We start from the raw sequence: 128,657 nt of genomic DNA on the forward strand, positions 1-128,657 counted from the left end.
AGTGAGGAATGTCAGCTTGGATGGGGGATTTTGCTGCTTTTGATATACATTAGTTAAGCATGCAGGTTTGTGTTTTTTACTTTATCTTGGATTTTACTCTAATGTAATTGAACTCTGTTACCTTTTTCAGTATCCTGTAGTGTTCCTCTAAGTGCTTGTGTGGATTTGGGTTTAAGGATATTGTAACAGTCAGCAGCAGAAGCCAGCAGCAGAAGCCTCTGTAGAGTTTGGGTAGTCCTTCGATGCGGAAACTGGTTTTTTCCTCTCTCTTCTTAATACCCCCAGGATCAACCTTCAGACATGTTCAGAAATAAGGTGACTGCTATGAATCCAGAGGCAAAACTCACACTTACTTCAGCAAAACCAGGCTTCACAGAAGAAAAGTGTATTTGGTTGTAGTGGGATCATTCACATTATATGAATTTCATGCATTAAAATCACAGCATTTACAGGATTATGTCCTTAACAGTAATTCTGGGTTTGGGGCATCCCATTGTTGTATCTCCACCCCATCTCCATCTTGGACCTCTGCCATTTTCACCAAGGCAGTTTATTTCCCTCAGTTACCTCATCACACCTGAGCCTTCATATAGATACTACAGAAGTAAAATATCTGCATAATCTCTGCAGTGGGATGCTTGAACTCCTCAGACAGTGGTATCTCCATGAAACCATACATGATAAACAAATAGTCAACAAACACACTTCTGTAGATTTTACTACCTCCAGAGCAGACTGTATTTCTATAAAAAACCCAGGTTTAGGCTTCATGTGTCAAGTTCTGCATCAAATACACCCCTTTTACAGCCACAGCTCTGACAGGAAAAAACACACCCACCCCCATTTAAAAACCAGATTCTTCACCCACTGCAGAGACACATGTAGGTGTTCCATGTCATAACATCACCATTTCCTTCGTATCTTCACAACAGCACTTCCCCGGGCCTGCAGGGAAAGGAGGCTGCATGCCATGGTCTTTTTAACCCTCCCTCTGGGGTGGATGTGGGGAGAAGCACTTGCTGTGGGGCAAGACCTCCTGATGGCACAGACCCACTGTGGGGGAGAGACTCTGTGATGGGAGAGGCCTGCTGAGGGGATACCCACCAGGTGGGAGACCTGCCTTAGGGAGAGACTGTCTGAGGGGATGCCCACCATGGGGTAGTCTTGCTGAGGGAAGAGACCTGCTGGTGGGGAGAGATCTGTCGAGGGGGAGGCTCTCTGAGGGGAGAGACCCACTGAGGGGATACCCACCATGGGGTAGACCTGCTGAGGGAAGAGGCTCTGAGGGGATACCCACCATGGCGCAGACTTGCTGAGGGGAGATCTGCTGAAGGAAGAGACCTGCTGTGGGGGACAGACTCTCTGAGGGGATGCCCACCATGAGGTAGTCTTGCTGAGGGAAGAGACCTGCTGGTGGGGAGAGACCTGCTGAGGGGATATCCACTATGGGGTAGACTTGCTGAGGGAAGAGACCGGCTGACGGGGAGAGATCTGCTGAGGAGGAGAGACTGTCTGAGGGGATAGCCACCATGGGGTAGACTTGCTGAGGGAAGAGACCCACTGAGTGGATACAGACCATGGGGTAGACCTGCTGAGGGGAGGTCTGCTGAGAGAAGACTTGCTGAGGGGTAGACTCTGAGGGGAGACACCTGCTGAGCAGGAGAGACTCCTTGAGGGAATGCCCGCCATGGGGTAGATTTGCTGAGGGGAGACCTGCTGAGGACATACCCACTATGAGGGGAGAGACCCTGCAGAGATGAGACCTACTATGGCGATACACCTTGCAGGAAACCTGCTGAGGGGGGCACGACCCATACCTCAGCTGCGGAGGCTGATGCCCCCGGAGGAGCCGCTCCGGCCAGAGGGCGTCTCCAGCAGCAGATCGGGCTGGTTGCTTGGGGTCAATTTTGGCGAATTGTCTGCGGTTGTCTCTAGCCCCCGGAGGGGCACGGAGAAGGACGTGGGCGACACCACACTTCAGGGACACGAAAGCCCAGCCGGACCGCGCAGTCCCCGGCGGCCAGCTCAGCCCCCCGCCGGCGGCAGAAGCGGCGGCCCCCCCAGCACCGCAGGCCGGCGGGGCAGGCGCGGCGGCAGTGGCGCGAGCAGCAGCGCCGCCTAGCGGGCAGGGCGGCCGCCGAAGGGGCGGTCGGGGCACCGGGGGCGGCGGCGCGGGCCCTTCCCTCCCTCCCGGGCCCGCCGGTGTCTGTGTCTGCGCCCCCCCCCGCCCGTCTCCCCGGGCCCGGCTCCGTCTGGCTGCAGCGCGGCCGGCAGCTGCCGTTACAGATACGGTGTCGGCGGGCCGGGAAGAACGCGGAAACACCTGTTTCCAACATGGGGAAGGTGGGGAGGGAGCCTGCGGCGGGGCCGGGCAGCGCAGCTCGCCCTCCCCTCACCTCCCGCCGCCTGTAAACCCGGCCGTAAAGCCCGCGGGATCGCTTTTCAAAAAGATCGCTTTCAGTTTTTACACATTAATCTGAAAAACGCGTCTCGAGCCCTCTCCTCACGTGTTATTTTTTCCACCGTGGCCCGGTTTGGGGGGGGGTGGGGGGCCCTGACAAGACCCGCCGGCCCTGGCCGAGCCGGGCCGACCCGCCGCCTCCGGGCCGGCTGTGCGGGACGCGGCTGCGGGGGGACCGCCGCGGAGGGCCGGGAGGGGGCCGGAGGCTGCCGGCGGAGCCGGGGCGGGAGCGGCAAGGGCCGGCCGCGCTGCGCCGCATCCCCGGCTGCGTGCGGGGGCTCCATGATTTCATCGGCGGCTTCGCGGGGCCCTGCCAAGAGCTGTTATGCCTCACTGCGATGTGTAGCTTTTTCCTGCCATTTTTTTTTTTTTTTATAATAAAAGAGGGAGTGAAGCTGCCTTTTTTTTTTTTCCTTTCAAAAAAAAATAATAAAAAGAGCCAAATGGATCAGAGAAGAAGGGGGGGGGGGGGGGGGGAAAAAAAAGCAATAGCCAAAGGGGATGCCAGTGAGGTGTGGCTTACATTTAAATATCCAATATGTCAATGTAAGGGGAGTGTGTACGTATATAAAGTGCAGTTTGCATCCGAGCGCGGGACACATCCAGCTATGGGAGGCGCGGGCAGCGCGGGGCCGCGCCGGGGCCGGCAGCGCGGGGCCGGGCGGCCGCAGCCCGCGCTCTGAGGGGCCGCTCCGCGCCGCGCCGCGCCCCCCGCACGCCCGCCGGCGGCCCCCGGCCCCATGGCCGAGGTGGGCGGCTTCCTGGGCGCGCTGGACCCCGACCTGCACGGCTTCCCCCCCGCGCTGGGCGCCGGGCTGCCCCTCGCCGATTCCCCCGGCTTCCTCAACGAGCGCCTGGGGCAGATCGAGGGGCGGCTGCAGCGGGGCTCCCCCACCGACTTCGCTCACCTCAAGGGCATCCTGCGGCGGCGGCAGCTCTACTGCCGCACCGGCTTCCACCTGGAGATCTTCCCCAACGGCACGGTGCAGGGCACCCGGCAGGACCACAGCCGCTTCGGTAAGGGGGCGGCGGGGGGGCCGGCAGCAGGTGCCCCGCGTACAGAACTAATTACCCCGCTAATATAAATCATCCCGGGACGGATATAATTAAGACTCCTAAACAAATGTGCTCACTCCGTAGCAATGCGGGAGTTTTTATTTCCAATTTCCTACTCTCCCGGCGCTCAGCCCTTTGCAGGTGCACAAAAACGTGCCTTAGCAAGACGGGGGAAAAAAAAATTAGAAAAAAGGGGGGGACACATGGCAGCTCTTGCTGTGCCTCTGAAGTTAGCGGTGAGGGAAGCAAAAGAGAGAGCAGCTGGAAAAAGAAATTCCCAGCTTTTTGGTTTTTTGGTTGGTTTGTTGTTTTTTTTTCTCCCCTCCTTTTCTTTTAGCCTTCACAGATATGTGTGAGCTGATTTCTTTTACTTGCCTGAATTTCATTAGAAGAGTGTCTTCCCCAAAGCGGGCAGGGATCGGTTGGCTGGATGGGTGTCAGCAGCTCGGGTTGGGGAGGCTGTTGGAAAGGAAAGGGGAAGCTGAAGGGAAAACTACTTCGGGGACCTCCGAAAGAAAGGAGAAGAACAATAGGCAGAGCGCCGTGGATTTTACCTTGATGCCCGGTATACAGCTGGAAGACTGCAACGCCTGTATCAGAGTCACACAAGAGCAGGGATCTCTAATGAGACTATATGTAATCTTCAAAAAATGCATCCCAAGCCACAGGCGAAGAAGTACAGTAAGTTTGAGCACAGCTAAGAAAAATTCCCGCTACTTCAGCATCTAGTGCAGGTGTCTGTGTAAGCTATCAACAAGTCCCATGCCAGTGATCTCAGCTATGTTGTCAACAGGTTGCAAGAAGTGCTCGCAAGACTTTTTTTACAGTTTTCAAATGATTTAACTCCTCAGTGACAGGAATTTTTTATTTTTTTTTTTCCTTTACTTGTTTGCAGCCAGTCCTTTCTGATACGTAAGGAATGCCACCACTGCTGCTGGCGTTGGTAGTGTAAGGCAGGTTTTTAGAACAATTGGAGAAGCTTATCTCAGTGCAGTGCTTTCCATAAACACCAGGTGTGTGCATAGCATGTCCCTGCCTAAATCAACAAGAAAGTCATAACCCACAGGTCAGAGCCAGGTACTAATAGGCTTGTGGGGCACACGTTCGTTAATTACCTCCCGAAAGACAGGCATCTCTTAACCTTTCATGCTGCAATATGTGATGGGTTTCCACATTAAAAGAAACTGAAAGCAAACCCCTTGCATCTGTTTGGTTTTAGTTCAATCTGCCACGTAGTATTTCTATCGGTTCTTTTTACTTATCTTTATGCAAGTAAACAGCCAGTTTCAAATGGCAGCATTTGTCTTATTTCCATTTTTTATAAAGATTGAGTAAAATAAGTGTATTTCCACAAACTTTGGAAAAAGGCGTTAAAGGGGCTACAATTTTTCATGAATTTTGCACGCTTAAGCTTAAGTCGCACAGTGCATTCAATAAATCCAAGCATTGGCATTCCCTAAGTGTTTTAGCAGTCAGCATCCAGCTACGTAAACTAGACCAGACTTCAGATATAAAATATTACAGTTTTCTGCTTCAGGGTTTTCCCAGAGGCAGTGTAAAATAAATAGTTATTTGTTGTAATTGCAAGACAAAGCCCCAAAGGATTAGACTGGAATCCTTGTGTTCAGATAAAGTTGGACTAAACCTGGCTTCAGCAGAGACTCAAAGCAATAACATATTGGCACACAGTATTCACCATCTGCATTCAGTAGCCATGAATATTTAAATTCCAGTGTTACTGGTATGGTTCGTATTAGGATGTCATGTATCAATGCATTCCTAAATTTTGCATGCAGCAGTCAGGAAGAAGTAACTTACTACAGAAATAGGCAGCCTGAGCGATTCTGGGGGACTACAAAACTGTGGCGAGGGATACAGAGCTCAGCAAGAGTTTCAGGCTAGCGGTTTAAAGCTGCCTTAAATCTAGTGGCATCTGGGGAAATACTTAGAAATCCAGTATGGTGGTTTGGGGGATCAAGCCCACATGGCTGGAAGGTGCTCCCTGATACCATGAGCAGGTAATTAATGTGCTCCATGGATGGCTGCGACACCGCAGCAGGGTCACGCATCCAGCTGCAGATGGGATGTAGGGTAGAACCAGACTTTGCATCTGTATTTCTTAATACTAGAAGGGGTTCAGGGAAAGATGGACAGTATCTGCACCCTCCCATGCACAGCCATCCCAAAGGCTACCAGATGTGCAAGACATCCAAGTCCTCATGAGAGGATGATAAAGAGCCAAAGAGCCCACTGATGCAGAACACAGTACCAAGGTCCAAACGGCAAGGGTTAAAGGGAGGGATTCTTTTGTACCACAGCATTCAGTGGATGTGACCATAGGACACAGGGGACATAACAGCAGCATCTACCCATACTGCCTGTGCAATCACAGTTAACTATTCCCTCTCATCTGTTGAGGACTGGAGCGTTCCTAAATCCCACCTGTCTTCTGGAACGCGTTATTTTATACTTGTAAAAATACAGATTCATGTAAGAACAATGGGGCACAGCTTGTTTTTTCTGGAAGGAGGCTTAGTGCAAAATTTGGTGAAGCCCTCCGGGATCGTTGGAAGAAAGCTCATTCTCACAACAGAGAAGTGCCCAAATTCTCTCTCTGAAACTGCAGCTCTGCCTAAGTTATCCCAGAAAGAATATCTAAGTGTTTTGAAGACTGTATCTGTTCTCACTGCATCCGCTGAGAACCTTCCCATACAAAGAAATAAAGGATGGTCAAAGTCTGGGGGGGGGTTGGACTGACAATAGTGCCCCTGTGAGAATCCTTCTCAGAATGAAACCCAGACGAATCCACCACGAGAATATCTGCCAGGAGGAACTGCTCCTTTTCTGCCTCGTGTCTGTTTTACAGCAGCACTGAACAAGAGTAGCACCACTGGTGTCACTTAACTGCAGTAGAGGAGAGAAAAAGGCCTTGAGTTTGTACTGCAGACTAATAAAGGCAGCGAATGAAGCTCTTCTCAGGTACGAATCTGCTAATGGATCTGTAACACAGTCTGCTAAGAAGCTGGTGAAACCTCAGAAAAAGTTTTGCTGTGGGTTTTGACTGTAGTGCACCTGTTGCTGAACAGTTGTTGAGGTTTTTAGCCGAAGCTTTAGATTTGTAGCCATTAATACAACATCTGATGTTTCTGTGCCCTGCTCCTGAATGTAGTCATGTAAGAAGAGACAGGTGCAAGGAGCTGAATTGTTCTTTGAGGGATGGTTTATAGTAAGGCGAGAGCGTGCGGGTCCAGCCACGGCAAAGCTGGGGAGATTATTCAGTGCTTTGGTGGTAAATGAATCCAGGCAGAGTCTTAATCAAACCTCTCCAAATATTATCGAGAAAGGCTCAAGGAGCAAAGAGAATGAAAAGTCAAAGCGAGAAAAAAAAAAAAAGGCAAGTCTGGGGTGCGGGGGGTGGGGGGGAGAAAAAGGAAAGAAAAGAAAAGAGAAAAGAAAAGAAGCATGTTCTACCACAAAAACACACCGCTACAATTGGAAAGAAAATTCTTGAGCTGGCCCCAGTGGCCACTCCCTGTGCTGCTGGAGATCACATGTACGAAGCTGCAATTTTGTCTAGCAATTGGAGTGAGTTAAGGACAGGATGGATATCCGCCCACATTTTTTCAGCCTTCACTCTGTCTCCTGACTTTTGTGGGTTTAAGTTACGTTCTTAATGCTGTTTCAACATAGTCGTCTTCCGTGCACAGCTCTAAGTGCCACTCAAGGATCAGAAAAGGGGAACATTGCAAGGGACACTGTCAGAAGGGACTGTTGTAGGCACACCTTGAAGAAATGTAATTTGCAAAACCAGCAAGCATTTCCCCAATCTGCACCCGCTGAGGGGTGTCTCACCCAGCCACTCAGAGAGGGAAGAGGCTAATGCTGTTCCTGGGTTGCTCCAGGTTTGGAGACCTGGGTTCACGTGCCACGTACAGAGCGTGCTTGTGGGCATACTCAAGAAAAGCTCTTGGTTTCCCTGCCTCAGATATCCCTTGGTTTTGAAGTGGGACGAGCAGTGGTTTTCTGCTTCCCAGGGGTGACAAAAGACAAATTTTTTAAAAAATCTCCGTTGCTGCGGACTGTGTTTGTACCTATAGGAAGGTCCATCTACTGTTCTCCAGCTGTCAGATATTTTTTGCTTGAACATCCACTTGTCTCCAGTCTGGGAAAGATGACTCCGTTTCTGGGTATCCCTGTACTCTTTTCCCCCCTATTACTGTTTACACTCTCTCTAGTTGTTGACACTCTTCCTTCACTCTCTCCTTTTCAAACATTGGCTGTCATCGTTTCTGTCCCACAGATGCGGAAACGGAAGCACACAGCAGTTCAGTAACTCCCTCCACATGTCAGAACCGGTGGGTAGCAGAGGCAGAAGACCACCCCTCATCCTGCACCTCTTCCCTCCCTGTTCGTTCTTCTTTTCATATAGGAAACCACGATAACTACCAGGGAGCGAGCAGAGCCAGGGTCCTGGTTTGCCTGCCTGGCTTGGGAAGGCTGCCTTCCCTGCTTGCTCCTGGCATTTCAGAAGGCAGTATGTGTCCCCAGGCCGGGGAGTGTAGCTGGGCATATTTCAGCCTGGAAAATGTCTGCACTGGTCCATAAAGCATGTTTTCTGTCATTTGCTTCCCTGTTTGTTTTGAGGAATTGCTGCTGCCAAACCCATATTTCATCTCCCTCCACCCCAGCACCTGCTCGCTGCAGGGAGGGCTGGATTCGATGCACAAGCCCCAGAGTAGGCAGGGAAAAAGGGGACAGAAAGTCTGATATAAGGCAGGAAGACTAATTCTTGCACCCAGTGTAGCTGCCTGCATCTGGGTGATGAGTCTGCGTTGAGCGAAGGGGGGCAGAGGTGTCCATCGCCGTCTGGTCTGTCCTATATTTAGGTGGTGATGCAGTTATCGTCTGAGATCACACCCGTGCCTGGCCGAGAAGACGATACATGCCCCAAGCTGAGGGGTGATGGGGAGCTGCGACTGCCGCTGAAGTCAGCTGGCTCAGGTGGCCGCTCGTCACGCGGGGATTTTAGACTCGAGGCATACTTTTAAGAGGAGCTCTGGGAGGTAACTTGATCAGAGCGGCAATTGCTCAGGACTGGACGTTTGGGGAGCTATATTAAGAGACCTGGAGCCACACTAAAGGTTAGAGCAACTTGGTCTGCCTGTCAATGGAGACATCTTGCCCAGTCACTAGATGGGATGGTGAAAACCATCCTTCCTCTGCTGCTACCTCCCAGTTAATTAATTCAGCACCGGACACAGGCAAAGACTGCCCATGACCTCTAGCTAGGGAGCGTGTGATATCTACAGTCTAACACGGTCCCACTAACGCCTTCAGGAGGTTTTCCTGTGAAGTTTGAAGGTCTCCATCACTTGCAACGTTGGCTTTGTTCAGACCAGTTAAAAATGCACCTACTTGGGGGCTGTTTGTTTTTAAGCGTTTCACCGAGGGTTCTCCTGTTACAAGTCTTTCCTCCACCAGAACAGCTGCCATCCCCCTTTACCGGCAGCGGAGTTGCGGCAGGCAGCACAGCAGACCCCGCTCATTTCTTTGCCAGAGGAAATGAGGCTGCCCCTCATTACTTAAAGCATCTGACACCATCGTTGTAGGCTGAAGCCCACGGGTACAATGGTTGCTCTCGCAGGGCTGGAGATGGCTAGGGCAGGTACTGCTGGGCCGGGAAGGGGCTGGCACGAGGCTGGGGCAGGCAGCAGGACACAAGGGGCAGGAGGGGGTTTCTGGCAGTAAGGAAGGAGCTCCTTCTGGAGGAAACACCAGCAGCTCCCTGGTTCCGAAGGCTGCAGAGGAGGATGCATTTCTACCTGCATGTATTTGAAGGTGGATTTTATCCCTGCAGCTTATGGGGGTGGCAAGTACCCCACTGGAGTGCCAGGGTGAAGATGGCCCTCACAGACGTCTCTTCTAGAGCTTTTTACTTATTTTTGAATAATATATTACTCAATAATGTATTTTTCAATAATATATTATTGAACTGATCACTTTAAAACATGTGGGACTATCACCTCAAACCAGAAGCCCCACGGTGACAAAAATCATTCTCCTTTTGGTGAAGAGTAAAACCCAGCATGGTAGCAGCGTTCTGAAATTTCTAGTGGGCTAGGCACAAGTTTCTACATCTGTCTTCTTGGTAATAACTAGGGAAAAAAAAACCCAAAACAAAACCAAAATGAAAAGAAGAAAACCTAACAAACCTTTTCTCATTAGCAAAGGTAATTCCTCTTGGGCATGTCAAATTTGCAGTGCAGGGGAGAAGCCTAGAGTGAACCTGGAAGATTGCACGCATGTGGGTCTACAGATTCAAGAACTGTGTCATTACAAACTAGGAAAACGGGGTCTGTAGGAAGCTCTGCAAAGGTTGGGAAAGGCTGTTAGGCATTTGACACGGGAGCCTGGTGTTGATTTTATTCTCTGTATAATTTGGACTTCTTTTCTCTTTCAGGGATTTTGGAGTTTATTAGCCTGGCAGTGGGGCTGGTGAGCATCCGTGGGGTGGACTCAGGACTCTACCTCGGCATGAATGAGAGAGGCGAGCTGTATGGGTCGGTAAGTTGAAGGTTTTGTGCTGGTTACAACACCGTGTAACATACACAGCCGTACAGGCTGCGGGGCCTCATCGGTGCCACAAGCTGTGTCTGTCACAGGCCTCGGAAGCCCCTGGGTTCCACGTGCCCCCAGCCTACCCGTGATGCCACTGTTGTTCTAACACCAACGGTATATTTGAAATAGGGTTGTGGAGGGAAGATTCGCTCATGTGGCAAGATCCCACGGTGGTGCCCAGCCCCTGGGGCAGTGCCTGGGGAGCTGCAGGGGCTCAGCGAGGTTTTACCTTTCAGAAACCGTGAGGCTGTGTGGGAGAATTTAGCATAAACCTGGGGGCTGCTTGTATGTTTTCACTGCCTGAGTAATACACATCAGTTGTACTCTCTGCGTGGTCAGGATCTGCACCTACCTGCAGATGTTATATTTCTATTACAGCTCTTTAACTAACAGAAGCTGAAGTTGTGGTCTGAGTGTTATTTTATTATAACATTCTCTACAACTCCTTTTAGGAGTTTAGGGGAGCTGCTCATAATTTTCTAGAAGTGCCCTTTTCGGACTAAACTTTTCCATCTTTTGCCAAAAACAAATGTAAACTCCTTGTGAGTTTTTCACTCCACACAAACTCCTGAAAACCCATAAACTCTTCCTGACATCACCCATAGCAGATTCTGCCTTACCCTGTGCAGGTTGCACTGCCGCAGCCAAGGAGCAGCTCAGGTCCACCTCGCTGCTTTTCTGCCCAGCATTACTGAACCTGAGCACCCTGTAAACCACTTTGAACATGGGCAGGTGCTCTGATGAGCCAGACCCAAAATGAGAGCGTACATCAGGGTTTTGCTGGATGAAACACCCGCACGCATAGCGACCGCTTCTGCAAAGCTCAGCTGGGACTGCGGGGAAGGGGTGCTCTGAGGAGCCTTGGCATCACTGGAAAAGTCTCCATCAACCCGAACAGAGCTGAGCTCTCCTCTGCGTCTTTCTTATTTTATTAAGTGTTAAGACTTGCAGTCAAAATGTCAGGTCTTAACAACTCGGCAGAGGTGCTTTCCACAGGTTAATTTAACCCAATCCCTAATTATTTAACTCAGCTCCTTACAAAACAGTTATTTCTAGTTAGCTAGAAGAATCACTTCTATTTGGAAAAATTAATTGCATTTTAGATAGCCATGTTTAAGTTTCCTTTTCTGTAGCTGCTGCATGTCACTGGTGCTTTTTCTTCAGATGCCCTGTTGCCTTTAATTCAGCCCATCACGTGTGGGTTTTGTTGTGGTTTTTTTAATGCCTCTTTCTAGATCACAGCACTACCCTACGTGAGGATCCTCATTTTTAAGGATGGATCACAGTAAATTTAAAATGCAATAAAATAAAGCAGTTTTAAACCAAAGTGGAAGGCACATACTCCCTCTAACCAAATCAGATCAATCTCATTGTGTAGAGGTTTAAACTTGTGTACTCTGCATATCCAGAAGCCTTCAGAAAACCTTTGCTTAGTAAACAGTAAAAGTAAACCACGAGTTTCCATCTTTTTTTCCTCCCATTCCCATCTGAGACTGCCACAGACCCTTTCACTATTTAAGATGCAGTTACTCATGTTTATATGAGATAATCAAACAGCAGCATGCAGCGAGATCTGCTCTTTTTCCACTTCATTTCTGTAATAACATCTACTATGGAGACAGCAGTTAAATTACAAATGTGCAAGGTATATAAAAAGTAAAATCACCAGGATTCCATAAAACACAAAAAACCTTAAAGCACACTTCAGAAGGCAGGGCTGGAGCCTCCGCGTGTGCAGCAGCATCTCCTCTGTCAAACCCTGGTGCTGCTCAGCTTTTCCTTGTGCCTGCTGGAAAGGAGGACAGAAGCCTGCACATTCCCTTCTGTGCTTTCAAACCCTGCAGCTCTGATTATGAATCAACAGTTTCATGATGGGTTAATTAAATTCTAGGGCCTGTGTTCCCGTTACGATGCAGCAACAAAAATAGGCTAACATTTTGCAACACTTCATCTGGAAACAGAATTGGCCTGAAGACATAATCTAGAGAGTTTCCTCTCTGTCATTGTGTCTTGTTCACCAGACGATACGCTGATGGGACACTGTCAGACTGCTGATCCAAACTGTGCAGAAGTCACGAGCCAGGTCCCCAAATAACCCCGGAGGTTTAAAATCTGATGATTTTAAAATGATGGCTTTTCAAAATTGAAAGCCACTACAGTATTCTTAATTAAAGGTCCATAAAACAGTGCCTAACAACAGCATTAGCATTACAATGGTATTTTAGGAGATTACAGTGCAGCGGTATTTTTAAATTTTCGGCAAGTTTATTATTTCCCTCCGTACCAGTTTTGCCTGGACTGTGTGTTATATCTGTGTATAGCCCGAGCCAGCCATCCCCATGGCGACACGTGGAGTCCCCTCAGGACAGACAGCTTTTCTGCCTGCCCCTGTTAACCTTGTGCCAACGGTTCTGTGAAGTTTTCCACTGATTTCAGTAAACGCAACTAATACTTAGGGCAGCAAAAGTCGCAGGCAGCACCTTGCACGCTGCCTATACGGCATCAGGCTCAGTGGAGACATCCCGGGGCTTGGAAAGAAATCAAGCGCACCTTGCAGTCACCCCAAACTCACCAAAGGTTTTCCACAGACACTGGACCTCCAAACAGCGCAGTGAAGAGCGGGTAAACTGGGGCAAAGCAGCAGCGCACGAGTTCAGCCAGTCAGCAGTTTCTAACGTATTCAGAGCGGATGGCATCCTAGGGGAGGGGAAAGAAAACGGAGTCTGTGTTTATTGATGGATCTGGGAAGACAAACCCCCGGTTCCCTAGGCCTCAGATGGCAAGGGCTGTGGCGTAGGCTCACAACACACCTCAGGGTTGATTTAATTAGCAGCAAAATATTCAAAACAGGTTCTGAGCACAGGTGAGCTCCTGGGTCATATTACAAAACATCTACTGCAGGCGATAACATTTACTTCCCACTCTGTGTGCCGCAGATAAGACGCATTCCCTACCTGAGTAGTTTACAGTGTAGGTACGGTGTTTGTAATAGTATAGCATCCTACGTTTGCAGACTGCCTTTCACCTGAAAGCACTCCCACGTCCCCCTGGGATGGGGCGGGATGGTGGGTCCCTCTGTGACACAGCACGGCGGCTCTGGCAAAGCCACCCATGTCCCCGTGGGGTGGGGGGACAACCCCGCTCCTCGCTGTGGCTGGGCACGTCCCTGCAGCTGGCACGGGGCAGGTGGGAGGACAGGGAAGGGGCGATGGACGTGAACTGAAAAGCCATCATCAGGCGCTGGCTGTAAGGGCTGGAGGGAAAGGCTGGTTGTGGCCAGGTGACACCGGTGCCATCCATCTCCCCGGCCTGGCGCAGGATGCACTGGCCGTGGGCTGGCGCACACTCGCCACATCACCTATCGCCGCTGTAAATCTTCCCCGGGGTTAGACATCCCCATCCAGACCTCCCCGGGTCTTGTTATGGCCTCACATCACAGCTCTCTGGCGCTTCAGAAGATGAAAGGCCTGAGGAATGCTTTCATTCCCATTGCAGTGTGTACTGTTGCGCACCTTCAACTTTCAAAGCGGCGCTTGCTCCTGTTCAAACCCTTCAGATGCGCTGCCCGCTTCTCCCGGGGTGGCCTTTTACCCAGGGGAGCGTTTTTGGGGTGTGTGCGGTGCCGGGGGACACGGCCGTGGTGGGCAGCCCCTGCAGAGGACCGGCCCTGCCAGGCAGCACGGCCACCCCAGCAAGCTCAAAACTGGCTCCCTGGTCACAGAGACCTGGCTCTCAGGTTTGGAGTTCTGCTACGGCCCTGTTTTGTTTTTTTATGGAGCACCTTTGCAAAATGCACACCCACCTGCCCCTCCTCCTTTTGTCTCCCTCCTCCTCCAGCTGCAGAGGTCTTTGGGTCCTGGCTTGTTTGGCTTGTGCCCATTTCCAGCTCTCACCCAGGGGAAACATCGCCGGCAGCGCAGTCCTCAGGGGAGCCAGGAGAAAGTAGCTGGGAAAACGATAGGAAAATACATTGAAGGAAAGATGAAAAGATTATTATTATTATTTTCATTTTTGACACAAATGTCTTTTCCTTCCCCTCCCACGCCTGCCCCATGCAGAAGAAGCTCACGCGGGAGTGCGTTTTCCGAGAACAGTTTGAAGAGAACTGGTACAACACATACGCCTCGACCCTCTACAAGCATCCCGACTCGGAGAGGCATTACTACGTGGCTCTCAACAAGGACGGCTCCCCCCGTGAAGGGTACAGGACTAAGAGACATCAGAAATTCACTCATTTTTTACCCCGGCCTGTGGACCCTGCCAAAATACCTGCGATGTACAGAGACCTCTTCCACTACAGGTGATGTTTCCTGCAGCTGTCCCATCAGTGTACATACTTGGGCTCCCAAGCTTTTTCCCAGAGCACTATATTAATAGTCATTCCATCATTCCTGTAAGCGTAGATGACATAGGAAAGCACTTACATTGAATTCAGACACTGCTGTTCCTCCTTGTTTCAAGCGTATATCGAACCTGGGTTATTTATGGGGTGGGGGTAGGGGAAGGGAGGGAACCTTACATATAATCTTTCGTTTTCAATCACTTTCCTTACCTGGTTGCTACAAGAGAGGCTGAATGTTCGATGTTATGGTTGCTTAAGGAACAAGCAGGCGAGCAAACCTGATCACCGGGGAGGGGGGGGGGAGGGGAGGGGGAAATTAATCTAAAAATGAAGAGAAGGAAAGAAAACAAAAGACCACAGAACCGCTGCAGATGCTGCTGCTGAGCTCGGGATGGTTACTGGCTAAGAAAAAGCCTTTGGAATGGTACCCTGCTTCAGCAGCCTGGGAGTTTGCTACATGGATGATGCTACGTGGACTGGTCCTGATGCGTGGGGTTTTTCCTGCTGTTGGGGTGGGAATGGGACGAGGAACATTATTCAGATGTAAGCATGGATACTGTGCATAAGGACAAAACTATTTATAAAATGTATATGATATTTATTTTATATATTTATTTATTTCAAAATAATTTTATTTTTAATGAGAGATGCTATGACCGGATTTTCATCAGGAAGAATAAGGTCCTACTGAAACAGGAAAAAAAATGAGTTTTAAGAGCTTATCGGCAATAAAATTGTCTTTATATTGTAGATTTCTTGCTAGCCCTTTTTTTTGGCACTCTTAACAATTAACCCAGTATTTCCCCATCAGTATAAATATTAAGACCTCTAAAAAGTCTTTGTATGGTAAAGCTGAATTACCTAAGCCTCAAACTCTTGTACAAGGATGGCAACAAATTATACCTGGCACGGACCTTGGAAGCGTGACCCTACTGAGATGACCGGTTGGGTGTCCAATGAACCGTCATTTCCAGGAAGTGCAAATCCAGCTTCTCCTTTAGTCTGGTGTGGACAAAATAGGTCCTGGGGCCACACCAGCACCCAGCACGGCTCAGCTTTTGTAGCCATCGGATGGGTTCGCCCTGTGTGAGCGTCACCATCGCTGCGAAGGGAGGAACCGGGCAGGCAGCGCCGGCGTCCTCGGGCTCTCCCTTGCCTCTGTGGCCCCACCAGCCTGGGAAGCACCGGTGCAGCTCTTGTTGGGAGCTGGGTCGTTGGGAGCTGAGATGCTTCGGCACGTGATGCAGCCACTGTGGATTAACTGTCTGGTCAAAAATCAAGCGGAGAAACATTTGGAGCATCTGCTGAGTGTTTGGATGGCCCTGTTGTTCCTGCAATGAAACTGCCACACCTCACACAAGACTTACCTGAAGCATGATGGAAAATCAGTGAAGAAAAAGTGGAGCAAAAGCAATTTTAAACCCACCTCATTTTCAAGCAATTACTGTGGATGAAAATCATCCCTGTGGGCAGTGCTTGGATGTTCATGGCTGCGTGGCATTGTCCTCTGCAGAAGCTGCCTGGTCACACAGTCCCATCCCCTTTCCTCTGCAGGGTAGCTCCTGCCTCTTGCTGGGCCCAGCCAAACCCACCAGCGTTTCGGCAGCCCCGAGCCAGCCCCGCATGTCCACTTGCTGCCAGCGCTGTGCCGGGGAGCTGGGGCTGCTTGTGCTGGAGGTTTTGCTCTGCAGCTCACCCCAACACGGCTGCGGTGACGCTTGTGCTGCACATCTGCCCTCACTGCCTGCCCGGGGTGTCAGAACTGCAGGGGAAGCTTCCAGGAATGATCCCAGGTTGTTTTTTGTCCCCTGTGATCAGCAGAGGGTTTTTCGCACATGATGGGAGCAGGAGCATGTAGTTGCTAGAGGCACTTTGCAGCACAGGAGAGGTTGGTGTGAAACATGGTTCTCCAGAGCATGCAAAAATACATACAGATACAGATGTAGTGGCTTTGAGTTGGGGTTTTCTGTATCACAACGGCATTTTTCACAGTGTTGTTTCTCAGCCGCCTCCTTGCAAAGCAGTGGAGGTAAAATCTCAGCTTCTCCAGCTTCAGTCCGTGAATTCCCAGGATGATTTCACTGACCTGGGGATGATCCTCACCAACTTCTTCACGAGCTGTGCTGCTAACAGAGCAGCAGCCCTGGTGCCCAGCTCTGCTCCTGGCTATCTCTTGCCCTGTCTGCCACCTTCCACGTCCCTGCCGCAACCCTTCGGTGCCCCAGCCGCTCCGTGCCGGGCGCAGTGGGTCCAGCAGCCACCAGCTGACAGGCTGCGGATCGCAACGGGGAGATTACAGGAGCTTTACCTTGAGCGATCCAGACATGATGGAATTTAATCCTGTGTTTGAAATAAAAACTGTTTATTTACCTTCTTCCTCTGAGTCACTGCTGAAACATCTCATCCTCAGCCACCATGTCGGGAGCACGATCACTCATGAAGTGTCCTAAAGTGTCCTTTTGACCTTCCCCCGTGCGAAGGGAAATCCCTCAGACCTCGAGCTTCACTCTGCCCCCAGGATGATCCTGCCTCCCTCTAGCCAGGGCTTTCCGTTGCACTTGAAGATAAATCCAGTGGTTAACATCTTGCTCCTCTTCTTCAAAATGAAGGTCAAAACCCGATCTCAGCAATGCCGAGTACATTTTTCACCAACTCAGAAGGGAGCTGATTTGGCCCGTGGGGGCAACACAATGGTCTCATTTATCCGCTACCCGAATTGAAGAGCTGCCCCAGCAGAGCCTCCTGCTGCAGAGGGATGCACAGGTGTGAGGGATGATGTAAAACACCTTCCCAGGATCTGAGTTCAAAAACCCGATACTTGCAAACAGCAAGATTCACAAAGAATTTACTGGAAACCCCTTGGTGAAGGTTGGTGTTATCTACGATGTGGGACGTTCTTTAAAGGGGGAATTCAGCATTGCTGAGTCTCACCCCAATGGTTGCTTTCAGCAGAAATTTACTGGGTTTGCTTCTCGTTCAACAAAATCCTTAAAAATACAAGGAATCTTACTGACCTGGGAGCTTAATAGCAGCAGAATTAACAGCCGCAGACTTTGGCTGCGTTTTGAGTGGCACAGGGAGCAGTCGGTGCCGCACAGCGGGTGTCCTCAGGTGGACGCAGCCACCTCTCCGTCCCGTCCCTGCAGCAGAGCAGCCGGTCACCTCGTCTAGTCGCTGCCCCACCAGCTGCCACTCTGCTGGGCAAAAGCCACCTGAGGACACCGGCCGCCCCTTGGGCCGGAGGCTCTGGCAGGATTGGGCAGGTGGACCCCGCAGCGGCGTACGGGGCTGGGTGCATCCGTGGCAGCGGCCCTGGGGGCTGCCCTGCTCTGGCTGGGAAAGTTTTAGAAGAAAACATGTTGGCGGTGCATCAACCTGAGAGACTCTCTCCTACATCAGCAAAAGGAAACGTCGATGTATGTTTGGGATCTCAGCTCATGGAGTTGCCATGTGCTTCAGTTACCATGGCCTGCTGAAAAAAGGAAAGGCAATGGCAGCTGGTGCAGGGGTGGCCACGGTCCCACAGAAACCCTGCTGTGCCCTTCACCCCCAGCGTTGTTTTACACACAAAAAGCCGTGGGTCTGAGAACACCACAGCAAACGGGACAAAAGGCATTGCTTTCAACCCCTCTCCTTCCATCCAAGAGGGGTGGGCACGCCGAAAGGGAAACCTTACCCCAGGAACAGCTGTGCAAAGCAGGAGGAAGGAGGTCGGTGGCAAAGGGTTGGGTAATTTCTCGAGTCTCACTGTGGAGGGGTGCGGAAACGGAGGGAGACCCCCTGCGTGAGGCCAACATGGTGCGAAGCAGAGCACAGCGCCAACCCAGGAAAAGCCCAGCTCCCCAGCTTTGGCACGTGGTCCGACACATGGGGATGGTCGCAGATGGGACCAAGGAGACAAGCCTACAAGTGGCAATGCACAGGTGGCCTCAAGGACATCCCTGCAGAGACCCCACTGCCTGCGGGGAGCCCTCCTGAGCGGGACGTGTGGCTCAGGGCTCCTTTCTCCATGGGGGGGAAGGAGCAGAGGCCTCAGAGACTTCCCTTCCCTGGAGAACATGATGGACAGCCCAGAACTATGGAGGGAATCCAGAAACTCGGCACTGAAAGGCAGAGAAGGTGCCTGTCTGGTGAGGTGCTGCCCTGCCTGGCAGTAGGTCCATCGCAGAGAGACACATCGCAGCTGCCGGACAGTGGCTGAGACATTCCCGAAAGGGCACCCCAGGGGGGAGCATCCCCGAAGAAGAAGGGCTGAAAGGCTTGCTGATGGTGAGACAAAGGCACCCGCGCCCAGTGGGACAAGCGCTGGTGTTAGATGATGCTGGGTGCCTCATCTAAAGGGCGATGTCCTCTCCCACAACCCCACGTTGGAGTCAACTCATACTCGGGGGTTTGGCTGAACCACCGACTGTCCTGGCGCGGGGAGCGGGCTGCAGGGCAGGGTCCGGCTTCAGCTCAATCCCGAAAGCTTTGCAGTGCCTGAGGTGCTGTGAGGAAATACAGTGAGGTTACTGGGTGCTCCCTCTAAGCCACAGGACATACAACACACCGAGGGTGTTACTGGGGTTACCTGGTATCTCGGTGTCATTATTAACGAGCAGCTGCGAGTCAATTATTTCTCTGCTCTTCGGAGGACGAAGCAGCGCCAAGGCCTTGCGCTTGGATGGCAGACGACATAGCGAGCACCTGCGCTGAAAGTAATCCATGAGCAAGTGGGCAACACAGGTGCGATGCGCTGCCTCCCCTGGTGCTGTGGGCACCCCGGGCAGCTGGCGGAGGTGGAGGCACAGGACAGAGCTCAGCCCCCGGGACGGAGCAGGGACGCAGCCAGCAGCACTGCGGGGAAGGTGCTTTCTGGGGCCGATGCTGTACAAACACAGCTCCTGATGCTGCTTTTCAGGTAAAGACAGAACAGGCTGCAGGAGGGGAGAAGCAACACGCACCGCCCGCAGCCCCTGAGCCACCCGCTGCCAGCAGCCAAGTCGGCAGCATGACATGGAATCGCAAAAGATGATAAACCAAGAGGACCAAGTCATGCAATAGGGATCATAAGACTTCCCCCCCCCCCCCCCCCCCCCCCCCCAAAGCCATGTAACTGCTTTGGAGATGTTAAATTCTCCTACTGGAAATTACCAAGGATGGAATCTCACACCTGTGCTGGCCAAGTCTGAGAAAGGCATCTGCAAAGCCAACTCCACCAAGGCGGCTCAGGCTCTTCCTTCACCGCACCAGCAAGTGTTCAGCACTGGGATGCCCGTGCTGAGCTGGGCTGGTCACCGCGCGAGACGCAGCGTCCCCTGCGCTGCTGCTAACGGGCGTCAGCAAGAATGCGGGGAAATGAGAGAAATGGTTTGTGCAACTGAATTACAAATGTAGCTGTGTCACGGGATGCCGCTTTGGGTATCGCCCCAGCTATTGGTGATGCGTTCCACGCCGCCGATAGTTCTTGCACACACCAGTCGTTAAACATGAAGCCAAGGTGGCGTTGGAGACCAGACAGCGCAAGTGGCCGCGCACAGCCCCAAGGGGTGACCCCAGCCCCCCGCCCCCCCAGGGCAGCCTCTCCGTGCCAGGCCTCAGCCCCTCCCCAACACCCTCCTGCCGTCACCACCTCCCCGCCGGGCAGAGCAGCTGCCGGCGCTGGGGCCGGGTGAGAAATGGCAGGAGCAGGAGCAGGCGCAACTCCAGGCCCTTGGCGCAGCGCGCCCGGTCCGCGGCCACCAGGGCAATGGCTGCAGGCGGCTCCCGGCCCTGCAGCACCTCGGAGGCCGCAGCTCGCCGGGCCTCTTGCCGCAGCGTGGCTCTCCGAGGGCACGCTCGGTGGTGTCCCGTGGGTGCTCAGCGCTAGGGGTGTCCGGGGCAGGTTCCACAGCACAGGGGTGCACCGGGATTGCTCCAGCACCTGAGCAGGTCTGGGAAGGGAAGTTATGTGGCCGATGCTGCAACACTGGCATTTTTCCAAACATCTCCAGCTGGGAATACTTGGGATATTCGTCTGCCCATAAATACTGAAAATTTATCAAACTCTCAAACTCTTTTTCCTTGAACTGATGGATTTACTCTTATTTACCCTGCTCAGAGGGGTTCTGCTTTAAGGCAGCCCCCCCCGGGTAAGCTCTCAGCACCCCCACACCAGAAGGTCACTGCTCAGCACCAGAGCAGCCCCCAGCCGGTGCCACGCGGGGCACAGCCCGGGGCGCTCCCTGCTGCAACAGGCACAGCCAGCACGAGCCTCCGCCACCAGCCTCCCCTGCCTTCTGCCCAAGGTTTTAATCAAGTCAAAAGTCACACGGGTATTTAAAACCACGTCGCCCATGCTGCCCCTTGCAGCACAATGTGACAGTTCTCACACCAGACACAATTCCCACAAACCGGCCGGGGCAGCCGCCCGGCTGCAGCACTGGCCAGGAGCCCCCAGGAAAGCTCCAAGTCCAGGGAACGAGCATAGGGGGCAGACTGAAAACACAATTGTCTTTTTTTTTTTTGGCGTAGGAAAGGAGGTTTTGCCCATCAGGTGGGATCTACTAACTAAGAAAGGGAGAAGAATAACTACGAGGCTGAACTATGCAAGTAGGTTATTCTAATTTGACCAAGTAGAACTCCACCTCACTCTAAACAACTTCTCACTGCCGGGCAGCAACTCACTCTCCATTTTAAACAATGTCTCAGTGCCGGGTGACAACTCACCCTCCGTTTTTAGCAGGCAGGCTGGCTGCAGGAGCTACTACTCACTCACAGAACTCAAAAACCTGGACTGCAACTGTTTTCGCTAAATGGAATTAACGGCTACGTCCAGTAACGGGTAAAGAGCGCTTCAACTCACAGCGCAGCGCTCGAAAGACACGTTCTCAGCCCGTGTCCTGCGCAGTTAATGCTCTTTTGTCAATGTAGCACAAGGCACGTTGATGTATTTTGGTCACTTTATTAAATGAGATATTAAATAGTTTAAGTTTCAACTACTAAACAGCACTTTGAATGGTGAAAACACAGATAGTATATCGTCATACTTGAATGCTTCTTCTCTTTAAAAACACATTTCCAGTCCTAATATATATTACAAAACAGCCTTATAGGAAGAGGGAACACCTTTTCTATAGTACTTAAGATATTTAATACAGAACTGAAAAGCCATCTAATAGAAACAAAGGCAAGTCTTCACAGCTGTATGATTTCAGCAGCCAAAGCTGGTTGATGGACTGAAACATTACTATACAACTGGGACAAAACATATACAATATCACAATACTAAGCAAAAACGCTTTACATCAAAAGGAATAAACAGGTTACAAAATGTGGAGAATTTAGCAGGCAAAACTGTATTACAAGCAACATTTTTATTCGTCATCTTAAGCCATTTTATCTAGTTAAAACATCTAAAACAAATATAAAAATGAGCCTTTTATTATCTTACTGATTTATGTTCTGTCTTTAAATATTTGTTAAAGCTTGATGTTATACTCAAAGCACATTGTTATGCAGCTAAAATGTCAAGTGAGAAACATGTATGCAAAGTGGTCCAAGTTTTATTTCAATGCTTATCTCTGATTTCTTCTTCTGTGTTAGTCTTCTGTTATCCGTAGTTTGTCCAGAATGAAAAAAAATGTGCCTTTAAATGTTGCCTAAAACTTCCACATTTAAGTCTTTGAGTTACTGTAAAACTCCACTGAACATTCCCAGGTTTGGTAGAAAGTATTTTTCTTATTCATGACACGTAGGAATATTGGTGAGAGTTGCCCAGAGTACATTTGCCTTCAAAAGTTTGTCTCAAAGTCTCACATTTTGTTTCTTCTAGTGTGAATACCTCTCTCTTTGCTCCCCCCGGCCCCAAATTAAATTTAATTGCAGAGCTGGCAAAGCACTAGAACATACTGAGGTTCTTTTGTGGTATCTTGTAATAAAAGAGTCCAAGACAGCAACGTGTTAGCTGGTTTTGCAACAGACCAAACAAACTCTGTTCAGATCACAAACCAAGTTTCAGTCACAAAATGAAATGTCGCGCAAGATTTGCATGTTCATATGCAAAAACCACTTGTCCATTCAGGGCAAGAACTCAAACTCCTGCAAGAAACCTTCCAGAAACCAGAACAATTTTAGTTCGTGTCAGCAAGTCAGAAGAGTCCAGCAGTATCTGGAGCAAAAGCTTCCATCCGATCATTTCTCCAGAGCTCTCCGTAGTCCATACACCATTGCCTCTGATGTTCCTGTCGCTTACTTTTACCCCCAGGTTATAAACTTTTTTCAGGGGGAAGAATCAACCAAACTATATTCAAAGAAAGGCCCTATTTGTATTTAATTAGATCTTTACAAGCACAAAAAGTGTGGATGAAGAGTGCTAATGATATATAATAAACCAGAAATTCACCTCCAGTCTAAATTGAATAAAACCCCAAAACAGAACCAAAAAAAAAGAAAAAAAATAATGAAGCTCTTCATGTACTAAATTAAGTTTTCACACAAATGAAAGGGAACAGGGAGGAGTGCATAACCAAAACTCTTACCGAACAGAGGGAAAGTTATTTCACTGTTCTGGCAGCTCTGGAAGTTGCCACAGCACTTTCTTTGTATCGATTTTAAATGGGCAATGGTTCTGCCATTTTAAAGTTGTTCATATAACAGGGTTTGACCCTGGCCACCATCCCTATTTTAACCCCCAAAATACCAGGAATTTAGTTTTCTTGGCCCGTCTCCCATTGCCGGCAATGGGAAAAGACAGTAGCACCAGCATTAAGGAGTTAAAAGAAATGTGCTTTGTATTGGACTCCGCACAGAGTAAATCAGCGTGAAGGAAAAACGTCGCCAACTCTAAGATCACCATTTGTTATTCCATCACATAAAACTGAAAATAAAAAATGGCAGAAGACTAGGGAAAATCAATCACCTTCCCCAAGTCGCTATTTAAGGCTGTATACAGTTTCTATGTAACTGCACGACTCGAAAATTTCAGAGCAGTAGTATTTAAGAATATTGCACTCAATTCTGTTTCAAAGAGCATTTTCAGTTCCTGTTTCATTCAGCGTAGATGATATAGTACGAGTCCAGACCTCAGTCAAAAGGAAACTAGACTACTCCTGTTATAATATTCACACTAATATAAAGAAATGGGTAAGCAGAAAAGTATTCCATAATTTGAGGAATCAACTCTAATCAAGAACTCAGCTGTTTACAAGTGACATATGGTATACTGAAGCATACAGACCTGCAGTCCTTCCTAAGCTTCTCAAATCTGTTGACAGCTTCGCAGCTACTAAAAGCAAGCATAGGAGTTTAGACAGGAAACCTGTGGAGATGCTACTGTTACGGGAGGACTTGTTTTCACTGAAAACAACTTGTTATCTCCTGTACTCAACATATGTAAGAAGATTCTAGGCAACATCACTGACAACAGGGAAAACATTATGTCCTATTTAAACAAAGCTGAAACACTAATATGGAACATGGCATTTAAGGGGACCAACCAAACTTTTTTTTTTTTTTTTTTTTTTACAGTTGAGTTCTGTTAAGCCATTGATTCCTAAAAAAATAAAAGTTCTTTCTCTGATTTTAACAATCCTTTAGGCTTTTAGTGCAAAATCACATTGATTTCCCTTGGGAAGGCCCTGGACTTTTGCCTCTCATTGGGGGTGGTGCTCGTTGTAACGGTGGTGGCTGCATACCACCAGACACAGACTGATACATTCCTCTCATATCTACCTGTTGGTAGTTGGAAGGATTCATGATTAAATTTGGTGGCTTTGGCATCATGAGATGACTCATTGCTGCTTGCTGGTAAGACATCTGCTGCTGTTGTTGCTGATTGTACTGCTGCTGTAGTCTTCTGTTCATAAGTATCCTCTGAACACAACTGATTAACTGTGAAGGGAAAGTAAAGCTGTTGTAAGAGCGTGACCCGTGTATCAAGTTCAGAGTTAAAATCAATTTGTTAGGGATAGCATGGCTGAAGGAAAAGAGCACCATTGTTATCACCATCACTAATGTGCTGGTATTCACAAGCTGATTACTGTAGAAACCATTTAGTAACACCATTTAGGGCTAAGTTCTCTTAATGACTTGCCTACTGTATCGCATGCAGCGTTTACATAAGTTGCTACAGCAATACTACGAATGATTCCCAGGTGTAAGTTACAACGTTATGTGTCAGGTACCATTTACCTTCCCTTGGAAAGCCCTGCATGAGGACTGTCATTAAATGTTTGTTTGCCTTAGAGAAGGCTCTTCCCATTGACATCATCTGGGCAACTTTTGGATTTTGCGAAGTAATTCTAAGCTAAAAAACCATTACCGACGCTTTCTAAGATGAGTGCTCCCTAAGTTCCTTCCTGAGCTCTGGGAATCAGGTTTCTCTCAAGGGCCTCACGACCTTCAAGCAAACTGCTTCTACAGAAAAATCCGGTATTTTTCTTTTTCTAAATGAACTTCTGAAGGAGTCTCCTTCGATGAGGCTGAGCAACGCAACCCAACACGCTGCAGAGGTCACCACCTCCGGATGTGACACCACGTACACCACTGCGCAGTGCCAGCAACCCCCAACCCACTGCAGCACACGTTCTGTCAGCACCACCCCTGTACCCACACACATACTCCAGCTCCTGAACACACAGAGGCACGTCCATACTCAGCATCCCAGTTCAAACATGGACAGTTGATCAAATAAACAGTAGCTATTTTACCATCTGTTGCTTGGTAAGGACGTCGTTATAGATGGCTTCTCGGCGCTTGACATCAAGCTCCTGGCTCGCCTGTCTGCTCAGTGCCAGGGCCTGCACTTGGCTCTCTGTGAGCGTCGCATTTTCTTTCCACTGAAAAGAAAAACCAAAACCAAAACCTTCTTGGCACTAGTCATTTTAACAAAAGCGTAATGGTAACAGAGGTGCACCTAGAGTTAAACACACAGCCCAGTTTCTCAAAATGCAAAATTATACTTCACCAGAATCGGAACTATGAGTTACTAGTTCTTCTAACTGCTCGTTAAGGTGATATACCTCTAGATTATATGGAGCAAGTGAGAAATGTGGCAGACCACGACAGACAGGTAAGGATAAGATACAGGAAATACGTTCTCATCTCTGTATAATTATTGTTATTTGTAGAAAAACTGGCATTTTCTAATTACAGATCTAAACTGCCAGTCCTCCAAGGTCCATAATATCTAGACACCATTAAGGGTAACTACAAGTGGCAGGAATAAACATCAAACTGGAAATTATATTAGTTAATAAAGCAGTTAATTAGCTGAATGACCATACGTAACAGTAATTTCTTTGCCTGATACATTTAACATTTTCCCATCTCCTGATCTAAACCTAGTCACCCATTTCACTCACTATGGTTGAAATAATGTCTTCAAGGGGCTGAATTCTTGCTGCATTTACACTATTGGTTGCTTCCACAACTTTCTCTCTTCCTTGATTAATGAGGTCCTGAGAAAACACCAAAAAAATAAATGTAAAGAACAGATACAAAGAACACGTTTCTTTGCCAACCTTCTGTAAGTTTTCTTCATCTTTGCCTTGCGTACCTAGACCTTAATTACTCTTCTCTCTCTATTTGCACAAGTCAATGAGCCTAAGCTTTCACGCAACTGGATTTCAGCATACATTGACTGAACAGCAGGTATAAATCTGCCAATCTGTACAACGGACAGTATTTAAAACCCCTATTTTTGTAGCCAAAGGTTTTCAGATCATCACAGGAGTGCTACATTCCTACCTAGGCAAATTTTCTGCGATACTGACTTTGATGATGTCACGGTTTCAATTCATTCTGTGTGCTCAAAATATTATCTATTAGGCTACATTATCTATTTTAGCCTAGCACTAGCATTTATTGTGCATTATTCCTCAGGCACACTCAGCACAGGGCCCCCTGGCCTGCACACTTTACTGGAGGTGTTACATTCTTTAGCGCAGACTCCTCACCAGACACCGGCAGGTACCGTAAGACAACTGTGCGTCAGCTCCTGCAGTTTACAGCTGGCATCTCGTGAGGAAGAAACGCCCTCAGCAACTTCAGCCGAGGTGGCAAACCAGGACCCGAGGTAACTGAGGAACACAGCACGCGTTCCTCTCTCCCGTTCCTTCTTGGACAGGAGGCAGAAAGCTAGGTATGGTAATTAATTTCTGCAAAGAATGCGCTTCACCCTCCAGGATCCCGAGCTACTACACAGGAATGGGTTTATATGCGTACAAGGCAGATGTCAATATAGCTACACACACCAAAAAATACCCTATTAGAAACAGGATACAATTACATATCAAGATATTTAAGAACAACACTACCCATTATTTGTGACGTAAAAAACCACACACTTACGGCACACAGACATGTTACAATACCTGGGACTCCTACTCACCTCCAGCTGTTGGTTACTCATTGCTGACAGAGCACCCACATTGAAAGGAATATATGGTGTTTGAGAGTTGAAATTTGTGGGAAGCATATTGGTCCCAGCTGGCATGTTGAAACGCATAGTCAAGCCCTTAAAAACACAAAATGCGCTTGTATTTTAGTAACTCTGATAATTCATGGTCTTCTATAATAACCCATGAAATACCACAGGCAGACTACCAGCCCTTGGAGGAGGCTACAAGCCCCATACGCTGTGCGAACCCCTCTCAGTGAAACAAAGGCCCTTTCCAGACCTCAATTCAGAAGGACATTCTAATCACAGAGGAACAAAAATTCTAGTCTTGAGTAATACAGGAATTTAGCTTAAAATTGTTGCACATACTAAGAAAAATGAATGACCAAGACTTACTAGTGTATCTTAGGTTGTTTAAGATGCATTTTTTTTTTAGCATTTCAAGCCCACTACTGAACATTGAGTCTGACCTGACTGTAATCAGATTTTGGAGAGGTGAAATGCGTAGTTTATTAGCAGGAATATAAAGCTCATCTCCCATACAGATTTCTCACAGGACAATTTTCAGGGTGTAGTGTACTCTATCTTCCAGTTTCTTTTCCCAATACTCCATACTTCGCTTGTCATTTGTTCACTCAAGATGGTCAGTGGCCATTTATACGTTCACTTTTTGTGCTTTCAGCTTACTGATCAGATCTTCGTCCTCCCCGGAATTTTCTGCTATTAGTCTCCAGTTACAAGTTATCATACTCCTTTTACAATAAAAATATCCCAAACCTGTACCCAATTTACAATTTTCTTCATTCCACCACCTGCTTAAATATCAAATAAACAAGACACAGGGAATAAGGGGGGGTGGGGGGGAAGCAAGCTCTCAGGTCCTTTCCAGCAGATGTTTATATGGGGGATCATGGCAAAAGATTCTGAAATCCAATGTATACCTTTAATGGAGCTAGAGATTTCCCTCCAATGGTAAAAGAGAAGTATTACAGAGGACACCAGTTGAGTTTTAATATGTAATAGAAAAAAATGTGTGTGTAAAGGGGAAAATAATTTTTAAATGGAAGTAAAAAAGAAAAGACACACAAAAGACCAGCACTGAAAGAGCGAACAAGACATGGTATCTCCATTTGTCCTATGTCAAAATTTACATATCAATTTCTTGGCCAATAAGAAAACCGATTTCCCCAAAACAAACTTAAAAAGGTGAGTGGCACCTAAATCTGGAAAGGTTTTTTTCATATGTGTAAACCTGATCAGCTAGCTTTACCTTCTTTTCTGCTTCATACTCTGCCCATGCTGCCTTCCTTTCCTCTTCAGTGAGCTCCTCTTCCTCCTTATGGTCCAAGAGTGAATCATGTTCATGATACCCAACTATATACTCTTTATGGATTTGCAGCAATTCTGCCAGAATTGTATCCTGTTCAAATGAAGAGACAGTAAAATGAGAAGTCACTCTAGAGCTCTACTGTATTTCTTCCTTGTGCATGCCTAACTTACTGCTTTGACCCAATTTCACAAATCGCAGCTCAGAGCTCCTCACAGCAAAAGAAAATTAAAAAAAATAATGTAAAAGCACAATTTTCCTCAGAGGGAGGGTAATGGATTAACAATCTGTTACAGAGATGACAGTCCAATCACTTAATGAACCATAGGAATGCACTCAGATTCCACAATAATAAATGCAGTTTAAGAACCCAAAAAGAATGGAATGTGCTCAATGAGTTTTCCTTTGCTCAGGCTGGATACCTGAGAGGACCTATCAATAATCTGCATTTATAATATACAAAGAGCACCTCTACTGGATATAAACCACTAAGCAGTACTTTAGTCCATCAACTGTCCATCAGCATTCAACAGGAGAGGCTGCTTTCTTCAAACTGCTAAGATACAACGTCAAGATGAACAGTCCTGCACCCACCTGGAGTCCAGAAGGTGAAATCACTGCTACAAACCACACTGCATCAGCAGGCTGCAATTCAGACCTCTATATTCCATAATACCCCTAATACTTAATTGCTTTTGAAGGTGAACCAAAGTATTTACAATGTGCTTTATAACGGCAAATGATTGCGAAGGTTCTGTTCACGGGCACGCTAACATTTTATATACATAGATCTGTATTTTTTTTACATATATACACACATACATAAAAGAAAGCTCCAATGTAGCTCAGCGTTCAGTCCAAGATTTCTAATACAAAAAATTATACAGAAATCCTATTAGTGTTTTTTGAAATGCAGATTTACCAGCACATTGAACATTTACTAGATAAAGAAAACCAAACTAGCTGCTAAGCAAAACATGAAGTTGCTACTGCCCTTTGTCTGGACTACAGATGCCACATCATGATAAATCATTATCTCCATTCAAAAGTGAAATAAAAAGAGAAAAATCAATGTGAAAAGCTGGCATTTCAAGGCAGGTAGCGATGGTTTTGCAGTCCTCATTCTTACTGAGTCAACACTCCAGCCTCCACGTTTTGCAAAGATGACGCCTCTGTGTTAACATAAAGGTGATGCTGCAAAGGATGAAGGAAAACATGCTCTGTAAGACTATTAAGAACTGCTCGTGCTGTGTGGCAGGAGTCCCCTTTAGGGGTAACTATTGAACGTGGGGTTTTATGAATGCACTGGCATCAGTAATGAGCTTGCCAGATTAAGAAAGCTCCAATATACCTCAGCATTCAACCTAACATTCATAATACATTATCCCACTGAACTTTTGGACCACTCCTGAAATGACTGACCGCGAATACACTGAATATACATTTTGCAGCAGGATTATGTAAGTACCTGCAGACCCATTCCACACCATGCCCTGACCCTGCCAGGCACTTGTACAGGCAGGGGTGACACTGTCCTACTCTGATGTTTTACGATCCAGACAGAACAATAACTGGCAAGAATGGCTCGGATCCACGAACAGATTTTTGCAACACCACTGGCAACCCTGTGGAAGTCCTGATGGGTGGTTTTGTCACAACAGCTGCAGAAAGTTGTTTGTTCCTCTGTGTGTTTAGAACTCAACTATGTTAACCAATTATATAAACTAGTCTCTGATTCATCCTTGGGCTATCTGGTCTCTCTAAATTCGAATCGAGGCTTTCTTCCCCAGCTCCTCAACCAAATCCTCAATGCACTATCTGCATGGCTAATGGGCACAAGGAAGAAATAATGGCAGTTTTGGGGCGATGGGCGAGAAAGCTGAGAGAGAAGAGGGATGCAGTAACAGGTATGACACAAACATCTAGAGGAAGTGGGTGAAGAAGAGGATACTACAGAAGTAAGCTAATGCAATTAAAGTGCTCTCAGCATACCGTAGCTGTATATCAGTGTGTGGAGGGTTCCGGGACATGCATATGCATCAATTTCCATGGTAACACTATTATTGAAAAACAATACTGGAATATAATCCACACTCACTCTGCCAGCAGAGTCTTCAAAATGTGGCTTAAATTACATCCAACTGTGTATTTGCTTTCCTTGTCTAAACTTCATTTTGTGTTAACTTTAATGATGGAGCTTGAAAACTGGGATATGGAAGGCACTGCCATTTAGTTTAATTTTACAATTAAAAGAATATTCATCTTACACAAAAAAAAATTATCAGAGTAAGTATTCCTTTTCGTTGATTAGCTTGTTGATAGAAAAATGATTATCTATTGGTTTATAAGCTTTAAGGTAAGTCCTGGTGATGAATGAAGAAAATTAAGACACTGAAAAAAGGTTTTGAATTTTAAAAAAGGTTTGTCTTTTTAAAATCCTGATGGAAATTAAATGCTATGGAGAGATAAATGTATTGGAAAGGAAACCTTCCATGAAGGAATGTAAGCTACATTGTAAGTTACAAACAAGTTTTCCTCAACCAATTGAACATTTAAAACCAAGGTTAAAAATAAAAATAAATTTAAATAAGCAGCAAATTCTTCCAATTTTGAGATCAACAGCCTTCCCAAATTCACAAAATTGACCCCTAGTACGGAACTACAGTAAAACACATGCCCTGGCTATGTCCTGAGGTAGTATAAAATAATTATATACCGTATCCAACTGAATCTGAACTATTATTTTAATCTGCTTTTCCAATCTGCATTACATGACCTCAACTGAGCCAAGTTTTTATTTCACATAGAGAATGTGACTGTGACTCTAAGCCAGTGAACACGCCGATCTGGGGGAGAGTAAGCCAGGAACAGAGGGTGCGACAGTGCCAGCTCCGAGGGACGCGCAGAGCCCCCCCGTTCTGCCTTTGCCCAGCTCCCACCGCACACGTACCGCTCCGACAGGCGTACGCACTGGCCAAGGCGAGCACCGCGCTTACCGCTTAACTTACTAGCGGTACTTGTGGCTAATAAACGTTTTCTCTTTACCTACGTATCGGCCAAGTCTACCCAGTACACAACCCTCCGGGAGCCGACCGTTCAGAGTCTGGGAGAGCCTGTTTTAAAAAAAAAGAAAAATCCCGAAACAACAGCCCAATCATAAACCACAATGATTTCAAAAAAGGACTCCAGGTCCGCTGTTCAATTCACAGCAAAGTAAAACGTAAAACCCAAAATACAATCACAATACATCACGCAGAGTTTTCTCACTTTACACCAGCTCTTCTTTTGAATTGCTACTCCTCTATGGAAATAGTAACAAAACCTGCTTACGCCTTTACTCTGTGTTAGATAATGAGTCATCACATTTGCATATAGCTCGTGGACTATATACAGTAATTATTTCTATACTTAAATACAGCAAATTTGACTGATTACTCAGCCTTAAGACATCTGTCACACCTTTTTTTTGGACCAAATTCCTGAAGTAGTCCTTTTCGACTCGACAAGGGTAGCGGATGAATGAAATCAAGCAGTGGAAGTTAAAACTAGTAATTCATGTGAACAACATTCATAATACAAATATTCTGTTAAACCTGAGTATTTACAATGTTCAAGACACAGAAGCCCTTTCAGAGGGGTAAGGGCAGACGGCACTACGAAGGGACGGCTGTCTGCGACGGGCATTTTCCCCCCGAGAACCACAGGCACTGGCTCCTCAGCACTTCTCGGCAGCCTGAAGGTCTCGTTCTAAACTGCTGCTAAAATTAAAACTTGACACGCAACTTTGATAAGCTTCCAGGAAAACTACGTACGGCACATTTGCTGTGTGACTTCTTATATAAAATAGCAACATTCAACATCTTCCCAAGGAAACTGGTCTTTGATTGAAACTTGGATTATTGCAGAAACAAAATTCTCAAGGCTATCTTTTAAAAAGCAAGTGGCACTTGTTTCTTCGCTCACAGAATGGCTTTACTTCTCACTTTTAAAACAATATAGAATCAATTCTCCTAACCCATTAAAAGCAAAAGAATTTAAAACCTTTTTTTTCTTAGATCAAAGAAGTTGTAGCTCTTAGTTTTAACACACTTTCCAAAGAACGCTCAACTCTGAAACTATCCTACTCAACACAGGCGACTCCTGGCTCCGTACCCACTAATGCCTTGAACCTTCAAAGTCCGGCAGCTCTCAGCCTTAGCAGACATCCAGCAGGAAACCTATTATCCGTCCAGGTTCTTCCACATTCATGCTCAGATAGATGGTTGGAGAAAAGACGGAAAATATTTCACCTAATTCCTATTCAGAATTCCCTCTCGAACAGACGCTTGGGAAGGGGTCAATTCGACCACGCGTATTTTCCAACGTCTTTCTACCCACGATCCCAGGCACCCAGTACCTGCAGAGCCTCGCTGTGTCTCCAGGTGACACTAAGTCTATTTACCTGTTTCTACTGTGCATTTCACAGCCAGGCTAAGGATTACAGAGGTAATCCCTCACCGTCCCATCCACACAACAAGGAAATGACACGGCGGTAACACCGTCCAACAGACTATGCTTTGAAGATGCAGAAGAGGCCTGAAGACACAGAGAGACAATTATACGCAAAACCTGTAAAAGGCAGAACTAAAGCCTTCCGCTAGCCTCAACGCCTGTTTGGCTTTGCCGGTGATTCTGAAGAGCCAGCTCAGCCTTCACAGCTCGGTGACGGAAGAGTAACACGATGACATGTTGGGGGCCCTTGTGTCCCGCTGAGGGCTGCAGAGGTCGGGCAGGGGGTACCAGACCTTCCACCAACAAACCAGCCCAGCATCATTCAACGTGATCTTCAAGGACATTTTCATCTCCAAATGCCGCATAATTAATCGGCGTTACAATAAATAGTTTTCATAAGCATATCAGTAGTCTTTTTAACCAATGTTTTAGGAAAAATGCTGCGTTGTTAAATTCATTCAACTGTTAAGTAGTTTTAGAATTATAAAGCTAAATCACGCATCACTGCTCCAATCACACAGAAACAAGGAATATTAACTTTCTGAATGAATAACCTTGCACAATTTAGAGCATAACAACCACTATGGGATTTCCTACAGCTGATACTCGCTTGTGATTGCTTATGTAGGATTTTAGAGAACTGGCCAGATCAAAAAAAAGACAAAATAGGAAATAAAAGTTAAAACTCACAGTACTACAAATAAGGCATGAGACACAATTCAATTAAATGGATGACAGGAATCTAGGAAGGAGTCACTGCAACTACCGGAACAGCTCAGTTAGGTGCAAAGCAAGAACCTTGTAGTGGATAAAATGAAAAGGAAATGTCCCAACCAGCTGAGCTTCCCAGGGAAGATAAATGGAGCCAAAAATCATTTTTGAGAAGCGGGATCACCAAAGTAGTGAGCATAAGTACCAAATGAAACAGAGTTCTCCTGTACAAATTCCTTTGTGACAGTTCGCTCGCTGCCTCAGCGCCAAGCGCCGTTCGCCCAGACACGGCGGGTCGATGCCGAACGAGCAGAGACGCCCCCCTACGCGTAACTACTCGCTTGGTGCTCTTCCTTGGCTGAACCACCTTGGCTCGTTCACGGGAACTGGTCACTCAGGCACACTGGATGGCCCCACAGGACAGATGCACTCCTGCCCAAAGCCCAGATCGCAAGCACTACTTTACACGATGACAACTAGTCATTTTTATTAACATTTCTAGAAATACTACCCCACCCCCCCAACAGGCTGAGGAAGTTTTCACCACAACCACACCAATGGCCCATGAAACCAGCAGCCACCCCACGTGGCCAGCCCAGGGCGAGCACTGGGAGCCATGGACCGCCGCCACACGGACTGCCGCTCCCCAACCCAGCGCTGCGAGCTGAGGGAACGCCGCAGCCAGCATGATTCCTCCCGGTACCGAGATTAATTTGGGGGACAGAGAAAGGGAAAAAGTGGTCGGAGGTTAGTGGCTACCATCCCATGTTCTGCGAGGCTATCCGGAACGCAAAGCCCTCCTTTCAGCAAATAAATCCAGGGATGGCTAAAATAAGATAAATCTACCTCACGATTTACAGTCTTTTTAACAAACAAATAATAATAATAAAAAAAAAAGGATTACAAAGTTGCACACAGTATGTACCGAGAGGCACATCTTTAAAAGGACAAAATTCCATTCAGTATCGCTTCCTAAAACCATGAGAAAAACCAGAGCACTGCAGTACACAGATTTGCTCTAGTTACAGCCAGGGACTTGGTTAAAAGCTTGTATTCAGAAAATAAATACAATTTATTATATTATAGTGATCTACAGATAGTCTAGAATGGAAAACATACCGCTTTTCCTTGGAAATTACTAGATTTACAAACTGGGAAACCTGACAGTGATGGTTGGAAGGGAATTAATATGGAGCTATTTAAAACTCCATGATAAAGTAAGTTTCGAGTTTGAACTTCCTCTTTTGCATGATACTTTATTCATTAACAGATTTATTATTGTAAAAGAAAACAAAGTAACTTTCAAAATGTAATTGTTGCATTGGATTGATCAATGCTTTGAGTAAACATACTGAATTGTTTCACAGGGTTTTGACCTATTTTAATTTTCTTAAAAATAAGCAGCAGCAAATGGTGATGCATTAGCTATGAGTTTGTGGAAGCATACACATATATATATATACGCTATATAATGACTAAGAACATAAAAAGATAAAATCAATACTATTAATTACAACCTAAAGGAAAATGTTTTAGGAGGTAAAAAAAAAATATGCCAAAATGTACACCACAGTAAAAAAGTAAATAAAATTTTCAGTTATCTACAATTTACTGCTTACAGTGAGAAACACTGTAATAAAATGAGCTTAGATACAGTCATTAAAGTTTGGTTCAAGGGTTTTAAAATGCATGTGTAACAGCAACTAACACTTACAGGGCTAACACTTCTTAAATCCCCCTGGCAGCTGCACCGACACTGTAGGTGGTCTAATAGACTGTTTCAGAGACTGGCTTAACTATTAAGAATGCCAGTGCGATGCCTGACCACAATTTATTATATTATAGTGGTCTACAGATAGTCTAGAATGGAAAACATACCATTTTTCCTTGGAAATTACTAGATTTACAAACTGGGAAACCTCCCTGCCCACACCCAGACACTGTACAATGACCTAAACACAGCAGTAACTCAAAAATTTAACTCGTTACCTACCTGTGAGTCATACATTTACCTGTTACGGTTTACTAGCTATTCACCTGGTAAGACGCAAAGATAATTGCACAACAGCTTAATGACAAATTAGTCTTTAGCAGACCACGTACACAAAGAATATAAAATACCTTACAAAACCTTAGCCCAATCTTAAATACAAACTGACTTGGAAAAAAAGAAATAACTGAACCAGTTTTCTTTCCCCTGAAGGCTCCTCCTGTCTGACCGTAAATGTTACGGGTTTTATTTTTAAATTCCGTTAGTAAATTTTCAGGTCCCTACTATTACTACGTAGAGCAGTGACAAAGAACCACTACTACACACAACACATCCCCTACAAATACACTTAGGCAGGCTTCAGTGAAAAAAAAAACATTGAGGTCTTAAATGTTCATTTAGCACCAAGTTGGGAAAAGGTCTGACATGGCTACTCCGTACTGGCTCAGAGTACAGAGTATCAGCATTTTCACCAAGTTGTGTAAATGCTTGTCAACAATAATGTCTCTACTAGTACTGGCAACACTAAAAATAGATAATAAAATCTTAGCTTGTCCGATTTTCCTCACCTGAATGGTAAATTAGTACAACTTTTCCACTATTTCTACTGTTTCTCCATTAATGGTCCCTGCAAGAATTCTTATACAAGGAACTAAAACCCAAAAAGGCTTGGCAGTGGAGAGCATGGATGAATTTGGCTCTTACGAAGGCTCACCTAGGTAGATAAAAACCAGACCCTGAAGTACAGCGTCACCTCACAGATTTGTTATCACAAATCGAGGTAATGCTAAGGTTATCACCAGCAGCTGCTCAGCTGCTGATCTGAATCTTGGCTTCCACAGTTTCCTGCAGTAAAACTTCTATTCACTCAAATTGTGTGAAAAAGTATTTCTGTTTATTCAGATCTAAAACTTCTGTCTTTTAACTTAAGATCTTTTTCTTATTCTGTCGACTACATTAAAGGGAAAGCTGTTATCAGCTCATTACACAATCCGTTATTTTAATGACGTATTTTATTGTTGTTACCTGCTATTCACCTCCATCTGAAGTGAGAAAATACTGCTCTAAAGTGAAAACACAGCACTCTTCTCCTTCCAAGATCACATACCCTATGTTCTTAAACAGATGTACGTTATTTTTATAGCATGTAATTCCTAGTGATGTGCATCAACTTACTTTTGGCAACATTGGTGTATCTCTCTTCTTTTTCTTTTCTGAATTAGGATCATCCAGCAAATCTGGCTCGAAAGTGTACAGCTCTGTAAGTTCATTCATAGTAAAATGACGTTCAACTTGCTGTTGGTCGACAACCCGGAAAGACAAGGACTGCTTCGTTACCTGACGATCATAGATCTTATCTTCCATCGTTCCCTAGGAAACAAGACACTCACTGTCATACACATACTGGACCATCTTGTTATACAAGGAAATAAATTAATACATGTAAAAGAGCTAGAATAACAACATAACAGTGCTCTATTTCCCTTGTTTCTTTGACCCCCCATCTACAAAGTCACCTGAAAACACTTTGTTTCCTAAGAAAAAAAACAAACCCAAGCCTCCTGGAAGCAAACACAAAGTAGTATGAATTGTGTGTGTGGCAGATGTCATCTAGCTATTGACTAGAGTAAGAAATGTATTATTTCAGTAGGGTTTCGAAGAGATCAGTTTCTACTTCAATTCCCCAAAGTGAGATTATGACCAAAAAAAAATGGCAATTTCCACAGCAGGTACTTTATTTTGCTGCTTTGAGCAGCCTGGAAAAAGGAAAACAGATACCCTATCACTGGGGTGGAGAGGAGAGGGAAAGGGAAGCAGTGAAGGCTAATTCATCGCAGCTGTGTAAGAAAAAATTAGACCCTTGATGAAAAAAGGAAAATTACTTAAAAAAAAAATGATGACTATGAGAAGTATGAGAACAGCACAGCCTGTTCTGAACATCGTAATTTAAAAAGGATATCAACAGTTCAAAAGTGCACATAGAAAACGACAAAAATAGACCAAACCCTGCAGAAAAAACCCATGTCTGACAGTACCATGTTACAAAAAGTCATCTATTTAAGTTGGCAAGTAAATAGTGACTTGATCAAGAGTTAATCAGTTACTGGGAAAAGGTCTTCAGAATACTCTGTAACACCTGAAAGGACTAGATGAAGTAAGATACTTCCTAACAGAAATAATGGAATAAAGCATAATCAGTGACCATCAGAATTATTACACATCTTTAATATCTGTAGGTTGTGATACAAGTTTTCAAATCATGACTAGATGCCTTTTGATAAAAAATTCTCCAGCTGCCTGTATTTTCATTCCAGTTGGACTGTCAGGGGCCCACAGAGCAGGGGTCTGTAGAAGACAGCTACACCAAGCAAGCCTACTGCATAACAACCACCATGCTTATGCAGTCTACTCAATTACAAATTTTTAGTGGTGTGCAAATTAAAAAAAGCTGAGAACATTGTTCAGAGTCTGGATACATGAATCATTGCTAGAGTTCCAGAATTCACGTTACACAAAGTGCCACACAAGGTAGGCTTAACAGCAAATTTCAGTTGTTATTTATTTTAACAATCCTTCCTTCAAGAGCTTTTTCAGTGGCCCAATACTGCTATCAGATGAGGGCTGGAAGATGACGGGATCAGTGTGGACCACAACAGACTCCACCACAAGGCCAAGCAGTTACAGTCCAAACAGCTGCAGTCCACAAATTTGATTGCAGGACCAGAGCATTCACAAAAATAACAGACAGAAACCTACCTGAGCCAAAAACCTGTACACAAACACAGGTTTGTTTTGCCCAAAGCGGTAAACCCTGAAAATACTCTGGATGTCATACGATGGGTTCCAAGAAGCATCAAAGATGATTACTCTATTAGCAGCCACGAGATTAATTCCAAGGGAACCTGCTTTAGTGGATATAATAAACAAGCGGCCTCTGGAACAGAGAAAAGTTGCAAAATTTTAGTATTTTGGAAAACAACTATTGTTCCCATGTTGCTGTGTTACTATGGAGTTGTTCTACACTGAAATAACTCAAAAACGTCATTAAAATATTGTATTAAGCATAAAACAGATGCAGGTTTCACAAGGACAACACTTGTAGCAAAACACACACTCCCAGAAATACAGATCAGGGCCTTCTGCAAACCAACTGTTAACAAAAACTGGCGGGTAAGAAAAAATTTTTGGGTTTGCATTTTCAAACTCTAATAAAATTAGTTATATCAAATTAAACCATAATTTTAAACAGGCATATTCCATGCTATTGAAACTGTTTCCTGGTTAGCAAACTTCCAGGATAACTCCAGAATGACACTGTCTCTTTGATGTATCTGCTTACTTTTTTGAATACCATCTCACTCAGGTTCAACTTAAAATGAGCTCTTCACAGATACTCTTCAATAGTTTATTCTGTCAGGTATTAACACCAAATTAGTTTACTTTGTTCCATTTAATTATTTTTTTTCCTGTACATTACAAATGACTGCAACTATGTATTTTATTTTTTGAACAAATCTAGGAAGGTGAAGCTCCTTAACTTCATCAAACTTGTACAGGTTTGTATCTACCTACCTAGCCAAATCAGTCCAAATCAAGCCTTGGAAGTCCCATCCCATATGAACACTGGATGGCTGGGAGACAATTCTGGATAGCTGGGAGGGCTCTGAGCTTCTGCCTGGACAAGTGACTGCTGTCTCCTGGCCAGACCCCACAGGGCTCTGACATTCCTAGGTCCTTAAATCTTTTTAAGTAATTGTAATAAAAAGACTCTTTTCCGGTCCAAATTGCTTTCAAGCTAAACAAGAGTGAAAACTGCAAGCAAGCACTGAACAAGTATGGATCAGTGCAAATGGAAGTAATCTCAGGAAACCAGAAACTGATTGTTGTAGCACATTTTCTGTGCAAGTTCTGCACCTGACAATACTGTGGTATTTATTTGCCTAGCCTTAAGAGGTCATTAAGCTAATACAAGTCACAAAAAAACAACAAACAGGGAACAACAGAAAGAGAAGGGGGAAAATTAGGCATATATGTATTAGAACAGATCTCACCTCACATTAGTTTCATCATTAAATTCTTCAGCCCATTTCTTTCTTGACTGAGCTGTGGTTGAACCATCTAAGCGATAGTAATCAATGTTTCTGAACCACTTTCCTTCACCTGGAAATGTAAGTGTCAAATTATTAAAATGCTGATTGCGTAAGCAACCAGACTGATAATACTGGATATACACAACTCTCTAAAGAGCAAAAGAACTAATACAGAACATAAAATCTGCTATTCTCTAACATCTGAAAACACAGGAGAAGACTATAGGCTATTCAAGATAGAGAATGGTTTTGGAGGATACAGGTGCTTGCCACAGGCATGCCTTGAAAATGACGTAGTGAAGCTTGCAGAACAAAATATGAAGTATGTAACATGACAGAAAACAGCAGCAATTGCATTTGTGACAACAATGATCATCCACAAGCCTGCAATAGCTCCTACAAACTCTAAACAGATTTTGTCCAAAATGATTAAAAAAAAGAGTAAGTGTTGTCAATATAATTTTACCTTGCAAAAAGTATCCAGCACCTAATCCCTATCCACTTCTTCTTAAGATTTTACTATTTTTTACATAAAGACATTAAACAAAACTCTGCAAAGCAGTTTAATACAGATGGGAATTAAAGATACAAATTTGTAACTAAATTACATTCCAAGGTTAAATTGAAATTGGAAAAGACCTGAGCTTTTCTGGAGTTGTTCCTCTTATTTTTCACTATTTCTTGTTGTACATACACACTTTAGACATATGCCCTAACTCGGAGCCAAAGTTAATTTTAAAAAGTAACTACATCTAATCGTTAGGCATCACAGTACTTAACTGTATCTTTCTAATTGACGTAGTTTCATGTTACACAATTGGTGTACATCAGTCTCTCCCATACGAATTGCATTCATAAGTAAATGCTCAAAAAGAGATTTCAGAAGTCATGGTCTAATAATTTTGGAACTGAAATTCAGAAAAATTGCTTTGTATTACCCTTGAGTTACGGCTACTTCTTGCCAGATTTGGGGGAGGGGGGGGGAATAATTACAGCTGATAGAAGATAATTCTTCTCTCGCCAATTCACAAGCAACCTTTCATTTTCTTTGGCCATCAAAGTGTATGTACACAAAATGAGCCCCACTGTCCCATCAATTACAAAGAAAACAGCATTTTTAGGAGATGGCATTGCTTAGTACAATCAATTATGAGAAACAGATTGTTATGTCAGGAAGGTCTCTATATGGTGAATCTTGCTATGCTATATAATCTCATCGCTTACCAAAAGAACTAGTGTAAATAAAAAACAAACACCACCCCTTAAAACATTATCTCAGACTGAAGACACAAACTCTGTAAAACACAGAGAGCTCGTAACACCTGAAGATGACAAATGTTCAGAAGCTAAGGAAGCAACAGCCAGAAACAATAAATCTGTGAGAGAGATACTGGAGATCTTCATCTAACTACGGTGTTGGTACCACTAAGCCACATTTCTCTTACGCAACTGGTCAACATATTTACACTGAGAAATAAAAGATATTTGAAAGGAATGGCAGATTCAGAAGTAATCCTTCAATCAACACATACTGGGAATTGAAACTTCACATAAAGATGAACCGCATCACCAGGAGCTCCAGGAGGATCTCACAGAGTAAAGAGAAGAAACGTCCTACGCAAAGGACATGTCTGGCTAGCGAGAAACTCCTTGCCATTTCAGCATCGCTAGGATAATAATTAATTCACTACTTTGCTCCCTTATGAAATCCATAAAATAATCTGCTGCAGCGCCTATGAGCCCAGATTCACATTCTGCATGTTCTACACACTGTTTTAAAGTAGTCTAATTTTCTTTCATTATCTTCCTCCCAGCGGGAAGGGGATCAGAATTTGCCATGCATCAGCATTTAACATTGCTTTTCTACAGAGTTTAACAAAATGCCTTCTCTCCTTTCAGATGATGAACACTTAATCTGCTTAGGCTATATTAAGCACAGATGATACAGAATGAAATCAGAAGCAAGAGTCCATAATGGGACAGCCGAGACCACCTGCAGAGGAGACCAATAATCCTGCCAACTTCAGGAAAGTACAGAGCACACAACACTTCTAACGCAAACAACTATTTCAAATCCGTTCACTTTGGACTGGATAGAGACTTGTAAAAAGAGTTAGCAGCTTTGTAACTGTTCAAGCTGACACTCACCTTTATAAATAGGAGGCTTCTCTTTGTCAGTTTTCTCCCTGTTGGCCAGCTCCAGAAAATCTTCTATCAAATCCAGAGATATTAGGGACTGGCTAAACACTAGGCTGAAAACAGAAATGGGAACACAAAATTCACCTCTGTGGTTATTTTAATCACTCCATTGCTTTATTTTACTTCCCTCCTCATTCTGGTAGTACCTTTGAAACAGCCCTTCTAGACCAGAAGACTCTCGTGGAGTGAATGCATGTATGGGAAAACTCACTGATAAAAATCAAAGTAGCATGGACATTTGCTGATAAGAACTGAGCTACAGCATTATGAAGACTGAATGAAGAACACTGTCAGACTAACATATTTATACGGTCATTAACAATACTTCTAGAACCAACTTACACTTTGTCTCCAAGCTCCTCTGCCATTCGAAGAATTTCAAAGAGAAGCACCATTTTCCCAGAATGTTCTAACACTTCAGCATCTGCATCAGTGACAAAATCTTTGTACCAATCTGGTGCTGGGCTACCAGGATTGGAAGAGGATGCAGCTTGGCCTATAAAAAAGAAAGTAAAAAAAAATGTTTAAAACAAAGGCAGTGGTCTCCATTTAAACGCTCTGAAATGTCTGAACTACAGAATTCTTTCCTCATTATTAGGCTTAACTGGTATGAAAAGAGTTAAATAGACAAAGAACAAATAGTGTTTGTTCTATTAGCAGTTACCAATAGCAGAAGTTATCAGTAAGTCACAAATCCCCTTTCTGTGCTGCAGGATATTTGGACAAATAGTTCCACCATCTCCATCGCTACCCCGAGAGTATTTATTGACAGGTCTGTTTCCAAGTATGCGTCTTTGAAAACTCACGCATAAATGTTACAGCCACTGAAAAGAAGCTTTCCATAAAGAGAATTACTGTGGATCTCAAACATCTGAAATTGTTGGAAAAAGAGAGTGGTCTTTTGGGTTACCTAGTTTATCTAGCAAGGTAAACTCTCTGGAAGAAAGTTTCCAATTACTATTGTACAGGTGTTTAAGACGAAACTTGTAAACCATCTCCTCTTACTTCTGTTAGGCTCAGATTTAGGATTTTTTTCCCCTAAGCTAATTTAGAAGACAACATTAGCATATAGGAAAAACACCCCACTCCCCTCCAGCTTTTACATTAATTCGCAACAGAGGGATAAAACAAATTCTACCATCACATTCTGCCTTCTAAAAAGTTCTTTAAGGAAGTTTCTTGTCTGCATATCTGCTAACACATTATTACACTAATAAAACCGGTAAAATACATACATGGGAAGAATCCTATTTTTAACATGTTACTATCTTACGAATTATTTTGATAATTTTATTTAACCCCTTAAAAATACAGAAGTACTAGAACAAATATCAAAATTCAGTTATGTATTAAAATAACCATGCATCTAGCAAAACAAGTCTGTTGGGGTCTGTGTCACCCACTCAAGTGTCAGATGCAGACCATGCTCATCTTTAATGATGCTCCCATTATGTTTATTCTGAATTCACCCAGAAGAAAGCATGGATTAAGCATTATAATCAGAACCAGAAAGGCTGCCAAGAACCATGAATTATTTTGATTAATATCACTTAATTTCTTTTATGATATTGCCATGACCTTCAATTTAACCTCCTTTGCATTACAGTGATAAAAAGTAATGAATTTACAATTTTTCTTTTTTCACATAAAAACTTTGATCTACCCAAATATTTACTTACATAGTAGCAGAATTCTATCTTATGAACAATTCAAAACATCTATGTTTCAGACTATGCACCACAGATCAATCCTGACACGCCAGTAATTTTCATGTGCAAGATGGGATCTCCACAGAACTCATATCTGAGCCTTCATACAAGCTTTTGAAGAATGTATTTTTCAATACAAAGAAGGTAACCAAGTAAGAGACCTGGATGTGCTGTGGGAAAACCCTACACACAGCACTTATCTATTTTCACCTTCACCCCTAAACTTCGCAGAAGGGCCTCCGACAGCTGCAGTCAGAGTCTGCCCGCAAACCTCAGCTGGTGCAGCATCAAATGTTTGTTTAGAAATTCTGTACCTACATTAAATTAAACAAGGCTGCATGAAAGAGGTAAACATTTAAGCAACCCAGACAGAAACCCATCCTGCCTATAATGCAAGTAATTACCTTAATACATTTAATCTGTATGTGTATTTAACACACACTCACACTCTTCCCCTTACCTGTTTACAATGTTTTGTCATTGGGATGGGGACCAAAAAAAATAATTCTCACCTTAACAGTTCCCCAAAAAATCATTTATTTAGGGAAAGTGATCAGACAGAATAAATGATGTAATCAGAAAACCAGCTCTATGATACTAGAGACAAGACAAAAGCTAGATTATTAAAAGAAAATCCAAAATTGAAATGCACAGATGTAAGTAGTCTGAGTAACAATCTTAAAAAAGGTCTCATATTCCTGCTACATTATATGCTTCCTCAACACCCATTTCAAATTCCAGGTGCAAGAATGAATGACATATATATTTCTTGATTTTTCCATTACCCTTTCACCAATACACTTAAAAACAGCAGGTGAAAAGCAGCATAGTTCCTCTATTAACTTTGTATTGTTCTGTACTTGCAAATTTAAAAAGTAGTTCACTGTGCAGCTTTCCTGCCACAAGCACCCGGAGCTCCAAATTGATGCCCCTTTTTTTCCCCAGGGTATTATTAGAAGTAGTGGGAGCTGTAAGCATAGAAGCAGTTCATGGAATTAAGGAATCTGCCATTTTGCAACAAAGCAGAATTCCTGACAGCCCTCTCAAATCACCTTCTGCCAAAGGAATTGCTTTGTATTTTATGTACTTGTGTATTATACTCACCTTCTTCTGATTTTGTAACAGATGAAGGGTTGTTTACAAGTTCTTCTGCGTTTCCTTCTCCACCTCCACGAGATCTTGAATTCCAGACTTTAATTACTTCAACATCATTATCGCTGCCACTTCCGCTGGAGCTACACTCTTTCTTCACTTTTTTCCCCTTGGATTTTTTTTTCCTAGAAAGGTAATATTGTACAGCCCATTATTTTTTAGAAATTCTACTGCTAGAGGATGTAAAAATTCTAAAAAATATGTAAAAATAGGAAGCATTTTTATGAAGGATATAAAAATATAAAAACGGTAAATATTCTACTGCTAGAGGACATATTTAACAGATACACAAAAATAAAAAAATAACATTCACTTCTATAGAAATGGCTCAAGTTCTATGAGGGAAATGAATCCAACAATCAACAACAAATAAAAGCGCAATTACTTTGTATGATCATCAGAACTTAAGTTCATTGAAGTTTCATCAGAATCTGAAGCGATGAACTCATCCAGACTGTCTTCATCAAAATAGCCCTCAAAAGAGAAAAAACAGAAATTTTATTAAGTATTCTCATCCAGAAGCTTTTATTAAACCTTTAGCCATCTGCTCATTCTTCATTTAAACAATGGTAAGTCCTACAAAGGGCTGACCTTGCAAAATGTTTTAAGAATGACAACATACCCAGGAACAAAAATATGACAAAAACAGCAGCAAAATTACCCCACAGCAACAAAGATTTCCATTAATTTGACGAAACTTTACCTAGCATTTGGCATAGCTTCTTTGGAAAGTTCTCAATAGAGATTGTTTTGATATATCTAATTTACCTTATTTTCTTTGCTAATATAGTCCAGCTGCAAGCACCAAGGGTGAGTCCAGATTCTGCTCAACATCTGGAAATCCTGGAATAGTTTAGCTCCAGCTTTGCCTCTTCCACCTTCATTGCCACCACCTACACCTGACAATAAAGTTCAGGTTTTAGAATGAAACCTTGAAGTAGGTTTGCCACATACTGTTCCCCCTTTGAACAATCCGTTAGTACAGTACTGAGTGTTCTTTCCAGATGCACATCATATTGTAACATCTCTTGTAAAAGAGGTCAAATTACCGAGTCACAGGCATTTTTTTCCTAGTTAAAGTTGTCAAAATTAGATTTTCCCCTTTTTCTTGATAATGAAAAACACGATTACATTTTTACATAAAAGCACATTTCTCCCTGGCATAGGAATGAATCCAAATTCTCTTAAAAGGACAGTCATGTCTATTTAGGTTTTGTAAAAGCAGCCCTAGGTGGAAAACACAAAATACAATTCGCATTTAGGTCTCAATGAATTCAGCTTACTATTTTGAGCTGCCTTTATTTAATGACTTATAATGCTGCAGTATTCTGTTACAATAAACAATCTAAAAAAAGCCCAGGCTATTTTTTCATTGTCCAAGCACAAATTACTGCAAAGTAGTGCAACATTCAGAGAGTTAAATTTCTTTTTGTACTCTCAATTTCTCACTAAGCAGCACACTAACTTTAGGTTCTCGCAACACATTGTTTTCGTATTGATCATATGCATCATTTAAGGCATGTATACCTGCAAGAAAATAGTATTTACTGCGCCACAATTATGAAATGTCTACATCAAAACAGGCACAAAGCTTATCTAGTGCATTTCCTCAATGCACAAGACAATCCCAGCAAATGTCTACAAAGTGTAAGTATTTTAACAAATACTTAATCATACAACAGCTTCGAGTATCTTCCCATTGTGCTCCCATATGACTGGAAAATGGAATTGTAATGACAGAAATTCTTAGCTTCCACTTCCCCAAACCTAAGCTAAAAATCAGAGAAATTGGCTATTAACAAGTTTCAACTTAAAAAATCTCATAGATTTTTTTAATTTTCTGTATTACAGAAGTGAAACAAAACATGTACCATTTTCATTAATTGAAGAAAAACCCTGGTAAAATTGCATCTAAAATGTGTACTTTAGTTTATGCCTGTTACAGTGCACAAAAAAATGTAATTTAAAAATTCAGAGAGAAGCAGCAATTCCCCTTCTATATTTATCTTCAGTAGCAAGACTCCCTTTTTTATTTAATGAAAATCAGAAAGCACGTAGTCTTCTTTGGAGATACAAAGGTCTTTCGCTCTAAAGACTTGAGCCATGCTTAGCTTAGACAGCTTTTTCTCCTCTGAAAAGAGGCTGCCCGTCTTTCTCGCTTCCCCTCATCCTTCTCACACTGTCTCTGGCACTGACCCAAACTGGCAGGACACTAACCAAGACGAAGCCAGAGAATGTAGATGATGCTTCCCGCTAGGTTCAGAGAGTTTAAGCAGCCCACGAAGGGCCGGTAAGTTGTGCACCAGTGCGAGTCCTTTTGACAAAGGCAAACTTGGCTAAACTCAGGTCTGTTGAGCCCTTGAAATCTAGGCAGATTAAATAAACTCCCTGTTAGGCAGTGCATTTTCTTACAGTTAGTTACACATACAATGCTAATAAATTAATGGCTCCGACAACGTAGCAAATTTGAAGCTCACTGTAACAGGCTTTTTGCCAGAGCAAACCTTTTCCTTCACTTTAACAATGAACTAGGGGCACCCTCCTCTTATCTGCTGCCTGCTGTATGAAAAAAAGGTAGCACTGAAAGCCATTGTATGTAAAGACTTCCATAAAGAGTGAACCAGTGGTAAACATACAGCGCTAGCTCTTACGCCAATCAATGATCTGTGAAAGATTTACACTGCCATCTAAAAGCATGGCACACCAACAAAGCCAGCATCGGGAGAGAGAGAAATTACAAAACCAGCCCCACTCTGCATTGGAAATTGGCCAAAAATAACCTACCAACCTACCCTAAGCATTGTGATTAAAAAGTTCCTATGAAGAGCTTCCTATAAAGATTTAACCTAAATCATTTCGATGCATGCCTGTAAAGTAAATAGCTAACGCTTATCACTTTTAAGCTACTAGCTTTTGGAAGGCATTCAGCATGATGAAGAAATAAATAGAACACAAATAACCTGCTTTTCAGAACACTGATATAAAGTAAGATATAGATAAAAGATAAAAAGACCAGACTGCAGTACAGAACTGATTAGGAATCAGCGCTACACAAAGATTTGGGCTTGTTTACATACTGTTTTGAAGTACTATTAATGTAAGAAGGGTGTGTGCGTTTGTTTCAGTCGCTTTATATTTTTTTTAAATAAAACAGCAAGTTTCTACTCCTTTAGGATAAAAGGGCAAAGAGGGAAGCTGGCATTTAGGCATCCAGTTACTACTGAAGGTATCAGTAGAACTGAAATTACTTCACTGCTCCTTCAGAACTCCTTACTTCTGTAACTTAACCGAGGAAAGGGAACAGACAACAGAACTGTGGAAATGAAGTCTTGCTAGCAGTTATCTAGGAGATCACAAACTGCACTATCCAGAATCTGAAGTCACTAAGACAACACAGTGAATTTAATATTGCTATAAATGATAGGTTAATTTGAGATACAATCTTTCTTGTAATTAAAACTTGGGAGAGTAACCAGAATAGAAAAATATAGATTAAAAAAATATATATAATAACAATCCATCAGCAACAGACAGGCATTTTAAGACAGGTGGCTTAGCAAGTGCAAAAAACCCCCACAAACCGGCACAGACTACGTAGTACATTTTGTAATCACTGCAAAAAGCAATTACACACTTCAAGATTTAGACAAAAACCTATCAGCAGTGCCTTAAACATTCTTGACTATGGAATTCAACCCCTGATCATTAGGTCAATTATTACAGATGGTATTTCAAAAAACAAAACCAAACAGAATTACTCTAGAACCCAAGAACTTCTGCTGAGCCATTTGGCTGTATGAAGCACAGTGGTACAGAAAACCTAGCTAAGAGTTCCTTGAGATTAACATTCTAATGGTCTAAATGGTACATATGTGTGTATCATTTAGAGGTGTTGATATTCCAGCACTTTGATACACTAAAATTACAAGTTACCGTAACAGCACACCAGCCCACAGTAACATATTCTGGGCTTGTGGTTTTTCCTTATACACCTTTTCAATTAAACAAATTTATATCTTGTTGGGAAGATGTAAATCCCCAAGACAGAAGAGTCAAAGCCCCACTGAAAGCTAATGAAGCACGGCCATTATGAAAACCAGACTTTTGGGTTTAGAGAACAAAAGGAGAGAGTTCCACAAACGAGCCGATATTTGCAAATCACAGCTTCGGTTAGCATAATGACAAAAGGCTATTACAAGGCGGCAGCAATGCTTTCACCAGTACATCTCAATTTTGCATTCTCTCCCTCCAGTCTTACAGTCGTTATCTTGTTTCTTGGAAGAGGAAGACAGTAGATCAATTAGATTTTATGTTTAGAAAAGGAAGAAAAGAGAGATGAACCAAAACCTGAAGCTGTGTATAGTCAAGAGATGCAAATATTATTTCTCAAATAAGTATTTTTATGTGCAACCAAATGTTTTGCTATAATTCAAATTTCAGAGCTAAGGAAAATCTTACAGGAAGCAGAAAAATACATCTGTAGAGCAAATAATACATACAAAAAACCCCAGCCTACTGACTGTGGCAAGAAGCCCCTTATTAGATGACCATCAATCTTGTTACCCGAGAGAACTGCAGGCACATACCTGTCAAATGATCCAAGTAGTACTGGTAGAGTTTGCACTGAATAGGTGTCATTCGAACTTCTAGAACATACTCGTATTTTGGTGGGAGGAACTTTGTTAAAGCTGTGTAATCCTTCCTCTGTAATTTTACAAACAGTACTTCAGTCACATAAACATGAAAACAACTACTGAGAGCTTAAGAACTTCTGGCATCTTAAAGGAGGAAGCACCACGCATAAATTACAAAGATTCAGATACTTTCCAACCACAAAGGGGGAAAAAATAGCCCACTAAATACAATCCAACTACAGGCACTGTCTGCAGAAGCTGATGTACCTAGTAAATGCGGTTGTCTGGCCAAAACTCTATGACCTGTTAACCCCATGTCCCAGTTCCAAGTCCTTGCAAAGTCAACTGCAACTTCAGTAGCTGCTCTGGTAAATACTTCTGCGGTTTTTTAAAAAATATTAAACCATTTTTTTGTGAAAGTGTGGGTAAGTCAAGCAACTGCTATCAGTGTTTGTATCGCACACGAACTCACTCAGGTTAACTTTTCTGGTTTAGAGTACAGAGTACATGGTTTCTGAACACTTGCTTGGGGCAATGCAAAATTCTGTTTTCATTTTTTTGACTCTGAATGCTAGTCTGCTTTTCTCCACCTACTCCTTCGTTCAAACGCTGAACGGTTTATTGACTCTGACCGAGAGACCTTTGCACGTTTAGGAGTTAAGTGACCTTCATCAGAGCTAACCTGCCTGTGCTATGCTGCACAAACTCCTTAGCTGCGGGATAACCTCAGCCAGTCGCTGCAACAGAGGAGCCTGCAGGCAGCTCCCACTTGATACCGACGATTACACCACCTGCATGGCCTTGCTGTTATCTAGAAGTGCAAGAAGCTCTCATGAGAACATCCTTTAGGAACAGAGTTGTTTTCTTCTAAAGAAACTATGTAGTAGCTCGAATGAGCAAAAGAAAGAGCTGCTCCCTACGGACAGGATCTGATCTGCACAGAGTGCTGTGAGAAATTCCATCTGGGCTTTGTCAGGGTGGCCAGCACCTGAAGGCACGTAAGATGTACTTGCAATTTACATTCCTCTTCTCGTTCTGTCTTTTGGTTTGCATTCTTGTACTGCTGTATAGATGCACAGAATTAAGTATGCTATCCTCTCACTACAGGTCCTTTTCCAGCTTCATACACCGCCATAAACCTCTTTATTTCGCTGCTTGTGGGACTATCCCACTATGACCATTTCGGACATCTCGAGCCCACTTGGACTATTTAATCAACTACCAACAACTGCGCAGCCAGGAGGTGGCACTCAGTGCCTACAGTGTCACACCTTCCATCAGGCTGCCTGTGCCTGGGTTTATAAAGCAGAAGAGCAGTAGCATCATGCTGATAGTACACAAGTGCAATACCACAGCAGGTTAACTGGAGAGCAAGGAATCCAGCTCTCATTCCAGAAAGCTAGGGAGTTTTCATTTGGTTTTACATCCAAGGTCTTTAAGGTAACAAGTGCTTCACCCTTCTGAATTAATCTTGCTTCTCTCCTCTTCCCCATTGTTCTGATTCTCACAAATCAGAAAAAACAGGAATTCAGAAAGAACCAAGTGACAAACTACAGATCATCAACAACTTTCTGGGTGGCTTTTAAGGCAACTGAGGTTTTAAATGTGTATTCTTTGAACGTGTATATGGAATTAAAAGAGTATTTCAAAGCAGCTGCTGTCCTACTCTACCATGTAGTTTTCTAGTCTCCTAGCAGGAAAACAGCTGGATTGTCTAATACACACATATGTCCTGCTTAGCATACACTGACATTTGGGTAAAAGCTATGAAACTTTTCTGAGTTTTTCTAGTCACAACAAATAACATAAAGGTCTAGAAATTAGTGGAAATATTTAAGCAATAGCTGCATTCGATGGAGCTTTCAAACAGCAAGATAACAGGCCTTTGAATGCTTTTATCAGAATGAGGTGAAACAACTCCTCCCCCCGCCCCGCAGCTAATCCAAGTCATTAGTTATAGTAAAGCCGCTCTTACCTGAACACATCCAGCTAACATCTCATAGAGAATATGTGCACGCTTCTTCATTACTCTGACATCTACCAGAGTAGAGTCTGCACACTGACCGTTCTGAATTGGATTTATAAATCTATTTCGGAATTCCTTGATTGAACCGAGCAAATTCTCCTTAATAAAGTTAACCATGCAGTGATCTAAGACAAAAAGATCAGACTTGAGTAGTTCAAAATGGAAAGTACAGTACTGGGATTAATTCTAACAGAAAATAAATGCATCTTATTTAAGAACTTTCTGCTGAGAAAAAAAAACCCAAACCACCTCAAAATCTTCCAGAAAGGGCATCTTAAATTGACACATACTTCAGGCACAGAGGTAACTTCTAAATTTAATGTCTGATTTTAAACTACCTCGTCATGTTTATTACACAAAGGTTGAAAGCTGCTGTACACCAAAGCAATATTACAAAAGAATTGTATTTCCAAGTATGACTTTAAATAGATTGAAAAGCATATTAATCAACAGGAAAAAAACCTATTACAGCATATTCACAAACTGGAGCTACTGTTAGAAGCTAGTTTAGAATCAAATTCCCAAGACAGTAACATAAATCACTGTTTAGTGAGTTCACTAAGAACACTGCTCTACAATGCTTTAAAAAAATTTAAATTGATGCTGCTGTAAGACCCGGTCCACCCATTTCCCCTCTGAACATTCCCTCCCTTCCCCTTTTGACATGCTGAGACTCATCTCATCCTTTGATTAGCCAGATCAAGGAACTAAACTGCCAGAAAGCTATTCACTCCTGCATTGCTGGTTTTCTGATACTCCTCATACAGGCTCCCTGAGGAATCAGATATATGTATGGCCACATCAAGGGAAAGATGGAGGAGAGGCCACCTTCCCAACAGCTTCATTTTAATTTGGCTTAAACCATCATGGAGCCACATCTTGACACAATGACTTAAAATGCAAAATACAAAACCAGATCGTTAGGGTTTTTTTAGACAGAGAAATGTAACAAACAGCTTCACTGTATCAAATTATTTTCTTCTAATCAAACTAAATCCATCTATATATTGCTGAAAGGCAAAAGTATATTTAAGGAAATAAACACTTAAACCAGACAAGTACTCACATTCTATAAGATTATTTTGCAGTGGTGTTCCTGTAAGGATTATTCTTCTCCTAGATCGAATAGAATTCATTGCCTTAGAAACAGCAGATGCTTCGTTTTTTAGTATGTGCCCTTCATCACAAACAACAAAGTCAGGGCCTAGAAAGAAATAACATTAGATCTCTTCCATCTTTTACAACCACAAAGAATCTGGCAGCCTAAAGAATGAAAATTTGTTCTGTTAGTTTTATGAAGTGGGGTTTTTTAACTTTTGTGTGTGTGTTTTGTGGTGGGGTTTTTTTAGCTCAGTTAAGGTTCTCATTCAACATTTGCACAAGCATTCACAGTAGCCATTCTGGTAAACTACAGGCTGCTGCTTGTAAAGTCTTCATGGGAAGGATTATTTTTATATATATATATATATATATATTTTCATATTCTTATAAAAATTATCTATCCATGCAGCTAGTGTGTGCATGTCTCCATTTCCATTCACCCTGTAAAAAACTCATAAAACTGTGCCTTAAATCCAGCTCAGGCTGCCATCTACTGGTGTTCGCTCAATTCTAAAGAAAACCAAAAATCAGATAACCAGTAATTTTTCATTAAGGCAAGAAGTCAGTATCAATAGGGGTAAACAGTGCAATCAGTCTTACCTAAGATAAGACACAAACAAATCTGATCTGAATTACAGACAAGTGAATACCAGCTTGCAGCTGAAAAGTCACCATAGAAATCTCCTCAGCTTCCTTCCGGAAGATAAACCCAAAGATTACAGACTGTTATTTTAGGTGAGTTGCACAAGGAATGTCAAAAACACAGCGCAATACATTTCCACAAAAGCAAACTCTTCTGTATTTTTAAGTGTTACAATTTGGGGTTTAAGATAATAGCAAACTCGGCAGAACAGACTTACACATCCTAATGCTTTTCAGATTTAGGGCAATTTCTGGTACCTTTTTCCTTGAAAGGAGAAGTGTAAGATATTCTAGGATCCAACTAGTAACTCTGAATGAATGCTTTACCAGATCTAAACTCTATCTCAATTCTAGTACTATAAACCATGAACAAAGTCAGCTGAAGTCAAGTTTATGTACCTTTGAAAAACACTATACAAAGCCACCAGCTGGGTTCATCCATTCAGCTCTAAAAAGGCTGATACTTGAGGTGTCAAAGGAATATTTATCAGCATGGACAATCTCACCTTTTATAACTTAGAACAGTTTTCCTCAGACTAACTTTAAACTGCCTTGTAAAGAAGAAAGTTCACTCTAGGACAATGATCAACAGAGTATCAATTACACCTCTGACCACTTGCATGACCTAATGCCAGTGCCGGTCATCTTCATCGTGCCATGCTAAGTGTCAAAGTGATATGAATCTTATATGCTAACAGAAAAGGAATCAAGAATTCTCCCAAGCAGAAAACCAATGTCTTTAACCAAGTCTAGAAGACAATTATTCAAGTCCACATATGAATTCTAAACACACTTAGACTTATCCAAGCCTATGTATTTCTGAGTTTTCACACCTGCCAAAGAAACATTTCCCCACAGTATGTCACAGTTTTTGTACCTTCCCTAGTTTTGACAGCATGCAAAACACTGAGTGGCTATACACAAAGCCTTCCTTTAATTTTAGGTAAACACCTCTTAATAGTGACAGAGCCTTCTCTACTCCTTGTCCTAGTATCTCCTGAAGAGCAAGGATCTCACAAGTTCACCCAGCGCGCAGTACTACTGAGATGGTTTAGAGCAGTTTTCTAGAACTGCAGCACTGGCAAGGATTTGCAACATCTCCCCACCAGATGTGACAGTTTGCACATTAATACATCATTCTCAGAAATAGATTTGGTCTAGTACATTATGTTTACAACTGGAATCAAAGTACATTAGAGAAGGACAATGAAGTCTTAATAATAGACAGCAATCGAAATCGTGCAGATATCCCAGAAATCAGTTTCAGTAAAGACTGTGATTCATTAACATGAACTGGTTAGTTAAAAAAAAACAAACCAAAAATCCACCTGAAAAGCTGTTGTTTAGAGTAAGCGAATGATAGTAAAATATGAATAAACTACCTTTGTAAAATTATTCATGGTTTGTTTGGCAGGCATGTAGCATTGGTATCTTGAACTAACATCTTGGCTACAATTCAGTGGCAGGGATTTTCATAAATTTTTGTGTTTTTTCCTTGTTCTTAAAAAACATAAATGCAATTCATTATGGACAGAACATTTATCATATTCGAAAGGAATGTAAAGCTTAAAGGGACCTCAAGGGATCATTTAGTCTACTTCACCTGAGATCAGAGTTATGAGAAAGGGACCTATCATCCTGGACAGAAATAGGAAACTCCATGACCTCTCTCTCTTGCTAAAACACAGTGCAATACCTAATTTAAAAGATCTCTGCTGCAAATCAGAGTAAGTTCTGCCCTTTCCTTTCTCCAACTGATGTAAAAACCAACTGATAACAGTCCTTTCAGTAACCAGCCCTTACATGGTGGAAAATGTCAGCTTAGTTGTCTGACTTCTAGGCTGAAAAACTTCAGTCTTTCAATCTGTCCTCAAAGATCACAGTCTTCATCTTCTTATCCTTCTTACTGTACTTACACTTGTTAATATATTGATATACATTAAAAATACTCAGTGATAGATAGATAGATATACACACGGTTCTCCTCCTCCTCTGAAGTCTACAAGAACTTGTCTGCTTTGTACAACTGCCAATTAAAGAGTAGTTTCCAAGTTAAACAGTAATGGAATTTTTATTAGTAGCAGCAAGCAAAAAAAAATATAGTTATTAAAATGCTGCGAGCAAAGCACAACAGCTATCAATAAACCCAACAGCATTTCATCAGCTGCACAAGGCATTATGGGAAACCATTTGTTGCTCTGCATGCATATATAATCCTGCTATTATTTCACATAGCAGAGCTAGTTAATTAATGAAATCACTCCTCCACCCATAAACTTTGGCTAAACCTTCCCTCTCTGGTCCCCTCTTCCGTAGAGTATACAGTGCAATACAAGCTTCTACTATAGAATACATCTACCCTAGCAGTATTCATTTTAACCAGACACATATCATTAAATTATCGCTCAAATACCGAATTTGCAACTTTTTAAATTAAAAATGCTCCCAGAGGAACCGGGTTTCCTATTTACAGTCACAGCAGTAAGCCAGCCTACAGCTTCATAACTCTTACTGTCAGCCTGTTATACTGCCAGTGCTGTGATTCACTAAGCAAGAAACAAACGATGGTCGCTGCAAAATACTTCTCATCAATTTAGCAAATCCAAATGTCTCCAAAAACTAATGGGTAACAACAGATGAACATGTCTGTCTTTTTGTAATTAGTTAAAATAAGGAAAGATGGGAAGCAACACGAAAATAATTACAGAGTTATCTCAAGGTTAGTTTTCCTAATGGTCTGATACCATCCTACCAACCAACTAGTCCAAGAAGAGAGTAGAAGAGAGTAACAGGTTCACAGGGAATTATCCAATTCAACGTTCAATGTGCTGCAGTTTCTGAACCTGATTAAATCTACAAAAGTCAATAACCTAATGACAAACACTGCTCTATCCTGAGTCCTAAGCTGTCTGAAGAGGTCTGGAAGTATAGCAGAACCACACCTCTAAGGAGGATGTAAAAACCAAGAGGTTGACAAGAGATGGGACAGGGAAGGTTACACACGTCACTGCCTCCTCCATAAAATCACGTGCTCAACAGGCCACCTCACTCCACAGCCCAGTATTTCTGAAGTTACATAAAAAATAATCCACAAAGAAAGGGACAATACTACTAAAAAGACATGTGGTAACAACCCCTATGTTTAGCTTCCCTTACACTTTTCACAAGGAATAAACACCATAAAAATCCATCACTGTAAAAGCGTATAACATTTTATTTCATCGTTGCACCAGAACATGACCTGCTGAATACAAAGCTACTCCCCTGTCACTGCTACTTCAAGACAGCAGTTCACACCTTTTCTTCTCTAGTTTTAACTTACTCAGCAATTTTCTCAACAACTGCAACATCCTGAGCAAACCAGGTACAAAATAAGACGGACAGCAGTGTTCTCCCCACCCCGCTCTTTAATTTTTTTTTATTATTTTTAGTAACTGCCACATTAATAGAAGGAGTCAGAAAACCCACTGGCAAGAAGCGTGTTTTCTTAATTGATTAAATAATGTATGCAGGTTCAACATGATCACAAAAATAGTTTATCAGCTACTGTACTGACTACTGTACAGCTACTGACTCCACAGCAATTATACGATTTAGTCAAACTGGCAGAAAAATTAATGTTTTAGCTGCTCAGACAGGCTTTCTGCAGAGCTGGAGATGCCAATTCCAACTGGACAATGCCAACAACCACAAAGTTATTTTTCCCATTAGAAGAATCCCTTTTGTCTAACAGAACAAAATCCACAGCCCTATTATTTGAGACTTCACAAAATCAAGCTCACCAAGTACAATTACAAACCAGACCAATGCTGCATTTCAATCAGATTAAAAAAAAAAAAAGAAGAAAAAAACAAAGAAAAGCGTATCAGCCACACACTTGTCAAGAAACCTGAAGCCCAGCCAAGTAAATAAAACCCAAGAAAACCTATCTCCAGAATCAAAGAAGCCATTTACCCTACCTACTGTATCAGCATTCCTAATTTAAAGAGAAATACCAAGTTACAGCAAAGGTGCCTTCTAAAAACAGTTTTTGAGGTTTACTGCACGCTGTAAAAACATAACTTGGTTTCAGAGATCAATTGCCAATTCAGAATTTGTAGGAAAATTTTGCTATTTTGGTGAAACTTGCTAATCCTAGTATTTTTAGTTCTTTTTAGTGACCACCTGACAGACTGGTTATATCAGCTTGGAATATTTTCAAGTGCTTTCTTTTCAAGTTCACTCAGTTCAGCTGCCCTTAAACCAGACATCCGTTTCTTTAAGACTGAAAAATTAATCAAGTGTTTTATCTGCAATCGATTCAATTAGCACTTAATTAACACTTGTTCATTCACACTTCTAAAGTACATTCTCAACTGTTTTCCATGCGTAGTTGCTTCCTCAACAATACATTTCTATCAAGGATAAAGCAGCTTGTGGCTGCAACAAATCAGCAGATTAAAATAATGTTAGGTTCCAGAGTCACTTCAAATCACCTCGCAAAGAAAGCAATGCTAGCTGTCATTTCTGTCTTTGATCTAATAGAAAAGACTGTTACAGAAGTCTGTTTACAAAAGCAGATGGGGTAGTTTCTGAAGAACCATTCCTGTATCTCAACAAAAGCCAACAAAGAAAATGTGATAAATCTTACCAACGTTATTGTTTAAAATCATTTGCCCAAGAGATTTCCATTTGCAAGATTACTCAGCTCATATACATAAACTAGGAAGTACAATATATATAATGCATACCTTAATTTTCACTTACCTGGATCAACTAAAGCTTTATTAAATATTTCTTTAAGTTTTCGGCTCTTCACGTTCCTGCCTTGTGCAAGGTTACGATACATCTCATAGCCTATTATCATCACACCTCCTTCATCTTGCCAACGCTGGAGCATATAGCCTCTCTCTTGAGGGCGTTTCACAGTTGCTAGTTCACAAACCTTTCAAAGGGGGAAAAATATGCTTGAACTTCTCTTAAAATACTGAAGTACTGGGGTAACTTTCAAATGCCTAAGGCTTATTAATGCAAGTAGATTTTTCACAGACTTAAAGTACATTCCTTAGCCTGTATTTTGAGTGGTGGAGCTTCCTAATTATGTAAACCGTTCAGTTATTTTGTTTTCAAATACTTGTTTAAGTCTTATACCTCCAGTTTTTTGTCATCTTCTAAATCTTCTTGCCATTTTTCAAACTCATTCAACCAGTTCAAGGCAGTGTTTAGTGGGCACACTACCAGAGCTGTCCGAAAATCCAGCTTGTCACACAGCAAGACCGTGTGAAGAAAGCTTACTACCTGTGAGAGAAAAAACAGACAAAATGCCAAATAAAACACTGAGTATTAAACGCTAGCAAAGAAACAGACAAGTATATATTCACAGATAGAACTTACCAACAACAGTCTTGTTTCAACATTTTCTTTGTTAAATAACTTGCTGCTTAAAATTTAATACACATGCATTTTGAAGTCATACACTTACTACTCTGCATTATATGGCTGCGTACATCCTTCACATACCAAGATGCATGCAGTTTTGAGTTGTATCAGATTGCTGAACAATTGTGTAAATAAGGAACCCTCCCTATACATTTCACCAATCATTTTCATAAACTAGAAATTTCTACTAGGTCATTTTAAAGTTTTCTCCCAATACCTGTCCCACACATTAAATAACTTCACCTCTTTGGACCATAAATATATCAGGTTTCTTGAAAGTGAACTTCAGCCTTAAATCAACGTTTCCCACATTTTTTCAACATATTGGTAAACTTCCTCCAAAGAGCTCCGAAGCAGGTTATTGAATCACTTTCCAAGTATTCACCCTGCAGCCAGACTGGCTCTATGATGCAAATGATAACACCTCCTTCAGGCCTGGGAAAAAAACTTAAAATATTCCGATGCCCTCAGTATTTCTGCTGGGCTGCCTGGTTTTGAGCAGCAGCAAATAAAGGCAGGGCTAGAGGTAACCTGTAAACACCTGGGAGCAGAAGGATCAGTGGTCCCATGGCAGCTCCAGCTCTCACACCAGACTTCTATTGGTGAAGACTGCACTCATCCACATACTGTACAACATCCAGAAAGCTCTTTCCGGAGCAAATCTTGGTATCTGGCAACTCTGATTTAATACACTGATCAAAGTAATTTCAAACTGTGTGATTATTCTCAGAAAATGGAAAAACATGCTTGGGCCACAGACTGCTTTTAGATGTTGCGATACGAAAGGAATTACTAGTGGTTATGCGATCAAGACAAAAGCATCTCATGTTCAGATGCAAAAACTACCCCTGAAGAGTAATCACGGAAGTCCTATGTCCTGGACAGCCAGCAACTCCCCAATTGCCTTATTTCCCCGATCCTTCACTGACATTCTTCTCTGCAGTTTGCAAAGTCTGCTAAAACCTATTGCTGATTTAGCTCTTTTAAGAGCTAAACAACAAACGGCATTAGAGAGTACAGTAGGACTGGCAAATGACCACAAGGGAAAAACCAACTACCTAAGCTACAAACACTGGCCATAAAAATACCCGACACATATTTGTAACTGTGGCTCTGAGACTATCAAGGCGTTACAGGCAAATCCAATGTCATGAACACATCTGGATCACATACAAAAATACCATCTGCTGTAAAATATTTCATCAAACTGAAGTATACAAAGTGTAAGCGTACAAAGTCCCCTAGACTGCATTGCTACACTAAAGCACAACAGCTCTGCCAAACACTGCAAACCTCCAGTAAAAGGTGTAATTAACCTGAAGAACCATAAGCACGTACAAATACACTCTTCAAAGGTGATTTTCCAAGTATGTATGAAAGCTCTCCTCTACAGTATTGCAGATTTTCAAAATACTGTGCCTGTCACCCCAACTTCCATAAACAAAGCAAAGCTATATATACTGCAGCTGGAGTTCTTAAACACTGCCCACGTGCTGTGCACCACAAACAGCCAAGGCTGCAGCTTGTTTTACCTAAACAGTACATACAGTGCATGACCACAGTGCCTCTGATCATTGAGAACATTGTGTTACTCAAAAAAAACCCCACAACCAACAAAACCCCACCAAAATCAGAAAGCCACAAACCCCAAGCTTCTCTTGAGCCTGTTCTTTGCAGAGGAATCTAGGGGATCTAAAGAACCTGAAGACGTTACACCAGCCTAAGCACTCCAGAACTATATCCTGCAATTTGCAGGTCAAGAAAGATGATCCTCAGGATCAGAAAGTCCAAAATAAAATTTATCTAAATTAAGTCAGAGGAGAACAGGATTAGGTCTTTGTCACGTAACTTCACTTTTTGAAAAACCCTGGGTAGCAATGGTTTACAGGGAAGATGCAAGAATACTGAAGCCATCTGACCCAGCAGGGCACACCTAAAGCTAGCAGAGTAGCATTCACCTCCTGCTAGAGTCCCTCTGAAGATTTTCTCTTGAAGCACATTTCAAATCTCCAAAAATATTAATGAAAGCCTTCAAGACAAGTCAAATCTGCTATCTTACAGCATCCAGGTGCACAACCTATGCCAAACACCAACTAAGACGGCAGATGTGAGCACTACCGAGAGTAAAAACTACTGAGACAGCCCATTCCAAACGTAAGTGTCAATACTCACAGCTTGTCAGCAGGATCTTACAGCATTTTGTTTGTGAAGTGCCTGACAAGGTCATAAAGCTACCTGTTGCCACCTGCAGAGCGTGAATTCAGCTATGGCACAACAATCTTAAGACATCTTTCATACAGTTTGGAATTCCCGTACACTGATATACTGACCTCTCTACGCATGGACATATCTTGAGCCCTCGGGTCAGGCAATAGGGCTCCCCAGTCCCATGGGGAAGCTTCTACCACAACTGACCAAGATGGAAGAGGATGGTGAAATGGCATTTCCTCACAGATGTTTTGAGGATCCCATCCTCACTGTAGGAAGAAAATAACCTCTTTGAGAACCACCATCACCACGCTAAAGAGACTGCCCTCCAGGAAGTAAGTGCATCCACATTTGGAGCATGGGAAGAAAGATTCAGAAGGAAGTGCTGAGCACGTGCTGGCTGCTAACGCGATCTAGGCTGGCCGGTCACATGCTGGGAGCACCAGGCAGAGCTCCTGTTGAGTGAACCTGATGGCCAAGAACCGCTCCTGGCATAGGAAGGCCCTGACTGACCCCAAGTTGAAATTGGGTCTGATCAATTCCCATGCCTGCAGAAGCGGCAAGTTAGATTTCTCATGATTTTGCTCAAGTCAGAGATCAGAAAGGTTCACAGTAATTCGTTTCACTGGCCAGCTGTCCTGAGATAAAGGTATGGGAGTATCTCCCTCCTCCAGAAATGAGGAAACGCAGCATCAGAGGCCAATGACAGGGAGAGCCAAGCAGCCCTGCTTTTCTGAGGTCCTTTTCAAGCATAGATAAGGTCATTACCCTTCTTTCTTCTTCAGAGTTCTCAAACACTTCTCTTTTTTCTCTTCCCCAGAATCAGAAGGAAAGGTTCTTCTGTCAAATGTCTTCTGCTAAAGGAGTACTTGGGAACAGACTGGGCAGCAGAGCAGCAGGACAGGGAACTCACCCCAGCTCCTTGCTCACAGTATTTGTGGTGATGCTACGTCTGGCCAAATGCAAAACCTGAATTTATGATGATAGGTGCTTGGAAACAAGCAAATGCGAAAGGGATTCAACATTCCTGACTACCCTGAATGGTACTAGCATGAATACTGAGATGCAGGGAATTTAAGAAAATTGGTTTAGATCTTTTACCTCTTTTGAAGGTCAAGGGCATAAGCTTCTCCTGAGGCCTGCAATGATTATATGAGGCCCAAGAAAAAGAGCTTTTGAGAAGAACTTTTACAGCAACTGCTTGACTGATCAGTTTCAGAAGCAACATTTTAAGATGGGGACTGACCTTCATCTAAAGACTAACAGAAATGGTAACTTTTTCACTACGCAACTTTCAATATGGCAGAAAAGCCACCTGTATCAGACCGAGAAATATGGAAATTTTTTTTAAGAAATGCTACAATATCCTGGTTTAAAGATTTTTGCAAAGCAGTCTTCAGCAGTGCAAAGGAGAAGGAACATGCGCTGAAGTGACAATGAAGGCTCGAACCTGAAGATCTCAGGAAGCAAAGAACAGTAAAGCCAAAGAAAAGAAATAAAGAAGTGAAAAATGGGTTGAAAGTATGCCCTGTAGTTAACTGCCAAGGCAATGAAGGTTTCTGGTCTTAACTGCTTGTGATGCACAAAGACTCAAAAATATGAAAGTACATATGGACAATTACTGAAATAGAAAACAAATGCCCCCTGTCCCTCAACCTGGAAAAGTCTAAATTGTAACAAAACATTTTACATTAAAACGCAAACCATCTGACTTTAGACACTGGAAGTCTGGCACAACCAAAGCCAACCAAACAAAAAAGTCCCAGACCATAAATAAACCTCTGCTTTATCAATGCAACAAATTAACTGAAAAACCACTGAGTAAAATAAGGAACAACAAAGGAATAAGGAAGACAGTAAAACCCACAATCTGCTTCAGATTATTAAACTGTCTTACAAACATAGCTTCCTGAAGCCTGTATCCTACTAGCTCTTATTAGCTTGTTCGGAGTTGCAAGGGAGCTACACATCACTTACAACTAAATATAATCTTTTCACATGTATAACAATGATTGCCTAATCTAATTTTAGATATTTTAAAAGCAGAGAAAGCACAGGTGTGTATCACAACTTTCACAGCTGTATACTATAAAACACAACTTCTTTCTCAAGACCTTGTTACAAAATGTTTATCTCCAGAAACCCTCATCGAGTCACTGCCTAGGAAACAGTAAGCTTCACTATGTTCTGAAAGTCATTAACTTTTGCTGGACCAACTTTTGAGAGTAAACTACAGATCAGAAAAAAAGACTTGTTTCTTACCTGTAACGTTTTCCCCAGACCCATACAGTGAGCAAGAATGCATCCAGAACCAGGAGATGTCTTTGTTTTTTTTACAGATTCACAACAGCAATCCCACATGAACTGAACACCTGAAGAAAATATTGAAAACTTTCTTATTAAATGTTCATTTTAGTAAAGTTCACAAGAGATAGGTGTGATCCCTGTAACATCATAGTAACTCTTAGAAAAGCCGTGCTCAGGGTAATTATTGATGCATTTCTGTCCAATGGGTTGTACAGGGGACCATCTTTTGTCTTGAACGTAATTATATTCACAGTTTTCACTGAAGATGTGGCATCTGGGTCAGAAAATATTACTGTGCAGACTGCAGATGATTGTGATCTTGGGGATAGGGAGAAAAGAGGAGACAGAACAAAAAGTGGCAAGGACCTCATGAAAAGACTAAAATGATTCTCAGTAAATCAGCAACATTATCTGATACAAACTCGAAAAAATTCTGCCAAGACAAATCAGATGTAAGTTCTATGCTTAAAGAGGAAAAAAGTCAAGTTAAGAACTGTGACAGCTGAAAAAGGAAAGGAAATGTATGCTACATTAATAAAATGCATTAACAGCATGAGGGTCTGCTGGGTGGTTTTTTTTGTTCTTTACAGTATTTACTGGGGAGTTGTGTTCTACTATGCTATACTCAGCACAGATGATGCTTCAACTTCACTGCTGTGCCTGGTTCAGGGCACCTCCCTTTAAGAGTTGAAGCAAGTCCCGAAGTTCCTTACTGAAATGGCTGTAGATTATGAACTTTGAGGAAATTTTAAAACAACAGAATGAGCTGTGAAGAAAATTACAATTGGTTATTCCCCTTTTTTCCTTCTCCACTAGAAACAGAATATAGAAAGAAGCTGGCTTGATGAGCAGTCATGTCAGGTATCAGGAAAAAAAAATTCTGTTAAGAAAGCCAGGAAAATACTGAGAGATTTTTAAAACTTCACTGAAAACTGCAAAAAGTGAATATACTAATTCCTCAATAGAACAGGTAAATATAAATTTGATTCTGCCCTCAGTGTAGAGAACTGGGTGATTCTGAGGACCCTTCCAACTTTACATTTCTAAGGTTCTTTGCTTGTAAAACAACAGGTATGGCTGATCTCGTTTACTTTTGTTCAGACGTTCCAAACATAAAGCATTAAACCTGACATCCTGGCATTTGCCTGCCAAGGAGATTTTCTTAGGATTCTAATTCAGGTTGCATAAGGTGCTGCGTAAGTGGAGGGGGGAAAAAAAAATTAAATTCTCTTTCCTTACCATCTACTTGGTGTGGTTTCAGTCTGGTAACTATACTCCTGTGAACCTGCACCAATGGTTCTTTGGTTTCTTCATCTTCATCTAAAACCAGCTTAGTTGTAATAGGACATTTCAGAGGTGAAGCATCTTCTACCTCTATCACCTAGAAGTAGAAACAGGGCATCATAGGAATACTGCACATTTGAATAATACCAAGCATTTTACAGACACCAGCTTTAGTAAAATTGGAAGTCACCATTTATCGAGTAAAGAGAAACCTTAAATTGTTCACTATGCATCACAACTTACTTTGGGAGAGCGCTTTTCCCCAGTAAAGCAGCAGGCAACTGACACATACTTCTAAAGACCTCTGCAGTCTTGAACAAAACTTACCAACATTAATCTGCAGGAAACTACAGATAAAACTTGTGGCTTACAAGGTTACAGAGATTTAATTACTTACCAAATTAAACTAAGGGTAAATATGTAGTCTTAAACATCATCATCAGTTCAATTTCCTAGCATTTCACAAAGAAAACAGAACATACCTCTCTCAATTTCTCTCTTTCCCGTTCTCTTTCCGCTATACGTTTTCTTCTTTCTTCTTCCTCTTTCAGTGCATTTTGTGTTTCTGTTCTAAGCTTATCATCTTTAATAATTTTTCTTATTTTCTTCCTGCCTTTTCCAGGAGATTTTGAATCATCATTGTCCTCACCCTCAGAATTACTCTATTTCAAATTAAATAAATAAAGCATTAGGAAGAAAATTATGGCACAGACCATCAAATGCTTCATTTTTAGACAAGCTCCCAACAACTTTTATATATGCAGGTGGCGTTTAGCTTAATAAGAAAAGATACTTTTTCAAAACAAGTTAGCCAGCCTGATGAACTATAATGTATTCTGAGGTATTAAAGATAAGCCCAGCTGTGCAAAGACAGCACTAAAGGTACTGTTATCATTTTATAGTAGCTAATGACTATTAATAAAGAACTATTTTTCTGTTCTAGTAGTGCTAGATCAGATCAGCTATCACCTAGTCCACACAGGAAAAGAAGCCCTAATACTAGGAAAGCCTTAATCTACTATTTGTGTCATCTTCTACAACAGGAAATGGTTTTAGTTAAACATGGCCATTTTTCTCCATAACAGTGCTGTTTTATGAATTGTAGCATTGACTTAACATTGAGAAAAGTTTTAATTTTTTACTGTACTTTATACAGAGTTGTTTGAGATACCCAAATCCCTAAGCAGGTGGCAGAAGAGATAGGAACTCCTTTTCCTATTTATTAGTTCAAAACACAGTATAGTACCTTATTGTTGTTTTCACTTGAAGAATCCTCTTGAACCTTTATACGCCTTCGTTTCTTTTTCTGTTTGTAACTGCGCTGGTTTTCTTCCGCCTCAGCTTTCTTGGCAGATCTATGAAAAAAACGCAGGCAGTATTACTGATTAACAATAATCATTCATTGCCTCACTGACAAACAGTAACAAAAGTACATGAATTACATTGCTAATTACCACAATATACTCAGAACATACTCTTTTTGTGCAACCAGGAGTTTACTTCTGAATTTCTTCCTCTCCCTCAACTCAGGGGACTCACACAGCAACAGTCTATTTCAGACAACCCTGAAGAATCTCAGAATTGTTTATTCTTTTTCTACTGCAATCCATCATTCCTCAATTGACATTTGACACATTTGGCATAAAAATGCTCATTTTTTTTTAAATCTGTTTTTCATACTGGCTCATCAAAATGCTGTATACCACATATTGTGCTACAAATTAAAAATTCTCATATTTGCTGCCAAGTTAATTAGCAGATACCAAATTATTGACAAGTATCATCAAAGGTTTTAAGGACCTATCCAAAGTCTTTAACTTTGAGATGGTGAAAGTTAAAGATTTTGGGTAAGTCCTTAAAACCTTCGTCAGTAATTTGCTATCTGCTAATTAACTTAACATTTTTAATAAAATGAAACCCAGGATTAAGCATAGTTAAGTTTTACTTATACCTTGTTCGTGGACGTTGGTCGTCTTCAGACTCGCTGACTTCTTCACTAACCGCAGATTCATGAAACTCGGAGTCATTTGAATCATCGCTGCTCACTTTACAAACAGAAGTATAATTTCATGTTGAATATTACTGCAAAGTTAGCAACGTTACGTATCTTCTAATTATACAAGCTGTTTAAGAACAACAAGCACGGCAGAAGTTTGTTTCAGACACTGTAAGACCCATTAAACCCACTGACAAGAAGCAACAAGTATATAAGGGGTATGGCATAGAAAAGCTTAACATGTAAGCACTAGCTGAGCCGTGACAGATGGCATGTTATGCCAACAAGACTTGAGGTCTTTATGCATTAATACATCTTAGTTTACAAGGAAATGACAGAAAACATTACATGAGAAAGTGTCACATTTCAAAGACAGCAGGCAAGGAGGAGAGAACAAAATGGGAAGAGTGCTGAACAAACAAAAGATGATTTTTTGTTAAACAGAAACTTTTGTTTCGAATGTTTTAGATGTAATTTTATAATCATACTTCACAAATCATGCAAACGAGCCTTATTTACTAACTATATATGCAATTATATTACTGTATTTATGGCTTGAAGTTTCTTCAGGTAATGCAAGTTTAAAACTGACTCAAAAGACAATTAAAAATACACCTGAACTAGCAGGTAATACTTCTATAACTACTTTTAGGAGCTATCACTGGCATTTATAGGCAATTAAGACCAGCATGCTATTTAGCACCTTTAGAATTTCAGTTTGACCTTCAACACAGTGGAAAGCGTAACTATTTTATGAGTAACAAGGTTTAGGAATTGTTTTACATACATGGGGGAACATAATATTGGTAAAATAGGGCTAAAAACTAACAAGCTGGAATAAAGTATGTTGTTCTATCTAAGACTAGTCCAAAGACTTACACTGAGGAATTCTGAGAATTACTCTGGCTGCATTTTATTTGCACATTGACACTTAATTTACAATTACTGTTCTTGAAAGACATGTTGTTGGTAGAGTTATAATTCCGTAAGGGAGGAAAAGCATGAATATACATTCAGACAAAAATGAAGAGTTTTCATGAAGGAAAACTATACACAAAACACACTGCATCTTTTAGTCTATGGAAAGTCTATGGAGTCTGCAAAAGATGGCTAGCATTAGTGCAACACAGAGCAGGAATGTACTGTGCATCCCTACTTCCACTGGTCACAAAATACTATCAACACCTACACTGACCAGCATGGCAGTAAGCATTTATCTTCACTATCGCTCTACTCCTCTGTTCAAAAGGACTTGTTCCAGCACGCAACAATGAAAATGACAAATCAAAGTCAGGCACCATTTCACAGTGCCATCTGGTGTTCAGCTAAAGCTTGCAACAGTTTGAACTCGGACAGAGACACGTCTGATGCACAAGGGCGTACTAACAGTCCAAACTAAGGAGAGACATTACATAAGGTTGATCTTCACAAATTAAGACGTGCTGGCCTTGCCACTGTTATTTAAAATTAATATTCTAAGACTAAACACGATTAACCCAATTCAGAGGATACACTGAGTGGAGAGTGCTGCATTTGTATTCAACAGCCTCAATAAAATTATTTATCAATTATTCACAGATAAGTGAATTCTAGATTTAATACATTAAAGTTTATACAGAGATTTTAAAACTACAGAGTTTTCAGATCTCCATTCTGATAGGCTTTCAACTTATGTTATAGAAACAAGTACATGTGAAAAAACCAAAACAAAACAGCTGGACTATGTACCTTTCCTTCTATTTCTGCGTTTCCCTTCTTTTTTGTCTTTTGGTTTCACCTTTTTTTCTTCACCAGACTCTCCATCACTCACTGTTAGCTTGTGCCTCAGCAGTCTGTGTCTGTATCTAGGCTTCTTTGATTCTTCTTCCTCTGAATCCGATTCAGAATTATCTTTCTTCTCATTCTCTTCTGTCAGAGATAAGTCAGTACATGCACACTGGTCATTTTTTTCTTACTTAAATTTGCCAAGAATTAAAATCTGTATTAATTTAGGCTAAATTCTGTGCTTTTCCAGGAAATAAGGGGGCAACAACACACCAATGTTTCCTCAAATTTTAGGTATTTTATGCTGCCCGAACACTTGAAATGTCTGTTCCAATAACGGTGTATGTTAGACAAATCTTTCCCATGCATTTGCAAGTCTTACTGTTCTGTACAGATTATTCCTCACAAATCACTAGGACTTTTGAACTGGTTACAAAAATCAGACTATTAACAAAAAAATACACTTAGAAGAGCAAAAAAGATAACAATCCTCATGACCATGTACACTGGACTATTTGGCAACTACCTATCAACATCAATGACATTTTTTTGTTGAAAACTGAAGAAACTTTATGATCATTTTCCCCAGCAACCTTTGAAATTATGACAGGTGCTACAGCACCATTTTTTCCCAGATGCTTTTTGGTGCTCACCATCATCTCCTGCGTTTTCGTTTTGCTTTCCAGTTTTCTTTTTTCTTTCATCCGATTCATCATCTGAAGATGCATCCTCATCAGAGGAAAGATTGGCTTTAATTTCTTCTAAAAGCATTTTCTTGGCAATTCTTTGAAGTAAAACAGAAAAAATTATTTATTCCATTGTTCAAGTAAATCTATGAATGATCAGTGTAATCCTATACCATTCAGAACTTAAAAAAAAAGGGGGGGGGTGGTTTGAAAGTTGAACAAAAAAAAGACATGATGAAAAGTCATTGTGGCAACACAGGATCTATCCGCAAAAATCTCATGTTAAAATATAATGTGTTAACTTGCTTTCAGAAAGCAAATCTGCATAATGCTTCTTAAAAAAGAATTTAAATGCTTTAAGCAAGACTGGAGATAGCTATAAAATGTACAAACTTTCATTTTATTCATGGTTTGTTTGGATGAACTCTCATCAGTTCTGGGACAGCACCTATATGTATGCTATCACTAACAAGAACATGAAGATGCTGCAGACCAAACCCTAACACTCAAATTATTCTCCCAAAAATGGTTATCATGCTTACTTGATTTAACTCAATGTGATTAATTTCCTGAGGCACTGAATCTACTTGACCAGTGTATACGTAAACTAATGGTTTTAAAAACAGCATATCGCTGAACGCACGTTTTAAACCAGGAGAAAAGGATTACTGCAATATGCATTAACGTACAGGTTCAAAAAAAAAGAAAATTTATTACCCTACCTCTAAATAGCTTGCTTTCAACTGTGTTTACCACTCTAATTGCTTGGGCCCACCCTACTGCAAAATAGATGCTGCAGTAATTGAAGCAATTCATGTCGTCTCAAGATGAACTGATACGAAGTGCCTCAGGAAAAAAACCCACACTGAATCCCTCCTAACTACAAGCACTCGCCTTACAGCAACGACAACAAAAAAAAAAAAGGTATGTGTACATACACATACACACAAAAACATTTTATCAAATATTATGGGACCTAAATTTCAAGGAAAAACTACAATCTTATTTCCTGTTCCACCAACTGTTTGCTCAGCTTCTTAAGTTTCATTTCAGCCCAAGAATGTTTTCAGATAACGTACAAGTTACTATGGAAAAATGATTTCTTTACATGCTCTTGCAACATAAAAATCTTATATGAATCTATCCAAGGCAAAATATAAAATGATATGTGAAAAGCACAGGAAATAGTGGACTTATCTGAGAATTCGTACTTCCAAGGGAAAAAAAAATCCTGAAACCATGAAACCAGGCCTTCCTCAAGCAAGTATCAGAAATATTATAGTTTCATTCCACAGTCGTCAATTTTAATTTTGGGGGTTTTTTGTATGGGTCAAATCTGGTCTGTCTTGCCTTTGAGGAGAATTAATGTATACTGTATATACATGGTTCAGAATGGGAAAGTTTTCATACCAGTCAAAACAATAGTTCAAAACCCGTGAAACTGAACCACAACCTAGGCCTCACTGGGAAACGGCAAAGGAACAGGGATTTCTTAAGTACAGCTTCTTAGGCATTAGATAATTGTTACTTACACACAGCACTACAAAATAGGTTTCAAGGAATCTGTATTTCATTTTTCAGCATTCAACGTCACTAAAACAAAGGAACTTTTCAAAGGGAATTTTCCCAAGGTATCTTTCCTAACACTTCACACAGGATTTCCTGTTTTTTTTGGTGGCAGTATATTTTCCAAAAAGATTCCAATGCTAATGTATATTCAGTTGTTACTAGAAGATGGAAGTAAAATGGTTTAATGAACAATTCAGATTGCCCAGCGTCACAGTTTACATCAGCACCCAAAACACCCCCCCACACGCTTTTGAGAAATGGCTTGCAAAGAAAAAAACGATTAAGTTTAAAATGCAGTACTCTTGGTAAACTTTAATTCTATATACATCAACAGATCACAGTGTGAACCCAATGAAAACTTTACTAAAGTCCATAAAGTAACATCTTCACCCAAATGTTTTTTGCATTAGGTCCTTCCAGGACTTGGAAAAGGGACTTAGGGAGGGGGTTGGTTTGTTTTTTTGTGGGATTCTGTTTTCCTGGTGTGTTTTGTTGTTTTTTTTTTAAAACCCACCAAATCATGTATAACAGCAACAGGAATATATAGCTTCTCATGTAAGAAATTAAGCCTATATTTCTTCCATCTCTTAACGGTCAGAACTCTTTCTTCAAAACAAAACTGCTTGGCACAGGTTGGCTCCTCTTTAAAAGCTTTTAATGTAAATTATTAACCCTGAATTCTGCTCCAGGAAATGCAGACAGCAGCGGTTTAGCTACTTTTCTTGTTTAAAAAAATAACAATCACCACCAAAGTTTTGCTTTGGAAGAGGGGAAGGAAAAAAAAAAAAAAAGGCAGAAACACTAATAAAAAACTGCAAAATTTCAATATTCAATCCTGAAAGTATTGCCTAGTAATACTGCCTTTGACTTACTTTAGACTGTCCTCAACTGCATTAGCAAAGTGAACACAACTTGCATGCGGGTAACAATACTTACCTTTCATACAGGTCACCTTTAAAAATTTATTTACATATTTTTAAACAAAGGTTGGCTTTGGTTCTTAACAAATGATGACATACATTTTCACTTGTTCTTTTATGAAAAAAAACTTTTTTTTTTTTTTTGGTGGGGGGGGGGGGAGCAAACGTATCATTCACCTAAAAATACCATGCACAAAATCTACTATCCATAAACAGAAGATGCTGTTATTTTCCTACTAATCATCATCATAACCACCAACCAGACTGGGTAAACTTGCAGGTGATAATTAATTCTTAACAGTAATATTAAGAAGTTATTACTTTTATACTCCAATAGAAAATCAGAGATATCTTTTTAGCTAGGATAAAGACTCAACTGCTTTGAATCAAACAGATGGAACTGTTTAGTGAAAAAAGGTACATTCTCTTCAATGCGTAATACTGGCATGATTTTAGGCTAAAAATGTCAAATATTGTTGAGATGTTCAGAATTTGAAAGATTCCTGTTTTTAATGTAACTACATATTTGATAGGAATTGAAAGTGTAAGCAATATCAGAAGCAGATTAAGACTTGTAAATGCATCTGACATGACTAATATAACAAATGGCATATATGAATTAGAAGAAATTAAGTCCTGGACTCTTCAAACTGGTTTTAAATTAAATTATATGTGGCTCAGGATAATATATCACATTTCTATTTTAAGATATAAACCTACTTAGAGTGACCAGGTTTCTAAGCTAAGAAACTACATATGCTAGCTTTAATATTTTGATATTCACATTAACATCAAACTGCAAGTACCACGGAAAAACAAGCTATGATTGTGTGAAAACTCCCTAGCGCATATTCTTCCAGAGAAACCAATAAATATCAAAAGATACCGTAATATTTACTTGGATCAAGGGCAGAAAAGACATTCTTGGCCAACAAGATGTAACAGTTGAACACTATAAACAAATTTAATTAAGAAGCATCAAGAGCTGTATGACTTCCAGCACAGGCCTTCAGGTAGTAAAAAAAAACCCATAAAATCTCTGCATTTCATTCATTTCTGCCACTGATCTGCTGTAACCCCGAGCATGTCATACTGTCCCTCTCCTCCTGATCTAAACTATCGTGAGATTTGTATAAAGGCCATTTTCCCAACATGTGCCTTACAGAATGGGACTGTAATCTTAACCAGAGCAAAAAAAACCCCAACTCTAGAATAAAGTAACAGTATATATGCATGATTTTACATAAATCAGGATTTAAACCTATTTTACCTTTGTAAGAACGACACCAACAATATACATTTTAAAAAAATGAATTGGTTACTATGTATTTTTGACTTATGCTAAAGAAAACATTTTTAAGAAAAGACAGGCAAAAGTGGAAGTTGCCCAGGGGCTGCTTAATCACAGTATAGGACTACTTTGAATTATCCTTCAGACACTGCAGCAAAAATGCAACAGTAGGTGCAACCTCTCACGATGTGGAGTTAAATTCACATAGTAATTTGCACCATTCTTTTTTGTGAATTTTAAGAGTGCCAATACAATGCACTCATTTATAGATTGACAAAAATCTTGGTGAGATAACGCCACTGTGAAAATAATTTTTCTTCTTAGAAAGCCAGTTTCAAATATTAGTTAATTATCATGATGTATTACCACCAATTATGTCATATCAACTTACACTTAGTGTTCATAAATACCTACTAACTCTATGTAGAAATAAGGTTGCCCAAAACAAGGCTTTGGGCCAGGGAGGTTGTTTTTATGCGGCTAATAAAAGCCACCTTCTTTCAGCTGAAGCACTAGTGAATTAAATGGGCCTTTGGTATATTACTAAAAAATTCAGAACCATTTAAAATATATTTTTAGAGATTAATAATTGGATGAAATGTCATACACATTTAAAAAAAAAAGTGAGACCTGCCAAACACCTTGTTCTAAAATACTGTACTGCCTTTGTTGAAACAGTCCGATTTTCAAGCTGTCAAGAGTTGTATTAAATTAAATGCTTGGACAAGAAAAACGTTTTACAAAAATTTATTGCAACCATCAAATACTTGAAAGGCATTCTGCATTGAATACACTATTAACTTGTTAATAAACAAAACTACTGCAAATATATTAAACAGTACCATTTAAAAGATCAGAAGGACCAATAATAAATAGTTACACAGCATAAGATGAAAGCATACAACACTGTATGTCATATTAAGACCCACTTGGATATCGCATTTTGGTAAAGATGATTCCAAGACTATTAATATTCATGTCATGCACATCCAAAGGTATGCAAATAACAAGAGCATCTAAACTAGAGACTTGCAAACATGAGTTCCCATACTACAAATACCTTGTAGGTACTACATACCCTCTTTGGCCTGGAAGAAAATAGGCAACTTAATCTGAATAGTAGGTAAACTATTTAAACACTTTGTGTTGAGTAAACAGAAGAACAACCTTTCAACTTCTTGAAAGTTGTTCCATCTTTTTACATTTTGTGTATCTGATTTTGGTGCCAAGTACAATTCATGATGGATGTAAAATTAGACTGCAGTTACCAGTTAACAAGTCTGAAGGTTGACAAAACTGTTTATTGAAAAATGCCTCCCCAACTCATTAGTATATATTCAAAATATTCCCTAAATAAAAACTTCAACAAAGATTCAGTTCAAAAACAAAGTACAGAAACTGATTTTTAAACCCCAAATTCATATTACCGATTTGCTATCAGTTGGGTTAACTCATTTCCCATGTATACCTCTTAAACTAATAATTAAGATCTGTCAGTAACATTTGTAAGGTAAACACTGAATTTTGACAAAAGTATATTGGCTTAGTTATCAACCAGAAACACTTACGAAACAAAAAAGAAAAGAAAAAAAAAAACGGGCTGAAATTCAAGAGTAATTTTTAAAAATCTTGTATTAGCATGTTCTACTTACAACCCTGTGCTGTCAAGTCCCCAAAAGAGCATCTTTCTTTAAAAGCTGAATTATTTGATTAAATTTGAAGACTGAAAACAAGCAAAAACTACATCAGCAGCAGTATTTTTGATGCTAAACTGAGGTCTGTAAAGGCTATTAAAACAGTGTTTCTAGGAATTTACTTCAGCCACAGATCAAAGCATACAACTCTGTGAAACAAAGACACCGTATTCTAAACTAGTAAGGCTCAGAAGAAGAAAAGAAGGAAGACTCCAACAGCAACTGTGCAAAGCTATGAAGCTGGTCCCACACATGATATTATTCAGCAAAAAAAATCAGTTTCTGAAATACTGTGTAAAAATTTGTTGAATAACTCTTCAGTCTAACTAAAATAACTTCCAAAAAAGAAACTGTGGCTTGTAATTGAGCAATACTTCAAGTTATGCGCCCACTCATTAGGAAACAAAGCTTTTACATTTTCTAGCCAGGCTATTTTTTGTAACTAAATGGTACTGGTGAAATATGACACGTCTTAACTAACTATATCTTACATAGATTAATTTTTATTGAACTTGAAACTGAAGCAATAAATATAAGCCACAATTCTGAAAAGATCTATGCAAAGACTTAAAACGTATTAGTCTCTTCAATACCAGTTGAGCCTATGCACAGTGCTCGTAGAATCATAGCCTTAACTATCACATTACTTACTTCAGGTGTTCTTTAGTGGATTAAAATTCAGTTTAATTAACAGCTGAAAATATCTAATACTGTTTTCTCCACATTTGTGTTTTCTCTTTATTGCGAAAAGGTGTTTCAATTAAAAAGCAAATTTTTAAAAATGTAAAATTTAAAAAGTAGCAGTAATAACCAAGTTCAATCTGAAAATATTTTAGTGCTGCACATTGCACAGATGCAAATTTTTACTTTCTATTCATGGAAGTAGCTTCAGTTCACATTTATCAGAAGTAGGCTACCTGCCTGAATGAAATACTTGTCACAAACCTCACAATTTCAGTGGGAACATAAAATGGACAGCGCTGCAGTGCTTTTATAACATACCCTATGCAAGGTGTGTTAGCTAACACTTCTAAAAACTTTCTTTGCATTTCTGGATTTTGGCCTCTGTTTTCTGGCCCCTTGTTCAAACTTGCGGGAAGCCCGTGAGCGAGTCTTTACAGGGCAGGCAGTCGTGGTTTTTACAACCTGCTTGCTCTTCCGTTGCGCCGGTTTGCGCCCACACCTAGGGTGTGTTATAATCTTTTTTAAGTCCTTACGGATGGTATCATACCTATTCTCAGGATCGTCATCATCATCATCTTCCTCCTCCTCCACTGGAACAGCCCTTGATTTAGTCTCTCCCTCATCTCCTGGGGGAGGAAGGGGAAACAAAAAACCAGAAAACATCAACACTTAATAGGTGTAAAACCAACAACAGACAACACAGCATGTGAACTATTGTCTCCATCAAGAATGCCCATCTAAAAATACCTTGGGCATACCATCACTTCTCCATCAGGAAACAAAAAAGCCAGTTATCTATCTTGACATGTGCAAGTAAATATTTTTACTAATAAAAGCATCTAGTTTTTTAAGCAGCACTTTTATCCATGTTATGCTTGCTACTACACGCACCTTGCGATTCTTTCCTTATTACATACTGTGAAATTGTGGGGTTTTTAGACCAAAACTGTATACAGAGACTGAATACTCCTACCTAGGATTCAGAAATTGAGCTTCCCAAGGCAATTATTAGCTCCATTTCAGAAGCTCTGCTACTGACTTTGTGTAAATTGAAAAGGAGGTCCAAACAAATATATTACAGTCACTTATGAAACTTAGGAGCTACCCTGCTGCCATTAAGTACTCAAGAATAATAATCCTTGCCTATTTTTGCTTTCAGAGTATCAGACATAATACATGTACATGTGTTGTGTATGTGTGAAGACTTAAGCTTTGAAAACTACATGCGCTACCCTTACTGCAAGTTATCAAAACCCAGCTGCACTACATGGATACCGTCTCATACGGAAAGCACATCAAAACCAACAGCATGGGACACATAATAGCGGAGGAAGAGCACAGTATGACACCAGCCTTCAAGCTCCTCTGCACTCTCCTGGCTGAACCGAAAGGAATTCAGATTTCTACTACATTCCCAGGCCTTTCCCCTTTCTCTCGTTCTTCTGACTCGCGTGTAAGTAATTTTACTCCTAGTTAGTAAAATAAGGCTTAGGAAAAGAGACCTCAACATTTTAATGAAACTAGATTCCCTTATTCTTAATTGCTACTGCTTATTTTCTAGCTAGGTGGGCTGGACTAAGACAAGGCTCGCTCCAAGCTGTTTTAACATACACCTGTCCTGGAATTGCCACTACCACGATGTCTGACAGGACTGTGTAAAGGTCATCGCAGAAAGTCCCTCACTCTTGGGCTTAAGAAAATAGAAGTAATTTGTTGGTTAAACCAGATTCTAAGTCTCATTCAACGATCAACCTACAGAGCTTGTTCAGACACAGAAAAGACTAATTTATTCACCTATTAAGCCAAAAGCAAACTGAAGAGAAAGGGTAAGTTTGCCTCCTCTTAAAAAAATACAACAAAGGCAGATTTGAGTATTTCCAAGGACAGGGACTCCAAAATTTCACAGGGCAACCAGTTTCAGGCTTTGACCATACTCAACATCAAGGATTTTTTCCTAGTATCAACAGTTTTCCTTGCGAAAAATTGTACCATGTCCTCTCATCATGCATCTAGCTCAGTCTTCTCTGTAACTACCCATTAAAGTGATTACAAGACAGCAATTAAGACTCCCCATTTTTAGCATCTTCCTCTCCAGGCTAAACCAACCCACCTCTCTCTCAGTCTGACTCTACTATCAATCATCCCACATCACCATCTCATTTTTCCAATCTGTACACTATAATCACTCTTCCATCCAATAGTTATCTAATCTTTCCACTTGTGACTTGCAAATAAAATAATCGCTCCCACTGCCTCAGACACCTTCTGATATATTACAACCAAATTCTTCCTCCTGGGTAATTTCAATACCAAGTCTATGAGCGTACACCGTACATGGGTAAAAATTTTTTCTTTTTAAGTATTTTTCTTTGATGGTCCAGTGATGCTGAGAACTGTTGCATATGGGTTACCTTCACGAAGTAACATCAGTTGTCTATCCATGGGGAGTATTTTAACAACCACGGCAGCTACCACATGCAAGATGCTAGTTCATGACTATGCAAACCATTTGTTATTTGCAATCTGCCCCAGCAGTGGCACTACTGAGAAAAGTAGTTTTGGCAGCCATCAATGAAAAGCCTCCCAATATTACATGCAGAAAGAGGCTACTATCTAAACTTACTTCATCAGAGGACCTCGAGAAACAAACATTACAGTGCTGTAACATATGCAGAATAAGAAACTTACTTTCCAACTGTTATTCTACAATGATGCAAAGCACCATTAATCAAACCTTGATTTCTTACAGGGCTCCAAGTCCACAGTAGGATATAGCACCTGTTTTTATTGTTGTTTTCTTGGTTTTGAGAAACTACAAATAACAATCATCTCATTTTGCATTTACTGTCTGCCTCCAAGGGCTTTTTGGGAAAGCCAAACTGCAACTGTGCCTCTTCCCTTAGTTTCATAAACATATTGGTGTTCATTTTTCATTTAGTTGCAGCTTCACAAACTACTGTATCTGAGCCAACAGTTACAGTAAAGTCATGTACAGGAAGTTCTATGAAACATTAGAAACAAATAAATTAGGAAACAATTCACCTGTCACAGTAATTAAAACAGCAGTTAAGGCTTCATTTTTTCTAGCTGAAAATTCATTTAATAAAACCATGTGTAACATCCACATAATGTGAAAACCACCCCTCCTTTTTAAGTTCTTTAAAATCAAGTGTTCCAACTCTGAATTTCTGGATTTCTTTCTAATTTCCTAAACATCTAAGACACTGATGAAATAGCTATCTTGGCAAGAGAAAGAATTCTTACTATTAAACTTGCTATGAAAATAATAAGCAATGACAGATTTCTGTTAACTGATACCAGCTGTTCCAAGGCTACATGGATCTCACGAGGCATGACGATCATCTACTTGATTTTTAAGATCTATGCTAGAGTGCCGTGTCTTCCAAGTGATCTCTAGTGCATAACCAGGAGCTGACAACGGAATTCACTAGATACCTACTGCTTAAGGCCATCTTCTGCTCTATCGCACCCGAGCAGCCAAAGAGAGAAACAGACTTTGGAAAGCTGCACTGCAAGGAAATACCTGCAGCAATCACAGACTAGAGCTTCTCGAGCCTCTCCACCTACAGTGACATCCTTTCATCCACAAGTGACAACCTGCACAAACTGAAATGGCTGCTTCCAAATCAGTATCTTAACTTCCAAAACTTAACCGGCTGCAAAGGTTTAAATGCATAATTACCTACATACTAATATTTTCACTTCTAGGTTATTCAATGTCACCCGAATCTTACAAGCTTGCTCCATTAGTGTATTATTAATACAGGTAGATGAACATCTGTTGCACACCTGATGACTGACAAAATCCTGTAGCAGCAGATAGTATTAAGGTTTCAGTCACTGGCACAATTTTCTGCTCGTCACTGCTTCCATCACCTGATGAATTCTGTTCAGCATCTTCTTCCTTATCAGATGAGGAAGAAGAAGTAACCACCACCTTTGCTGACACTTTCTTTTTTGAGTTAGTCTTCTTACTTTCTTTCATTGATCCTCTTTTAATCTTTTTCTTACTGCCTTCGTAAGACTCATCATCAGAAGAGGACTCATTCTGTTCTTTCTTGGAAATTTTCTTTTTGTGACTTTTTTTTTTCTTTTCTTTAGTTTCGGGTTTTTTTTTACTCCGTACAGCATCTTCAGAAGAACTCTCCTCTTTTAGGGGAGATTTCTCAGCATCAGAGGATAAATCAAGCTGTACTCTTTTAGGTACCCTCTCTCTCAAATTATGCCTTTTCTTTTCTTTGAACACTGGTTCATTTTTAGTTCTGTCATTTTCAGAAGAATTGCAACTTCCTTTCTCTGGAGATGACTTTTCAACATCAGAATAGGAATCATCTTGCTCTTTCTTGCAACTTTTCTTTTTCAGTTCTTCAGATTTCTTCACTTTGCTTTCTAAGCCTTTTTTATTCTTGAATCTGTCTTTTGAAGAATCAAAATTTTGCTCTTTCTTTGCAGATTTCTCAGTACTCTCTGAGGAAGAATCTTCCTGTGACTTTCTCTTTTTCAAATCCTTGCTCTTCTTAAGTTCAGTTAGCTTTACACTTTTAGGACTACTCTCCTCTTTCTCCAGTGAAGATTTCTCAACATCAGAAGACTCATCAGGGTTTCCCTTTACAGCTTTTTCTTTTAAGTCTTTGTTTAGCTTTTCCTTAGCAGCTGACGCCTTACCAGTTTTTTTATCTTTAGGAGAATGATTAATCTCCTTGTCTCGGGAAGACTTTTCAGCATCATCATCTTCAGAAGATTTCTCTTTCTGTTTCTTCAAATTTACCTTTCTCTTACTACTTACTTTTTTCCTCTGCTCTTCTTCAGAGGAATCATAACTATCTTCTTTTCGAGAGTATTTTTTCTTAGCTTTTTTTGCAGACTCAATTTTACTCAAAATTTTTATTTCTTTTTCCAACTCAGAATCATAGTTCGAAGAATCTGAATAGTTTTGTCGTTTCTTTTTAGCAGCAGTGGAATTTTTAGCCAATTTGCCTCTTTTAGCATCTAAATCCGAACCCGAACTGGAACTTTTTCGTTTTCGTTTTCCATTTTCATCCTTCACTGGTTGATCCTTTGAAGTCTTCTGATCCTTTGCTGGTGCTTCACTATTGCTATCAATTTCTGAAGAATTGTGACTCATCATAGCTACTTCTTTAAGAACAGCTGGCATCTCATCAGAATCTGAGCTATTATCTAATACATACGGCTTTTTTGATTTAGAAAGTTCATTAGGACTAGGACCATCAACAGTATTGTCCGAACAATTTTTGTCATTTTTCCTCCTTGGTTGTTTTGATGATTTTCTTTTATGCTTTTCGTTACATGTGTCATTGCTATCTTCCTCTGAATTTGATGTTAAAGGACTGATGTCTGTTTGGCGCCTCAGAGGTGTAGTCTTCACACGTGGTGATCTTCTGAGATCAGATTCCTCTACCAGTGAGACAGTTTCATTCTCTGTGGAAGGTTCACTGCCAGCATTATGATTCTGTTTTACAGAATCACAGTTTTCTGCTTTAGGTATGACATCAACATCCTTATTCCTCTTTTCTAGACTGCTGTCTTGATCTTCAGCTTTAACTGAAGACTCTGAGAGGGAAACAGGAGTCAATTTTACAACCAATTCTTTTGTTCCTTTAGCTGATGATTTTAACTTAGTACCACCTTCAGTATCTTTCACAGGAGCATTTGATTTCATACTTGAATTTAGAGTCATGTCATGATCTGTTCCTGTATTTCCGTTGTCTTGCTCATCTGATGTAACCTGAACCTCCATAGCAGATTCCAGGGTCTCAAAAATATCTTCAGGAACAGATGAGGGAATGGACACTATATCCATGTCTAAAGCCTCTGTGCTATTAGGTTCATACTGAGGTTCTTCATTTCTGCCAGACCTTTTATCTTCACCAGAGGTACGCTTGTTAACTGTTTGTTCCACTGTTGGAACACTTTGATCCATGGGCTCACTGCCAGGTTGTCCTGATACAACTTTTTTCTGTGTCTTCACAGTGTCATCCTCTTTTAATGCCACGTGTTTTCCTTCATCTTTTTTCACCTCATTTTTTTCTGATATAGCATCAGTTTTTTTCTCTGTGGTATTTTTATCTTTGATTTTAACATTGAAAGCTTGAATCTCCAGGTTCAGACCTTCTTCTAGTGCCAGATGAGCTTTTTTCATGTCACTCAACACAGATTTAAAAGCTTTTAGCTGACAAAATTGCACAGTTGGGCTTATTTCCATATTTTCTGCAGCATTTTTCAGAAAGTTTACAAAACGAGAATTCAGATTTGTTGTAGTTTCAATCAGCTTTTTTGTCTTCTTCAGCAAGTCCTTTGGCACCATTAGTGCTTTATAAGAATATGTTATTGAACCTGAATATGAATCATCTAGGTTTTTTTCTTCACCATTACAATTTGAACTACTTCTCTTTGGAGAAAACTTGACTGTATTGTCATATATTTTACTTTTTTCACTTTCAACTCTGATCTTTTTTTTGTTTTGTTGCAGTAACTGTTCTAAATTTTCAAAGACACTGTCGCATGCAGTGACCAAGTCCAACAAAGGCTCTGGATGGCAAATATAGCAGTGCCACTGGTTATTTTCATCCAATATAGTCGATAGCTCCTTTCGACCCAGGTTGCGCAAAATGCACTTTTTACAGAAGGCGTTATGGCAAAAGTCACAGCAAATCAAATTTCCACCTTCAGCACACCACCTGAAATGAGAAAGAAAAAATATGAGTGTTACCTCCGTATCAACAAAGTGACAAATTTGACAAGTTCACTTATTTTTCACTATTTGATGAGGAATCTGCATGTAAAAAATTCAGCCCACCAATGGATATCCATTAAGTGAAAACATTATTAAAAGCATGATTGAAAAGTACTCAGTTGAGAATTGGAAATTAAGAAAGGTAAGGTATTAGATTAACAATTCACAACGCTGAAATGGTAAGTAGTATCCAAACAGTTTCAGCACCAGTTTTAAGTAAAAGAAAAAACTGTGTTTTCCATACTTCTCAGTATTTGAAGGGAGGGGGGGGGGGGGGGGGGGGGAAGTAATTTATTCCACAGCGAAACAAATTAGCTTCAAAACTTTTGAGCCTTAACTGGTATACTACTACTGCAGGCACATAATAAAAAAAAAAATCCCACATGTTTTTTGATCTACGTCTAAACTGCACAGTCTTTGATGAAGACCTGAGAAGTAGCTAACAAGTAAGCTTGTAGGCACCACAGACCACACAATTTTGACTAGATTACACATTCAGGTATTTGCCATAAAGACATAGTACTTCAGTATTCCAAATGCAGAAGATGCCTCTGGGAAACCAAGTTTCTGTGGCTCAACGTTTAAAATGCCAGATTTTATTCCCCGCTTTAAAGTATTTGTAAGGTGGCATGCTATTTAGTTAAAAAATGTCTTACAAGTGTTTGCTTTAGATTTCTTTATAAAAAGTTTTCCTGTTGATTACTAAATTAATAAATAGTATTCAAAAAAAACCCTGGAGTTGAGCATTTCTTGGTGCGAAACAATTGTACTGGTCTTTATCTGTCAGTTATTTCATTATTGCAAGAAAAAAAAACCAACAACCCAAAACAAAGCATAACTGCTGTGGGTGTTACTTTGGTTTTTGTACACTTACCTACACTGTTCATCCATTCCATCTGAATCACAGCTGATGTCATCGCTCATGTAATACTTGTAGCAAGTCTGTAAAGAAAGAAATAAGACAAGGAATTTTTTATTAAATCTCAACTGGAATTTAGCAATTCATATGATTTCAGCATGTATTAGAAGCAAGCCATTAAGAGCATCAGAAGATCTTCAGCATTCTAACTCTTATAAATCTGTTTTAATCTAAAAAACATCTTCCATAGATAAAACAGGTCGTAAACAATGAATTCTTATTTAGATGGCTCAAGGTTTATTTGAAAATTAAATAGGCTTTTGTTTGATGGCTGCATATTTGCATATTTTAGAACATCATCTGAATGTTTCTCTTCAAAACTATGGTTTTTTCCATCTGTTTCCTAGGTAAATCAATAGCACATCTTCCCTGACACAATTAACCCTACATAAATAACAATTTTCAGCTGTATGCTTCTTATGTTAGCAATCGATCCCATAAGGCATTTAATAAAAAGGTCTTCACTATTAATCCTGATGTTAACATCCAAGGCTCTAATTTCCAGGTGCAAACTAAGCATTTTCATTGAAAAATTGTTAAGAAAAAAAAATACAACTCAGCTAGTAGTAATAGTGGCTTCAGTTGCTCAATTCTTTAAACCAAATTTTGAAGGTGAGAGATTTTTTCCAGTTGCTGGTAAAGGTTCTCCCAGACTTGCAACGCTGCTTTGAATAGGGATCAAGACAAGCTATTGGCTAAATTCTATCCTTTTACCCAGTAAATTCAGAATCAAGAAGAGGCTTCAGCACCTGAATTTAAAATTATGATGCCCCTTTATCTGGAACAGTTATACACCTATTCAACTAACTAAACAACAACAAACAACAAAAACCCCAGTAAAAGCTGATGTTTAGACACTCGACAGAACATTCATAGTCAAAGGAAAACAGCTTCTCAAGTCTGGGACTGTTTACCTAAGCAGGAAAAAAATAAGGGAAGAACTAGGCACAGAAAGTAATGGCAGACATGGAGTATGCAGATCAGGGACTTCCATTCCTCTGTCTTACATAACATAAAATCATGTTCAATTAAGCAAAGATACAGAAAATTTATGGGGAAACAACACATCATATAATTATCTAGCCAGAGCTCACAGTCAAGAGCTGCTAATGAACCAGAAAACTTCAATGCATCCCAAGAACATGTGCAGCTACATGTTAAAGATTTTCAAATCTAGGAACAAGGGTTAGGACTCCAGTGAAGGCTGCAAAGAGTCATCTTGTAAGCTGATTTTTCTAAAGCATATTTTATAAAAGAAACAAGCCAAAATGAATAGAAGAAATGAGCCAGAACATTAGACTAGATGGGCATACCTGAGATAGTATGTCAGCTTAATATGTAACATTAATTGGGAATTAGAAGACAAGCAGAAGGGGAAAAGTGGAATGCTAAATGTGAATTGTAACAGAGATCCATCTCTCTCTCTCTCTTTAGAGATACTTCTGTAAATACAGAATCTCTACAAATGTGGAGATATGCCAGAGAAATCTTTATATCTCTTTGAAAACTAAAAGAAGTCCCCACAACAGGACATAGGGATGTTTCCTTCCCCCCACCTCTTCCCATTGTGGGCAACTCGTGGCCTAACTGAATCCAACATGAAACCACGTAGCTGAAGACCCAGGTGCTGGTTTTGGGTTATGGAGCAGGCCATCATTACAGAGGCTGCCATAAATTAAAACGATCCAGGAACTGTATACAAGTAAAAATGAAATGGCCTTGAAGCTCCTTTTCTGCTTTTTATTCTGATGTTGTTTTACCTACAATGCTTTACCAGAAGATTCAGAATTGCATCTGCTGTTGTAATACATTATGAGTAAGCAGAAACTTCAGACACATCACTTAACATAAAAAATTCACTAAAATTACAGCCTTAAAACTGTAAAAATTAATTACAGAGAAACCACAATGAGTTTAACTGGGGTAAAAGAAAATAGGAACACAAATCTGTAAGTTGTATTTGCCTTTTTGTTTTCTGCTTTTAGTTTCATTAATTGCAACAGTTAATGACTGGAAAGTTTATTGGCTAATCAACAAGAACTACACCCACACAAATCAATTAATGTGACATTTCAAACAAAAACAAACAGTACAAACTGTAGAACTGCTTACCACGTACCTTACAAATAAGAACTTTCAGTGTAGGATGTCTATAGATTGAATCCTTTTGAAAATGGTTCACCTGTTGCCCACAAGCTGTACAGCTTACAATTCCATGTAGTCCTTCCTCTATAGAGAGGATTATAAACCACACATTAATTGAATCTGTATATACCTATTTCATTCTCTTACAATATTTTGGCCTGCTAGGTTTTTCATATGCCTTTATTTCTTTACCACTCAGCATCACAGAAATCTTTCTGTAACCACTTGCCATTTGAAGACTGACAGAATTTTCCTATGATTTCTGTACTCCACTTGGGGCCAAGATACCACTTTTTTCCTTTGAGAGACTTAATTTGGATTAACTGGCCAGCTCATGAGAACGTGTCTTAAATAAAAATTGTTTAAAAAAAATTTTAAAAACCCAATCATCAAAACTCTTTCAAAGCAGCTCTGATATTGTGTATAACCTTCCTCATTTAATCTTTGTTCATAAAATATAATTTAATTCATGTTTGTATTATGGTATTTCTTTCACATACAGTTTTAGTTTCTCGAAATGATAGGAAACTGTTACAGAAGATGCATGAAATCCCTATAATACTGCCTGAAAAAAAAATCTTATCTCACTTTTCATTCCCTTTTTGATGGTGGTTTTTGGGTTTTCTTTTGGTTTTTAAACAACAATTTTGCTGTAATACATATATTCTCACCATCTTGCCAACTGCCCCCACAGTTAAGTGTGCCACTCCACTGCTGTCTACATTCAGTCAAGAAAGCCCATCTTTAATGTCAATCCCCCAATTCACTTTGGAAGCTGGTGAACTTGGGGTTAGGAGGCTCACTATATCGCAGGCTGTTAAGCTGACTAATACTGTAAGACTGTTTTGTTTTCAATGGCAGTGATGCTTTCAAGAAAAAGCAAAATCATTTGTGAAAGCTTACACTCTCAGTTCATATACTTTCAAAAACTTAAACTTGGGATCAAGCAGATCAAGGTTTGATATGGGATCACTTAACAGTGACTTGTCCTTTGCTGTCATGTTGAATTAGTAGTATAGGGAAATTAACTCAAATGGTTAACTTAATAGTTACAGTCAGAGTACAGACTAATATACTTTAAAAAAAAAAAAAAATCACTACCACAGAATTAGAATCAAGCACCAACCACCACAATGTTAAGGAACTGAATGAACGTTCTCAATACACAATACAAGCTACTAGCAATCTGCTACTGAAGGACGACCTCAAATAGCTCACAGGCTGGTAAAACCGACTAATCCAGCCTTTACCATTCAGTGAAAATAGCAGGTCTGCAATTCCAGATACAAAATTTGTTATTCTCAGTTTCAACGCATGCATGATTGTGGGCAAAGCACCTCTTATGACCTCAAAACCAGCCCTAACGCCTGTTTCAAACACTGCTGGTAAACCTTGAATAAACACACCCGTCCTATCGTACTACTTGGAAAAGAATAGCACATTCTATTATACCGAGCTGCACAGAAGCCTACCCAAGCTTTGTCAAACATCACAGTCCTTAAATGGATGCAAGAATCACAGGGGCTGACAGCCAGCTGAGGGAGAACAAGCTATTCACTGTCAAGTCCCAAGCCACTTCCCCCTTCTCTACAACTTTAAGGGGAAGCACTGCTGCCTCCTTCCCAAAATCTGCAAGTTGGCACCAGGAAAAAAAGAGGATAGTTTAGGAGGCAAACCTTTGTAAACTGTGTTACTACTACAAATGACGATGATCCAAAGAAATGAAACTACTATTAATTCATTAATACTGAGAAAGTACTTAAAAAACATTCCTAACTATGAGTTTATGAGCAAAAATACGACCATAACCATTCTGCAGTCAGAAAATTTGAGAAATAAGGACTGACACAATGCCTCTTACAGTCTTGGATAACAGCATCTAGAAACAGCTAAAAAGGCAGAGTTCTATTACTACCACTATTTCTAACAGAAACAGGACACACAATTCTGAACAAAAATGTGAAGATGCACGCTGCAAAGAACAAGACAGACTGGCATTTTTTGTTTTATTGTTATTATTTATTTACTTGCAGCGTGCACAGAATTCAGGATCTCACATAGCTGGGAGTACACGCTTACCTGCTTAAATCGGTAATGCTTAACGTTGTACCTGCACAGGCTAGGCACCTCATTCTAGTAGCAAGGGAAAGGTCAGTGCCATCTCATGTAACAAGACTTGCTGCATCCAAGTGTAGCATAAACAGATCTGCACTACCTCTTCTGCGCATGCCACAAAATACAACTGCTTTGACACATTCCTAATGCAGCTGCTCACGGCAGACTGCAGTGATGTTCCTCACCTGGCTCTTTCCTGGTCTGGAAGTGAGGACAACACAGGAGCAGGCAGTACCTATTCCGTTTCCCCAAAAGTTGACAGGAGCTTAGCACATGTACTGGATAGCTCTAAAATCATGTCAAAGATTATCAGTAGTGACACAAACAAAGCTGACCTTGCCCTGGATAAAGGTATGCCTTAAACAAACTCTTGATGTTCCTTCCAAAACTGCTATCTTACATCAGACACCAGTATATGTGTAAGCAGCCCAGACACACAAAGGCAGGCCTGCAAATTCTCGAGGGATGAAAGAAAAACAGCTGGAAGGGCAGGTCACATGAATTATCCTGGTGACGCAGACACAGGCCACAAAGCTCAAGCAGAGGAGTCCTATCTTTTTAACACTGCACCCCTAGAGATTTCTGTTCAACCTCTTGTAAAACTGTTATAAACACAAACGGAAAAAGCATTCCTATATGCTGAACAAGACATCCTGCATTAATAGAATGGAACTGACTTTCAAAGATTAGTAATTTAGAGAAAACATTGATGCTGAAAATGTGATTGAAATCATGCATGAGCCCATATGTATGCACAAGCACATTTCCACAGAGTCACATTTTACTTCTCTTCAGCTACAGATAGAGAAATAGCACTTATTAAATTATAGTAAGACTTTAAAAGAGAGCAAGTATCTCAAATCATAACAATGGGAAAAATTAACAGCGTGTAGAAGAGCTGTATGAAAATCCTGGGTACTGCTGTAGGTGTATGAACTAAGCTATTGCTAGTAGTATTAACAAAAATACCTGCCTTGTTACTGGCTAGTTTATACATAACCCTCCCTCTCCTTTAATTTTTGAGGGGAAAAAAACCCCAGAGAAATTAATTTCTGTTATCACTATAATCTACCTAACTTCTCCTCAGTTTTAGCAGCAGCTATAGAAAACCAGCTAGCAGAGCAGCTTTTCAAAGATAATCCTTAGAAGGGCCCACTGGTAGGGAATTTCCCACAATTTAAAAACAAAACAAAAAAGTCTTTGGATTGTTAAGAGGTTTCTTGTTAGCTCACTGGTTGATAATATGCCTATACACGTTCCTGCTTAAAGATGGTTGCTTTCTTGGTGAGTCAGTGAATGTTCCCATATCAATAGTGTTCCAACATTATTCCTTAAAAAAGGAATGCCTGTAACACCTGATTGCAACCAAGAAACTGTTTTGAACACAAAGCGAGAGGGTCCATATGGAGTACCTAATGATGCATCTTATAACTACTGAAAATAAGAAGTTTAATGAGAACTAATCTTAGCTTTCACTGCTGCATTGCAGGGGCAGCAATGGAGGCTAATTTCAGCCAGCTAGAATCTTTAGTGAACAAAAAGCCAGAAGAGTGGAGGTATTTTTAGGATAATTTATTAGAAAAATGAACGACTTTTAGATGTACCAAATGTGGTCATAAGCAACAATTTAAACACGTTTTAATAAATGTTTTAAATTGTATTTACCTCCACGCTTTTTGGGAGCTTCAGGTTTCATTTTAACGGTATTTCTGCTTCTAAATTCAGGCCCTTTAAAATCATCTTTGTCTTCATTCAGCACTGGCTCAGGCTGTACAACCACTGTACCTAGAATAATTTTATTTAGAAATTGGAAACCATTACACATCCAAATGAAGTGTAAAAGTCCTGTTTAAGTAAAAGCCAACATAGTACCTTAAAAAAAGTGCAGTCTGTTGACTAAAACTCCACAAACTTTTGAATGCACAGATGTTCACAGAAAAAAAAAAGACACACACACACAAAAAAGCCACCACACATTTCAAACTACATCTGTTTTGCAGTTGTAGGACAAAAGCCAAAAACTCAATGGGCTATTAGGAGAAAACTCTGCTCTCTCTGCTCTGATGCGGTATGTGCAGAACAGGACTGTCATACTGCTGGGTGTGTGTAGTACAGGAATTTGCAGTGCAATGCTACAAATAAAAGACTTGGGTTAGATCACTGAAATCTATCAAAAGCTATAAAAAAAGGGAGAATAACTCCCCCTTTCTCTCTCTTTCCCCCCTTCTACCCAGTTTCCCTCATCTAATGAAAAAGCGATAGAATAAAATCTGTTTTGCCTTCAACAGGATTCAGAAATTTACTTTTTTATTTGAACAGAGTACTAATCAAAATTATGTGAATGAAAAAACATCTTTCCTACTGAAGAGCTCAGTTTTAATACTTTTGCTATGAGGACACTGGAAACAATCTAACATTCTGAAAGAATTATTGAAGTGACTGCTGTAAACACTTATTCTAATGCAGTGAACAGTAGCGGTCCCTCCAATTTTTCCTGTAACTTTCAGAGGTAAAAGATGGAAGAGATTAATTGAACTCACACTACAGTTAAGAAGAGCAGGGTGTAGGCTTATAGTATTCACTGTTTTAAAAGATGTTATCCAAAAGTACCTATAATTTCATGGGAGAAATAGTACCTAGCTGCGATGTACATATATTCCCTCCAAAATGTGCTTAAAAATAGATCCAATAATGACATTACTCGCCAGATTTAGTTTTGCTTTTGTTGATCTAATTGTTAATAACCTCAAAGACAGAACAGTAAAATAAGTAAGACTTGCAAAAGACAGAGTTTGAGACTTCTACAAAAGAACAGAAATAAATTATTTCCTGTTTCATGTTGGGTTTTATACACATGTCAGTAGGCATCTGAAATTAAAGTCACCAGCACATCCTGGTGTACCCACAGATTAAATTATGCTGGGTTCAAAATGAAAGGTGCTTGGTTTCCTCTTCTAAATGCGGGGGGGAGGGGGGGGGGGGGGGGGGGGGAAAGCACTAGCATGTATGTCTAGATATAAAAGCCAACAGGACCTAAGACAGGCATTTTACTAATACATGTGCATTCCAATTAATTATTTATGCTGCATCATAATCTTGGCTAATTTGCTCAATTCAGAAAGACATGAAACAAAGACAGACATGAACTACCTTTAGGCAAACTTTGCATATCAACATCGTTTTCTGAGTTTTCATTTGAAATATCTTCATTTACAGTTTCATCTACGATTTGTTCATCATCTGATCCGACATATTTTGTTACAACTGTAGGTTTCCTGCATAGAAAAAAAACATACCATGACACATATTACATACTGCAATACAGCTAAGCCTGGTGCTTTGCAAGCAAAAAACACTGTACTGACTGGGGAAACCGATGTTCTTTTTAAATTCATTTAAGAGTTTTATGAGGTGGGATGCTCTGAGTTATTACAACAAACACATCTAAGCTAGTTTTCTTATTAGGAACGGGCTCCCTTCCTATGTTAAATAAAAAGATACACTAATCAAGTATTCTTGTTTCATAGGCTCACTGTATTATTTTTTTTGTAAAATCAAGGTTTGATGCATTTTTAAGAAGGTATGCAGGAAAGTCACACTTCTAGGAATAAAGCCTAAATGAAACACAAGTGAATGTCTGCTCAGAAATTTTATACATTTTTCCAAGTTTAACAGGCAGCGCAAAGAGAACACACAGATATTAGCAAATGACAAAAAGCAGCTTGGCAGAAAAGATGCTTGCAATGAAATAAAGGAAATTCAGAAAGAAATGAAAAAGCTGGCTGTTGAATAAAAGGACCAGTTGCCAGAATTTCACACAAATGTAATTTGGAATTGAATCCATTAAAATAAGTAAGCTTACTATGTCAGGACAGGGAGATAAAAAAAGAAAAAAGAAGAATCTTGAGCATAATTTTCAGTAGTCTGAAGGTATTATGTGAACTGGCACAGTATGATAAATGTATGAATGAAAATACCTTTAGTGATACGGGAGAAATTAAAGCCAAATATAAACCCACACTTGCCAATATAGAATCAAGACAAATAGAAAAGGGACAATTTCATTCCAGTGGCCATGATAAAATAAATTCAGATAAAAAGGAGAGTGAAGAGAGATACACACCTTTAAAGAGCAGTAGTAAGGCAGCTGTTGAAAGTCTGCATTTAGAAAAGCTCACCTATCTACACAGTATAATAGGATTTAAAAAAAACATCACAAAGCACATAACTTCAATGAGCATCAGCTGAGAGCAAAAGATAAGGAGTTTTACTAGATTAAGTCTGCCATTACTTAGGTCACAAATAATTTGTCTCCTGTAGGTTCAAACTGGTCGGTAAACAGTTAACTCCATACTTTCATCAATCAAAGAACAAAAAAGGATTAGGGAGAGATACAGCAAATGGCAGTTTCTGCACAGGACAACTTAATAGCACATTCTGATTCTACAGTTTCCCAGCGGTGAAAGTACACAAAGTCTTTTTTCTGTATGACCCAATTTACATTTTTGGAAGAATTATTCATGGAGAAATAGCAAGAGTGAAGGAACAACTGTGTCTCCAGGACAAAGGTGTTTATACAGCATAATCTTGTTGGTTTTGTTAATAAAAGTCAAGCTTTATGCTGTTAACCTTTGAACTGAAAGATGGTTTGAATTTAAGTTCACTATAACGCATTTGTTTTACCATCACTCTGCGAACTTGACGGATTTATTGTGGTGTATACTGTAACAGTATACACAGGTGCACAGTGCATGGACTTTTCTGTAGTTTTACATGCCAAAAAATAGTTTGTTTTCCAAACCAACCTTTTTGAACGTGATGATCCTGTGGATTTCATTCTTTCTGAAGAACTACTACTCTAAAAACAAGAAAAAATTAAGAAGTCAGCACATTTGCAACCAAGTGACGTGTCAACAAAAAGTTTCTTACATTAACTAGAACACATCTCAGAAGTGACCAGCACTCTTTCAAAAAAAAAAAGAAAAAAAGCATTAATAAAAAGTAGCACACAACATCAACAGTCATGCCAGTTCACTTAAACTACATCTATGGAGTTTCAGATCAGTAGTAAGACTGCAAGAAGTCATCATTCTTTTAAAAACAGGTGTCACCAAACTAAGTCACTAATGCTCACCAACCTCCCTATGCACAAAGCAACTGAGAGCACACTGTTACAGGTTGAGATGTTCAGAGAGAAACACTGCATGCGTCTCAAGCACTGACTCTTCATGAAATTAAGGCAATTCTCTCCTTGCAATTCTCAACAAGCATGACCTGCTGAAAGTTCTCTCAGCTTTCTGGAGAAGGGCCTCAGAATGGCTCATGATTACTGGTTAGCCCTAATCACTAACAGTTCTGGGGCCTCCTGCTCTGGGTATCTTCACTGCAATGTTAAGTTAAACGATTATGATTGTGTTCCTGCCCACGGCAGGGGGCTGGAACTACAGGATTTTAAGGTCCCTTCCAACACTACCCATATAACGATTAGCACGTGGAAGAATAGCCTAACTCATGAACACCCACCTGTCTCACTACTTTTGTGCACTTTCACTTTTTTTTTTTTTTACAATTCACTGGGACTCTTCACAGCACTTAGTACTGCAGTAACTTATGCAGGTCTATGAATGTTTTTCACACTATGTGAAGAAACCATCATATTTTCTGACAGATACAGAGGGCTCCTGAAGGCTGGCATCAGGGAGCTATCACTAGTATACACCAAAGAAGTGCCAGCAGAATGCAGACACTTGTTATCTGGCTCATATGCCAGAAAGGGCTAACTGTCTTTACAGGAAAACTGATTTTTCAGAGGTTTGTGCATGCATATTGTTACTAGGTTTGGACATTATAAAATACCTGAATTTACTGCAATAAAGACAAACAGGCAGGACAGTGACACTTGTGCTTTTTCTACATATTAACATATTGTCAACCAGAACGTTTCCAACACAAGAGTACACGTTAGTAAGACATACTACGTGAAAAATGTCATTTAACCTCTGTACCACATCACATAGAAGAAATCTGCTCATGTTTAATAAAAGTCCTGTACCTCCATCTTTTTTCTTTTTTTAAAAAAAGAAAGCATGTTTGCCTAAAAGGACAACTAAGTACCTAATGTTATCTGAGTAAGAGGGTGTAAGTGTAAATATGAAGTAGAGATCAATTATTTTAAACCAAAAATAAGGGGCTGTTTACACGTAAGCCAAAGAACAGAACAAGGATAAAAGAATATTAACCAATTTTTTTTAAAAAAGTAAAACTCACTTTGCAATATACTCAAACTGAATCAACTAACACCACTGTGCATTACTTAACAAAAATGCAATTGTATACCTCAGGTAAGTAAATAAACCCTAACTCTCTTAACTGTGTTAAGAGACTTTTTTCCCCAGGAATTACTGTGCATCAGAAAGACAATTAAGTTGTCCAAGTAAATGAATATATTTCAGTAATTTAAAAATAAAGAAGGGGAGGGGGACAATGGACACAGAATTGCTTGCATATGCCTAAATCAAAGCGAGTAGAATTCAAAATTTAAAATTTAAAATTTATTTTTAAATACTTTACAAATGTTTCTATTCAGCAAATATGATGACATTTACTGCATGGCTGTGACAATATTCTTGAAGTATTTACTGTAAAAGCAACAAAGTGAACTCAGCATTTCCTACACTAGCCATTCTGCCCTAATAATGCAACAAGTTCAAAATAATTTTTATTCCTACCTCTTCTCTATTGTTCTCCATTGAAGCTGGACTACTTTTAGGTTCTCTGCTTTTACCTACAGAGAGAAATTAAAAGAATCCACTGAATTGCAAGAAATTAATTTCAAGTTCTTCACACTGTACATCGTAGCATTGTTTATGTTTCACCAGTGTGAATATAGGTGACTGCATGACTTTCAGAGACTAACTGTTGCACAACAAAACACAGTCCACTGTATGGCCTAAATCTTAACAGAAATCATTTAGAAATTACTTTAAGTCACTGATAGGCTGCCTTTCCACTGGTGAAAAAATACTGGAAAAATCAAAGTGCAACTGCATAGGCAGAAACAATATAGTTAGTGCATTTTTTAAATCTCTAAAAAGTTCTTCATTTTCTCTTACACACCTTGACATTAAAAACACAGTAATACATCTGAGACCACGGAATCACAGACAAAACTCCCATTTCATTTAGGGTATGACAGAGAATTCCCACTTCTCAATCTTGGGAACTGTAGCATGTAAAACCTAAAGATATGCAACCTATTAATACCGGTTCCATCCACCATTCCAGGTAACGGAAGGAAAGTTTCGAGTTCAATGATTCAATGACATGTGTATGAAGTTGCTCAAAAGGCTTTGTAATAGCAGTATTTTAATAGATGCACTACTGAGAAACAGCAAGCAAAGTGGTAGTATAATTACAGGATACAGATCATGACCATTTGTGATTTTAACATAAAACTGCTAGCATTGCAACTTACTTATCCTTAAACTTCAGTTTTGGGAGAAAACAATCAAATTTCTTTTACACTGAAAAAATTAAATTACTTTGATTAGAAAATTTATTTTGGGTATTTGACCTAGGCTGAATTGTCTGGGTAAATTTCAGCCTTTCTGCATGTGAAGCTAACATAGAAGGAGGGAATAAAAAAAGGAAACAAATTTTTTTGCTCTTTTTAAGTACCTAAAATTTCTTCTCTGGAATATTACAGGTATTCCCGTTTTGACTAAAGAACCTGGTATTTGGAAGAAGGGTGATATTTCTTCTGGAAACTAGATGCTGCCCACCTTTTACCCAAGTGATAAATCCATGGAAAATACCAGTTTACACTTGTTCAGCAGAGATTTCTTTCATTTGGGCAGCCACAATCTGCAAATGCTGTATTCAGACTGCATCTGTGCTACCCCCAAAGTAACTGCTGAACATGCTCCATCATTAGTTTCTACATGTGACCGGGTGGTACATGAGCCATCCCCACAGCATGACCAAGCACGATGCACCCCCTCACAGCTTCTTGTGCTGACCCAGCTGCCCATCCTCCATCCACCTCAGGGCTACAAGAACACAGGACTTCCCCTGTGACTGCTGCTCTCGGGCAGGGGCTGGTCACTTCAACCAAGAGCAGGAAGTCAGTCTCTCCTAAGCTCTCAAGTGATTCTCCTGCTGGTACCCATGCGATGTAGAGGAGGTAGACATCACATTTGAATGCACAAGATAAAGAAATATTATTAAGGCTGTAAAATCCAGTTCTCAAAGATTAAGAAGAGCGAGAATTAAAGTTAGTGGAGCAATTTCACTTTACTTATCATTCCTAGCACATAGGCATTAGGGTACAGTTCAGCTCCATAGCAGTGCACAAGACAGAAGTGCTCAATGAGCAACTGCTTCATATTTTAATTGACCTGTGTGTGACACGAACATGTTCTAACTCTCCTGAGCCACAATTCACCATCTTCATCATCACATCCCTCCTCACAACAGTCTACCTAGTAGTTCACATATCTTCCAAATGCTGAAACTACACAGGGTCCATTACTACATAAGGCTGATTTGGTCCAAACCATGTCTATCACTTCCACACTGAACAAGCATTCTGTGGACTGGGGGGGGGGGGGGTGGTGGAAAGAGCTGCTAAAGACACTATCATTACACACAGGAAGTTGGGAGGGGAAGTAAATTTGCAGTTAGTTCTGGCATTTCCTAATACTTAAATGTTTAATTCTTAACTTTTCAACTTTAATTAATGTTCTATAAGAAATAAAATCTGAGATGTCACAATCAACACTGAAACAAGCCTGCTACTAATGAGTAAGTGTACCCCTATTTCAAAGTGAATCTGTAGTTTAAGCAAGGAGTCAAATTCTACTTTGTAACTACAGAGGATAAATGGAAAAATTTCTTTTTCTCAGTATGCTCCTCAGTAAAATTTCACTTTGAGATGCATCTACATCACAGTTTAGTTTATTATTCTGCTGAAGTATCATATGAATAATTTCTTCCTATGTTAACAGTTCGGTTTGATGCTGACATAAGGAGATGAGCACCACGTGGCAGCACTGTTGCAAGACAAAACATTAAAAGAGAGTAATTGCACACCAGAAAACTACGTAAGTTTATTACTTAGGACAACGTGAGTTCGAAAAATACACTAACACAGCCAACACACTCTCAATTTAACCTAACAGGTTAATTTAACAGATTTAACCTACTTAAATTTGAAAACAAATTTTATTTATTTATACTGTTATGAAATAATTCAGCTTTTTATGACTGCAATCAAAACAAAGGGTTTAACATTTGACCTAATGTACGACTAGTGTTTTCCAGAATGATTTTGTTTTCAAACATTTCCAGACTACATATAGAAACTGTTTTCAAATAATTATGACAGCACCCTCTCCAGAACATCTGTAACTACAAGAACTGCAAAAGCTTTACTTCAGCAGGAAAAAACAGTAACACCGAACAATAAAGCCATAGCACAGCAAATACATGCATGTTCTCCGTGTCATGTTTCATAGAAAGTAAATGACCAGTAAGATTAGTTTTCCACATTTAGAAAAGATTCAGAACTGAAAGAAAAATTGTATCAAAAGCCTACTGTATATTTATTAAGATATCACCACTTAAATCACATTAGAACTTTGCATAATTGCCCTAGTGAAGTCCAACATAGTGAAATCCCGCCACAAAGTTACTTGACTTTAGAACCATATACACACTGAAAATAAAAACATAAAATGTCTTTTCACCTATAGTTTTGGGTTTGGATAATGCTGGAGGAGAGTTGGCGTCCTCAGATTCTTCTGATGACTGAGCCAAGAAGTCATGAAGTTTCTGCACCAACGTATTCAACTTGCTTTCACTGTTAAAATACAAGTAAAACTTGAAGTCAGCTGTATTATCTCACTCTAATTAGCAAGCCTGAAAGAAATTATGCTTAATTAATATACACCTACAAAAGAAACCCAGTTATTGCTTAAACATTTATTTCTGCAAGAGAATATTAAAGTAAATAAAAACGATATAATTTTGTTAAACTCCAAGTAAAATAACAGGTGCAGCCTTATTGACAAAAAAGCACTAAGGACTCTGTTAACAGTAATAATAAAACTATTTTTTTAATATATTTTAAACAGTAGAGACTGTTTAAAATTATTTACAAAATTCAAGAAAGTCTGTGTGGTAATGCTGCTATGAGCTGAAGATAGCAAAAAATTCACTTAAGATTCTACCTTGTCAGAAGCTGAACAGGTAAAAATAATAGAATCTTCATTTTATTACCAAAATTGTGAACTTTGGGGATATAACACACTAGAAGTAACAGCAGAATTTCACCTACAACCTTAGAAACAAACATGTCCATCGAGTATGACAGATCTACATTCTTAAACAAAGCTTATATTCAATCAGCCATGTACATACACAGTATATGCTGTATATAGTCCAAAGAACAACCATGTAGGATCAGATCATTTCTTGATCTGTTTGCACAAGAGTTCATAATTAATTTATAAAAAACAATACCCTGAGAATTTTCACTAGGCCATTTTAGATATCAGAAATTGTTAGTCTCGTATATACTCATTACAGTAAAAAGGCAACACCTTTATCCTGTGTTTTTGTTAAAAAACTATACCACTTCATAATCTACATGTTACTCCCTCTTTTTATGCTGTTTATTTCAGATTTTCTCCTCCTGAAACTTTCACAGTTTCCCAGGACAAGTGCCTTTTCCTGACTGCAAGCACACGGACTGAGGCCAAGGGCAGTCACAGCACAGACCCCCTGTACCACAAGTCACCACTCCGCCGTTTGTCACTGTTTCCCTCCCAGACAATATCAGTCCTCCAAAATCTGCCAGCTGGTATGTCTGAGTCATCCTACGTTACCTGCTACCAGATATAGGTTTTCAAACTGCTGAACTAAGGTACCCCCTTCATAAGTTAACCCAGTTAAAGCACACAGGCTTCCATCTCCCCCTTTTTTATCTCCTGTTGCTTTCAAAGTATCTTCTGATAGCAAGAATAAATAAGGTTTTCTGTCCCTGTTTTACAGGTTCTAGGAATTTTTTGAGTATTTATCAGAAGCTCAATCCACTCACCATTACCTCCTCTACTATTTCTCTGAACACATCAATTTATTAACTTCTGACTTTCAATTTGTGATGGCTAAGAAAAATAAAAAAATAATCACCTTTTTTATAAGAAGGACATGCAGATGAGCACTCTTTTGAGCCCCAAGTGAAAGGGTATGATCACATTAATGCAAATGACTATTTAAATTAGTGAAAATAACCACACATAAACCAGCATAAAACACCCGTTGAAAAAAAATTATCTGTAATTCCTTTAAACCTTCTGAAGTACTCAAAACAAAACAGCACTTTGTAATGGAAAGATTTTCTGCATGAGTAAAGGACACTTTTCTTTTGAGACTACATACATACAATCAATCACTCGAGCAACTTTGAAAGAGAGTGTAACAAAGCCTGTTCTACTCTCAAGTGTATCTTACAATTTTTCTCTCAATCTGTTTAGAAGTCTTTCCCTCTAATTACTGGACTCACGCTGTTACACAACTGCCAGTCCCTAAACCTGGACTTCCCTTTCTATCATGGATGGAGGGCATACTTGGAAAACATCACAGAAAATGGTAACGGTACACTTCAGTTTTAACAGATAGCATGCTCTACTTTAGAAAGGAGATTTAATGACAATTTATTCACTTTAAGTTAAAAAAATCAAGAGTTATTCAGAATTATTTCATAGCAAAAGTACATAAAGAAATTTTATATCCATTCCAGATGGTCTGAAGAACCACTGCACATTTATAGAAAGGCCACAAAAAAGTACATTTTTGGTAGTGAAAACAAAAACAAAAACACCCACACGTGGAATTCTGCTCATTTGGTTTATAAATAACTTGTTTTGGTAACAGCACTTTAGAAAAGAAAATGAGAACTATAGATGAATTATAATATTGTTCTCAATACAAAACAAATTCAGAATATTATCATGTGTCTTTGTGAGTAACAGTTGGAACACTATCTACTACCATTTATTAACTCTTATCCTAACTACCCTAAAATTATCATTTTCAGAGCAAAACGTTCATGCTGACAACAAAAAAACCCCCAACAAACTGATATTAAAAAATCTTCGCAACTTGCTTTTCCTCTTGCTTATTCAGCATTCTGTACCATAAGCCTGTACTAAGGAATACTGGGTCAAATATCAGTAAAGGTGTTACACTTACTAGACTCTACCACAGAGAAGTTTTAATTTAGGGCAATGCTTTTCCTGTTTTTGTACAAAAGCAATTTTATGTCATGCATTTATAGTTGAGAATATATTTTTTTAAAGCTTCTACTCCGAAAACCTCATTCTTTGCGATATATTCATAGATTCAACCACTATTAAATTGATCACAACCTATAAAATACGTATTTTTTAGAAAAACAGGGGCCTAAAAATTTAGAACCATCTCAGAAGCACTAAGTGAAGCAAGCAGTCACCCTCTACCACATAGCAACAGTCCCTACAGGTGTTTTCAGGCTTGCATGTTCCAAGCAAACAGCTTCACCATCAGTCTAGAGCTATTTCAACCCTGTTTAGCCTAATTAAAACAGGATGAAAGGAAAGGTGTCCTACTATAGAATCCTAGACTCGTTTAGCCATGAACCTGATTTGTGACCTTGGGAAAGATCTTACAAAAATACCGTTTCTTAACTAAATTCCGAGCAAGTGCTGTGATCTTAAACAGTAAATGCCTGGCCCTTACTTGGATGAAAAAAAAAAATCAACACCACTACAAATTAGGCAAGCCAGGTATTAGGCCAAATAATTCTACAAATCAGTACAATTATCAGAAGAAAAATAAGGGACAGGTGATGTCCTAACCTAGACACACTATACTTAATTCAATATGGCTGTTCACTGCTGCCCCCTTGAGCATGCTTACCTGTACGGGGTTGTGTGCTAAGCTTTTGGGGGAACGGGGGGGGGGGGGGGTGTGCGTACAGGGGGGGCTTGTGAGATTCCCCCATGTCCGACAGAGCCCACGCCGGCCGGCTCTGCGATGGCCCCGCCGCTGGCCGAGGCCGAGCCCATCAGCGACGGTGGGAGCCTCTGGGGGAACATCTTAAAGAAGGGGGGAAGCCCCTGCGCAACAGCGGCGGAGAGGAGCGAGGCCATGCGAGAGCAGCAGCGCTGCAGCACCCGGGGCAGGGCAGGGCAGGGGGGCTCCAGGCACGGAGCAGAGACCCCCCAACCCATGGGGAAGCCCATGAGGGGGAAGTCCAAGCTGTCCCCCTCAACCCGTGGAGCCCACAGGGAAGCAGACCCCCCCTGCAGCCCAGGGAGGGACCCACGCTGGGGGATGCGACCCGCGGGCAGCCCGTGCTGGAGCAGGCTGTTCCTGAAGGATTACAGCCCGTGGGAGGGACCCACGCTGGAGCAGGGGAAGAGTGTGAGGAGGAAGGAGCAGCAGAGACAGTGTGATGGACAGCCCCCATTCCCCGTCGGTGCAGGGGGGAGGAGGGAGAGAAATCGGGAGTGAAGCGGAGCCTGGGAACAAGGGAGGGGTGGGGGAAGGTGTTTTAATATACGGTCTTACTTCTCACTACCCTACTCTGACTTGGTTGGTAATAAATTACATTCATTTCCCCAAGTTGAGCCTGTTTTGCCCCTGACAGTAACTGTGATGATCCCCCTCCCCTTACAACCCAGGAGCCTTCCGTTGGATTTTCTCTCCCCTGCCCAGCTGAGGCGGGTGGTGATGGAGCAGCTGTGGTGGGTGCCGGGTATTCAGCCAGGGTCAACCCACCACATTACTTCATCACCTGTGTTAGCTAATGAACATGCTTCTGCAAAGTGAATCAAACCACCTTGGACAAATAACATTTTAAGGAACAGTTTTCATTTGGATCCAATTTGCCACATATTCACGTGATCATTCTCTCCGATGGCAGGTGAGGTGCTGCAGATTCATAGCCAGGGCAAGGAAAGAGCAGGACTGCCCACTTCAGCAGCAATCCCAGGTCACACTGGATTATACCATGCAACTGCACTGGAAAAGCTTTACTGGGCTCAGTTTCTACCTACTTTCTTCAAACACTTTAAAAATGCAAGTGGGAAATGTCCCAGTTATTGTCAACATCTGGAAGAACAGTTTTAAAATTATTTAAACATTTATTTAAAACACATTATTCCACAGGATCCTACCAATTTTTAGTCTAGTTAAGTGTCCCCCATCTGAATGGGATGGAGCTCGAAAGCACTCCTATTGCAATGACAAACACGATTTTGCAGAATTTTTCTTATCTCAAGTAGTCACCTTCCTTAACTTCAATACTTGTCTAAATTTTTTCTGTTTAAACTTTTAAAATAGTTCAAGGGCACAAGTTTTTTAAATTCATCTTTATTGTTTCACATTAAGTCCCAATCATTTTTCACTTTTGAAGCTGAAATTAAATACTGCAGCACAAGTATTAAGCAGACAAAATTAAACAATCCTTAGGGAAAAAAAAACCTGGAAACAAGTAAAACCAGATGTGCTTTTAAACTGGTCTGTAGACTACCATCCTCTGCTTCAGACTGTATCCCCATGCAAATGACAGAAATCCAACAACCCACAGCAAAAATCGGAGTATTTTAATTAAGACAGTGGGAAGACATGCTACCTATAAACAAGCCAGTATTCTGCACCTGTAAATCTTCATAGAAGTTTTCCTGATGAGAAGGAAAAGTGTTAGACTTAACTCACAAGATTTCAGTTACCAGGGCAGAGCCTACATAGTTGTTTCACAAACCATGTCAATATTGTGGCTGAACACACATGAAATAGCTTAAGACTGCTGGAAAGACTGAAAGATGATAAACCCTACTAGATAAGTTGTTTGTTTTCTTATCCCTAATCAAAAAAAGGAGTGAACACACCTGCAACAGTCCAAGAAGCCTACTTCTCTCAGAAAAAAATACATAACCAGAAAATAAAATCAGCCTATGACTGTATCAGTTGAACAAGTAAAAGAATAGGGTTTCATCAAGGTGGGGAAACAGAGCACTTCCCCCCCAGTGGTTGGTTTTTAACTCAACAATGGTTTTCCAAGGGCAAAGCAACATGATATTGTATAGCCTAGATCAGATTAGTATTTTGTATTTTATTTATACCGATACACTGATTACACCAAAACAAGTAAGGCTTTACAATCAGGATTCACACAATCTGCTCAAGTTGGCATGAACCAGCTCTACCGCCAAAGGACGCAAACCCTCATGCCCCAACACACACACCTGATGCCACCCACACTCTCAGTTCTCTACCTTCTCCTCCAGTTCAGTATAAGTATTTGTTTTGACCTATGCACACAAGCTAATCCATATTCAAAGTCACCATTTCTTCTACTGAATCTAGACAATTACCCTAAACCAGCCAGCTCACTGCTCATTGGTACGAATGTTCCTGCAAGCAGAGGTGATGACAGTCTGAGCTGGGAAGCAAGGGACTGTAACTTCAGTGGCAGCAATATGCTACGTGACCCTGGACCATCACGTGGCAGCAGAGCTAAGAATCGGTCAGGTAAATGACACCAAGAATCACAGAATCATTCCAGTTGGAAGGGACCTCTGGAGATCACCAAGTCCAAGCCCCCAGCACAAGCAGAGACAGCTACAGGAGGTGGCCCAGAAATACATTCAGTAAGGTTCCAAGTACCTCCACAGGTGGCAGCTCCATGATATCTCAGGATGACCTTTTCCTGTGTTTCACCATTCTCATAGTAAAAAAGTCCTCTTGTGATTAGATGGAACAGTACCATGTTAAAACTTACTAGATCAGATACAGTCAGCAAATACCGGAATACCAAAGCTCTGACTGAAAAGAGGTGCAGGCATCTAGCACTTCATCAGATCCGGAGAGTCTATCCTTAAGACTTCATTAACACAAATTCACTCTTACTTTGTTTAGAACTGACTTTAAATCCACAGGGGCTTAATCAAGTGATACCTAGCACAGTTGAAGACGCTCACCGGCGTAGACGAAGTAACTTTGGAGCTTAAGTACAGCATAACAGGTTCAGGCAACTAAACAGAATTATTTTCCTCCAGACACACAAAGGGAATGAGAAAGCAATGGTTCAAAGTCACTAAGAGACCCCTTATTCTGTTCAAGGAAGATTATACAATTTCTTTTTGTTGAGACAGTATCCAAACAACCATACTAAGATTTGGCTGAGACTTACCATGTTTCACTAGAAAAATTCTTTGGTTTTTTAACCTGTTTCTTTAATTAATGGGAGCTTAAAAGAAAGCAAACAAAAAAAAAAATCCCGCTAAAACAAACAATTTCGTTGATAGGTTGGCTTGAATGCCACACAGAAGTCTCTAACTTCAATAGCTAAATAATCTGCAGCTGAAAAAGACTGACCAAAGTCGGCTGAAAAATCTAAATACAGTATTTTCACCTTTATAAGACAAGAATTATGGTAAACTGAATACCTTACTATATTAAGTCCAGAATAATAAAAGCTCAAGCTAGCATATATAACATAGAAAACAGAAAATGGTATTAAAAAAGCTTAAAAAACACTTTGTTTAAAGGGAAAAAAAGGGCTCCACATCCAACAGCATCACACCCTTCTAATGCTGAAACTGCTTTTTCTTTTACTTCATCTCCCTTCGCTTCCAAGAGTTTATCACAGATTCTCAACAAAGCATCATTCATTATGAACCCTGCCCTCAGAATTAAAGCATGTCCCTCTAAGTCTCCCAGATACTCCCAATCAGGTTTGCTACAGGTTTTAAAGGCTGTAGCCCATCTGAAGCATAGCTTTTTGTTTTGTAAGATAAAAGCCACCTCAGTTTGCCCAACTGTCAGTCCTGAATTTAATGGCTCATTTTTTTGGTTTGCTGTACAGGATAGATGTATTTGCCCAACAAGACTTCTACAGTTGCACTTCTTAAGACCTACAGTTGGACCCAAGATGGAAATTTCTACAACCATGCAGCTTTCAGACTTGCAAATGAACTGCCTAAATAGCACTGAAGTGGACACTGGTCAACACTCTGTGTGATTAAGTCCTTGATTTTTTTTCAAGGTTTCACTCTTTTTCTAAACAAACAAGAAAAAAAAAAAAAAAAGAGAGAGAGAGAAAAAAAACAACATCCATCCATCCTCCATCTTGAATGACAACTGCCTGGCTAGATGTTAGAACAAATTATGAAAGCTTTACACTCTTCCTTTAATAAATCAGGGCACTTTACCTAACATCTTTTCAAGTCAATATAAAACCTTCCATATTTGCCACTGAATTTCTACAATTTCTTCTTTCTCCTCATGATTCGCCACTAGAACAACCTGCCACTGTCCTGTCCATGTAATGATTCACGTTTCCAAATCACCTGCAGGCACAAGCTGAGCTCTAGGGATACAAAATGCGATTTCATGAGGTTCAGCAGTATACTAGGCCATTCCCATTTATAAAAGCCACATCTAGTGATCCAGTCTAAAAATGTACTCTGCCGTAGACTGCAGGCATTTGGTTTTATGGTGAACACAGCACATTTCAGTATTATTTTTTATATTTTCTTTTGGTGAGGTATATTCACCTATAAAGCACTAACTTGTCCTCTCTTCAAGCAGAGGGTGCAAGCGCTCATCTAGAACAGAACTGGGAGTTTTAAGTTTCCACAATGTTAAGGCCATCCCACTGCAGAATTTGTATTATACACCCCTTTATCACACCAAATTATTCCATAGAAAATGAAGATACCTTCAGTTAAGCCCTACAGAGATCCTCACACAAAGTTTACAAAACCCTAACAGAGACAGTATTGTACTGAAACATAAATAATGAAGTCACTGCATTAAGTCCCTCTCGGAGAACTGCACTGAAGCAGCACAAACACTTCGGCTCTGGGGCACATCTGGCACAAAAGACAACAGCCAACCTAAAGCTTTGCTCTTCTTTGGGGAAGAGTCAAAAAATCTACTTATGTTCGCTCCAAATGACCATATGAAAGACGGCTAACTTACACTGTACCATCAGAGGATATGGAAGATTGCTATTGACTTACTTCCAATTAGATTACTGTGGCATTAAATAACATGCCTCAAACAACCCTATATTATCACTCAGAACCAAGAAATTCAAGTGAATCAAAAATGCAGAAAATTTAATAAAAATGTTAAGACCAAGCTACCAAAATATCACCCTGAAAGTTTTAAAAAGTCTGAATAAAAAGATAAGTTTATTTTGCCAGTGTAAAATAAATCTAGTTTCACCAACTACCAGATGGTTCAAGTGAGTAAGACTCAAAACCTGGCTTTTTTTCTATTGTTATGCTTATTTTGTACAACATACAAACTGATTGGTAGGAACAGGTTAGGCCACTATGACAAAGATTCCTCCACTTAACAAACAAACACAAAAAAAACCCCAAACTCTTTTTTAAGTTTAAGATAAATCTTTATAAACATTTACAGAGGCAGATTTTTTTTTTAGTTTCTTAGTAAGTTACTCCAGTTTTTGTCCTGTATTTCATCATTCCAAACTTCTCATCCTACACATGGGAGATTCCTAGGTTCTTCATATTAAGTAAAAGTATTCCTTATGACAAGTTTAAAACTTCATAACCAGCAGACTAGTATTGATTGTTTTCCTTTTAAGCACTGTAAGTCTATGTTACAGAAATGCTGGGAAAAGATTTTCCATCAAAATTCTATTGTTTACGTGTTTTCCAAAGAATTTGAACAACAATCTCCTAACTTTATGTCTGTACACATCTTACACCAGCAAAACTGCAGAGAGCAGATGAAATGAGCGTGCAGGGTGACTGTGCAGGGTGACAGAAATGCAGGCAGCTGACGGGCCAACAGGACTTGTGGGAAACGGGGGGGAAGAGAGAGCAGGCGCACACAAACATGTGCGTGCATTTTTTGTTTTCCCCTCTCATTCTCTCCAACTCCAATTTTAAGTAGAACGTGAACTGACAGAAAGTAAGAAAAAGCGCATGCAATGTGTTCATCAGCTTGTAACTCTGAAACCATGGTACCCTACAATGTCATGCCTAGCTCCTGGCATGAACTGTTCCTGTAAACTACAACCAAATTGCTCAAGATGAGCTCTATATAGGATGAGAGTTATAAAAAACACGCAGACTGAATGAGAACTGAGTTTCTGAACAGAAGAAATGTTTGGAGCACTGGGAAAGAAAATAATATTATGCCCATCTACTTAAAAGTAGTTTGTCACAGGGCCTGCTTATTCTGTGGGGCAGATCCAACCCAAAGACTGCATACAATCTCAAATCTATTCTGTGCATACTTTTTGATCTTCAAGGGTAGAAGTAATTTGAAATAATCCAATTTACCTCTCTGGCTGCAGGTAATCTGAAAAACTGCATGGAAAAATAGATGAGCTTCTGTATCCTTCTCTACTGAAGCACCAAAGTAAAGCAGCCCCTTAGTAGCAACACTAGTTGTTGCACTAATGACAACATAAGAATACAGAAAGGGTTAAGTACAAAACCGTCATAAGGTAGACCAGGAAGAAGTTGTTTTTAAAAAAAAAAAAAAAGACAAAGAACAATATGAGAAAACAGGGAACAAAATAAAAGAGCCATAGTAAAATAAAAAGCAAAGTGGTGCAAATGGAAGAACGTTTTTCAGAATCTGCAATGCAAATTACGAATAAATAGTAGTAGCCACATCTTTTTGTTATACAAAAATCAGGCTATCCTCGAACCAACACAAAAGTGGTTTAATCTGTAAGTACTGCAAGAACCTAAAGTGGAGAAAGTGGGAGTCAGAAAGAGAAAGGGGATCTTTCCCCTTTCTTACAAATCCTCATCTTACAAAATAAGGGAGGAAACACACGCACAAGAAACTGCTGTTGAGAAGCCGAGTGCCAAATAATGTGTATTTGCAATACTCAACTTACGAGCCAGCGTATGATCAACATCAAAAACGATGATGAGCTCTTACTGGTTTTGTTAGCTGGAAGTAGAGTACATACTCATGACTTCCTCATAAGTGTTAAGGCTTTAAAATCAAGCAGTACACAAGAGGAGGAAAACTACCATCCCTTGAACTTCTGGCTGAAACTGAACAGCACTTACGACCTACTCAAAATTAAGTCTAAAACTAGGTGGTGAAGACGCACAAACGCGACCCCAGAACAAACTTTATCCGAGGCTCAGTGCTTAAGCCACCGCGATGCCTCCCTTCCTTAACACTTTTGGATTGTGGAGCTATGTGCGACATCCGTGAGGGTCAAGCGACAGGGCGCCGCAGGCAGCTGGAGTATTTGTGGGTGGACTGTGTTGACGAGACCACTTGAGCTATCGATGAACTGAAAGCACACAAAGCCAACTATTTATCGGTCGCGTAACACGACGGCTGTCTGAACACCGACTTTGCTAGGGGTTTTTGTCAGCTTGCTTACTTCACGCAGCAAAACAGGAGCCGTCCGTAACAATTACCACGGCAGGAGCCCGCTCTTCAAGGGTAGCGGGCGGTGTTTGTAAACCAGCATGAAAACAGATCCTTCGCGGGGGGATCAGCGGGATCGGAAGATCTTTACTACAGCGCAAACACGTGGGGCGGGGGCGGACAAACGGAGGACACATCCCCGCGGCGCCCAGCGGCGGGAGCACGGCGGCCGATGGCGGCGGCCAACGGCGGCCCCGCCCCTCCAGGCCTTCCCGCCGAGCCGCGCCGGGACGGAGCAGCCCTGCCTAACTCAGCCCTACCGGCGGGCCCCGGCCCACCGAGCCCGGGCAAGAGGGACGGGCGTGCCGCCGCGGGCCGAGCGCCGGGCCGCACCGAGCCCAGCCCGGGCGGTCGCCGCCTCCTGCCGCTGCCCGCCGCCTCGGGCCCGTCCCCGCCCCACCCCCGCCGGCGGGCCGCGCGGTGCAGCCGCGGAGGCCGCCCGCCAGCAGCGGCCGCCGCTCCCCCCGGCGCCTGGCAGGGGCGGACTCCGGGCCGTACCTCACAGGCTCTGCGGTCATGTCTCCGCCGCCGCTGCTCAGAGCAGCCGGCCAGGCCGGAACCGGGCTCAGGCGCTGAAGAGGGACAAAGCCGCTATGGCCACCATCGCAAGCCCCGCCGCCATCTTATCGGATCGAGGCAGAGGGAGACCTGCCTCCTGCCGCCTTCCTCCTTCGCCGACTCCCATTGGCTCCTTGCCGCCCCCAGCTATTTTCCAATTGGGCGGCTCCGACGGGGCCGGTTGCTAGGGTCGTTTACGTCACCGTCCCAACCTTCCGCGCTCCGATTGGCCGGAGCGACGGTTACATCACCGGCAGGGGCCTGGCGTCACGCACCGGCTCCCGTGACATCATTTCAAAACAAAGTGTATTGACGGCTCCGCCCGGCAGGGGGCTCCAGCCCACGGGCGCCCCCGCGGCCGCGGCAGCCCGGCCCCAGTCGCCCGCCCCACCTGAGAGCACCAGCGGCGGCACCTCCACACAGGCCAGGGCCGTGCTGCAGGGCCGGTGGGCCCGCTCTGCCACCGGGCCGGGGGCGCACACCAGCCTTAGAAACCTTTTCCCAAGCTTTTCCCGAATAAAAAGAGCGAGCGAGGTACAAGTGACACAATCACTTGGAGAATTACCGGCCTCGAATTAGTCGAAGAGTGCCCAGGCCGCACTGCCAGCTCCAGCTTCGCTTCAGCCCAGCAGGCCACGCTGCCAGCTCCAGCTTTGCTTTGGCCCAGCTTCGCCAAAACTTGAACCGAAAATCCTTCAGGTGAGGAAGGCCATGGCCAAGGTTTCTGTCAGTATGCCAAGGTGACTTTCCCCGCTTGCACCAGCAGCGCTGATGTCCCCGTCAGAGGTGTGAGAAGTGGAGGGGAGCAGGTCACTGCTGGGAGGAATGGCGTGAGACATGCTTGTGAGGGGCTGGCGGGGACCCTTCTCTTCCATCACCTGCCCAGAACGTGGCACCTGGTCCAGAGCCGGCACCACCTGGCACAGGTACCACTCACTCACCCTATAGCAACCCGTTTAGAAAATTAATATATTATTTTTCTGCAGAAACAAAGTACCACCGCCTCGCCTGGCTTCATAAAAAAACGTGCAAAACATGAGGGAAAAAAAATTGTGAAGCCCTTGTCACCATAACTATAACTACTCCTTAATATATATTTCATTCTAAAAGGCAACAATAATAGAATGAACAGCACTTTGGCACTTCAGCATGTACAAGCTTACACATCCCAGGGAAATTCTACAAAATGGTCTAAACAATTTGCTTCAGAATTTAACATTTTACCAAAGAACTGCATCCTGCGTTTGCTGAATTTTAGTAATACCAAACAGCAGATTCAATAACACCATCAGTATAATCAATTGTCAATACCACATTTTTGAAAGACCAAAGTGTTACCTGCCTTCTAGCTAAGTTTTAGAAGGAAAAAAGTAAATTCATGTAACTGTGACTGCTACAAATTGCATTAAAAAAATGTAAAAAGCCTTTTTTTTTTTTTTTGCCAGTGGACAGATGAATTAAACCAGAAGCATTACCTATTCTTAGCCCTGCATTAGTATTCCAATAATGTGATTAAATTAAGAAGACAAAACCTTTCTTTTCTTCTTCTAAAGGATTTAAGTCTGCTTTATGGACTAATATCCTACTGATTCAGAATAACCAATAGAAATATTTATTACTATTATTCTGCAATATATTTTCTTATACTATTTCGTTAGGAGATGGAAGGTATTTGAAAGCAGTTTAAGAAAAACAAATTTAAATTGCCCCCAATTCACAACTTATTGCACATGAAAAAGAAATCTTATTGTGAGAAGAGGTCAAGATAGAGTAAGAATGGCAATATTTCCATGTCCAGTTACACCAGGACACAACAGCTGACACTAGTATGAGGTTGTCAAAAAACAGATTGTAGAAGTATAGTGAAACCTGCCTATGGACAGGTAACACATGCAGCTGCAGAGAAACGTCTTGCACATCTAGAAACATCTTGCACACCTAACATACCCACAGTTAAGTTTTGCCAGCACACAGGACCCCTTCCCCCCAGCTCTCTACTAACTGACTGCTGGCTGCTCCAACGTACCTGGAAGAATGAGGATTCAGAGCTTAGTTTGCAGGACAAACCAAGGGCCACTGTAGGGTCTCATCATACTGATTATTTTTTTTAATATAATGATAGTAATTAGTTTTCTTAAGTAGATATTAGCCTACTTTTAAGAAAAATGGCTGAAAGACATGTATAGTTATCAATCGAGAGTATTTTAATAACTTTATGTGCTCCTGACCTAGAAATACAAACTACATATACATCTCTTTCAGATTATTATCTGTGATAAAAGTAGCACAATTAATCCAGAACAATAAAACACTATGCTTAAATTCATTTTATAGGAATGAGCTTTTAAATGGAATAGATTCTGTGCAATGAAACTCATTCTCTATTCATCAGACAAAAAGCATGATAAAAACTGGAAACAGATGACTGCCTACTCAAGAGCTTGGGTTTATTCTTTGTTTTGCTGTTATTCTACTCCCCTTAATGAAGTTCCAAGTGATGGTGTGGCACCAGTTGAGTAGTGGCTTGTATTTGATAATTAAACCTTTTCAGCATGAGAAAGCAGAAAACATCAAGGTCCAAAAGCGAAACAAAGTGCCAGTACTTTTCCAAATCCTTTGTGAGAACTGATTTCTCTCAGCAGATGGAAAGCACTTTCAAATTAAAAAAAAAAATTATCTGATTTCAGTATAAGCTATTTGCTGTTATAGACTGGCTAATTTTCAAAAGAGACTATCAGAAACCATTGCTAACAAACCATGAAGGAACTCTACAGACCATTTTTCTCCCAACAAACTTCAGCTACAAGATACCACAACCTAGTATAATTTGATGTCACGTGCAGCATATCCCAACAAGCATAAATGCGTCAGGCCTCTGATTTTCTTCGGATGTTTCAAAAGTTTAGGAAGTTAAGCAACTGACTTTCTTCAGTACTTCTAAAACTTCTGCTTTGATTTGTCATGAATATAGACTAAGAATAAAAAAAAAATCAGTTATGCTTACTTTTAAACTTCTTTAACAAGGCACAGAATAGGTCTTGATGTACATTTAAGTTAGATGTCAAATAGTTGTGGCCATTTAGAAGCATCTGTGTTTTTATCCTAAAGCCTCTAGGCAGCCATCATCTCATCATATTCCCCAGTATCCCACTGCCTGCCAAAAGGTTTAATGTCTTCTTACCCTCACGTCAGAATGCATATTTATCATGTGATTGCATATGTCCACTCAGCCACAATGACATCACCTGCCATGGGATTAATTAAGGTTATTTGCACAAGCACCAAGCCATACACAGCAGATGCAGAGCTGAGCCTGTTTTCCACCTAGTTGGAGGGTTAAGCAGTTCTGCCCCTGAAGAGCACGTACTTAGGAAGAATCTCTGTTAAAAGCTTAACTGCAGAGAAAACTGCTAGGCACCACCATTAAGAGGCATGTTCTGTGCTGAACACTGGAATGGTTTGAAGACAGAAGCTTCCAGTAAATTGTAGACAACACAAACCATTACCTACATTAATCCAATTAAGATTTACTATCTTGCTTTGGCCTTAGCTCATCGAGCTCCTTAAATTACTACTAGCTATTATTCAAAAATATTTTAGAAACATACCACAGCCCCTTCTCAAAAGCAGAAAAAGCAGCAATCTTTGAGGCCAGCCACGTTAAAAAAAATACCCCACACAGTCCATTTTCAGCTAAAGAACATACCATTTCTTCCTTCTATTATAATAAGCGTTCTCTAAAGGTGAGCTTTTATAGTACTTCTGAGCTGTTTAATGACTCACTTGCTAAAGGAGATGGCCTCATCAAACTCCCAGTTTTTGCATACTGGTTCTTGAATGCATTACCTCATCCCACCTTTGTTCTATTGGTCCAGAACTGTACTATACTAACTAGTTAGCAAGATGCATGTGCCAATGGTCCCAAAAAATCACTCTGGTACCAATTACAGCTGGCCATTACCTCTCAACTGATGCACAAGATAAGTCTTTCTAGAATTGCACCCTCTCTAAATCCGCTGCAGGTCCTTGCAAGCACTCAATCTTCTCTTGCTCCACTATCACGCCTGTTCCCTCCTCCATGCACTTCAGTTTCAGCCTAGAGAGCACAAAAAATGCTTACTTTTTTCCTACAGTTTTTGCATTTCATATGTCAGCATGGAAAAAGAGGAAAATCCAAAGCTCTCAGTATTTATACCACTGTAAGCAGAAAGCCAACACATCTCCACTATCCATCAGCAGGATGTGCAACTATTAGGCAATATATGATTATATGCTTTTTAGAGGGACAGAATAAAATATGCACCATGTCACAGAAATTGGAAACTAGACTGAGAATTTAAGAAAAAACCTGTTACTTTTAGAATGAAACTGTAAGCAACTTTCACCTGCATGGCTAGTGACTTAAGTACAATCTAGAAGTTTATTGGAAGCATTGTACCAACAGGACAGGAAAATAAGCAACAGATACAACAATCCAGAGTTGTTCCAGGCTATCTGTAGTGCTAACTAGACTCCACCTCCAGAAACACTGTTAGTTAATCTGTCTAGGAACCCAGGAAGTCAAGATTTTCACCTCAGGACAGCTGTCAAAGACAGGTAAAAACCATGCAATTTTTATGCTACTAGTTGGCTACATGAGAAGACATCTCGTATTGTACATTTTGGGCTGTAATTTCCCTACATAAACACGTATGTGCTGCTAATCCAGTCTACTCAGCCATACTGAGATTATTCACTATATACAGACATTTTTATTAACACATTGAAGCAAGAGTGGAAGAAAAGAGGTTTGTTCTGTTTTATGTTCAAGTTCAAAAGACACAGGAGCAGGGATTAAACTAAAAAATTTTATTGAAACTTGTCCAAAATTCAGTCAGGCACACAATTTATCCATTCCACTAAGGCTTGTCATTTTGTATAGCATAGAAAAAAAAATGCATTTCAACAAGTTGAAACACCAAACAACTAAATTAGTGAAGTTAAGGCACTTGAGATGTGTGTTAATTTAGCAAAATTGCATAAAAATAACATTCTACTTTGAATGATATAGTCCTTTCTGAGATTCAATCTAAAGCATCCAAATTCTGTAACCTCTTGAGACAGGGGAGATGAAGAAGCAAGAGGCAAAAGTCTCATCATATTTTCCTCTGACTAGTAACCTCCAAGGCCACCACAGCCTATGGAAGGAAGATTAGTGAATCAGGCTGCACAGATTTCCTATAGTACAGATGCTGAAATATACAACAGTTTGGGGTGAGGCACAATGTCTTCCACTCAGGAATCCTTAAGGCAAAGTATCTTTGTGAGATGAGAGAACAAAACAAGAGAGCAAAAAGCACATGCATTCAATTGTAAGGCTAACAAATCTCTGTTGGGGTAACAATATCTATCCTGGAATTAGATCTCTGCCCACTCCCATATCCTCCCCAAGGCTAAAAACTTGGGAGAAAATAAATGGAGAACACAGAAACTTACATAGTGACCAAAAATCTGGTATTTTTGAGAGTGTGAATGTTGGACAGTATAAGAACAATTTTTTCCAGCTCCAAGCCAACATTCACAATTTAAATGCTGCAGTTTCAGCATTTAGCAAAGGAAAGTTTTTAAATGAATAACTGAATTAATAACCCAGTTCCACTTGTTGAAAATTCTCCCTTCATCTGTGAAACAACCCCTTGCATCATACAGCAGTTCAGTATTCAAAAATGAGATACAGCTCTAGGATATGCACATTCCACACCACAATCTTAAGTATTCTCCAAGGGTTGCACACAGACTGAAGGAAAACATTTCTAGGTATATGAAGATGTTTTCTCAAACTTAAAAAGGCATGAGAGAAAAGCTATCGTCACCTGCTATTTATCACTTTATTTTCTGTTTGTGCATATTTGAGGGGGAAAAAACCCACATGGTAAACAGATTATCCAATTGAACGTAAAGTACTGTTTCTAGTTAGCCTACAGAAATATAGTTCTAAGCATTAAGTTCTGAATTTCACTAGAAGGAGAGTTGTTTAAGAAGATGTAAAGCTTATGAAAGAGAGATTGCATCTTAATACTCTTGTGTCCTTCAGAGCAAATTGCTTGTTATATTTAAGGCACTACATGTCTTCTTTGGTTCAGTGTTTAACTATCTCATTCAGTGTAAAGAGGTAGCATGAACCATACGTATTCAGCTCTTCCATTCCATTACACACAATTTCAGTTGCCACCTTTCTGAAGGTACAGATTCTGGAATCCTTTAACTCATTAGGAAACTGCAGGAACAAAATAACATATTATTAATTTTATAAGAAACAAAAGGTGTGCAACATTCCACTTAGCTTTCATATATGCCAAGAAAATCAGAATGAGAAACTGGGCCTGATGCAACTATGATGCAAGCAGCTGTGGGGAAGACACTTAAAATAAGTCTTCTAGTAATGCAAAAGCCAAGATAACCACATCTTAGCTACAAGAAGTTTAGCAGTAGTACATAAGACCATTGCATAGAACGGAATAAAAGCTGACTGGTTATTGAACAGGGACTAAGCTCAGCTCTCTTCTGGTCTTGAGAAAAGTCTTATGAAATAAGTTTTATTATTTAGATATTTTTAAATAAGAAATGACTTCTCACAGAAAGGAGATAATATTTGCCTATTTCCCACCAAATCAGATTTCAGAAAATAGGCCCTTTGCCTATTTTTCTGTTCTGGTTTATATTATTACCACACAGGGAAATACAAGTCAGAAGGAACAGATACATTTGTAAGCACACAGTCCACATAAAACCCCAGACTTCTAGTATCACTCTCAATCTTTAAGCCCTCAGTTCCATCTACCCACTTCCTTCAGAAAAGCCTATGGTGTTCTAGCTCTATTGCAATGCACAGGAAAATGACAACTATAACAGCACACACACACACAAAAAAAAAAAAGAACCCAAAACCCAGAAAACACATACCTGTATGGATAGCCATGGTATTTAGACCTGAAGACAGACAGCAACCAGCTGAAGAATAACACCACCAAGCCAATACCAGCAATACACATAACTGCAAGAGATGCAGAGTAAGATTCCAGTAATGTGGCAGCTGTCCACAAAAACACTGCAGTGACTGGGGTTTTCAAAAGCATTCTGTAACGCTTAGAGATTTGCTCAGAGGAGACCTCTGTTAAAGTCACTGAGAAGAACTAAATTAAGACCATTAAAAAAAAAAATCCTCCAGTAATTAATTTTTATACCACTGCTTCAAGAGCAAGTCTGTCCCTCCTCCTCTCCCTTAGTAGCAAAATGCTGCAAAGCACCTTTATATTTCCCCACCTCCCAAAAGGGCTTTGAGTTTATCTTGCAGTTTGCTAAGCAACTCCAAGTTCTCCCAAAAAAATGATTCACTTCTGCTTAGAATTGGGAAGTGTACAAAAACCCACAGGCAAAAGCCTTTCTATTAAAGAGCATATAAAAAATCTTTACTGAATATGCCTTCTCTTAAGAGAGAAAAGTATTAGTACTTACTTTTTCTTTTCCCCACATCCATGTGAGAAGTAGCAGCTTCGTGGAGAAGTACCATTCCTAAAGTAACACCACCATCTATGAACGCTGTTTAAGGCTAAATCAACAAAATACAATAGACTCAACGCAATATACTCCTTCCTAATCTTGTAAATTCAGCTCCATACCTGGGGCATTAAAACTCACTGGAAAAATTAAAGGCTTCCCAGGCAAACCAGCAACTACAGGTGGGAAAAACAGCAACTGAAAGGCATTCATAATGTCAACTTTCAAAAGAAAATATATACAAAGTTTAAAAATATAGACTGGAAGATACGGTAGGCCTTCACACAAAATTAAAAACATGCATTTATTATCTCAGCTTGTAATGAAACCGCATTTCTTACCAGAGAGCTCAGTCCACTCCTACTACTGTTCTACTCCACTGGAAAATCCCAAAAGGAATTAAACTTCTGCATTTTGCTCCACTAACAGAATGAATAAAATGCATGAAATATTTAATCTAACAAAGTATCCTTCAAGTAGCAGTATTTCAGTCTTTTCTAGTTCTTCAATTAAGAAAAAAATAAATTACCGTTTGTAAAATTAAGGAAGCACAGACAACTCAGCCTGACATCTGCAAAGAATGAATCCTAGCAAAGCAAAATAGTGGATCCAGTGGAACAAAAGACAAGAGTTCCCTCAGATTTCATTCCATTTCACTATAGATGTTCAGTCCCAATCCTCCTCTTGAAATGAGACATACTTATTGTTGACTGTAATGGGACTGTTAGGAAATCTTTCCATTTCAGATGCAGTCTGCCTTCAGCACAAGAGGAAACTGACTTCAGCCTACAGGAACCTTGCCAGCTTCTACCATTTTAAATGTCTCCAGCAACTGGTAGATTGGGTCCATAACATGGATAGCAATAATACAAACATCAACAAAAAGTTTCTAGGTTGAATTTGACTGAGTGTGTGTCAGAAGTACAGTAATAATTAGAAAAAAGATCAGAAGTTCCCCTCCAAATGGATGGTTTAAGTTAAAAAAAATTTTGATAATGAATACACAGCAAGAGAGTAAAGTTCTTTTAGCACTAGCATATTTAAACATCAATTGCTTACTTTCTGTTATTTTACTACAAAAACTCCGGTGTGTTGCTTGCTGAAATTAGAATTTTGAGCAGATAAAACAAGAGAAAAGGGAGAAATTGGCAGAAGTCATTCTGTTAAAGAACACTGCTGCTGCCAACGACTTGTTAATCACTGTCAAGCACTGAAGAGGATGGGTACTTTGAATGAAGTTTTGAAATTATGTCCCTGTAGTAAGTCTGCTATTCTGTATATTTGTGTAGTATAAAATGTAAGCAATTTGAGACTGTGAAGCTGAAAGAAAAAAGGTATTATAAATAAAATATATAAATCCTGAATATAAAGGACAAAAGTATGCACAGGCTAACACAGATAACGGAACAAGGAAGAAATGCTCGAGTGAGATACGACTAAAGTTACAGATGATGGATCAAAAACATACAATGCGAGAACAAAAGGAAAGAACAGGAATTTTGTTCTTATGACTCTAAAGAAACATTTTTATACAAATGAGAATGGTAAAAACTCTTAACCTGCAAGTTTCTGCTTGCCTTTCTTGATAGCATAATACTGGCATGGAAAAATCATGAATTGTTAGCATGAACAAGTGGTGAGAATAAAAGTAAAGAAGGTAAGCAAAGAAATAAAAGAAGAAAGATCAGTAACAGAGGAAGGAATTCAACACCAAAGCACGAACTAAGTGAGACCGGAAAAGATGGAGACACGCACAGAGGAACAGAGGCTATCCTGAAGAACCTTGTTATTCCACAAAGATCCACACCTTCAACACTATCCAATTCAGTCATTATGCAAGGAAGGCAGCAGTGAGAAAGCAGTAAGTATTTTTCTATTCAACTTAGAGATCACCGGCATAGGAAAAGCGTAAGTTGTCATTACAGAAAGGCTCTACAAGCTTCTGCATCAGTATTAGGTGACAGTTAGAAACCTTGAGAAAGTACCCCAATAGAAAAGGCAGCCAACAGAAAACTCATCACCAACCACATGCTTCTCAGCAGGAAGGATACTAAACAGAAGAACAATGTGTGTTTCTGCCACAAACTGGGCCTGACTGCTCCCATGGATATAGTTCTGTAAGAGACAAAGAGTAATTGATTTTAATACTGGAGTCAACTTTGGCATGATTAACAGCAGCTATGGAGCTTGAAATGAAGTTTTTGCACTGCCTCTTTCAGGAGACCAAACAAAGTTGGAGCATGAACAATTTCATCAGTTGATCACCAATTTTTGGGGGGAGGTGTCAGCATCAAAAATCCTTCTATTAACATGCACAATCAGCCCAATGTACCGTTCAGATTATAGCAAGTGCTGCTACACCCTTCATGGTCCAGATCCCCTGTTCAGCAATAATTACCTGAATTACCATAATTACGCTCTCCTGCACCCACTGTGATCCAAGTCTGATCCACACCCTGACTTTCTTAGGTTACATACACTGCTCCTCAGCTTGGAACTCTTCAATCTACATGTGAACCCTACTCACTTGGCTCCAGAACCAAGCCTCTGATACCTTTTTCATGGCACACCAGGAAAAGAAACATCACTACCAATACCACTGAAGCTTTATTTGTCAGTCTCAAAAAGGCTTAGGAATGATGTAAAGAGGAAACAAAAGGAAGCATTTTCAAGAAAGCATTTAAAATATGAGAACTTTGACTCAGTAAGTCAACTCAGTTTTATTTACATTAGTAGTTTACTAACCAACTAGGTTAACAGAAAATTTGAGATTTGTGAAGGAATACCATTTTTTAATCCCTTATGGGAAGCTCTACATCACTATGGTTGTGATGTTATATCTAAGTAGAAAGATAAAGTTTGATAAGCAGATCCAGAGGGCCTGACCCACCTAACCAGGCATGAGAAGACATTTCACCAAGTTAATTCCCTTCTGAATAAAGTATGTGAGAAAAGCCAATATGTGACATGTAAGCACCTGAAGAGATGCAATGCTGTCAATACATTCTGACTACTTTTACATTCTCATTCTGTATTATGTACAGAGCACTGTATTCCAAGTGATGTTAAAACTTTTTTCCTCCCTCAGAAATGAGATTTCCTAAGTCAAAGATCACTAGACATTAATCTACCTCAAAAACCTCAGAAAGATGTTTTTTATATGTAAGTCATTAGATGGGTGTATAAGATTAAAAAAAAAAGAGCAGGTTAAACATGAAAATGCCAGGCTCAGAAACAAGACTGTTTAGCATGTAATACTCAACATAAACACCTTTATTTTGCTGTTAGTAATTCAGAACTATCATGTCTCTACCAATAGAGGATAACAAGACAGGAAAGCAAACATCACAGGTAAATAAATGCTGAAAAGAAAACATGAAAACAAACAGGAATAGTTAAAAGATGCATAGGGAGTCACAGAAATGGAAGAGATCAGGTAGTTTAAAATAACCTACCCTCAGAATCTAAGCAAAAGAGCATTGTCATGCTTCCTCCAAAATGTATCCCTTTTTTTACATTTTGGAGAGATGGAAGGAATGCTTACCTTCGGTTCTGAACCAATGCGGAGCCCCCCCCAACCAAAAAACTTCGCAAATAGCTTTGGTTACTCTGTATGCTATCCTCTTTACCTTAGGGCATTATTTTAGTACCTTCTTAGCTTTCTGTGATTACCAGAATAATCGAAGTTTCCACACACAAAAAGACCTTGAACTCTCTAGGTATTAACACAACAAAAATAAACTCCAGGGTAACTCTCTGGAACTAGTCTGTCCCCTTTCCAGCTGAGTACCATCCATATGACTGCTGCCTAATGCTTTATCGCATGGAGCCGTTTCCAACAAGAAACTGAAGGTGCTGCTAGGTAGTAAATGTATCTTAGTATTTCTCATCTGATTAAGAACTGCATTTTCTATTCTATCTTTTAAAAGCTTAGTACTGAGCACAGAAAGCAATACACTTAGGAAACCCTTAAGCATCTGTCCTTAGTCTTAGAAGATCACAGAACTAACACCACCATTCTTATGGAATTAATGAATTATCGAAGAGAAGATGGTAGGAATGACCTTCCTGTTCTAGGTAACAGGTGAAATCGCCCCACAGCAATTACAGAACAGAGCACTTTGGTTTAAGAGCAGTATTTTGTGATGGTTTTAGCACTAAAGCAGGAGTTTGCTAACAGAGTTTCTTCCTTGTATTTCAGCCAAGAAAAGGATAAAGCTAATTGGAAGAAAATTTAAATTTGACTGGAGCTCTCACATTCCTTCTGTTTCACACAAAACCAAACCCCTCTTTCACAACCATATTTTAAGAGAAGACAGATCCTCTCTGAACTAATCAACAGCTCTCTACTTCGCCTTGCTCACTGCAGGAGAGGTTAGCCTCACTGACAGACAAAGAAAGAAGCCAAGAACAGAATCTGCTCTCTGATTTGCTTCTTTTAATATCAGCCTTATTTTGCAGAAATAAAACAAATGTAGAAAATAAAACTAAGAAAAGACTTACCACTTGTCCTGTATGGGGATTCTTATGAGCATAGGGTGGACCTCTAATGTGGTTCCACATCTGGCCTGATGTCATTGCTAACACAAAACACTGAAAAGGAAAGAAGAAACACTATTTAATAAGGACTTTCTTCCTATTATTTTTTACCCAATTTCTTTTTAATTTTGTACCCAGAAGCACTGGTTTAGAACACAATCTTAGGCTAGGCATTGTCCTACCTTTTATTTGTATAAAAGGCATCTAATCAAGCGTTACCTGAGTTGAAAAGACCAAGATTAAGTAATATTATCAGACTACCAAAATGTAAACCTAAATGCACCTCATTTGCCTCTACCAGGCTTATGCATCTTTAAGTACAAAAGCTTTTAAAGACTTGATTAGCTACAAAACCTACAACAACAGGCAGACAAGAGTTATAACAACTCACCAAAGCAGCAAATGCCCAGCCAGTTTTGTTATACAGAAAATCCAGATTGCTTCCACGCAAATATACAAGGCCTCCGATGACAGCCAGCAGCAGTCCTAGCATCAACGGTCCAGCATAGTTTGGTGGCCTTATCACACGAATCTGAACACAGGATATTTAAAATTATTTTCCCTCAGTGGGATTACACATTGTATCTGCACTGCTGCTAACAACATCCACAATATATTAGAGTGGGTTAATAGATTTTCTACATAATAGATCTGACTTGGAAAGTAATGCTTCTTCCCCTGCTACTGTAACTTCAGTTTTATACACCTTTACCCTACCTATTAATTTTCTCTTCCATAGGAAGAGAAAGAAGGAAATTAGTTTTACCATCTTATCAAATACCGAATTACACAAAATATTACAACACTGAATGGACATAAAACTTGATATATGCCCAAACATGTGCCCAAACTAGATTTTGTAGATGAGAACTATTTAGACCATGTGAGAGCAGATCATTAGCCACAGATCACAACTGACACATTTCACAGCTGGAATTCTGCAGTAAGGGAGTGCTACAGAGGTGGTGGTGGGGAAAGTCTGTATATACTTACATTGACATCAGTTCTGTCAGCCACCCAACGAGCAAGCTGTTCAGCTGCAAAGCCACGCACCTGAAGTTCGTATGTGTCACCCCGTTTAGGCTTGCCTTTAGCAGGAAAGTTAATGAAGGTTGGAGCAGAATTCATGTTTAGCTGTATGCAGAAAATTCATAGAAGATGACAGCAACATGAAAGTCTGTTTAGTAACACAATTCTAGACCATTTGCATCTTGCAACATCATCATTAAATCAATAAGAAAAACTGTTTAATACATAGATTTCATTGTCAGTAACTTAAAAAAAGTAAAAACAGAACACAGTAGCTTGCATTACTGTGTTTCATAAAAGTAATCAAGGTAGTCCTGCAGTTTCCCTTTTGCATTCCAGTTTTCTCCTTTTAGTACTTAGGAATAATTTTTTTTAGCTCTGTCACTAGCAGAGCTGGATGTCTTATTAAAAAAAATTTAAGCAGGCTTTTTTATTTTTAACACAATTGTGCATGCTTTCTGAAGTGACTGACATTTCTTTGTTAGCACTCAGATCTATAGCTACTGATTCAAAAGATTCAGACCAGGTAAGAGGACATTATAATAAGTAAATAAAAGGAAAAGATAGAACTGCATTTTGTAAACTACTAACACTGCTTTTCCCGTAGCATTTCAGGTTTTTTTTTTAATGTTTCTTCTTTAACTACTACTTTTGGGAGAGAAATCTGGGAAATAGAAATATATACAATAATCTATGAAGACCATAGCTTCATGAATGAATTTTTCATGCAACACTATGGGAAAATTGATCAAGAGTAAAAGACATTCCTCTCCACTCCTCCAGTCCAAAAGCTTCCATTTAATAAAACATCATTGCCTAAATTGTGTAGCTTTTAAATAGAGACAAGTATCTCTTAAAAAAAAAGTTAAGACTTGCAAAACTATAATGAACTATTAATGTGATCTGCAATTGCAAGCATACATGGAAAGAACTCATACATCTAAAAAAAAAAATGGTTACATAAAGTTAGCCAAAGACCAAAACATCCAGGTACTCAACAAGAAGTTAGCCCATACTGAAAGCCTAATCTAGCACACTCTAGTAATCTAAAAGTTGTAATAGCTGTTCCTAATGACATCGGTGCTTTCTATCTTGCCTCTTTGTGTATCATAGAAAAATTCAATTAAGAATTACACCGTGTTACTACAGGAGACAATCTCAGAAAACAGTGTCATAGAAGCCAGTTCACTCCTTGTACCTATTGCAGATTTGTTAGTTCTGTTAATATTACTGCCAACATGCTACTGTCCTCTGCTCTTGTCATTTCTTCTGAACAGCAGCTTTTAGCTTCTCAATTATTTCTTTAATCATTGTTACACTAAATTTTGTATACATCTTTACCTTCTTGCCCTCAGTCTCCAAAACCCAAGTTAAAAATAACGTTAAAAGAGAAAAAGAGAGACCTTACCATCTGAAATACATCTGAGCCTTCATCGAAATCTACCATAGCAAAAAAAATCTTATTGGTAAATGCACTGGAATATCGCCAGGAGTTTGCCAGAATCTGGTATTCCTCATCAGCTTGCCTGTAAAACACACAAAGTGAGACACTGTATCACATGTTTGTCCAGAGCAGAAGTTACAAAACAGCTGAGGGAGCTGTAGTCACCCCACCCCATTACTGATGCCTCCCACACAACCTGACATTAACTTTCTAGTTAAGTCCAGACAATCTTCTAACAATCAAGTGAAGCACTTGACACCACTGTTGTTTTTTTTTTAAATGCAAGGGCAAGTTTTGTTGAGTCCATGAACACAAGCAGTGGTAATTTCTAATTGAAATGTGAAATGGAACCCAGCTGCTCATGATTTGCTAGACAACAAGATACCAAATCGAGTCCAGGTGTGCCCTCATTTCCATGTCAGAGGATGGGAAACCATTTAATTTCAAGTAACCAGGTATAAAAATAATCTTTACAGACCTCTGCCACCTCCAGATTAATACATGAAAGCCATAATATGGTTAAGGATCCAACATATTATAGTTGTAAATAAGCAAGTGCCAAACATATTAATTAACTTTTAGATTGCATGGCCAGCAGTAATTCTACAAACATTTCTCCAGCAGCTCATACCAGGAAAGTTGAGTTTTCACCCCATCTTTCTCCAGAAGCCTATCAGTGTGAACGCTGTTTCTGCAAAGCACTGATTATCTTAGGAGCGAGATAAATAATTAAGGACTATGTTATATTCTCACATACATATTACACATATTCCACACATTTAATTTCAAGTAAAATCCTGCTATAATGTGCCCAAATATAATCTTCCCACATAGGCAAAAAGCTTTATCCCAGTCTTAAATGTAATTTCCTACAAAGCACGTGATGACTTTCAAGTTCTAATTTAGGACTAAATTAAGCCCGTACTTGCACACAACACACTGTCTGTGAGGCTGAAGAGCAGTGAACATCACAATCACCGAGTAATTTCTGGGCGGTGCCTTTACAAGGCGTCGAAATTTATCTCCATTCATTCGAATAACGGATCTTTTACTCGCCCACTCCATTAGCTGGTTCACTTTTTCTGACAACACCATCTGAAAATAAAGCCAGAAAAACACTTGGATTTTTGGTGGGTTTTTTCCTAGTCTCACAGTACACTCTTGAAGGTTTCTAGATGTGACATAACAAACATCTGCACCGTATTTCATAAGAACACTGCTCATGTTACGTGATACTTCATTAAGATTCTTGAAGGCATTTGCAGGTCCATTTGATAGTCAGGTTAATATTATTCTTTTACTTGAGCCACTCAGTATTTGAGCTTAAGCACTTTGCCTTTAAGCACTTGGCTTTACACACGCTGGTGAAGACCCAAGACCATTCAGCTCACTAGTACTTTCTCACATTGCTAACTGCACAGATTTCTTTCAGGTGCACACCTCAAATCATGCCACAGCATTTGGTCAGTACCAAACATCGCTCTGTTTCCGATTTCAAAGCTCGGTGGCAGCGGAATCAGCACTAGTGATGGAAGCACCATGCGGGTGAGCTCCACCACCAATGGTCAGCATGGCCAGACAAACCTTGACGCAGCGTGTACCTGGGGAACAGGTGAGTGCTCGGCACTAAGCTCTTTTTAAAGCCAAGCCAACCAATTCTGCAACGTTATACAAAGAAGCGCTAGATAAGCGACAATCCCCCCCAGATGTTAATTTATCACAAACTACTTCTTACTAACACCTTCCTTCAGATGAGTACTTTAAGGTAAATAATGAACTAACTCTTCCGTGACTCCTACCTGCCTGAAGCCGTACAGAGCCCTCGGAGCCGGCTGTGTGGGACTACGTGACACCACCGAGGCCGGGCAGGCACCCACCCACCCCTCGCACTGCCGGGCCACCACGCTCCCGCAGCGCTTTCTACAACAATACGGGAAGAAGCTGCATTTAAACGCACTCAAAGGTACAAGGAAAAGGAGACCTGTAGGATTCTAAAGAGGCAGCCGCTCCGCTGGGCCCGCGGCCGCGGGCTGCCCCTCAGGGCCGCGGGGGCCTCAGGGCCGCGGGGGCCTCAAGCTGAGACCCGCGGGTGTCCCAAGCTGGGGCCCGCCCAGCCCCGCTCGGCGCTACACAGCCCCGCTCAGCACTGCACGACCCCGGCACGACACGGCAGAGCCCGGCGGCACCTCACCTCCTTCCGCTTCTGCCCCGCGGCGCCCGGCCCGCTCCAGGCCAGCAGCAGCAGCAGCGCCAGCACCGGCACCGCCGCCATGGCCGCCCCGCGCCCCATTGGCCGGCCCCGCCCGACCGGCAGCGCGGTCCCGCCCACTCGCTTCCTATTGGCGGAAGCGCCGGCCCGCCACTCGCTGACGGCTTTCTATTCGCTGAAGCTCTGTCCAGCACGGGCTGCCGCTAGCCCATAGGAGCGCGGCAAGCTGGAGCCGTGCGATTCGTGAAACGTGGAGGGAAGGCGGGCCGTGCCGCGCGGCGGCGGCCGGGTCCCCTGGAGACGGGGGCGCCGCAGTTTGGGGGGTGCCCCCTTCTCTGCCCTGCTGCAGCAGCCCCTTACCTTCAGGGTACGCCCGGGCTTTCCTCAGCACCTGTGGCTCTTTAAACGCTGCAAACTGCTGCGCAGCCGCAGTGTGCTTGGGCCGCCCGGGGTCCCGGGGGGCTGGCACAGCGGCGAGGGGCCCGGCCTTCACCTCGGTAAGCGCCAAGAAACCAGAAAAGGAATCTGGAATAAAACACCAAGGAGCTTAATTGGTAGCTCCCCAAAGTCATACGCTGGTTTATTTTTAAACACGCATGTATATTACTGTCTTGTGAGTTAAGGAGATTATTAAAACCGCAAACGCCCTCGGGAAATCCTCTGCCGGTGTGCGATGAGTGAGGGACCTTCAAGTGTAATCCCACGCAAAGATGTGGGTTCACTCACGCTTCGTTTTGTATTCCTCTGTTCGAGGACGCGTACACTATGGAAATTATTTCCGGCTCCGCGAGCCTCGCTGCAACTTCTACTTGCACTAAAATCTGTGGCTTTAGGTGTTCGGCGCATTTATTAATTAAATTCACACGGAAAAGGAAAAAATAAAAAAGTGGTGTCAGAAGTGGGATTCGAACCCACGCCTCCATACGGAGACCAGAATACCCAACCCGCTACGGGAAGGCGCGGAACGCCTTGAGTCTGGCGCCTTAGACCACTCGGCCATCCTGACACTGTGCTTGCAGTTGCCGCCGGGAGGCTCTTACTGCTGTGCCCGGGCCGCGCCGCTTTCGCCAGCCTTCCGTGGGGAGTGTAAATTGGAGGGGAGCGCCTGCCTCTTACTCTACCCCTGCCGCAGCGCTCCCCCGGCTCTGGCCCAGCCGTACCGAGACGGCCCCTTTCCCCCGCCACGGCGGCTCCGCTACCCGCAGGGCTCCGCTCGGTGGCGCAGCGCGGCGGCGACTTCCGGCGCCACCATTTTGTTTTTCACCGCTCGCCAAGGGTACCCGCGTCCTGCCGGGCCCGCCGAACCGAGCCGTTTGTCGGCATGTTCCCTGTGGCGAGGGCTGCTCTTAGCCTCACCGGTAAGCACGGGGGAGTTTGTGGGGAGGAGGCGGTTTCCTCAGGGGTCTCCCGGCGGTTTCCTGCCTTCCCTGTGAGCACTGTCCCTGAACGGTCCCTGGGCTCGCTTCGTTCCCGGTGGAGGGTCGTGAGGGCGGCCGAGGGGCTGCGGGCGGCTCTCGCCGTCCTTCGTCTGCTGCTTTTGTTGTTGTTATTGTGCTTTGTTTTTCTCTGCCTCGTGTATTTCCTAGCAGCTTTTACCTGAGCTGACCTTGGGTTCCCTTCCTCGGTGCTTTTCCTCTTTGATAACTAAAGGTTCATCCAGGGCTTGTCACCTGAGGTGGCAGGGGTACTCGGTGACAGCCCTTAAGCTCAGGGCAGAGTGACTCCCTCGCTGACAGACCCCCTGGTGCCAGACCGGGCCTCTCACATCTGCTCCTGGTTCGTGAGGTGCTTAGCCCGAGGTACACACACCTAAAATAAACGTTTGGTAGATGTTCAAGCTTCTTTTTTTCTGTTTATCGACCCCTTATGCAGCCTCACAGAGCATGCTAGGGATGTAGTAGCATTATGGGTCTTGCCGTCATCTTCTCTAGTGTTTGGGTAAACGTGAACCATTGACCTGAAACTAAAAGATTGTATTTTATAATGTCTGTCTTTACACGCACATCGCTGTAAATTGCTGTTAATCAAAGCATCATCAAATGTTTTGTATGCAACTACTAAACAGCCTCGGTGTTCTGAAGCTGGTGGTTTGATTCTTCACTCTTGTCTTCTCCTTAATAAGTTTACCTTTTATATTGTATGTCATACGTTCTGTCACTAGCAGATATCCTCCTGTATTTCTTTCTCTTATTATTTACCTCATGCGAAGGCCCACAGTTATTTCCATTTCCTTCTCCAGCTCCCTCCCCTCCCTTCAAAAATCTTGAAGGAACGAGAAAGTTGTTTTACCCATACCCACTGTCTTCAACCCCTTAATTTGATGGTGAGCTTCATCCTGAAATGCTTATATTAGTTATGTGTACTGACAATAAAGGTATTTACATACGGAAATATGAAACTTTTAAGTACCAGATGAAATATTTTATTGGAGAAATAGTAGGACTCAAAAGTGTACTTGAATTTCCACACAGAGGGCCCAAAGAAAACATATTAATGACAAAAGGTAACTTGGGGGATTCTCTTACGGGGATTAGACTTCAGGAATAAATTTCTGGAGAGAAACTGGGAGAGCTGAAACAAAATGCAAGGCTTTCCGTGTATCCTGTGTTTTGGAATCATTCCAAAGCTCTTTAAGTCCAAAAGATTAAATTTTTTTCAGCTTTTCTTGAAGTCTTTTAAGGCTTACTCTTGCCTCTCTGTTGGTAGGAGATGGGGATTGTGGTTTGCATGTATATTTTGGTTGATTTCTGTACTTCTAATTCTCTTTAACATTCATTAGCTCGTGGCTTTCAGCGTACTGCCGTAAGACAAGCTCATCGCAAACATGAGCCTGACTTCCATGATAAATACGGAAACCTGGTACTCCTTGGTGGAACCGCAGTTTTTACAGCTGTCTGGGGATATGTAAGTCATTCTTTTTTTTACCACTCCATTGTGACTGTAGCTGTAAACGTGCAAACCATTACATTTCAGAAGAGCTTACTTGTTTGAAATAACTTATGTGATCAGAATTTAGGAGCTTTTTATGTAAGCGAACAGTAATGCAATAGAGATGAAGGGTGTGTTAGTTCATATACTGATTTATTACACATGTTTCTGGGTCAGTCTATTGCTCATTTTTAAAACCTAGTAGAAACCCAAGTCTTTTACTGGGGATTTCTAAGCTATACACGTGGAGCTTTTAGCAGAAAAATTTCTAGGCGATAACAGTATCATGATGGGATTTTACGTTACAGATTCTTTGTTCTAAAGCTAGATATTTTGAAATAGAAAATGGAAGTATTTAAGTATGAAATACAAATATTTCCACTTGCTTTATTAGAAGATGAACGAGATGTCATGTTCTAATACAAGAAATCTAAACATTAGAAATTGCTCTCTATCAGAAGGTGTCTTTGATTTTGGAGTTAATAATCCTGATTTTATCCTCCTACAGGTGTTAACACAAGCTGGAATTCAATGGGGCTTGTCACCTGTTGGCAGAATCACTCCAAAAGAATGGAGAGAGTAACAGCCTTTGCTTATAATGAACTGGTCTAAACTTTCACTGAAGAAATGATCATATAATGGCATTTGTTTCCTGATTACCACTTGTACGCGGTGGCATTCCTGCTCTAATAAACATACCTAGAAACCTGCCTGGCTCTTCTAGGTTTCATTTACATTCTGTGTCTACTGAAGTATAAGAAGTACTGTAAAAATTCAATATAATTAAATCATGTTTTAGGTAGCCACAGTTGTTCCTGTCAAGGTCACTAATGGATAATGGACAAATCCAAAACGTGGTGGAGTTATCCAGCCAGCCAGATGCGTGTGCTTAAATGAACCTCCCGTGATCTTTGTAGTGGCAATGCATATCCCTTTACCTCTGACTTCTGTTGCACATCTAATGACAACGTTGAGATCCTGGTTTTTTCCACAGATGTATTTTTATGTCATGAATCGCTCTACAAATGTTGCTTCTCTCAGAGGCTTTTGAGAGTTGCAAAGAACTTGCTGTAGTTTTTGCATCAGAGAGAACTCCGCACAGTATCCCAGTGCTGCTGTTCACTGACACCAGAACACGACCTCTCTGATTAATTCCTGTGTAATTAAAATGTGTTAGGAAGGAGGTGGGTGTGTGTGGGCTCTGTAAACCTCCGAGGCCGTGTGAACCCCTGGAAACAAACACC

General features: G+C 40.9%; 4 protein-coding genes, 1 long non-coding RNA gene and 1 other non-coding gene across 9 annotated transcripts; 2 read left to right on the forward strand and 4 right to left on the reverse strand.

The window, feature by feature from the left end:
* Nucleotides 1–3,136: 3,136 nt before the first annotated feature.
* On the forward strand, nt 3,137–15,227 carry FGF16 (fibroblast growth factor 16). Its single transcript, XM_055818164.1, has 3 exons — nt 3,137–3,478; nt 9,978–10,081; nt 14,194–15,227. Exons 1-3 carry the CDS (start codon nt 3,202–3,204, stop codon nt 14,437–14,439), a joined length of 627 nt encoding a protein of 208 aa, XP_055674139.1. The 5' UTR covers nt 3,137–3,201; the 3' UTR covers nt 14,440–15,227.
* Nucleotides 15,228–21,383: 6,156 nt separating this feature from the next.
* On the reverse strand, nt 21,384–107,834 carry ATRX (ATRX chromatin remodeler). Of its 4 annotated transcripts, XM_055818386.1 has the most exons (35): nt 107,669–107,834; nt 96,430–96,542; nt 93,412–93,467; nt 91,489–91,541; nt 89,834–89,958; nt 88,349–88,468; nt 84,543–84,652; nt 82,379–82,446; nt 78,540–81,448; nt 75,277–75,355; nt 68,539–68,669; nt 67,850–68,029; nt 66,077–66,170; nt 65,372–65,480; nt 64,608–64,787; nt 64,081–64,222; nt 62,797–62,906; nt 58,039–58,185; nt 57,655–57,832; nt 52,232–52,369; nt 51,115–51,290; nt 49,092–49,209; nt 45,274–45,404; nt 44,891–44,979; nt 44,458–44,630; nt 41,987–42,140; nt 41,594–41,697; nt 39,407–39,515; nt 38,112–38,289; nt 36,531–36,725; nt 28,106–28,255; nt 26,827–26,952; nt 25,799–25,894; nt 25,145–25,273; nt 21,384–24,326 (listed from the first exon to the last, which is right to left on the reverse strand). In XM_055818386.1, exons 1-35 carry the CDS (start codon nt 107,686–107,688, stop codon nt 24,048–24,050), a joined length of 7,269 nt encoding a protein of 2,422 aa, XP_055674361.1. In that variant the 5' UTR covers nt 107,689–107,834; the 3' UTR covers nt 21,384–24,047. The 4 variants fall into 4 exon arrangements, with proteins under 4 accessions (XP_055674361.1, XP_055674362.1, XP_027647004.2 ...); XM_055818387.1 differs by lacking the exon at nt 88,349–88,468; XM_027791203.2 differs by lacking the exons at nt 93,412–93,467; nt 107,669–107,834.
* LOC129785611 (uncharacterized) lies at nt 31,287–36,524 on the reverse strand. The gene is made up of 2 exons (XR_008749748.1): nt 33,570–36,524; nt 31,287–33,115 (listed from the first exon to the last, which is right to left on the reverse strand). It is a non-coding gene; the product is annotated as an uncharacterized LOC129785611 (long non-coding RNA).
* A 4,727-nt stretch (nt 107,835–112,561) lies between the features above and the next one.
* MAGT1 (magnesium transporter 1) lies at nt 112,562–124,619 on the reverse strand. The gene is made up of 10 exons (XM_055818182.1): nt 124,468–124,619; nt 123,202–123,371; nt 122,241–122,358; nt 120,797–120,937; nt 120,195–120,335; nt 119,768–119,857; nt 117,316–117,379; nt 115,223–115,297; nt 114,671–114,761; nt 112,562–113,984 (listed from the first exon to the last, which is right to left on the reverse strand). Exons 1-10 carry the CDS (start codon nt 124,564–124,566, stop codon nt 113,969–113,971), a joined length of 1,005 nt encoding a protein of 334 aa, XP_055674157.1. The 5' UTR covers nt 124,567–124,619; the 3' UTR covers nt 112,562–113,968.
* Nucleotides 124,620–125,375: 756 nt separating this feature from the next.
* Nucleotides 125,376–125,491, reverse strand: TRNAL-CAA (transfer RNA leucine (anticodon CAA)). The gene is made up of 2 exons: nt 125,454–125,491; nt 125,376–125,421 (listed from the first exon to the last, which is right to left on the reverse strand). It is a non-coding gene; the product is annotated as a tRNA-Leu (tRNA).
* A 200-nt stretch (nt 125,492–125,691) lies between these two features.
* LOC101916936 (cytochrome c oxidase subunit 7B, mitochondrial) lies at nt 125,692–128,123 on the forward strand. Its single transcript, XM_005238251.4, has 3 exons — nt 125,692–125,843; nt 127,265–127,389; nt 127,922–128,123. Exons 1-3 carry the CDS (start codon nt 125,807–125,809, stop codon nt 127,994–127,996), a joined length of 237 nt encoding a protein of 78 aa, XP_005238308.1. The 5' UTR covers nt 125,692–125,806; the 3' UTR covers nt 127,997–128,123.
* The last annotated feature ends 534 nt before the right edge of the window (nt 128,124–128,657 follow it).

The sequence above is a fragment of the Falco peregrinus genome, chromosome 13 (genome assembly GCF_023634155.1).
Source record: "Falco peregrinus isolate bFalPer1 chromosome 13, bFalPer1.pri, whole genome shotgun sequence".
Taxonomy (NCBI): Eukaryota; Metazoa; Chordata; class Aves; order Falconiformes; family Falconidae; genus Falco; species Falco peregrinus.

Bases quoted from the DNA above. Each gene is read 5' to 3' on its own strand.
- FGF16 (XM_055818164.1), top strand. From the start codon at position 3,202: ATGGCCGAGGTGGGCGGCTTCCTGGGCGCGCTGGACCCCGACCTGCAC. The intron at 3,479-9,977 runs GTAAGGGGGCGG...TTTCTCTTTCAG, and splicing joins GCAGGACCACAGCCGCTTCG to GGATTTTGGAGTTTATTAGC. The intron at 10,082-14,193 runs GTAAGTTGAAGG...TGCCCCATGCAG, and splicing joins GAGGCGAGCTGTATGGGTCG to AAGAAGCTCACGCGGGAGTG.
- ATRX (XM_055818386.1), bottom strand. From the start codon at position 107,688: ATGACCGCAGAGCCTGTGAG. The intron at 93,468-96,429 runs GTGAAAAGACAT...TTCTCTCTGTAG, and splicing joins ATCCAAACCCAAAACTATAG to GTAAAAGCAGAGAACCTAAA. The intron at 24,327-25,144 runs GTAAAATAGCTA...TTCCCTTCACAG, and splicing joins TCCTTACCAAGCAACAGATG to TTAATCAGTTGTGTTCAGAG.
- MAGT1 (XM_055818182.1), bottom strand. From the start codon at position 124,566: ATGGGGCGCGGGGCGGCCATGGCGGCGGTGCCGGTGCTGGCGCTGCTG. The intron at 120,336-120,796 runs GTAAGTATATAC...TCCTGTGTTCAG, and splicing joins CTGACAGAACTGATGTCAAT to ATTCGTGTGATAAGGCCACC. The intron at 115,298-117,315 runs GTATCCTTCCTG...CAGCGTTCATAG, and splicing joins ACACATTGTTCTTCTGTTTA to ATGGTGGTGTTACTTTAGGA.
- LOC101916936 (XM_005238251.4), top strand. From the start codon at position 125,807: ATGTTCCCTGTGGCGAGGGCTGCTCTTAGCCTCACCG. The intron at 125,844-127,264 runs GTAAGCACGGGG...AACATTCATTAG, and splicing joins GGCTGCTCTTAGCCTCACCG to CTCGTGGCTTTCAGCGTACT. The intron at 127,390-127,921 runs GTAAGTCATTCT...ATCCTCCTACAG, and splicing joins TTACAGCTGTCTGGGGATAT to GTGTTAACACAAGCTGGAAT.